Source organism: Micromys minutus, assembly GCF_963924665.1.
Source record: "Micromys minutus genome assembly, chromosome: X".
Classification (NCBI taxonomy): Eukaryota; Metazoa; Chordata; class Mammalia; order Rodentia; family Muridae; genus Micromys; species Micromys minutus.
This window is the reverse complement of record NC_137970.1, coordinates 95,383,506-95,514,577: the sequence shown is the minus strand read 5'-3', so window position 1 is coordinate 95,514,577 and position 131,072 is coordinate 95,383,506. Positions and strand designations below refer to the sequence as shown.

At 36.0% G+C, this 131,072-nt stretch overlaps 1 protein-coding gene across 6 annotated transcripts; it reads right to left on the bottom strand.

Annotated features, from left to right (window-relative positions):
* Positions 1–11,563: 11,563 nt before the first annotated feature.
* STAG2 (STAG2 cohesin complex component) lies at positions 11,564–127,986 on the bottom strand. Of its 6 annotated transcripts, XM_080909814.1 has the most exons (35): positions 127,318–127,455; positions 126,789–126,923; positions 79,900–80,039; positions 75,927–76,005; positions 71,354–71,518; positions 65,910–66,006; positions 60,722–60,798; positions 58,489–58,693; positions 57,009–57,160; positions 55,424–55,497; positions 53,965–54,088; positions 53,084–53,182; positions 52,916–52,995; positions 51,847–51,954; positions 51,079–51,190; positions 48,596–48,713; positions 47,997–48,100; positions 41,598–41,690; positions 41,392–41,481; positions 40,580–40,783; positions 38,600–38,670; positions 38,309–38,396; positions 38,127–38,207; positions 37,411–37,503; positions 36,669–36,843; positions 32,709–32,848; positions 31,600–31,701; positions 29,462–29,610; positions 28,223–28,351; positions 25,799–26,022; positions 22,779–22,968; positions 22,578–22,688; positions 19,557–19,683; positions 17,229–17,306; positions 11,564–13,492 (listed from the first exon to the last, which is right to left on the bottom strand). In XM_080909814.1, exons 3-35 carry the CDS (start codon positions 79,941–79,943, stop codon positions 13,469–13,471), a joined length of 3,807 nt encoding a protein of 1,268 aa, XP_080765940.1. In that variant the 5' UTR covers positions 79,944–80,039; positions 126,789–126,923; positions 127,318–127,455; the 3' UTR covers positions 11,564–13,468. The 6 variants fall into 6 exon arrangements, with proteins under 6 accessions (XP_080765940.1, XP_080765943.1, XP_080765944.1 ...); XM_080909817.1 differs by lacking the exons at positions 126,789–126,923; positions 127,318–127,455 and adding an exon at positions 127,911–127,986; XM_080909818.1 differs by lacking the exons at positions 126,789–126,923; positions 127,318–127,455 and adding an exon at positions 127,835–127,860.
* Between the last annotated feature and the right edge of the window lie 3,086 nt (positions 127,987–131,072).

Here is a 131,072-nt window from a genome sequence, read left to right as displayed (position 1 = left end):
GCAAAGACTAATTGGCCAAATAGTTGAGAATAGGTGACTATTCAATGATCAACCCTAATGTCATACTGGAAGTCTATTTCACAAACCCCCAAGACTCAGGGAACATCTTGGAAGAGGGGTAAAATGAATTTAAGAGTCAGAGAAGAGCATTGTTAACCACTGTATTCTGAACATGACCACTGTATTTGCAAACTCACAGATACTATGGTTGCCTATCCAAGGCCATATCAGACTCAAAGCCTATAATTAGATAGAGTACATCCTTGGGATTGTTCAAAGTCAGTCTTCTAGAGTAAGTCCATTGAAAACGGGCCACTGCATGATTTCCAGAAGATGTACAATGATTTGTATCTACCACTGGAATATGATGTGGATGCGCCTTGTTGCCTTCAGAATCCCCAATGCTATACTCCATTATTCCTTCTACTCCTTATCCCTTGGTATCCAATAATCCTTTTTACTGTCTATAGTTTTGCTTTTCCTCCAGAATTTTACAAAATTGGAAGTCATGCAGCAGGCCTTCTGCAACATATATATTTGGGAAGGCTTTTTTCCCTCTATGTACATGCAATTAAAATTCCTTCATAACTTTTCATGGTTTTAAAGCTAATTTTATTTTTGCATCTATTACTTGTCCAATAATACATTTTGAAATACCAATGAAGTAACAAATGTTTTTTTTTCAGTACTGGCATTTGATCATATTCATATCCAATGACATTTTTGCCATTGTTTTGGCATGTATATGTAGCATGCATACTAGTATGCAGGTGTGAACACCTGTGCAGGCACAAGCAAAGACTACAGATGATACCATCTTTCTGTACCACTTCCTGTTGCATGCCTTTAGGGCAAGGCATCTCACTGAATGGACAGCAGACCATGCTGGTTAATTTGGCTGGCCAGCAAACTCTTGGAATCCATCTATGGTTACAGGCACATACAGGTTTTTATGTAATACTGAGATCCAAACTCAGGCAGATCTTAATGCTTCCATAGCAAGTGCTGTCATACACTTAACTATCCCACCCACCCATTGCTTTCATAGAAAACCCTAATATGGTGATTATCTATTTCATGGACCTTGTCTTTCAATCCTGAAATCCACTCTTCTGCTTGATCTAATCCCCTGGAAATTTTTCCAAGGAGCTTCTTATTTTTCATTTCCAAGACTTGTGACTGGTTACTTTGAAAATGCTTGTGTCCTTACTTTGTCATACACATCTTTTATTGTAGTCCTTACCTAGCCTGAGTGTTTTCCTGTATTGTATTAGAATTAACTGAAGCCCAGTCTGGCCCCAAACTTACTATGTAGCAGAAACTGACCTTAAACCACTAATCCTCCTGACTCCACCTAACTCATGCTGGGATTACAAGTAACACTGTTTCTGATTCTTTTAAAGATATTTTGCTGGGTGGTAGCAATGCATGCCTTTAATCACAGCACTCTGGAATCCAAGGCAGGAGAATCTCTCTGCCAGCCTGGTCTAGAGTGAGTCACAGGACAGTCAAGGCTTCAGAGAGACATTGTCTCGAAAAATAAAGGGGAGTACTGTTTCTTAATTTATGTGCAAGTGTGCCCACTTGTGTACGCACATGTGCTGGGGTGCCCCTACAGACCAGAAGAGCCCTAGATCCTACTTGTGAGCAGTGTGAGCATTTGAATGTGAATGCTAAGAACCAAATCCTGATCCTCTACAAAAGCAAATAACCTTCCATACAGCCACATTTTTTGAATTCTTCACCCAAATTTTATCCACACAGTAATTACTTTTTGCTGTGATTAAATACCATAACCAAAGACAACTTTTAGAAAGGTTTACTTGGGTTTATGACTTCAGAGGAATAAGAGTCTGTCACAGTGGAGTAACAGCATGGTAGCTCGAACAGCAGAGAATTCACATCTTAAACTGCAAGCAGGAGACAGAGAAAGTGAACTAGGAATAATGTGGCTTTAAACTCTCAAAACTTGCTATCAGTGACATATTTCTCTGCCTAAGTGACAGCCACACCTCCTAAGCCTCCCCAAATAGTGCTACCAACTGGGGATCAAGTATTCAAATGTTCAAGATTATGGGGGGGGGGAGCATCTCATTCACTCAATTACAATATGCTTCATTATCATTGAAATTGGTTGCTTCATTTGTAACAGCCTTTTTAGGGACTAGCTTAGTCTTGATGTATCCCAAGATACCGTGTTGTCATAACCCAAATGTAATTCCAATTGGATTTTGTAGTTTTTTGTTACTTTTGTTTTAACACAGCACATACGATGTCAGAACATAATGGCTGTGCTTTCTGTTTTCGTAAGAGTGGAATTTTTCTAGTAAATAATGCAAATGTGTTGTAGACAGTGAACAATATGTATACCCTTAGTCTTGTCAACAACATAGTCTGAAAGGATAGAAGATGAGCTTACTCCACATTAAACCAGATACACTGAAACTATTAGATGAGAAAGTAGGGAAAACCTTAGAACACATAGGCACAGGAGAAAATTTCCTGAACAAAACACCAATGGCTCAAGCTCTAAGGTCAAAGATTAACAAATGGGACTTAATGAGATTGCAAAGTTTCTGTAAGACTAAGGACATCGTCAAGAAAACAAAACGGCAACCAACAGAATGGGAAAAGATCTTTACCAACACCACATCAGATAGAGGCCTAATATCCAAGGTGTACAAGGAACTCAAAAAGCTAGACACCAGAGAATCAAATAACCCTATTAAAAAATGGGGTACAGAGCTAAACAAATCATTTTCAGTTGAGGAACACCGAATGGCCGAAAAACATCTGAGGAAGTGCTCCACATCCTTAGCCATCAGGGAAATGCAAATCAAAACAACCCTGAGATTCCACCTCACACCAGTCAGATTGGCCAAGATCCAAAACTCAGATGACAGCAGATGCTGGTGAGGCTGCAGAGAAAGAGGAACACTTCTCCACTGTTGGTGGGGTTGCAAGCTAATACAACCACTCTGAAAATCTGTCTGGCGATACCTCAGAAAATTGGATATAGTACTACCTGAAGACCCAGCTATTCCACTTCTGGGCATATACCCCAGAGACACTTTAATACACAACAAAGATATATGCACCACAATGTTCATAGCGGCTCTATTTATAATAGCCAGAAGCTGGAAGGAACCCAGATGTCCTTCAGAAGACGAATGGATACAAAAATTGTGGTACATATACACAATGGAATACTACTCAGCCACCAGAAACAATGACTTAACCAAATTCTTAAGAAAATGGCTGCATCTAGAGAAGATCATCCTGAGTGAGATAACCCAGTCACAAAAGAACAGACATAATATGCAGTCACTGATAGTGGGATGCTAACTCCAGAGGCTTGCACTCCCCCAGAAACAACTCACAGACTGTATAAAGTCCAAGAAATAAAGAAAACAAAAAATATACATATATTCACAAAACAAGAAGACTTTGACTATTTCCATGTTGCGTTTTGTTTTGCATGTACTTTACGCTTATTGCAACTAGTAGGTTTTCAATGCATACTGTCAAGCCCTTGAAAAAAAATCAAGTACTGACTAAAAAACATATTCACATGGTTTTATGTAAAATTTATTTTAATGTCTGAAAAAACAGTACTGACAAAAATGTATAATTTTAAGCAAAAAATGTTTAAAATCTGTACATTTATCTTTGTTTTGCAAAATAAAGTCGTTTAAAAAAAGTTAAAAAAATAAAAAAAAAAAAAAGAAGATGAGCTTATATGGCCTCATATAAGGCTTTTTGTTGTGTTTCTCTACTGCTTCTGCAAAGGTTAATATCCAGAAACAGCCCTTTAGGCTCCTTATAGCCATACCTACTTTGACCCTGGTGGTTACTTGAAGGGCTTATTTCTTATTTTAGTTGAGAATTTCATAAATATAATGTATTTCTATAGACTTTAAAAAACAAAAAGCTTCATATATAGACTATAATATAATGCATTTATGAACAAAGCAGTGTAGTACTGCATAAACAGAGACAGTTTGTTCCAGTTATTGGATTACAAAGATTATGACATATTGTTTCTGTTGGGCTATGGAGAAATAGGCACTCCTAAATTCAGCACTACACGTAAGCAAGTAATACAAATTGTTTTAATCTCTACAGAGAAGCATTTGACAATATACAGCAGAAATATACAGGTCTTTGCCATTTGTAATATCTACTGTTTCTAGAAAACTGGAATGATAGTACACCCTTAATAAAAATTGCATACATACATAGTTAACATACCTGCATTTGCCAGCTGGGTGGTAATACACAAGACATTAATGAAAACCTAGGTCTGCTTACTCAAGGGGATACATAGAAAAAGAATGGAGCCCAAGAATAGAATAGAAGGAATAAGAAGTGAGATTTCTCCTAGGTATGTACTGCCTTTTACAATCAGTGATATTTCAAATATGCAAAAAATAAATCAAGGATTAAGGCAGAGCACAAAAGGCATTATAAACAGAAGCATATGAGACTAAATGGCTAGCAAAGTCCTATTTCAAAGTGATGATCATTGCAGAAAGAAGGCAACACCGCTCTAGGGGGGTAGGCAGATGAATAGGTCGTAGAACACATATACTTGTATATATTTTCAGCTCTGTCCTCTAAGCATTTCTCTAGAAACAATAAAACAGCACCTGTGAGCATATGAAGTTTTCCAATCCTGGTTTCTAAGCACTACTTTTAAGAACTGAGGCTCTATGGAAAAATAGCTTATTTGAAGGGTGGGGGAGTAAAAACCACAAGATAAATCTGGAATGTTGTGCAGTGCTAGTAATAATAAAATGACCAAAGGCAGGCACCAGCTTGAAAGAGCTTTAACTGGTCATATCTTGGATAAAATCAGCAATGATATTATAACTGTAGAACAAAACCAACTATCTATGAAAGACTATAAACAAACAACTAATTTATAAACAAACAAGAATCAAAGTCAGGGCAGACAGTATGAGAGGAGTGTTCAGACAGAAATGGGACATCCGTTATCAACATTATTCATAAAAGTCAGGGACCATTATGGAAAAAGGGCAGAAAGCTTTTAAGAGTCAGAGGTCAGGGAGGACCAAAGTGAAACAGTATCTACTGCACATGATAGGTCCACGTCCCTAATGAAGTTAACAGCAGTTGTTATTTCCTGCATAAGACCTGCACATGAGCAAGTAAGTCAAAATGCCAGCATGGAAGGGGCTGCATGAGCCTGCAGTTCTAGCTCAGGAACTATGGACAATTGATGGCTTCTAGAGAAGAGTCACTTTTATTTATGGGTGTGACTCCTGGTAGGTTGCAGTATTCCAGGGGATAGATATATTATACTCATGGGTGCATGGGCAGCATTTGGACTCTGTATGTTGTGAAAAAAAATTAAGGACATAAAGTGAGAAGTGAGAAGTGGGGTGGATCTTGAAGGAATTAATACTGTCACAATATATTACATGCACATATAAAATGCTCAAAGAATAAAAATTATATTAAAATAGTGAAACACAGGAAGTTACAAGAAACACACATACATGTTCAACATATCTTCTCATAATATACTTACATTTTATGTGTATGGGTGTTTTGCCTGCATGTATCTACCATACTTCCTAAATAGTTTACATAAACTGAAGGTCTATGCAACTATGTTTCAAGCCAAGTCAACATCACTATTCTTTCAATAATGACAATTATTAGCATTTTATTAGTATTTCCAATAATGGACATCTTATTAAAGGCATAATACTGTGCTGGTGAGATAGCTCTGTGGATAATGGATTAACACCAAGACTAAAAACCTGACTGTATCCGATCCCCAGAACAAACTGTGGAGATAATCAACCTCTTACCTCTTCGAATGTGCCCACAAAGACATCTATTTTTAAAAAGGCAGAATGCACTTAGATTACAGTAATAGTGCAGAGGCAACTATCTGTCCACTGGAAAATCAAATAAGTTATTTGACATGTTTTACTGTAACAGTCATTTTCCTGCCATGATCAAAAAAACCAACCTGAAACATTTTAAAGATAAAACTGCAGGTGATAGCCAGGAGAGTCAAAATAGCTGTGAGCTTATATCTTGATAAAAATATCACTAGATAAAAATTCCTTCAATTAAAAAAATGGTAAGAAAACTAACAAAACCACCAGAAAATAAAACAATGACAGTACTAAGTCCTCACCTATCAATAATTACATTGGTTGCAAATGGGTTACATTTTCTAGTTAAGACACAGAGAAGTTTAATAGATTTTAAAAATCCAAACATTATGCTGCCTGTGGTGGTCTGAATGAGACTGGCTCTCATAGGTTCCTAGTTGGTGAACTGTTTGGGAAGGATTAGGAGGTGTGCCCTTTACAGAGGAGTTGTATCACTGGGAGTGGGCTTTGACATTTCAAAAGCCCATGCCATTTCCACATCTCTCTGCCTCATACTACTTGTTGATCAAGATATAAGCTCACAGCTACTGCTCCAACGCCATGCCTGTCTGCCTGCTTCCTACCATGATGGTCATGAACTTACTCTCTGAAACTGTAAGCCCTCAATAAACACTTTTATAAGTTGCCTTGGTCCTGGTGTCTTTTCACAGCAATAAAAAAGTAACTAAGACACTTCCTATAAATGACTCACTTCACCTGTAAGGTCATAAGCGGACTGATAGTAAAGGGACAGAAAGGACACTTCATGCAAATAAAAACCTGAATAGCATACTTTCGCCATGTAGAATAGGCTTTTATAAATCAAAATGAAACAAAGGAGGTTTATATTATATATAAAAATATATTTATGTAATATATAATTTATATAATGAAATAACATCATTGCAATAAACCATATCCAATAATGTGAAGTTGGAAGCATTTCTTCTCAGATCAGGACAAGGTAGGGATGCCTATTCTTATCACTTCTATTCAACAGAGTTCTCAAAGTCCCAGCCACAGCAATGGGTAGGAAGAAAAACAAAGGTGTTGTAACTTGAAAAAAAAAAGTTCAACTATCACTACACACAGGTTTTTCTAGAGAAAACCTTGATGGAAGAAGCCAGTGGAATCCTGTTGGAGCTACTAAACCCAGTAAAGTTCTAAGAAAGAGATAACAAACTAAAAAGAAGCCAAGAAATAATATTAATTTACACTGGTTATATATAACCATACTAAAGTAGAGCCAGGAGACAGCAGGTAAAGGGCTTTTTTTGTAAGCTAGAGCTAAATCCCCAGAACCCACAGTAGAAAGAACCAACTCCAACAAATTATCTTCTGACCTCCACACATTTCCTGTGTTCCTCTTTGAAACTCTCACAACCTACACTCCACCCACAATCATTTAATTTAGTAAATACTAAGAAAAAATTTAACCAAAGAGGTAAAAACAGTTGTAGCTATGAATGTGAAATATTAATATTTAAGTGCCATATAGCCCCAAAGCAACAACATAATAAATGCTCATGACATTTTTCATAGAAATGAATGAAGCAATTCTGACATTTATATGCAATTACAAGAGACTCCAAACAGCCAGTGAAATCTTAAGGGGAAAAAAAAGCAGAAGGCATCCACTAGTTGATTAGAAAAAAAAAAAAACTACAGTAATCAAAATAACATAAAAGAGGCATAAAACCAGAATAGAAAATTATGGAGAGCCAGAAATAACTACACACTTATGGTTGACATCCAAGAACACACAATGGAGAGAAGACAGTCATTTCAGTAAGCAGTGTTGGAAAAACTGGATATTCATTCCCTGAAACTAAAGTCATACACTATATAAAAATAAATGTATAGAAGCTGGAGAGATGGCTTGGAGTTAAGAGCACCGACTACTCTTCCAGAGATCCCGAGTTCAATTCCCAGCAACCACATGGTGGCTCACAACTATCTGTAATGAGAGCTGATGCTCTCTTCTAGTGTGTCTGAAGACACTGATAGTGTACCTATATACATATAATAAATAAATAAATCCTAAAAAAATAAGTTTATAAATGGGGACAAAGAAATGTCTCAGTGGGTCGAGTTTGGCTACTTTTCTAAAAGACCCCAGTTCAATTCCTAATACCCACAGAACAGCTCTCGTTTCTCTAACTCCTGTCCTGGGGATCCAATGCTTTCTTCTGGACTCATTGTGCGCGCGCGCGCGCGCGCGCACACACACACACACACACACACACACACACACACACACACACCAGCAAAACCGTTATATATGCATAAAAATCAAGCATATGAGCCGAAGAATGTAAGAAATAAAACTGGCAGTGGCACCACGCATCTTTAAATTGAATCTTTGAGGTTGAAGCCAGTACAGTCAGGGCTACACAGAAAATCTCAGTCTCAAAATAAATAGACAAAAAAAAATTAGGGCTATATTTAAAAACACCCAGGAAAGAAAATATTCCTAAATTACAAATTGCTTTTAATGTTCAAAATATACAAGAAATCCATACAATTAGACAGCAGAAATATCAAATAACCTGCTTTTAAAAATAGGCAAAAGGTTTAGTGACACACAAGTGCCCAAGAAGTATATTAATCAGTGCTCAGTATCATTAGGTCATTAGTAAATTCATGGAAAATGTTGTGAATGGCCCTAATTAATTAGACCTACCATTAGGATTCATCACTCCTGCTACCTTGTAAGAGCACATAGGAGGACATTATTTCTAGTGACATGAGCCCAGGCACAGAACAGACAGTATGTCACTTTTATGTAGAATCTAAAAAACAAAAAATCAAACTCAGAGAAGCCAAGAAGTGATTCCCAGAGGCTGGGGAGGGACAGTTTGAAGAAAATGTCTAAATATCTGTTGCAAATATGACATGTTGTCCATTTAAATAACAATGTGCATTACTGAAAAAGCATCATGTGTTCTCATAGAAAAAGTAATAATCACGTTTGGCTTACAAATTCCACAATATATGAACACTTCAAAACATCAAGATGTATGTAATGAGCAACTGGCAACCAAATTATTAGATATATGACGTAAACAAGGATGTTCTAGAACACAGGGAGCAAGCAACCTCCTGAGTCCTGGGCATGCTTCACCATGATATTGAACAGTAGAAAACTGTGAGATTCAAGTAATTAGTTTTGAATGTTTTGATTTTTAATCTGTAGAGGGTACTCTGTAGAGAAGTTTTTCCACCTGTCTTATCCCACCCACACTTAGGATTTATACACAGGAGGGTCATTTGTATTGTCCTCTTGACTTGAAATTCTCAGCCTTAGTTACTTTACTCCCATTTCATTTGGTCCACCTGTCAATGTTAAAGATGCAACGTCAATAGCAGCTTTTCTTATTCATAATTAGTAAAAAGTAGGAACAAGCATATGTGTCTAGTGAATTAATAAAGGGTTCTTTATGTTTACAATGGAATATGACCCAGGAATAGAATGAACTTTTCACATATAAAACATGCATTAAATATCATAAATATTCCAAGCTAATAATTTTATACATAAAGATAACACTGGATGACTTCACTTATATGACACTCAATCAAGTTTAATCTGTGATGAAGAGAAACTTAATAGTCACTACCTATATAAAAGGGTGGAAGCCGACTTGCTGAAGACTGTAACCAAACTGAGTCAATAGTGATGCTCAGTATCTTTAATAACTTGTCAAATAAAAACTGAGTATTAAGTCCTTAAAGATATGTAGGCTGCAGTAGTCAGAAGTATGATCAGGTTTGCAATTGCTTTGAAATACAGAGACAGCTTTCATAGATAAAATAGACTGGTACCATTAACTTTTTTCAACTTTGTTGTATGTAATAATTTTTTTTTTCATGTAAAATGTTAAGGGAGAGTTACCTACCTTACCAAAAAAGCCTCCTAAACAAGTCTACTACTATGAAAGCCTCTCATAGCATGTTCCAAGATATACTTGTAAAAAGTATTCCATGTATCCTAGGAATTATATAAAATGCCAAAAATAATGTCCATCTTTCTGGTCTGTCCACTCAGGCAGCAGTGGCTAGTTAAAAAAAAAAAAAAAAAAGAGATCTGCTGATCTCAAGGGATGTTTAATCAGACTTATATCATTTCCTCATATCAATATGCCTTATGCTTGGCTGCTTTATTTTGCTGAGTCATTACAACTGCCAGAATAATCTATGTGACCTAGTACCCACCCAAGAGAATTCTTACAAATTTTATTTAGTATGTGTATTCACATATGCATGCATCCATATATATATATATGATAATCAGAATATAACTGCAGGGGTTTATTGTGTCTATCAACCATGTGAGTTAAGATCACACCTAGGTTATCAGGCATGGCAGTTAAAGGCCTTTTACCTGCTAAAGAGTCTTGTTGGCCTAACCTATAAACTTTTCCCTTTGTGGAAGGACATTGAAGAAATTTATCTTAAATTATTGTTTTTATTCCAACACCCCAACTTCTAAAACTATTAGTAACTGTTTGAAAGGCTCAGAGCTTATGTTTAACTTGTATGTTACAGAAGCCAGCTGAATAGCATGTCATAAGCAAATCCACACCACTCAACTTTATATTCAAGTAGATTCCCTAAAGCAGCAGCATGGCAGGAACACTATGCCACTTTACCCGTCATTCCTGCACTTTTGGTATTCTTTGTATATCCCTGGTTAGCCTGGAATCTGCCACACAGGCCAGGCTACTCTTGAACTGGCAGTAATCTTCCTGCCTCAACATGTGGAGCGCTGGGATTAGAGGCATGCATGAGCCAGCACACCTGGTTGCAACACATTTCTCAATACCCGTTTCACCAGTTTGTAGGACAGAGCACAGCATGACAGTCGAGCTCTGAAGACCAGCCCTCACTGAGAAAGCATTCATCTCTGGATAATCTTTGCTAACTTTTCTGTGACTCCTTTTCTGCACTGCCTGGTGATCTGTGAAAATAAATGAGTGGGGATAACAGGTCTCAAGTCATGAAGCTTTGATGAGTCATTATGTGTATACTACTTAAAACAATGGCCAGCAATATTGCCTACCATTCTGTAAGCTTAGTTCAGAACCACCGATGACCAAAAGATTCCTTGTATGGTTTACATATCAATTAAAATAAGCAATGTACACCAATAGTAGTAACTTTTTAAAAGTGCAATGCAAATTTTACCACACAGAAGAGACAGTAATAAATTCTTTTTTCAAATGCTGACTTTCACACATCATGAGCCCATTATCCAATATAGATTTCCTTAAATCAGAACTCCTTGGCTAGATTTTTGCCCTAGCACTTAGTTCAAACTTAACAATTGTATTTTTTTTTACATTGAACTGTGATGGAAAAACTTTTTCACACATCTAACATGGTAGGCATTCAAATATTTCCTAAATGAACAAGGTAGACATTGCAAAGTGTGCTTAATCTATACCAGATAAAAACAAAAGCAGCAAAGGCTACAGGTTTCTATTTTAAACAACCCAACTAGGGATTTAGTCACAATTTAACATATGTTATTTATTAAAAATATAAACTGGTGATGTGTTCTATAAATAATCCCACTCATACACATTAAAGTGTGGTAATAAATATAATTTGTAAAGCATTTAGAACCACCCCCCTTTTGATTACAAGAGATAAAGCATACAACATACTGTAGGTTTATTTTTATTCAAAAAGTTACTGTCTCAAGACATAAATACAAATCAGCAAACAGTACAATTAGGACAATAGAATGTGGAGGACAACAGGTTAGAGTAATAGAGAAAACATTTTAGCTGGTTCAAAACAAAGCTGAAGAACTGCTTTCACAAAGAAATACTCCTTTCAAGAGTGAGAAAAAAAAAATCAACTTAGGTTTCAAATCATATATACAGTCCTCTCCGCAGTTCTAGGAAATGCAGTGGTGTGTAAAAGAACATATGCAATACGTTTCCACAGAACAATGTTGATGGAAAGTATGTTAGACAGGTCTGGTTTGATTTGTTAACCATGAATTAATAAAATAAATGCATTTTGTGGTCATTCATTTAACCTACGGTTTTTTGGCTACCACAGCCCAATGCTTGTTGATTTCCTGACTTGAAAAAAAACCAGAAACCTTTTGGTATTCACACAGCTGAAAATATTCTTGTATTGCAAGCATATTAAGGCATGGAATGATTAAAATAATATACCTCAAGAACTGAGAGACGACTGACAAAAGATAGATATACATGTAATATAAGTTAATATTTTGTTTTAAACGATGTCTAGCTGCCTAAGCCTCGCAAAATGAGTTGATGTCAAAATGGCAAGTGGCCACTTTCTGTTTTAAACTAATTCACTTGTGAAAGGACATAAAATGAAGTTTAAAGCTTAGCTTTCAAAGAATATTATGGGTTATGAATTCTATTATCCCATCTAATTTACATACAGAGGAAATGTACTGTAACCTGTTAGAAGTATCTTTAACCTGAAGACTGCTTGCAAAGACAGATAGATAAAACAATATAAAATACAAATTTAAAAATCATTTTAAAGCATGAACAGTCATGCTTTTCTATTTTTAAACATTGTTAAACTTTCAATATATTTCTGAAACCTCATAATTTTAAGTTGGAATTTAAAAGTAAGAAAAAACTAAACAAACTGCGCAATTATAAAATCAGCACCAATTTATATATATATATAATTTTATTTAAAATTTAGATCCCTATTCCCACACTCTAATAAGCTGTATAATTTTTGTTTAAATTTTCTGCAAACATACTACAATAAGCTTCTTTTATTTGGAGACAAAATACAGTGGCACTACTGGAAGGAATATCACAACGTTACATTTTATCTTAAAGGACAAGCAAACTTTCAGGACTGCTATGGGATAAGCATGTTCGAGACTGGTTACCTTCTGGCAGTTCACTGCATCTGGATATTTCTGAAAAGTATACAGAAGCTCTTGGATTTTAAAAATATCTTAAAATACATTTTAGATGAAAAAATTGTAAAAGTTCTGCTTATAAGTTTAACTTTTTTCACAATTACAACATTTAAAACAAAGTTTTGTTGACTGATGTTTTAAGCATTTAAATTTAGAATGCTAAAAACAATTCTATCCTACCATTTCAGGGTCAGGGAATAAATCCATCCTTAACTTTTGTTTCGTGGATGTAAACAGAAATCCAGCAGAGGTCATCATTATTTAGTACAACCAGTAAATAAATGTGAGAAGATTCTTATCTGTACCAAATACTTCTTCAGATTGTTATATTTTTTTAAAAAAGCATGAAATAATTCCTTTAAAAGCCAACTAACAGCGCATAAATAAAATATTTACTTTCTAAGAAAAACTGTAGCTTATCATCAAATTGTTTACTTGTCCTTTATTTTTTCAGGCAAACAAAACTGCCCCTCAATGCACTTCATCTTGGTAAGCATAAGCATGTTATATTCTCCTTAGAGAAAAATCTGTACAGAATTTCACTGTATCTACCACACTTTATTTTAAAATTTCCTCTTCACTTAGAAAATGACTTCACCACAGATTTAAATGTGTACTGGTATTAAAACATTGACACCCCAAGAACCTAATGAGAGAGGGAAAAAAAATTTCGTTAAAATAGTCATCCATTTCTTAAGAAAAATCTGTATATATTATAATACATTATTCAGTTATGCTAAAATATTACTAAAAGCACTGAAAACATCTCTTCAGACATATAAATACAAAAATAAAGTAATCATTAATCAATAATAAGATAGCAGTAGCAGTCATTACAATGTCAATTAACTCACAAACATAACTAAGATAGGGACTCTGGTGTCATTGTTATACAATCCCCTAAAGCATGAACTTAACATTTGCTGAATAAAGAACAAATTTATTTCCCAGTATATCCTTCTAGCTGTGTATGGAAAGATTTTAAGAACATCTTGGTGTCTTAGCCATTTGTACCCTCAAGTAGATGGTTTTTTGAATAGGCATATATATGAACATGATAAAAAGAACAATGCAGCTATATAAAATAAAAATCTTTCTTTAGAAAATCTGGTCTCAGCTAATGAACAGAAGTATATATTTTAAGCAACTAAAGAGAAATTTCAATTAAATGAGTTCTTCTGGTGCTTGTTCTTGCACATTCTAGTTATAAAAGGCAAAAATCTGAGAACAACTTGTAACTAAAACAAAATGACTCTGCATTTTCACTCAATATATACAAAGTTATGTGCTGCTTGGCTGTATATATTATGTCAAATATTTCATTTAAATTTTTAACACTTATTAGACCAGTTAAGCAAAACTTTAGGCTACTGTAAATGAGCAACTGGTTAGCAAAGCCAGAAGAAACTGAGATTGAGATCACTAAAGGCTCAGACTTCTCATTTCAACAGAAGTCAGAATCTCATGAATTGTTTTCACCTGAAGGAACTGTTTATTCTTAGACAAGGAAATTTTGTGTACTGTCGAAGTGAATTATCAAATGACATGCTTAGACTCTCCAGGAATGAAAACAAAAAGGAGTGATATGTCCCCCACCTCTCGTCCCTTGTCCTGGTTTCTCTAAGAAGTGTTAGGTTTTATGTTAGAGTCCAAAGTTAAGAGTTATGTTTCCAGTAGAGAGGCCTAAATGATGTTTAAAAGTTTCTTCTAGTCATAATACTTTATAATTTTGAATATGTAGAGTTCCAATTACTAATGAAAATGGTAAGCTATTTGTCTGAGTATTTTGCCTACTTTTATATATCACATGAATGCTATGTCTACAGAGGCCAAGTTTATGGAACTAGAGTTACAGGCAGTTGTTGGCTAGGACGTGAGTCACGTATAGAACCAAGGTCCTGGAAGAATAGCAAATGCTCTTAGCCACTGAGCCATTTCATCAACTGCACTAGTCAATGTTGAATGTGGAGTATGCTAAGATGATCGCAGGTATTTTTCAAATATGGTGATTAATCAGGAAGCACCTGAACATCTGACACTGACTTGTTTCGTATACAGTGACTTATAACCAGACCTCTCCATTAGAATATTAAATTAGCTCTGGCACATTGAGCACTTTCCTAATTTTATGCTGCAAATAACTTTAATTTGAGAAGTTTGACCTACGTGAAACTAGTGGCAATGTTTTCTAAGTTAACACATTAGACCTATTTTTGAGGTCAGCATTAAACACTAAAACATTATTTCAGAGTACCAACGTTAAGTTTTGGAATGTTATACAAATATTAACAGAAAATAATCATATCATAGGAGATAAGCCAATTTTGTTTCTAGGTGGGAAACCTACTATACTGTTAAACTAGAATCCTATGTGTATACAACTTCAAATATACTTCCATTCCTAGACAATGTGAAAATCCTGATATGAAAGGTAGTTGGGAACTGTTTAGTTGTAACTATACCAAGTGCTTTGAGTTACTTCACTCTGCATTAGAGAATCTGAGAACTGGGCATTAAGGGATTCAAATTCTAGTTTTGCTATTTTAATGACATTCATCATTTTAAATTATAAAATATATTCATTGTAAGAAGATAATTTTTGCATTCAATATATCCTATTGATCCTGTTTCTTATGTTATGATTAAGACACTATAAACTAGATAGATATTTTTTCAACTCATGGAAATTTAAAATTAACAGTCAAAGACTTCTAAAGGTACCCAAATCATTAAAGATTACTGAGCACTCAGTTATGTGACTGCTGCCATCATGTGGCAATACTATAAAATTACATATGTACAAGTGCTCATTTCCTTATTTTATTAGCACAGGCCTCTAAAACATTACCAAATCCAAAAAGGTTATTATTTACCCTCAATATTCAATATACACTAGAATGTGATGAAGATGTATTAATAAATGCTGGGTACATATTTCTTTTTACATCAGCAAGCTATAGGTTTCTCTACATGTTAAATGTCAAAATGGGTAGAAACAGGTTCTATAGGTATTTCATTATTTTTAGGACTCTGATGAACATTGTTTTGCAATTAAGAACACAAGTATTTAAGGTCATGGCACTAGATAAAACATTAAAATTATGAAAAGCTATAGTTGCTTTTTAACTGTTGTTTCTTATTTCAACTTCCTAATCACATTTCTTGGAATGTCACACAAATAAGATCTTATTTTAGTTTTAGTTAAGTAGATATGGCAGTAATAGTGATCAAATTAATGCTCTAATGCTTTTAAATACATTTAAATACCACATAATTAAATATGCAAATAAACTATATAGAATTATGGGTAGGTTAGGTTGTCTCTTGCTATATAGCCATGTACTCAAAAGAATGGTCTGCAGACCTGAATTAATAGCACTGGTTAAAGATGTATAACCTCAGGCCACACACCAAACCTAAAAACCTAGTTGTATTTTTATAAGATCTCTAAATGCCTCAATTGCACATTAGAAATTGAGAATGAATGAATTTAAAAGGATCTCCCAAAGGGCTGAGAACATAGGTTTATGGTGTGAGTTATCTTCAATTCCCAGCAGAACACACTAAACAAGTAAGATGCTCTGTAAGACTCTGTAAAGCTGTTTTGCTATGCAAGCACTTATTCTATATTATATGATATGGTTTGTGAAAACAATTTCCAGGTCTGTCTAAAGGGCAAGGAAATGGGTAAGTAGAAAATAACACTAATCACCCAAGTTAGCTATAGGAGGAAAGAGCATGATTGGGTAAACACAAAAAATAAGATGAGAAGATATGCAAATTATTTGACTAAACAAAATTATAATGTTAGGCAGAACTTGAACAGAATCATCACTGCTTCAAGGACTGCAGTCTATCAGGAACAAGGACATATGATAACCTATCTCACTATACCTGTTTGGTCATTATAATAATGAAAAGTATGTAGGAAAATCTGGAGAGGTCAGAAAAAAAGATCTCAATCTCATGCTTCACTGTTCAACCCTTTGGTATTTATGTTTCCTTTATGAGACAGTGGTGAAGGTTGGCCTAGATCTCATGATCCTCTCTCAGCTTCCAAAGTGCAGCAATTACTAATAAGTGCTACTACTCTTGGTTCTGTTTTCAGTTTCTGTGACTTCATATGATACTCATTCCCCTATTTTGCCCACCGAGAAATGCCAAAGAATTCTTGCTGAGATACCATCTGGATTCATGTCATTCCCTCACTTGAAATCCCTCACCAGACAAGCCAAACCTACAGGAACAGTCTAAATGCTTAACATTCAAATTCCAGTTGGTCAAGAATTTCAAAGTACTTTTAACCTTTTATTACTACTGCATCAGGTCATTGCCTAAAGTTCTGATTTAAGAATCCAGGGGCATATTTAAATTAAACCTACTGATTCATCCATAATTGAAGCAGGATCAAAGAAATCAGGCTTCAGTTCTGTTCTTTCTCTTCTATTCTTTGACGGTGGCTAAGAATAAAGAGAAAGTCAAGATTTTATAATCATAAACCAGATAGTAAAATATGCATATGAATATCATTAGTAGTCTATGTGATTTTTCAAGTATACCTGAAAATACAACAATCATTGCTTGCCAACATCCCATCTTTCCCCAAAATAGAATGGTTGCAAGCATAAAAAACTTCATTAGTAGAAAAAGTCTTAAAAGTAAAATAGAAACATATTTTTCACTTTTAAAAAAAAATCACTCTTCTAATATCATTATCCTTGAATGACACCTTATGACATTACTCTAAAGAGAAAAAGTACTTCCTTCAAGAATACCCATCAGTGCACTAAATACCAAAACCACAGGGACTTGGCTTGTTATTAGTTTACCTAGAAATTTTAGGATTAAAATTTAAATTTTAGGAAATTTAAAATTTAAAAATTTAAAATTTTAGGAAATCCTTGGATGAGATTTTAAGCTTTAATATTGTCTATCATCTCAATCTATCTCACAAAGTTAAATGTAATTATTGCTAAAAAATGTATGAACATACTGTATGAGGGCTAATAATAAATTAATTAAAACAAAAACAAAAAACCTTAAGCTGGTTAGGGGTGGCACACACTTTTAGTCCCAGCACATGGGAAGCAGAGGCAGGTGGATCTCTGAGTTCAAGGCCAGTCTGATCTACAAAGTTCCAGGACAGCCAAGGCTATACAAAAAAGCCCTGTGTCAAAACAAAACAAAAGAAAAAAATATTTTATGTATTTACCTTCTCAAGATCCAAGTAATTTTACTTCACATCCCACAAGAAAGTCTGCCCCAACAAAAGGTTTCTATCAATAATGTAAAAAACTATATTTGACAGTGAAAATTAAGAAATTGGTGTGATGCTTAATATACTCAACTTTTAAAAACTTAGAATGTAAACACTGAGTATTATTTGACTTTTATATAATTTTATATATTGCTAAATTAACTTCAAATGAAAACATACAATTTTTATTATTTCAAAAAATTCTTCTTGCCTTCAGAAACTGAACTTTAGTCAACCTTTCAAGCAAGATAATAATATGCCTTGAGACTATTCAAAACAATTACTTTTTGTTTGTTTTTGAAACAGAGCTTCTCTGTGTAGCCTTGTTGTCTTGGAACTTGCTTTGTAAATCAGGGTGGCCTGGAACTCAGATCCACCACTGGCCTCCGCCTCTCCAGTGCTGGGATTAAACGTCTATAAGCCAACTCACCATATAAAGCTCAAAAAAAAAAAAAAGAAAGAAAGAAAGAAAGAAAGAAAGAAAGAAAGAAAGAAAGAAAGAAAGAAAGAAAGAAAAAAGAAAGGCCTGAAAGTGGAAGCCTCAGTCCTTCTTAGGAAAAAAAAATAAGTGTACAGCAGTCTCTCAGAGTGGGGTACACCTAGACCCCAAATCATTAATAATCCAAGAGCTAAGAATATATAGCCTATTGGCAATTCTTGGTATTTAAAAATTATTATGTTTAATCTTTACACACCAAAAAAACTGTTTCCATATTACATTTTGTTTTATATATACTTTATGCTCATTGTAACTAGTAAGATTTTTATGCATACTATCAAACCTTTAAAAATCACGTACTGACAAAAATATATATAGTTTTGTGCAAAAATGCTTTAAAAATGTGTACATGTATCTCTTTTTTTAAATAAAGTTGTAAAAAAAATTATCAAAGAAAGTATATAAGCCACCAGCACAGCTGAGACAATTTAAAAATCAACCTGTTTCACTACAGTGTATTCAGCCTGTTTAACTTTCCTTTAAGAAAAGAATGTAATCAATATTACTGTGCGTTGGACTTCCCATGTAGTCAGCATTTTACAAGCTAACTTAAATACATAACCTTTTCTTAACTTTAATCTTTAAACTTCATACTTTTGCATGTGACTGATCCAGAATAAAGTGTGTGTGTGTGTGTGTGTGTGTGTGTGTGTTGAGAGAGAAAATTTATTATAATCATGTTCTGAAAACAGCTAATGTGTTGAAAGCAACCTTAAACAAATATGTAGTATTCATTTTGGATATAAAAGAATCTTTTTCTGTATTTGACTAGGATGCATCAAACTAAGATCTAGCGTAGTTACCAACCAAATGCACACATGCCTAAATCCCTTCTTAAATCTCCAAAAATCTTCACAATCTTTGTACAACTTACTTTATCTTTCTCTAAGAAATATGAACTTTATTTTCAAAGGATTTAGACAGGAAAACACGTTACTTCTGGCTGTTTCTTACCAAGTCTATATCCATGGTGTCAAAGTCCATTCCCTCATTAAGATCCTCAATCCTTCCTTCCGAGGACATCATAACATCTTCAACAATCGGCTCTTCATCATCTTCCATTAGACTTGTACCACGCCGACTAGAGAAATACAAAACAAGGTAAAGATCTGAACCAAGGCATGACTATTGATATATAGGCAGCAAGTATGTAGCTTTGTATATTCGAGTATAATGGAAATGATGGAATTAAAGGTCAGGGAGAATGATTAGGCACTGATCATGTCGTCAATGGTGTCGAAATCCCAATGTTCACTTGTTTTAAAATGCTAAGGATTTGTTTATTCTATATTACTTAGATACATTTAGTTTGATAATTCTGATATGCCATATACAATGATCAATGACAAATTTCCACATATGAACATAGCAGATACCTCAAATCCTTTTTTGAAAGTAGGCAGGGTACAAATTAATAAACATAAACAGACCAAAGAAATGACATTTTTTGAATGCATATATTCTGATCATACCTAATGCTACTGTTAATCATTAGTAACCCATTCATTCAGTGACAAATTTGTACACCAGCCATACATTCACCCACATGGTCACATGAGACTTACACCATGACAGGCTTCTATAGTGTCCCTATGGATGAAAAGTGACTAAAATAGGATTCTTGCCCTCAAGGAGCTTACAATATACTATGGGAAAACACAGATAAACCAGAGAAAACAGTACATATTACAATATATGCATCAAATGCTCTGAGAGTATACTAAAATAATTGATTCTGCCTAATATAAAAACTAACACTTAATGCTTAAAAGCTAAAATTCAAAGCCACAAAACTATATAAAAGTGAAAAATAACATCAAGGTCAAAGCTGTGTTTTTTCACATAATTACAAGGAAAATAAACTAAAGTTCACAAATTAGCCCAGATCAGCATAAAGTAGGCAGCACAAAATGAGTTTGCATGTGACTTCTTGTTTTCCAGTTTGGCTGACATTACCATCTTTTCTTTTGAAAAGATCCCACAGATCCCAAAAGCAACTCATCAAAATCTAAGTTATTTAATTAAAAATTTTCAATGTATACAATACTATGATAGATCACAATATCTGATCCAGGCTTTCTAAACAGATATGATAATGCCAGACATAATAGTTCTGGATAATAAAAGACAATTTTATTACATTTTTGTGGAAATAAAAGTAAAGGCAATCTGTGTGTTCTGAAGATAATATAATAAAAAACCAGAAATCAATTCTGTATTTTCCTTTACATTACACTGATGGCATAGGTGATAAAAACTATGGAATAAAATGTAATCCATGCGTTATTTTAGTACAGGGTAAGAATCATTAATGAGAGAAGATTGGTAAAGCAAAAGTATTTTAAAGTTTCAAGCAATTAACCAAGTATGGCACAACTACCAAAGAGTCCTCTGGTGATAGCTGTTTATCTCAGGCAATCCTTTTTAGTTGTCTGGAGGAGACTGTGCATAATCAAGAACCAATCCAAATTGCACACAATAAGAAAAATGGAAACAGTACTGAATAACTAGACATTCTAGACATCACAGATCCTGAACACTGGAACCAAGTTTTAAGAGGACAAATATAAACCAAATAATTATATGGTAGAATCCTGAACTATTTGAATAGCATTTAACTAGAAGCTAAGGATCAAGCATGAAATAAAATGCAAAATAAGGAAAATATGACAAGAGAAACAAGACAGAACCAAGTCCTGGTGATGGCCATAGGAGACAAGCTGTAATGGCACATACTTAGTGACTAAATAAAGTTTTTTAAGAGCACTACAGAGATAACTAGGGAGACTATTTCTATGCCACCATTCATGTGGTAAATGATCATTTAAGAAAAATGTGAATTCTTATTTTGAAGTCAACAATGTAAAACAAAATATAAATTTTGAGAGGTAACAATCACTATCCCAAGTTTTAAAAAATACATTATGTTACAATGCATTCAAACTTAAAATAACATTTTGCCATGTATATAAGGCATGATCTCAAGTCTACTTATCAGCAATTTCATTTAGAGTCACATCTAATTAGGATTTCTGAAATATTTATCAAGTTTCCATACACAATCCAGTAAAAACAAAGTAAGAACAATTTTTAAGCACTGAACATTTACTTATTCCATGAACATTTATTTGCTTAAGTGCCTTCTATGTGTCAAGCTCTAACAATGAGATCCTTGCCCTTGAGGAGCTCACAGTCTAGAGAAATGGACAAAATAGTAATACACAAACAATTACAATACAATATGGGCAAACACTGTAAGAAATGCAAATTTACAGGGTTATAGGATCACAGAAAGTTACAATTTCACTTACGGTGACACTTGAGCCTGTTTACACCATGAATTTACTAATATTCAGGTAATGAGACGTGATATACTAAAATGGAGTCAGGGGGCATATTTTGAAAGATCTTGCATGCCATGAACTAAGTAAAGAAACTGAACTTTATCCAGCAGGCAATGGTGAGCCATGGAAAAGTTCTAAGTAAGAAAGTTACATGGTAAGATTTTCATTCTAAAATTATAATTCTTGATGGTAGTGTGAATGATGGAGTGGTGGAAAGTGTGAAGGGAGAGGTTTGGTGAGCAGATAAATGGGGGGTTTAAGGGAAGAAAACCAGTTAGAAAGCTAATTACGATAGTTCAGGTGAAAGATGAGGACCTGAACTAAGGTGGGAATATAATTAAGATGTAACACAAATGTATTTTTAATTCTGTGTACCAAAATAAACAAGGATTCATATATATATACTTTTCCAACAGATCAATTTAAGATTGATTGGTCCTTTGGCTAACTAGTTAATATTTGACTTAAAACATTTTATTTTTCTGTTGGAAAGACAAAATCTTGTTCCTTGATTATTTCAGCTTAGTTACTCTCGAGAGTTTGCTGAAATTGTAGCTCTGGCACACATTGAAGTATGTTAAAATGAATTAGTGAACTTCCTAGACTCAGACAATAAGGCACTCTCACTTACATGGCATGCTGAAGATTAGTTCGCAGTTTAACATAGCTCATTGCTGCTCTCTCCTGCTGTTGCCTTGCTTCCTCTTGTTGTCTCTGAGCTAACATCCATGTTACCTGCGTGCTTCAAGGAGAATTTTATTCTTCTTTTAACTTAACTTTTTTCTATGTAATTGATAAAGTTCTAGTAAAGAAAATTATCAAATGTACTTACTTATAATCCAGAGGAGTTTGATGGTGTTCTGTCTGCATTGGATAGACACTCATGAAGCTGTCTTCAGGCCGTAACCTTTTCGGTTCTCTCATGATAGTGGAGGTGAGCTGTGGTGTCTGCATCATAACAGGGGTGTGCAGTGTTTGCTCTCTGCTCAACCACATACTGTCACTGCTGCTGCTTTCTTCAGCTAAAACAGAAAATCACAGCTGTGACATTTGGTTACTACTTGTAATTCACCCAGATTCTCATACGACCCATTAAAAACAAACAAACAAACATCCCATTGTTCTCTATATAGTAGTGTTGGAAACTGGGTCCCACCAGGTCCCACCTTGGTCTTAGAGTCTGTTTGTGAGGAAAGAAGAGGTAAGCAATTACAACACAGTATGGTGCTAGGAGAAAGGAATATAGAGGCCTGAAGAGTAGTGACAAAGACAGAGACCCAGAAACAATGCGTAACAAGCATCTGCACTAGGAAACATTCTCTATGCAGGTCACAAGAGCAATGACGCATGAAATAGCAATGACCAAATCATGTCACTCTATTGATGTCTAACCTACAAAAATGCCAATTCCTTATGGTTCAAATGACTAGCTTGCTGCTATAGGAATATGAAGATTCTAAGAATAGGAAGAGACTAGATAAAGAAACAGAATTTAGTACGTTGCCAGGTGTGCGGTAGTTAGGCTTCAGTACTCAGGACAAGGTGGGAATAGTAGAAGTTGAAAGCCAGCTGGAGTACAAAAGCCAATGCAAACAAACAAACAAACAAACAAACAAAAAACAAGAAAACAAAAACAGAACAACTAGACTAAGGTGACAAACTTGCTAACATTTTGAAGAAGAAAAGCCATTTGGTGAGTTACATGTTTCAGTCAATGTGGTAGTGATGTGGATGGAGGACTTAAGAATAAAAATGCTAATAGGTAACGGGCCAGAGGGGACAGCAAGCGTGTGGCTCAGACAAATCCAATTCAGTACTAGGAATGAAATTAGTAGGAGGGATGGTTTTAGCCTATAAGATGTGGTCCTAAGACCCTAATGCCAAAGTAAACATGTGTACATTAAGAAGTGGATTAAAGCCAAACTTGTAGAATCTACCCCAAATATACATGATGGCCCCATCATTACAAATAACAAATTATGTCAGTGTCACTGAGTTAATTGTAAGGTAAAATTATTTACTATGAATTTGAAGGAAAGCTTTTTAAAAATAATTATTTATTTTATGTGTCTTTACAGTCTCTGTCCTCAAACACACCAGAAGAGGGCATCAGATCCCATTACAGATGGTTGTGAGACACCATGTGGTTACTGTGAATTGAACTCAGGACCTCTGGAAGAGCATCAGTGTTCTTAACCACTGAGCCACCTCTCCAGCCCAGAAAGCTGCTTTTTATAAGACTATATGTCTGCTGTACACCCATTTCATGTATATATACAGTTTTAAAGCACACTCGTGAGGGTACATGTCCTAATACCCAAGTGATCAGCTTAGACATTAACTGCACATTTTACAATATAATAAGACTATAGTTCTATATATTCAGGGTCATTTTCCACTGACCTGGCATTTATCCTTCATTAATTTACTAATGGCAATTTATATAGCTTCAATCCAAATACCTAAAAAGCTAACATTTTCTATAAAAAAAAATCTGGTTTAATTTAATAATTTATTTGTAAGATACTATATAAATACCAATATATAAATTATTGCTAAGAATATAACCCAGTTGTCTGGTGACTCAGCAGAAAATTTAACTATCTAAAGAAAAGACTTTTAAGATATACAATCATATGCAAAAAACATCCTTTTAATTTGATAATTTTTCTATTAAAATGATATTTCTTATAGATTGTTATAAACCATCACATCCTATTTAGGGTTCTTTGCTCACTTACAGTGATACTGGGACTCTATAACCAAGTCTAAAGCTCAATGGGTTATAAGGTTATGATTAGAAAAAAGATGCTGAAGTTACACAGCAATCAAGTTTTAGGACTACATACTTGGTAAATCAAGGCTGATAAATTATGTAGCAATTTAAAAATATGATCCCAAATTTCATTGATACCCTTTACATTAAGATGCAGAGAACTGAACTAGGCAACGTGGTTACACTTCTCTAGTTCCATCTCTTAGAAAAGTGGGCATGAAATTCTTAAGTTCAACCTTGGGATATATGAGACTCTGTCTTAGAGGAAACAAAATAAAAACCAAGGTAAAGGATGAGATCCCTTCTTGAGAAATCTATTGTTTCCTTAGCCAACAGAGTATTATAGAAGTTCTAATATGTTGGCTTGCAGGCTGAGGCCCCACACTGGTAGCTTCCACATCCTATCTTTTATAATAATAAATCTTGGAGTTTAGTGACATGCTCACATGTAGGGATTATAAAAGGGTTCTTAGAGACAGCCCAGGTGAAGTCAGATATGTCAGGGAAGTCGCCTGCATACAAATGCAGTAACCAGCATTTAGGAGTTTAATTTGTTACATACTGCACAATTCACTATTTTTGAACAAAATTCAGAGTTTATATGAAAGCTTGCAAAAATATTTTGTTACAACAAAAAGATTGGAACAATTTTCACATGCATGAAGAATAGTGATTAAAATATTTATTATGTATATGAATGCTCTATCTGCATCTATGCCTGCATGTCAGAAGAGGGCATCAGATCCCAACCCAGATGGTTGTGAGACACCATGTGGTTGCTGAGAATTGAACTCAGGACCTCTGGAAGAATACCTAGTGCTCTTAACTGCTGAGCCATCTCTCTAGTCCCCAGAATAGTGATAAAAAAGTAACAATCTGTCTGCACTGCTTTTCATGTGAAAAGGGAAAACGTTCCTTCAGGAGTTGACAGAACTGTCATGCGTGTAAAATGGTTAAAACAGTACATCTGTGCATAATTGGTGACCACTGAGTGTCACATATCTCATGAAAACCGAGGTGAATCTTAATGACAATTCAGTTGGTCAACAGTCAGAATGAACAAATTGCTTCCTTACGGAGTGCTAGTTGCATGCCCTCAAGCACTTTCCGTTTTCCTGTAGATGGTTTTGATTTTTTACTCCGTACAGTTGATCCTCGACTGCTCATTCCACTAATGATTGACATGGTGTCATCATCACCACCAGCTAGCAAAGAATTTCGGTAAGACATCAGAGGAAGCCATACGTCTTCTCTTCGGAGTGACATCTGAAAGGTCATGAACTTTTCCAAATAAACATACCTTAAAAAGAAGTGGGAAGTATTAGCTTTGATTCACAGAGTTGCTATTCAAACAAGGCTGTAAGAATGGGAGCCCAATGCTTCACTGCTTATTTGCAGCCTCAGCAGCAAAATGAAGAGAAAATGTCTACTGAAACCTCACACCAAATGAAATAACTGAAGAGTATTCCAGCTTAATATCTGTTGATCATCTGCTATGTCATTGGTACTGACAATAGATATATAAGTTCCCTAAGTACAAAACTATATCTATTTGTTTTTGTTCTTAATAAAAATTCTGACACATTCACATGATTACTATGTGCTAAGCATTTTTCAAAATATTTTAATCGTACAATTATTAAGAAAAACATTCCATTTTAGATAAAGAAATATAGACATAAGATAAATTAATATACCCATAATCATAAAAATGGCAGTATCATCATGATTTGAATCCCAGGGTGTGAAACTAGTAGTTAAGATCAACTAAGTATACTATACAATTCCAATATTTGTAGTAATTGCAATAAATAATTCTAATTAATTTAGATTTATCAACATAAAAAAGTCAGTCTGAAAAAATACTGCTGTGTGGTACCTGTTCAATACATCTTTTTAATTACGATATACTTCTGCCATCCTTAATATAATAGACAGGCTATCAGTCTGGAAACCAATACCAGTCTGAGATAAGACTCAAAATTTGAACCAAAATAGACTAACGTAGAAAAAAATTAAGAGTTCCGTGCCACTATGTCACTTAACAAAATATTAACAAGAAGGATCCTCCAGGACAAGGCACATGGTTCAGTGGGTTTAGAGCAATTGGTCTGCAATTATGTGTACCTGAGTTCAAATGCCCCGGCACACACTCACATTTAAAGCTAGGCATGGTTGCAAATGTCCTAACTCCAGTACCGTGGAATAGAGACAGGGAGAGAAATTAGAGGATGGCTGACAGCAGGGCTGAGAGAAAAAATGCAATGGTCTAGACACCTATGTACATGCACCACAAACAATAAAACATTTACCTCGAAAATAAAACAACAAACAAGTAAATAAGTAGCCCTAGTGGAAGCAATTCTTCTTTCTCTGTTTCTCTAGCCCTGGGCTTCTACTAAGCTAATATTTATTTATAAGCCTTATGAATACATTTTCAAAATACTAACATACTGTTGTCTGCTGTAAATATTATACTATAGTTTTATACTTTTCTATTTGAACAAAGCATGTTTTTAAAATCTATCAGTTTTGACAATATTTCATAACCTGAGTCATGTTGGTGCATATTAATAGGAAACAAATAGGAGTTTTATTTTGGCATTTTCCATGTTCAAACATTGTAACATCCACTGTTCCTTACTAGTTCTTATTGTCTGCATGATTTAAAGATTTCATAGGGTATATACATGTGAATGATGAAATGACTGGGCCTAACGATAGAAAGGAACTTTACTAGGTGATGTCAGATCATCCCAAAACTAACCATGTATCAATTTATGTCACTGATAATGTATATAATGTTCTAATGCTATCAGAATTATTTTGTATTGTTCACCTGTTACATAAGAAACGGCATTGTTTAATCTGCATTTCTCTGGTTAATATTCTAAGAATTTTGCTTCATGGCAAAGTCTAGGGTTAAAATGGCCCAGGGTTATTAGAAGATATTAACTGTGGTACTTCTACTTTTCTACTACCTTATACCTCAAAGACTTGGGAGTGTAGGGGGGTAGAGAGTGAGCGTCAGCTTAGAAAGTTTCCATTTTAGAAAATTACTTCAGAAAAAGATGTGTTTAAATATTAAATTGAGGGATAAATCATTAAAGGAAAAGATACCTTTGCTTTGCAATACAACCACATCTCAAGATAAAGACTAACCTGGGGGAGTCTCATGGATTTTCAATATTACCATCCTTTAAATGCTACTTACTGTCCTACTTGGGCTACTGCCATTATTCAACAAAGAACTTAAAAACCATGGACCTACACCACAACAACAGAGAGTAGAACTCACAATGCTAAAGTTCAGTATTATACACAGTATAGTTAGAATACTGAAAATTATTAAAACTGATTAAGTGAAGGAGAAAATGGTATAAATGAATATAATGTGACAGGTACGTCAGAAAGAAAATCAAACAAAAACAAAATACAAAACAAATATTCTTAAGCCTTTCAATATAAAGTTAAACTGCACATTTCCAGCAAATACATACACTGTTCTTTTATCTTGTCGGAGCAGTTTAGAAGAAAATTCACTGAGAATATCAAGAAATGCCAAATTTAAAGGTGGATGGCTCTCCCCTTGTGGATTAGGCTCCTTAAAAGCAAAGTCTATGCCATCTCTGTAGAGGAAATAAGATAATAAATAAATATTAGGTTGACTTCATTTGTGAATACTTTAAAATGAGAAATAAACTTAATTTAAAATTCAGAATATTATCAAATCTTTCTAACACAAAATAGCACACAGACACATCCATCCACACAAGTCAGCCATCAGCTAAATGTTGTTTTAATCTGCACTCTGCTTTGACCTATTTTTGTAACATAGCCAGACTTTTAACTTCTGATTCTTCTGCTCAGGCCTCCTAAATGCTAGGATTACAGGAATATGTTAAAAAGTTCTATATATATTCTTTACTCAAATATTCTTTCCCAGAAAAATAGCCCAAATTCTTGTACCTAATGATCAATATATTACCTATACTTTTTTCAGAGTAGTAAAGTCATACTCTAGCTCATAGGATTACCTTAAAAATGAATAATGTCCACTTATAATGTCTTGCTTAAAGCTTTTCAAATGAAACTCAAAACAGGGCCCATTTTAACCATATTAATGTCAACATTTAAATAAATATTTCAATTGATCAAGATAACAACCATCATTGTGCACCATCAAAATATAATAGGGCAGAAAAACGATGAAGACAAAATTGGGGAGAAAAGCTCATGAAAAGAATGTAGTTCTTATACTAATTACTCTATGTATAGCTCTTCTATTTTACCTAAAACTATCAGCTATATATTAAAAGGCATACAACAAGGTGGAAATTAAGGTTGAGTAAATCAGAGAGTCAATTATAGAGAAATAGGTAAGATGAATGAGAGCAGTAAGTTTGTGTGATGCATGTGACAAGCAATCCCAGGGCTTTCTGGCCAGCCAATATAACTTCATGGGTGAGCTCCAGGCCAGGCCCAAACCTGATTTCAAAGGAGATGGATAGTGTTCTGAACGATGACATCTGAGTCCAGTTTATACACGCGCACCCTAGTACATACATATACACATATGTAGGATAGGAAAGTGCAGGAGGTGGTGAGGACCACACTGCAATAGGTATTTAAACTTATGTGCTTTATACACCAATACTATAGATCCAAACAAAAGGATGGACAGAAAATTAAGATTCATGAAAATACAAGCAATAAGTAGATATTAGGAAATCAGTTACTTGTGCAGCATGGCAATGGCTACTCTTGTTTTCAACTGATCAAGTCCAAAAGTCAAAGCAAAACGTCGAGCAAGTTCTTTTATGCCACTGAATGTTGATGATGATCTATCAAAATTATAGCCATTTTCTTGTATCATCTCATTAAAAAGCTGTTTGGGAAAAAGAAGGAAATCTTAATGTTTTTATAAATATGAATTAACATATTTTAAGCATATTTTTAAATTAAAATGTAAAAAGATAAACGACATACAGCATTGATGATACCTGAAACACAATAAATCATGATACAAATAGGCATAGCTGTGTCACATAGTACACTTAAAAGAGAAATCACTATTGGTGTCCCAAACTCAATAGGTTTACTTTTATCCAGACACCAATCAGCCAATATTAAATGAGTACAAACACATATAACAACAAAAGGAAAACCACAGTGAGCTTTAAGACAACTGTGCTCTGTTTTTGTGGTGCTGGGTCTAGTGAATGACAACCACTGTGTTGTTTAGCTCTGAGTGATTCATCTTCACATCATGAACTTTCATCATAATGCTGCAAAACCTTTTTAATTTTGTTATCATCTAGCTAAGCAATTCTAAAACTTAACCCAAAATAAATAATATTTATGCATAATATTATACACAAAAATAGTTCATTGATAATCATAAAATTATAAAAGGTTTCAAGATCCGTTTAGATGTTACAATCTATCTACAAAATGGAATATTACCAACTATTAAAACCCCCAAAATATCTATATAGCAAGAAAAAGAAAATGATTATTTCAGAGACAGTTGTACTGCTGTGTTATCTTATATTATCATTGACAATAACCAGGAGATAGAACCAACTTAATTGTCCAAACACGGATGAATGGCATGTATCACATGCTTGCAAACAAAAAGAACTATTATTTAGCAGTTAAAAGGTAGAAATTAAGTCATTGACAAAACCATGGATCAATGCAGAAGACAATCCATCAAAGGAAATAAGCCCATGAGTGCACTTACTAACAAAATAGAAGCCAAACACAGAGAGTAAAGTGATTACTGCCACAAGCTAGGACAGTGGAACAGAAATAATTAATTTCTGAATGAGTAGGTTCCAGAAATTAATTGTCCAATATGGCAAATATAGTTAACAGGGACAGAGATACTATAAGGATAAGGGAGTGGCTAAGTGGTAAAGCATCTGCCTAACATAAAAAAGGCCCTACATTCCACTAAAAACAAAGACAAACAAAAATAAAAAAAGAACAACAACAAAAAACTTATACAGACACACATATTCACTCATTGTTTTAACTCCTATATAAAACATCCACAAAATTCCTGTATATTTAAAAACTGCTATCCAGGTAACTGTGGCACAGACTTCTTGCTCCAGCCCTTAGGAGGCTGAGGCAAAAGGAATTTTAGGTCAGGCCAACCTAGGCTACATGGTAAGACAAAAGCAAGATAGTTGAATAGGTAAAGATCTTTTCAACACATCTGATAATCTAAATTTGATTCCCATAACTCATAGTATAGATGAAGAGAACCAACTCTCCTAGACTGTCCTGTGTTCTTCACATGCACAATCAGTCACATTTGTATAAGGGTAATCATTCAAGGAGGCTGGAAAGATGGCTCAGTGAATAAAGTGCTTAGCATGTAAACATGAGAACCAAAGTTCAAATCTTAAACACCCCCCCCAAAAACAACCAACAACAACAACAAAAAAAAAAAAAAAAACCCACAAGTGGATGTGGAAGCATATCTATAATCCCCTGTGAAGCAAGCTCCAGGGTCAGTGAGCTTCAGTAAACAAAATAATCAAAGACAATGCTCAAGAGTCAATCTCTGGCCTCCACACTCATAACTTCACAATGTATATAAATGCATATACATTTATGCAAACACACTCCACACAGATATACACCAAGAATAAAAAAACAAACAGGAAAATAGCTTAGAGTGGATTAAAATGATCTTCCTGCAAGTTGTGAGGTAATGAGTAAACTAACATTTCACGTGTCTGCTTAAACTTCATGTAAAACATTCTTTACTACTGATGATATTTTATATCACTATTTTCTCAGATACAATTATCATCAATTTGATTACTGACAGCCAATTATGTTGAGTAAAGCTGACACTTACCTGCTGCAAACTGAGAATAAGGGTCTTAGCACACTGAATTTTGTCAATCTGCCTCGTTTTACTCATTGTTTCTTTGATGATATCACCATAATCGTTATAATACTAGAAAATGAAATTGATGCAAATTAGAGTTAAATCTCTGAAAATGATTTGACGGTAAGACTAAGTTTAGAGGTTAATTCTGTAAGCACAAGGCAAAGCATGTATTTGAACCTTCCAATCACAGTAAATTTATAACAGTACTGAAGGTTTATGGTCATTTCTAAAATATCTTTAACTTCAAAAAATGAAAAACCCAAACTGTTTAAACAAAGAAGGTATGAAATAAAAAGTTACTAAGTTATATTGAGTTTCAGGAGTAACACTAACTTTCTTTAAAGACAAGAAATAAAGTCAGAGTTACTCTAATTGTTAATAAGATAGAAGGCCAACTTACTAATTTGGTTTACAGAAACTATTATTAGCCTATGAACTATGGAGTCTAAATTTGCATTATATATTATGTATGTGCAATTTTTCTAGTTTAAAACAGTGGCTTTAACACCTAAAAACAGCTACCAAAGATAAAACAAGAAGAATATACAAGAAAAAAATTACTATTTTTTGAGATGTTTCACCAAGTAACCCTGGCTGTCCTGGAAGTCACTCTGTAGACCAGGCTGGCCTCATATTCAATAGAGCTGTCTGCCTCTGCCTCCTAGATGCTGAGATTACAAGCGAGAGCCACCATATCCAAATAATACATATTTTGGTCATTTCTACCATTTAATAAAGTTGAGGAGAGAATAGATATAGACATATAGTATAAAAATCATTCCTCATGCCAAATGCAACTTCAAAACTATTTTTAACAAAGCTAAACGTCTTTCATATAGAAAATATTCAAACTAGAAAATTACTTAGGCTTAAACAAATTACATGAACTTTTTTATCTGTAGAGAAAAGACATTGGGTATGGTGGCTCAGACCTTTAATTCCAGTATTCTGGAGGTAGATGCAGGTGGGTTCAAAGCCAACCTGGTCTACATAGTGAGACTCAAACTCAGGTAGATTAGATAGAAAAATCTCTGTTTAAGCCATACTATCTCAGTGTATATTTCCAACCGCACCTTCATATACTGCTTGAAGATATCTGCAGCTGTGTTCATCTCCACCACGGTATATACAATTAGCTTACAAAATGCTGCAAGTAAATTTCTCCTCTTATGCAAAGCTTCAATTTTACTGGCTTCATCCTCTTGCTGACCATCTGGGGGAAGGGAATCCAATAATCAATACATCTCGTGTTTTACTTCAATCATAACGTTTTAACATATACTATATATATATATACTTGCCTTCTTACTGAAAATTTGAAAGTGGAAAAGGAAACATTAAAACCAAAATTAAAATTTGCAACTACCAAATAGCATATTATATTTTTGAGATATCAAATGATCATCATGAAAAAGAAACAGATATAACAAGTAAAAGGAATTATCATTCATAAAGCTCATCTCATCATCTTATACTTTTCCAACAGGATGACTCAGCACAAAGACCTGCATATTCAAAAACAGATAATATTTCCCTCAATGAAAGAAAATTAATCTCAAAAAAACCTTCTGTGTCATTTCTGAAGATGACCTCACCCCTATTTTATCTCTGATTCTTTCTCATATAGTCTTATTTATTTAGGTAGGATCTCACTATATTGCCATGACTGGCCTAAAACTCCTAAGTAGACCAGAAGGTTCTCAAACTCAGAGATTAGACACCTTCTACCTGCACTGTACCCCTACCTAGAGACTGGAGTAGACAAGAGAAGAGACAATGGGCAGACTGTGCCAGCTAGCCTGATACTGCAAAGGTGAACATGGGTACTGTTCAAAGTGTGAGAACTATAAGTATATAATATAATAATATCACACATACATATATGCAATAATGTAGAAATACATATATAACAAGAATTTCCTTATGGACAGATTTCAAATCAGAAATTAATTGTAAACAAAACTATGACACACAAAATAAAACTAAAAGAACCCTAGGGTTCCAGTTTTGTTTGGTTATTAGTTCTTTAATGATATTAATCTTTTCAAATATCTTTATTAACATATTTGTGAACAGTTAGTTGGTCTATATATCCTGTTAGCCTTTCAATCTAAGATTCTCAATATCTGAAAAAACACCTCTGGTAACCCAGACACCAAGCAGGATATTATTCACCTCAATGATTGCAGGATACTAATAACAGAAGGTAAAGCATGAAGAATGCTTAATCCATATACTGTGGTACTAAGGTACACCTAAAAGCCCTAAAATCAAATTAGAACATAAGATAAAACATCATCAAAAGTTTTATCTTGAGCATATACTCCAAGATGTCAAAGCAGTTGCACTGCAATTTAAAAATGTATCATTTAACAAAACAACAGGAAGAAGAACCATATCATTTACATTTTTAAAAGTTATACTAAATGTTATAAACTAACTTTTATTGGTTGTTTGTTTTTCAAGACAGGGTGTTCCCTGTGTAGTCCTGGGTGTCATGGACTTACTCTATAGACCAAGCTGGCCTCAAACTCAGAGATCCACCTGCCCCTGCCTCTCAAGAGCTGGGAATAAGGGCAAGGGCCACTGCCTTCTGACCTAACTAACTTACTACCATCTACTAACCAACTGACTGACCACCATCATACTGGATTGTTTTTTTACATAATTTTCAGTCATTAGTAATATTAACAAGAACTCCTACAAACTAGGTTGTCTAAACGAGGAACATATGGAGGATTAAAAATGAAGAGGATTGCCTACCATGGATTATCACAGGTGTCAACTACCTTTATTGTTGAATATTGTCAATGGATTGTGTCTGACTACATTTCCTATTTAACTATTTAGTAAGGTATGGATTACAAATCAAGAATGGAATAGTATACAACATCAAACAATATATAACAACTGTATAGAACTATCCATGTCTAAATTATAGTATACAAAAACAGTTCAAAATCCAACTCATTCTTACATTTATATAGAATAAAAGCACTAATACTTTTTTTTCCAGTAAACAAGCGTATTTGTTGGAGCATTCTATAATTAGGGGAACTTAGAAATTATCAAAATGCCTAACATTAGAAAATATAAATGGATAATAAATTCTTATGCTGTTCAGTGGCTGAGATGAATAAATTGTAGGACATGGTCAAGAGGACAAAAACAGCAGCCAAAAGATAGGGAAAAGGATCTCTACCAATCCTACATCAGATAGAGGGCTAATATCCAATATATACAAAGAACTCAAGAAATTAGACTCCAGAGAATCAAACAATCCTATTAAAAATGAGGTACAAAGCTAAACAAAAAGTTCTCAATTGAAGAATACCGAATAGCAGAGAAGCATCTAAGGAAGTACTCAACATAATTAGTCATCAGGGAAATGCAAATCAAAACAACCCTGAGATTCCACCTCACACCAGTCAGATTGGCTAAGATCGAAAATTCAGATAACAGCAGATGCTGGCGAAGATGCGGAGAAAGGAGAACACTCCTCCATTGTTGGTGGAAAAACCACTCTGAAAATCAGTCTGGCAGTTCCTCAGAAAACTGGACATAGTACTACCTGAGGGCCCAGCTATTCCACTCCTAGGAATATACCTAAAAACCCTCCAACATATAACAAAGACATATGCTCCACCATGTTCAGAAACTGGAATGAACCTAGATGTCCTTCAACATAGGAATGGATACAGAAATTGTAGTACAATTACATAATGGAGTACTACTCAGCTATTAAAAACGACTTCATGAAATTCCTAGGCAAATGGATAGAACTAGAAGCTATCATCCTGAGTGCGTTAACCCAGGTACAAAAGAACACAATGGTATGTACTCACTGATAAGCAGATACTAGCCGCTAAAAGTTCTGAATACCCAAGAAACAATTCACAGACCTTATGAAGCTCAAAAAGAAGGAAGACCAGAATATGAATGCCTCAGTCTTTCTGAGAAGGGAGAACAAAACATTCACAGGAGGAAATACATGGACAGGGTTACTGAAGAAAAGATCATCCAGAGACTGACTGCCTTACCTGGGAATGTATCCCATATGCAGCTACCAAACCCAGTCACTATTGCTGATGCCAAGAAGTGCTTACTGGCAGGAACCAGATATGGGTGACTCCTCAGAGGCTATACCAGAGCCATACTGATACAGAGGAGGATGCTTACAGCTAACCATCAGACTGAACATGCGGATCCCAATGAAGGAGCTAGAGAAAGGACTGAAGGAGCTAAAGGGTTTGCAACCCTATGGGAGGAACAACATTATCAACAACCAAACCCTCCAGAGCTCCTAGGGACTAAAACACCAACCAATGAGTACATATGGAGAGACCCATGGCTCCAGCTGCACATGTAGCAGAGGATGACAATGTCTGGTATCAATGGGAGAGGCCTTTGGTCCAGTGAAGGCTTGTTTTTCCAGTGTAGAGGAATGCTAACGTGGAAGAGGGAGCACCTTCATGGAAGCAAGTGGAGGGGGAAGGAGGATTGGAGTGGGGGGGAGGGGATAACATTTGAAATGTAAATAAAGAGAATATCCAATAAAAATTAATTAACAAAAAAGAGAAAAGCAAATACTACTTAGTTTTCCATGGTCTCATATTTAATAAGAAATTTGTCAGTGCAATTGTAATATGAAGAGTAACGTTTTAAAAGGCTGAGTGGTTTGATTATTGAATTGTAATTATTCTAACTGTCCCCAAAGTCAAAAGTTTCAAACATAATTTCTAATATTCAAAAATGACCACAAAATATGAAAGCCTGTGATATATAAATATATAATAAAAAGTAACATAAATGTCCTATTCTCCTAAAATTATCGGAATATGTCCTTGGCTGTTTTAATCCTCAAAGTAGATTCAATCTAGAAATGTAAGAGTTAATGGTTGTGAGAAGCATCTAACTTAAAAGCATATGTACCATGTAGTGCACTCATGACAGAATGAACCTTGCTTCCATGTTGAATTTAACTACCTACTGTTGTTACACATATACACATGAGATGAAGGAAATAAAATTACCTGCACTGTTACTATCATCATCCTGTTCAATGAAGACATGATCCAAAATAAAGCTGAGCAACTCAGACTGCAATGAAGAATCAGGAGTATAAACTAATGGCTCTAACATGTCACGCCCTCCTGACATAATCTGGTGACTGAAGATCATCAAAATATCACACAGAATAGTGAAGGCCTGTTAAAATAAAGGGCGATGATGTTATTAAGTTTCTTACCAATTGTCATAATTAGAATAAAAGAATGTATTTAGTGCAGGGAAAAAATATAATTTTCTGTACTTTAAAAATTTAAAAATTCAGTTAGTATTTTCTTAGGATCTTAAAGCTGAAGAGCTTTATTTCTTCAATAACTACTAATGCTTGCACTATACTATACAAGCAATGGTTTCACATTATTTTTTAAGCGAAAATTAATTGGCTATATATAATGCCATACATAAACATGGGCACAAACACATGCAAATTAAGCTCCTTAAATGAATATATCCATTTTATTATGGACAAGTTTAGTATACTGAATGGTTCTTTACAGCATAGCATATTCTTACTACTACATTCTTACAGTAGATATTCTTGCTCCTAAAGATTTTCAGTGGGTTTGTATGTTAAACACACCTCCTTGGAATGATACTGAGTGCACAAGACTGGACCGTCCACCCCATATTACATCAGTCAGTATAATCTCTCAATCTGATCCAGGCAATTCCATATCTGAGGTTCCCTCTTCCCAGGTGATCACTAACCTGTTCCTTAACAGTAGTATTCACGTTGGTTAAGTAATGTTGACATATCTGGCAAAATACCCTCATCTGTTTCTTTAAACGCAGCAAGTCCTCCTTGAAATAAATGTAATATGAATGTTTTAAAATATTGTATGAATAACTCAGTACCTCTTTAAAATGCTTGATAACAAGCATTATCATAGATATAACTGTATTAACCCTACTTGAATGTTTAGTTTAAATTTATTTCTCATAATTACCAAAGATAAATCATTCCATTTTTTCCCCAAATCTTCCCAAACTGCATTTCAAAGTACCTAAATTAATCTTATAAGTACCAATCAAAAGATTCTAAGTCAGTATACTGCAGAGATAATTGTACAACCATGTTTATTGCTGCATTATTTCCATGATTAAGCAGTGGAACCAGACTACATACATGTAAATAATAAATCTTTTTAAATTACCTTTCTATATTTTAAGAATTTCAAGAATTTAACAATATTACAAATATGGACAGTCAAGCTATGCAACATTTCCATGTAAACAAGTTTTAAATCCTGCAAATCATTGCTTAACATAAAACATGCCAATGCTTTCATTGAATATACAAACTAGAACTATGACTATAATAAGGTAGAAATGCATGACTTTACTGACTTTGTTCCTACTAAAAGTCTGAAAGGGCTGAAAAGTAAGGGTACTAGTTAGTAAGAACACCAGGAACTACTACATACCTTAGTAGAAGTGCTTTCAGTGATCTTCGCAAGCTGCCAAAGGATTACATAGTGAGCACACTGCAGTGCATGAATAACGATCTAAAAAAGAAATACACGATGAGGGGTAAAATTAATCACGAGCTTTGACTGTCCAAGTGCAGCATATCCAGTAGCTATGTCACATAGAAATAAATAAAAACCTGCTCAGGCATATCTCCGTTTTCAATTCCGGTTTTCAAGAGTTTGTAATTACAAGCGAACAAATCCCACTTTGAAAGATCATGGGCACTGCAAAACAAAACACAACAAAAGAATCAAATTAAGCTATATTTTAAAAACCTTAGTCGTTTCAGAATATAACATGCCTTTATCAAGTGATTTCTTTATTGAAAAAGGAGAAAAGAAGAAAATTTGAAAGAATAATGAACCCACAAAATACACAAGGTTATTTTGCTATACTTGAAAAAAAATAAACCTCAGATTTAACTTACTTATGAAAAGCAGTGATCCTCTTCAACGTTGACAATACCTGATATGCATCATCTTCATCAGGTTCTTCTCCCTATAAATTATTAATTACATATTAACAAATACCAAAATAATTGGCCAGGTGGTGGCACATGCCTTTAATTCCATCACTTGCAAGGTAGGGATCCCTGTGAGTTTGAGGCCAGCATGGTCTACAGAGTAAGTTTCTAGAAAGCAAGGGCTACATGGAAAAACCCTGTCTCAATAAAACAAATAATAGTAATAACAATAATACGCAGCAGCACAGTGGTGCTGTTGATTTCAGTACTTGGGAGATAAAAACAGGCAGATCTCCGAGTTCAAGACCAATCTGATCTACAAAGTAAGACACTGTCTCAAACACACATACCCATCAAGGTAAAATTCTCAGTCTTTTTGGTTCAGAACAAGTAAAGACCTATCAAGTAATAAATCCTAAGCTGTTGAAATGGTGACATGACTTTAGGAGAAAAAAAAAAAAAAAAAAACAAAGACAATAAAACCCCCAAAAAAGCTTCATCATCAAGACCTCTATCTGCCAAATTTAGGATAATGTGGCCTAGTCAACATAAGATTATAAACAGTGGTATGTATATAAGTCAAGAATATTTATTGTCTTCCTTCTCCCATTATCTAATACATACATGAAAATAATTTAAAATTTTCTATTTCCCAGTACTAGATGCACTGCTAGTATTTTATCTTTTGAATAAAGAAACACACATTAGACAAGCAAGAAATCATATAATACCAAGAGGTAGAAAAATGAAAATAGTATCCAAGAGAAAGAAATATCAAACCAATCATACAAAATCCCATAACATATATGAGTCCTGACTGCTCACATTTTAGAGAGGTTTATGAATCCAATTATCTATAGTACTGAAATCTAGATTACTCCAAACACACCATTTTATATACTTTAATTTTTCTTTAAAAAGTTAACAAAACTATTATTGATTTAAAATTATCTTAACTACATTCATACTCAAGCACACAACTATTAAAATGTGCCAAATGTGGTAACTGCATATGAACATATTTATATAATATCCTAATTAGTAAACCTTAAACCTAGAATAATATTAAACATAAAATGTTAAATAATTTTATGAAATGACTTGGGGGGCATCTGTAACAAGGTGGTATAGAAAAGGTCTTAGGATGAAGCTCTGGCTGTTCTGATATTCACTGTGTAGTTTGAACTCAAACTGAAAATGACTCTTCTGTTTTGGGTTCCAGAGTGCTAGGGTTATTATAATTGCTAGCCAGTGCATCCACTCATGTTGGACATTAAAAAGTTCACAATTTCTAACTGCTGTGAACAATATGAAGAATAAATGTCTGCTGAGTATAGCAGCAGACAACTTTAATTTTAGTACTGCAGAGGTAGAAGCAAGCAGATCTGTGTGAGCTCAAAGCCAGCCTAGTCTCAATGAAAAACCTGTCTCAATAAAATGGCTAAAGGAAATAATTGGACAATTATGACTTTAGTAAACTAAAGCACACACGCACACACATCACATTAAAAATATGTCTATATGTGAGTGCCAATATAAGTCTCCTTCAAAGTACAACATAAGAAACTCCAAAGGCAACAGTGATCATAATAGAAACTTCATAAGGGACTGTGAAGTCTACAGTGGCTTTTACCTTCACCAGTCTAATTCTATTATCTATAGTCTAATAGCCAATTTTTCAATTAAGATCAGGCAAGTATCCATTTAATTTCTTTAGAACAAAAAAAAAAGAAAGAAAAAGAAAATGCTAGTTTTGTCTGCCATCTTTTCAAAGTTGCATAGCCTTGCCATTTTAGTATTTTAGTTGAAGAATAATAGCACTCTGATGATTCATAGAACTAAAGAGACTCACCAACATACCGCTAGACTATCATAAGACTAATGCTGAGTGACTCAGTTACTGGAAGAGAAGGGTCCAACAGATAAAATACTTGCAATATATACCTCTTGCAGAAAATCTTCAAGAAGCCGGTTAAATTTATCTGCCAGTTCATCTATCAGCTGACTTCTTGAAATATCTACTCTGTTGAAGATCGTGAACTCTTCATTACATAATGCATGGTAAGTTTTAGAACATGCTTCCAAAACATCTGTGTCTGTGTGCTTCTCTACAATATTTCGGATCTGGCGCAATAAGGCATCCAAATGCTGCAAAATAAAATGTTTTGCATTAAAGCTAGTATGGTGTAAGGCTAAAGATAATAGCTCCGGATAGGAGGTATGCCTATTGTGTGTAAGCCCTAATAAGAAATATACAGTAGGCATACTGTAGCTATAGGAAACCACAAGCTGGGACAGTTTTTAAATATACCAATATTTCAGACAACTTTCTAATTTTGATAAACAAATACACTGATTGCCCCAGACTTATTTCTGCAATGTTATTGGAACTAATATCTGTCTCACAAATTTGATAAGAATGTTAACATCTGTAAAGAACCTTCAATGATTATTAGAGCATATATATATAAAGTATGTTATAAATACTAAATAATGCTAATAATTCACAACAAAGAATAATCTTAAATGAGCCATGCTACTGGTGAAAGAAATGTAAAATGGAAGTATAGCTATGGGCATAAAGCAAAGAAAAGCCCTTTATACCATTCTTTAGTGTAGCGGTCTAAACTATACAAGACCTAGTAGATAGTTTCTAAATAGTATAAAAACATATTTATAACATAAGATATTGTATAGTAGAGTCAATTAAGACAGCATTTTATCCACTAAGATTTTATATACAGCAAACATCTTACCTTTTCCAATCGTCCAGTGGTGTATATCTCCAAATCAAAGTACTGAGGTAACTGCAACAAATTGGTCACCTTTTCTGCATCTACAGAGTACTTTTTGGGGAAAGAGACAATGTTAAGAACATTATAACAATGCCAACTAAGCATAGGCTCAGCCATTTTGAGAGAATCTGTGATGTATTAGAAACAAAGTTATCAGCGCAACTTACTTTTGCTAATAACTGCGGAAGGGCCACAGCGAAGAGCTCAGTGATTCTTGTTCTGTCGTCCAACTGTGTCTTCTTCTCCTTTGCTGTCAGCACCTGATGTAACAAAGAGTTCCATAAACATATACACAATAACTCTAAGTCCTCAAAATTCAATTAATACAAATAAAATAGTAACAATATTTTAAATTATGGGCACAATTTTTTTTTCGAGAAAGAAATCTTGCATTATTATAGCCCACACTGGCCTCAATTCATTTCTTTTCAGCCTCTGGGGTCATGGGATTATTAAGTACCAACATGTCCAGTCAAAATTTCTCTAATATAAAACTTCAGCCTTAAAAGTGATTAAAAAAACAATTTATTCATTATTAAGGAGGGTAGCAATTGGGTGCACTGGTGCACAGTACTCAGGAGTCTGAGGCAGGAGGATAACAGTGAGGACCCGGCTAGTCTAGATAACAGAGTGAACACCATACTATCACGCCAGGGCTACAGAACAAGATACTGCAGAGAGAGAAGAGGGAGGGAGGAAGGGAGGGAGGAGGGGGGGGGGGAGAAAGAGATATTAAAAATTAAACTTAGGAGAAAGCCACATAAAAATACCACAAAAAATTGAATAGTCTTAGAATGAAGATCAAAAATCTCATTAGATGAGAAATGATGGAATAAGGACAACCAGTGCTCTCCAAAATCCACTACAGAAATTTTCCAACCTGTGATTTAAAAACCAGGTTGAGAATGGCAGGGAGGATAGCTGTGATCAGCAGGCTTATGAAATACAAAAAACAGAACAGAAAAATCTCCATATGATATTATATATAGAAAACTTATACTAAGTAAACAGTCTTTCAAGATGTAAAAACTCTAAACTGTATACATATATTTCACAAGACCAACACAACTGGATGTAGATGGAATACTACCATCAAGACAGTAAAAGTGGATAACGCAACAGTCTTGCCTCACCGAAAAAGGTCATTAAAAAAGAAAAGGAAAAAAAAAATCAATCATCCATCAAGTTAGTCAACAAAGATGCATCAGAGCTAAACAACAGTAGAAATCACATAGACTCAACAAGTATCTAAAGAGTATCCAATCCAAAGACTATAAAGTATACATCCCTCTTAGCAGTCCATAAGACAAGCTCTGAAATAGATCATAATATAATCAAGTCTAAACAAATAAAAGAAAATGTGAGTCATTTCTTATATTCTATTAACAGTGGACTAAAACTAGAAAGCAACAGCCAGAGAAACTAAAGAAAAATATACCAAGTTATGGAGATTAAAAAGAAATTACTGAATGATGAATCAGTCAATAAAAGAAAGAAGGTTCATTTTGTTTGGTTTTTGGTTTTTGTTTTGAAAGGAAAAAATTTTTAGTTTCAGAACAAGAGGCATAAAAGTACAAAGAGAACAGTTCAAGGAGACATTTACAGTCATGAATGCCTAACATTTTTTTAATTGCATACATTTCAAATAACTGGGGACACAGTAAAAGGACAAGGCAACCCAAACTCAGTAGCTAGAAATAGTAATAGATCAGGCTGAAGATTACCCAGCAGTTAAGAGCAGAACTGAACCCAAGTTCGGTGCCCATCACTACATCAAGTGGGTTGCAACTTTTTGCAAATCCAATTCCATGGACTCTTACTTCTGTAAGCACTTGTACCCACAAGATACATATAAACACAGCCAACCACACATACACATAGTGTAGAGTGTTGAAGAAGTTACTTTAATCCCAGTCTGGGGTTTCTAAAGCAGCCAGGAATCAATGGAGCAAAAGAATTCATTCATTAAAAGATAAAGTTGACAAACCTTTAGCTAAACTAACTGTGAGAGAGAGAGAGAGAGAGAGAGAGAGAGAGAGAGAGAGAGAGAGAGAGAGAGAGAGGGGGGGGGGGGAGGGACACAGAGACAGAGAGAGACAGATAGAGAGAGACAGAGAGATATGCTATTGATAAAATTAGAGATAAAGGGGGAGACATTACCACAGATACTAATGATATTAAAAGATTCAACTAGGAATATTTTTTAAAAGATTAAAATAAATTTGAAAATATATAAGAGATTTAGAAAGTTCTAGACTAATATGATCTGCCAAAATTAAACTGAGGAAATAAACAACTTAAACAGACCTGTAACAGTGAGATTGAAACTGCATTATTAAGTCTCCCAACTAAGAAGAGCTCATGTTCCGCAAAACAGAAAAAAGAATATACTAACCTCATTTTATGAAGCCACTATTATTCTACTACCAAAAGCAGAGAAAGATACACACAGAAAAAGAAAACGATAGGTCAATTATATTGATGAAATAGATGTAAAGATGAATAGGATTCATTTCGCAGATTCAAGGGTAATTTGACATGTGTGAATAAACAAATGTAAGAATCTGTCACACAAATACTCAAGGACAGAAGTTACATATAAACAGAAACAGAGATGTTTTTTGACAAAGCCTAATATCCTTCCCCCATGATAAACGCCCTGAAGGAAAAAAGAAAACCCTGAAGAAACTATGACTATAAGGAACATAGACAGCATAAAGTACGCCAATCCAAACCTACAGTACAGGCCGGAGAGGATCAACAGGTAATGTGCTTAGCTCAGGCCACATAAAGATAGGAGGATGCGACAGTCAACATTGTACTAAATTACTAAACACACAAAGCATTTCCTACTCTACTCTTATCCAATGTACTGCTTCAAGTTTTACAGCAATAAAAAAGAAATAAAAGTGATACAAATATAAAGGAGTTAGTCAAATGATCTGTATCTGCAGATGATATGATCCTGTATGTAAAAACCTAAGAGCTCATCAAAAATAAGTCCTCCTAGAATTGATAAAGACATTCAGCAATAGTCTACAAAATCAGTGTATAAAACACAATTGCCTTCATACAGAAAAGTAGCAAGTAAACCCAAGTAAGAAATCAAGAACAAAAGCTTACTCTTAATAGCTTCAAAAAATATCTTGGAATAAAACTAGCAAATGATGTCAAAGATCTTTATAATAATTTTTTTTAACACAAAGAAACTTTAAAGTACCAAGAATGCACGACTTAAACAGGTCATCTAAATCACGTGCTCCAAGGCTCATGGAACATTGTAGGAGAGAACAGAAAGAATCTAACTGGAAAATGTAGAGAAATGATGTAAAAGTCTGTTTTCTCAACATGTGTGCTCAGTGCACTCACAGTGGCTGTGCTTACCTGCACAAGATCAAGTCTCACAACATTTCCTCAGAGACTGAGGACAGGTTCATAAAGACCTGCTTGGACCAAGGAAGCTACAGAGGTTAATAGTTGCTAGAGAAGGGAGAGTCATTCAGCTTACTGATATAGTCAGCTACTTAGGTGGCCTAACCTTAGGCATATAACTTCCTCCTCATGTTCACATAGGAAACCCTATTAGAGTGACCCACAAGAGAATATATCAAAAAAATAGGAAAGAAGAGGTGAAAAGAAGTTCAGCAGGAGAGAGATTATAATGGTATGCATCATATATGTGTATGAAACTAAGAACAAATAAATAATCAACATAAGAATTAGAATATCAATCAGAACATAACTTTACAATGCAATGACAAAATGTTTTTTAAAGAATTCATTTATTATATATGAATACACTATAGCTGTCTTCAGACACACCAGAAGAGGGCATCAGACTCCCCATAGATGGTTGTGAGCCACCATGTGGTTGCTGGAAATTGAAATCAGCACCTTTGGAAGAGCAGTCAATGTGCTTAACCACTGAGTCATCTCTTCAGCCACAATGACAAAATATTTATAGGTACCAGTGAAATGACAGAATATTGTACACTAATTTTAAAAATAAACATATAGATATGTTTTGAGAATTCTAGGATGTAATAGTAAAAAAAAAAAGAGGGATTTAAAGTGTTTAAGTCAGGCAAAGGTACCCAGAAAGCATGTGAACACTCACTAGAAAGAGACATCCACTGTGGAAAAGGTTGGTTTACTTGATGTGATGTTTTTTTCTTCTTTATATTCATATGCATTAATTTTCCTCAATATATGTAAATTGCTATTTTAACAAATTAAACTTTTTCATGGCTGACAAAAAAAGAGATTGAGCTGGGCATGGTGGCAGATCATTTTTAATCTTACCATTGGGAGCTAGAAGAAAATGGACCCTTCAAATAAGAGGATATCCTCACCTACAAAGCAAGTTCCAGACCACACTGGGGCTGTCTCAAGAAGGAAGGTAGAGAAGGGATCAAAAAACAATAAAAGATGGAGAGACATCCTATTTTCGTGAATAGCCAGATATAACTTCATGAATTTAGCTTTACTGCTGAAAGTAATCTATAAATAAATGTAATTTCCTTCAAAGATTACAATGACATTCTTCACATCAATTGAAAAAAAAAGACATTAAATTCAAAAAGCACAAATGACAACTGAGCAAAGAGAGCAATATGAGAAATATCAACAGTGCAAAAACAGACAGCACAATGTTAGTACAAAAACAGAAAATTAAAGAGATAATTTGAGGGCTTGAGAGTCCAACATACTTTTCACACTAACACACACCTACAGCAACCTGATTTTGAACAAACATGCCTGAGAAAGTACAATGGAGAAAAGATAGCATGCTCAATAACTAGTGCTGAGAGAAGTAGATATCCACAACTAAAGCTACATCGGGATCTCTCAGTACAAAAATCCCATCAAAATGGGTCAAAGACATTACTTTAAAGCATCAATGTCTGAAGCCATGAAGGAAAACAGAGGTAAGGTATGACAAGAATTTTCTGAAAGGACTGAATAGGACTCCACTAGCTCAGGAAACAAATGCAAGAACTAAGAAATGAAACTGTGTAAAATTAAAAAAAAAGAAAAAGAAAAAAAGAAAAGAAAACTTCAGCTAAAATGGAACAACTGAGTAGTGTCAACCTGCAGAATTAGAGAAAAGCTTTAAATATGACAAGATGAATATCTAAAATACATAATATATTCAGTCTGACCATAAGTGGACAACTTAATGAATGTGCAGTGCTCAGATTAGGAAGTACAATTACATAGTCAATATACACAAAATCATATTCGGCAAACATGGCCATCAAAGACACACAAATTGAGATGGAGACTCTATCTCACCCTAGTCAAAATTGCTACAATTATAAGAACATTTAAGAAATGCCACATATAGGAAAATGAATTCAACTGGAGACACAATGCAAAATGACTTCAGAAAAGCAGATAATCTGTATTTTCTCTTATTTGTGAGATCTAGATATTATGTAAGTACATAAAATCGTGTGAATATAAACCTGAGATAGAATCAACAGAATCTGAAGAACTAATGAAGATAATAGGAAGAAAGGAGATGGGGAGATAGGCCAAGCATTTGATATACTTGTATTAAAACAGATCTTTACATAAACAGCAATGTAAACAATTATGCATTAATTTGTTTTGTTAATTTCAAGACAATTACTGAAATCTCCCTTTGAATAGGGAGAGAGTTAATTAAAAACATGAAATGTGTCTTTGGAAGCTTACATAACAATGATATTAAACAGTATTTAAACTTACACCATGTTGTGGGACATGAGACAAAGATCACCAGTTCAGAATTCTATTGCTACCCATAATTAGAAAAACAGAAATAAAACATAAAAATGAAACAAAATAAAATTAAGAGAAGAAAAAAAAAAAAAAAAAAAAAAACAGAAATAGGGGCTAGGGGTGTAGCTCAGTGTAGAGCACTTGCCTAGCATGCACAATGCCCTGGGTTCATTCCACGGCACTGCAAAAAAGATGATTAAATAATTAAAAAATGAGTAACAAAAACAGAAATAGAACAAAATACAGACTATATCACATACTGGTTACGTATTATTTCATGAAGTTTTGTACACGTAGATACACATATATTTGCAAGTCACAATATAAAAATGCATTTTGGTGGTTTACAATCAAACATTTGAAATTCTATGGAATTGCCAGAATTGGTGGACTTCTCAATGTTTTAAAATTTGAACCCTGAAAATAGGAATTACTTCACCATCATGCCATAATGAACCAACATCTGCTTCATTTTGAAATTCATATTATAATAAAATATGAACTTATAAATAATGAAAAATACACGTACGTAGTATTCTACACGAACATACTACATTTGATCTTGAAGAGAGTCATTCACTGTCATATGTATCAAGAAAAGACCTTCTGGAAAATCAAATTCCTAAATTGCTACTACTTTAGAATTACTTATCAGATATGTGTTTACACATATGTGTGTGCATGTAAAAGTAATTAGAAAGTAAAACTAAAAATCAAGTAGTTTTGTTCCATGGTCAAAATGAACTTAAAATATCCCAAAAATAGAGAAATGAAGCTCAGAATAACAAAAACTGGCATACCCTTTTTCCTGTCCCTCTTCCCACAGGCGGATGACATTCAGCTGCTTGTCTAATAGTACAAAGCATTATTTCAATCAAAGCACTCTCTTGTCTGTCTGTTAGAGCTAAAAAAGAAAATCAGAAAGAGTTAACCTATTTCTTTCCATATGTGCTTCTTGTAACTATTATGTAAGTTTCTTATGCCTATGAACAGGGACTGACCTCAAGTACAAAAGAAAATCCATTATTATCACAGAAAAGACCAAAACAAGTTATCTTTCTAAATATCAGAATTCTGATTAAGTTTGATATATCTATGCAAAAGAAAGTATAAACCTGAACGACATACACACACGATATGTAAGTACTATGAGACCTGGCTAAAAATACTAAATTTTGATAGGAATTAAATCTTTGTATATCACAGAGTATATAAATAAGAGATAGGGAGTATGGTTTAAAGTTAGTGTTCATTCTAAGATCTACAAAGCCTTGAGTTTGATTCCCAACAATGCCAATAACAATTATGGAAAATTAACACTAATAAAAATTTATATAATGAGCAAAATCTATTCCAAAACAGTATGGACAACAATAACAACATAATTTAACACCCTTACCTTCCTCTCCAGTAAGAGGCTCTTCTAATAACAAGCTATTCATACATTCCCAGTCTTTCAGTAGCTCAGTAGCACAATCCCACATGCTGTCCACAAGGTATGCTGCATGTTCATGTAACTAAAATTGAAAAAGAAAAGGCTCTTAGACAAATAGCACCCTAGCCTTAGGACAAAAATAAGAAATTCTTGGTTGACCATGTTAAAATCTTAAAAAGAAATCTGGTTTGGGAGCACAACTAGATTAAAGAATAGAGAAATGTTGTAGTTTGCTAAACGTTGTTAGAGCATTACTGCTTCTTAACATATTAACATAAAATTATTTTACAAAAAGATTAACTATGTTGCTGATTTTGAACTACTATTCTATCAGCTATACTACTGAGTTGAAAAGATTATAGTTTTCTGAATTAGTTGAAGGGTTGAGCTTCATCTCCAAAGATGTTAGAGAATTTTATTCATTTCTCAAATAATAAAGACGAGTATGTTTCATTAACAGGGAGAGAATACACTTAATAATTACAAAACTGGATTTAGCAATATACAAAAATGACTATGGAATTACAAGGTTTGACTGATACTTTAAAAAAAAATCATCCTAAGATTCCACCTCACACCAGTCAGAATGGCTAAGATCAAAAACTCAGGTGACAGCAGATGCTGGCGATGATGTGGAGAAAGAGAAACACTTCTCCACTGCTGGTGGGGTTGTAAACTGGTACAACCACTCTGGAATCAGTCTGGTGGTTCCTCAGAAAACTAGACATAGTGCTACCTGAAGACCCAGTTATTCCACTTCTGGGCATTTACCCCAGAGACACTCCAATATACAACAAAGAAACATGCACCACAATGTTCATAGCAGCCCTATTTATAATAGTCAGAACCTGGAAAGAACCCAGATGTCCTTCAGTATATGAATGGATAAAAGAAAATGGACAAAATTGTGGTACATTTACACAATGGAGTACTACTCAGCTATTAGAAACAATGACTTTATAAAATTCTTAAAAAAATGGATGCATCTAGAGAATATCATCCTGAGTGAGATAACCTAGTCACAGAAGAACAGACATAATATGCAGTCACTGATAATTGGATACTAACCCCAGAAAGCTCTGAACACCCCAGAAACAACTCAGAAAAACAAAGGCCAAAAGAAGAAGAAAGAAGAAAGAAAGCCTCAGTCCTTCTTAGGAAAAAAATAATTGCATAGCACCCTCTCAGAGTGTGGTACACCTGGACCTTAAATCATTAATAATCTAAGAGCTAAGATAATAACCTTGTGGCAATTTTTGGTATTTAAAAATCATTATATTTAATCTATACACACCAAGAAAACTGACTATTTCCATGTTACGTTTCATTTTACATGTCCTTTATGCTCATGGTAACTAGTAAAATTTCAATGCATTCTATCAAACCTTTAAAAAAATAATGTACTGACAAAAATATATTCATATAATTTTATGCCAAAATGCCTTTAAAAAATCTGTACATGTATCTGTTTTTTTCAAATAAAGTTGTAAGAAAAAAATAATTCAACACATTTACATAATAAAACAAATATATAATATGAACCCTAAATAAAATTTAATTGAGACCTCATAAAATATTTAACAGACAGAATGTTAACTTCATGAAGGCTAAAGGAAATCAGCTTTTATATTAATGTTAATACAAGACATGAAACTAGGTGTTGTGTCTTGGCTCCCATGTATCCATAATCTCAGCTGTTAGGCTAAGGCAAAGACAGGCATGGTGGCTTAAACCTTTAATTGTAGTACTCTGAAGAAAGAGGCAGAAGGATCTCTTAGATGGAGGCCAGCCTAGCCTACAGAGAGTTCTAAGACGTTGAGGACACATGTAGAAATCTTGTCTCAAAATAATAAGGAGGGGGCCTACTTAGGGCAAAGGCACAGAAACTGGTACAAGATCATGGTTTGTATGACCTACATACTGAGTTCCATCCACACCAGCTTGGGATACAGTGTGATATCCTGTCTCAAACAACAAGAAGCATTAATTTTGAGACCTTACAATGTTCTCCGCTTTTCTTTTACAGGGACTGTCTCAGGTCTTCATGTGGGTCCCAAATAACTGGAATAAGGGCTATCCCAAAAGCTGTTACCTATAACCTATAAGGGGGGTATGTTCCACAAGCTGGGCTGCCTTGCCTGGACTCAGTGGGAAAGGAAGCACCTACCATCGCAGAGATCTGAAGTGTCAGAGTGGTGGTGGGAATAACCAGAGGGAATGCCATTCACTCAGAGAAGGACAGGAGGGGATAAGGGAAGGATTGTGGGAGAGGGTGACCAGTGGATGGGCTCTAAGGTGAATAAGCAAAAAATTAAATTTAAATATTCTTACCTACTTTTAGAAACCACTTTTATAAAGTGGAATGGACAGGTTTCTGCTGTGTTGAGTATTTCATAATCTGTAAGATTGTACATATCCATCATTTCAGTACCATAATATAAACTAACCTCACTTTCCAAGAAGAAAAACACCAAAGTCTTGACAAGGTTGGCATTTGGACCTTGTCTTCCTCTTCTTTTCATCATTCCGTCCTCTTCTGGATCTCTTCGGCTGAAGAGCCTATGGGCAAAAAAACCCAACATGTACTTGAAAAGTGTATTTGCTAATCACAAAAGTTAACTGTATATTCCATATTTGAGCACTGAACAACAGAATAATGGAAAACTAGGCTGGGAAGCATGAGAATAACATACTTCTCACTGCAACCTTGATACGCTTATGTCTATTGACTTCAAGTTTGTTACACTGACTTATATATATTTTTAATCCTTATATTTTTCTTACAATATCTTCCTTTCATGGAAGTAATATAATCGCTGCCCAAAAATATTTTTTCACAAGTAAAATACTTATTTTTTTCTAAAATGCAACATTTATCATTCTGTTTTCTTCTTGACACAATGGCCCTTTCCTAATGAATACTGTGGTTCTTTTTCCTTAAGAAACAACAAAGGAGAACTAATATTGGGTAACAATAGTTAACTAGAATGCTTACATCAAAAGTCACCTAATAGTTATTAAACCCCCAAATAAGTGTTTTAATAAAATCTTAACAAAGATGTTATCCTAATTATGTGATTAAACATATTCCCTATAAAACTCACTATATAATATTTGCTAAATTATGTTTATGATCATATGTCAAAAGAAATGAAAGTATATACTGAAATGTTAAATATCATAAAAGTAAAATAATAATGAGGATATAAATTTACTTTTTGTAGAGAAATTCTCCAGCTGCAACTGCTACTGGCCGGTGAGCAGAATAAACCAGATGATAGACATTTTCACAATCTTCTGCAGTTAGGACTTCTTCACTACTCCTGGTAGGAAAGTAACAGTATTATGAGTCTATCAAATTTTATGTACTTAATTTCATAAATTTGTTCAAAATAAATTTGAGTATAATCTTTTGGTAAAATTGTACACCAACAAAAATTCTTAGTGTATCAAGATCTGTGATGCACACAATTAAGAAGGAAAAGAGGGTAGGCATACTGGGTTTTCCCTGTCATTCTAGCACTTCAAATCCTCTAACGCTGGAGGATCAGACTTTCAAGAACATCCTCAGCTATACATGAGGTCAGCCTGGGTTTATGGTCAGGGGAGAGAGGAAAGGACAAAAGTGGAGGGCAAATGGGCAAAGCAAAACCAAGAGTTAATTTAGGAAACAAAAGTTCTGAATGGTTAAACACACAGTCAGTCAGTCTCTCTCCCTCTCCCTGTGTGTGTATGTGTCACAATAAATGTATAGCTGACAGGAAACAAACTACTGGAAGTCAGTTCTCTGTATTGAGACAAAGTCTCTCTTGTTTCTACTGCTGCTAGGTGGCCTGAAAGCAACTAGATGATTGTCTTGTATCTACTTCCCATCTTACCATAGACTCAGTAAGTGGATGCATACATCATATGCAGATTTGCATGCAAATTTTGGACACTGAAGTTGGGCTGTAAGGCTTATGTTTTTACCCATGGGCTAAACTCCTGGCCAATGATTTACTATAGTTTCGCTAAGACTGTTTTTTTTTCTTTAAAAAGAATGCAAATGAACATTACATTTTGGTGAGACTTCGTAACTGTATCTAAAACAACTGCAATGTGGTACATTTCATATGTACGTATGTATGCATGTATGTATGTATGTATGTATGTATGAATAAAACTTCTAGCCTAAAATGTTATGGCTGAAACTATTAAAAACTTAAGCATAAATATAAGTGAACCAAGTATGCATTAATGTAAGATCAAAATATCTAGACAAGTAATACAAACATAAATACTTACTGTAAAACAAGAGTGAGTAACTTTATTGCTTGTACTGCAACATCATATTCTTTGTCAAGGGTCATAGACACAATTCTATCCTACAGAAATAAATTAAAGCATTTTAAAAGGAAAACAAGGAAAGTATTTCAAATTACAAATAATTTTAAATACTTGATGAATACTAACCTTGAATCGACTGGTAAATAGTTCCAGTTTGGAATTAAGCTCTTTGTTATAATAAAGCCCTTGTAAAGCAGTAAGACATTTGAGTCTTACTTCACCTTGCTGGAAGAAATGAGAAAAAAATATATTCAAACCATGTATTGTCAAGTTCAAAAAAATGTATTTTCTACTTAAAAGTGTAAACAGCATTTATTCAGAAACAATAATATTTGATAATAAGAATATCAGTACAAATGTTTAAGATTGAGCAGTCACAAGATTACTATTTCTGTATGTTGACAGTATTTCTCAAAAATTTATCAGATCACAACAAGTGTGAAGGGTCATGGGTAGAAGCATATTTCATTACATGCGAGTAACGCCTCCAAGGTTAATGAGTTAGCTTAAACATGATAGCATAAGAAAGAAACATGCATTAAAGTTCAGAAGCCCAATTTTCAGAAGTACCTTGACTAAGATACATGTCTATTATTATTAAAACAAGATAAAAATTAAGGAAAAACTGAACTGTCGGGGCTGTGGGTAGAATGCAAAGCAGTGTCCATGGCTTAATGATCCAGCAGACTTTGTGTTACTGACCAAGTTTTGACAGAACAGAAAGAAAAGAAAAAAAGTAGGGTTTCAAGGGATATACCCAAAAGTGTGCACACACATAGATATCTATCTTTTTCTTTTAAACAGGATCTTTATGCAGTCCTGGCAGTTCTGGAGCTGAGTTTATAGCTCTGGCTGGGCTAAAACTCCAGAAGAAAACCTCCTACCTACCTTCAGAGTACTGAAATTTAAGACATGTACCATTATACCTAGCTTAGATACTTATTTTATGTAGGAGAGCTATATACTCATTTCTGCATAGTCAGAGGAATCAATGGGGCACATCTTACCTTATCATGCATAGTCCAACCAACATATTTTAAATAGCTGTCATTAAGGAAGGCATCACTGTACATCTTCATCCAAATGCCAATCTCTTCAATGCATATAGCTCTGATTTCAGCAATTGCATCCCTAAATGGAGGAAGGGTAAGTCACATAATCTGTACAACTGGGTATATGAAATATTAAAGAGATGCTATGCATCTCTCATCTACCATGATTACCGTATTAACATTAACTATTGTTGAGGATTAAAAGGAACTGAAATGAAGCATGGCTCCAAATATCAACACGCTTGCAATCTAACTGACAAAGAAGAAAATGAAAAATGAAAATACTTAAATTAAGCAACATTGTTTCATTGCTTAGTTGGTTAAAGAACCTGTCTTATAAACAAAATCCTGCTTTCACCTTTTATTCTAGACCAGTGGTCTCAAACATCTTAATGCTGCAACCCTTTAATAAAAATGTTGTGGTGACCTCGCTGCTACTCCATATCTGAAATTTTACTGTTATGAATCATAATATACAATCATCTGTTTATTCTGATGGTCTTAGGGGACACCATTGAGTTGGTCGTTCAATCCCAAAGGGGCCCTTAAAAGTTGAGAACCAATGCTCTAGACCTTATCCCAATAATTGCTTATAACTGTGTTCAGAAGATAACAGGCAAACAAGCATAGCAAGATAATAATCTTCCAAGTAGAATTACTTTATACCCATAACACTTAGGCCAGACTATGATTTTTTTTTGTAAGACAATCTCACTATGATATCCAGGCTGGGTATCCAGCTCCTGGGCTCAAGTGACTGTTGCTTTCTACTCTTGAAAATGCAAACCTGTGTCACCCTATTTGGCTTTTACAAAACCATTTGGAATTTATGTTTTGTATAGTGGTAAGTCATAGAAAGCAGAGGAATAACAGAGAATAATATTTTAAGAAACTGGAATAATCAGTGAACACAAATATGATAAGGGAATAAACTAAAAGAATACTGGCAAAGAAACGGAACAGAAAGAATTAATATGGAAATAGCATTAAAAAAGCACTTAATGAATTCAGTAAGTACCAAGTAGAGAAAATTAGGTTGAATAAAAATGGTACTAATATTTGCAAATATGGTATAAATAGTAGGAAGATTACCTTTTTCACCTGCTAATTCAAAATAATAAAAAGAAGCATCTTACTTTAATCTATCCAAATTTTCCCAGTGAGATTAAATAGAAGGGTCAGGAATCAGTAACACAACATATCCAAAAGCAATTAAGAATTTTATATCCTTACTGAGTAAGACTACTTTCCCTTAACTGGACTATGACAACTTGGGCAGAGCATTAGCCTTTATTCACATAAAAAACATCAATGGCAGAGCAGTAGAATACATTTCCTAGATTTACTCAGTGGCAAAGCTCAGTCTCCAAAATGTACAATGTACTGTGTGTCTCAACCACTGTAAAAGCCTTACCTGTATCTATGTACAAACACTCCTTTAAATATTGCATTCATCATATTTTCTATTTCATCTTGATTTTCCTGAAGCTATAAAAAAAGAACACATCATTTTTTAAACACAAAAAAGAACAATCAAAAGAACACTTATAAGTTATAAGTAAAAAACAAACATACATTTTCAATCCAGTATTTAGAGACTACATAGTTTGGATAAAAGTAAAAGTAACCACAGAAAGGAAAAAAGGCTATCAAGTAAATAGCATGCCTTGTTTCCTAAAATATATGACTTAACACCTACAATTTAGCTGTTCCACTAGTTTTTATAGTGCTTATGAATTTCCACTTCACAATAAAACTTATGTATTTCCACTTATAATGACTATTCACATAAAAAATGCAAGAATTTTTCATTCACATATATATTTAAAGAAATGTTTGTCTTTGCTTTCTTTTTCTTCCAAGACAGGATTTCTCTGTGTAATCCCAGCTTTCCTGGAACTCCCTGTAAAGATCAGGCTGGCCTCAAACTCAAGAGATCTGCCTGCCTATGCCTTGAATGTTGGTATTGAAGGTGTGTGCCATCATCACCACCCAGCTTGTTTTTACTACTGTTAATTTTATTGACTCATTTAACTAATTCTGAAATAAAATTTTAGCTTCTACTTCCAGCGCTCAAACAAACCAACAACCACCCTCCCAAGGTCAAGTAAATAAACTAATAAGCTATCATGACAAATATTTGACTTAAATTTTATATATTACAATTTTACATTAGTTATGTAAAAATTTAAATTTCTTTGAGATAGAGAAACATATTGATAATGAAGAAAAAACCTAAATTATGAATGCAACATCCAATGATTTTATCTGTTATTGTTTAGGATTAAAGCTAAAATGGAACTTTCTCATTTGAAACTGAATTTCATAAGCAGAAAACTATGTGTCACCTACTATAAAGAAATGAATGACTTAAAAATAGAAAAGTGAAAAAGTCAAGCCACATGGTGATGGCACACACCTTTAATGGCAGCTCTCAGGAGGCAGAGGCACAAGAAATCTGATTGCTGAGCCACCCTAATCAAGAGTGAGTTCCAGGACAACCTAGACTATTAAACAGACAAACCTTGATTTGGAAAAAAAATCATAAAGGCTTTAAGTGTTTTTAAAAAGGGAATTGGTATTAACTAAGAAATCTCATGTCATGTCATTGATAAGCTGAGGAAGAAAGTGAGGACAGAGACTGTCAGTAACATGAATAATACTAAGGCTTAGGTAACTTTCCAGACTGATCCAAGTCATGTTATTTAATCATAATAAATACTCAATGGTAGCCTATACAGAAAATGTACAGGTTATTGTTGGCATGGATATTTAATAAACCTTTAAGACAGGTGCATAAATAATACTTAAGTCTTCCTTGGACCTGGAGTTCTGTAGGTAAGTGGTAAAGCACATACTCACAAGGTCCTAAATTCAATCTTTACCACAATCAAACAAGCAAATAAATAACCTTTAAAAATTATCTGAGCCTAGAGTTATAATTAATGAGCAGGTTGGTTGTACAATAGTAGCCTAAATACTTTAATACTAAGGTTTACCTCTTTACGCTTTTGTAACAGGAGTTCTAGCCTTTCATTGGCTCGTTTTCCAATCATTTTATTCCGTTCTGCCTCGTACTGTCTTTGTGTGTTATCCATATTAATGCTAAGATTTAGTGCCACATTTACCAAAGCAGTCATCAACTTCATAGCTAGGTTTTAAAGAGAGAAAATGTTGAAATTAGTAAGTATAATAGATACAAAATTGTATTAACAAGATCAAATTAAAAGCAATTTAGTGAAGATAAGCTAATCTGCTTTTGACAAAATTGAAGCATACAACTGCTATGAATGATAACAGTACATAATGTATGGAGTGAGAAAACTGTCTAGCTAAATACTTATGGATGGGGTTAGCTCACAATCCTCACAAACGCCAGCCAAAATAAAAGCTAAGGATATTGAAACCCAAATACATTAAGAAAATTGGGTCCTTGAGCTAGAGAGATACCTCAGCAGTTAAGAGCACAGACTGTTCTTCCAGAGGACACAAGTTCAATTCTTAGCCCCTATATGACATCTTACAGCCATCTGTAACTCCAATTCTAGGAAATCAAAAGCCTCTCCTGCCTGCCCCAAGCCAACAGGCACACACATGGTGCACAAACATACATACATACATACATACAGAATAAAACATGTCGTACAATGCTTTCTAGTGATTGTGATTTGACATCTAAGTAAGTTACAGTTTATATCTTTTTTACTCTCCATCTGCCTAAAGTAGGAAGATCAAATACAAATTTTAAAATAACTTTGAAGACATGGGCTCACAAGTTGCACAGGCTGGCCTCTAACTCATAGTAGCCCTCCTACATAAGCCTCTTGAGTCCAGAGATTAGAAACACAAGCCACCATACCCAACTTTAATGGCCTCATATCAAATTCTTTAGGGTTAAAGTGTTTCATAAGTATCCACTTTTAGTGTTCCTAAGCACACAATGAAAAGGTACTTAACAAAGGGCTTTTCATGAAAGTCGTCTGGAACCTTGTTACTGAACTTGGGACAGTCACACTACTTCTGGGTGGAATTTTGAATGCATTAATCATTAATTCAAAGATCTGATAATTCTGTCCTTTCTTTACTATACTTCAAACCACCTGCCACTGTGTGATATGACAAAGCAGAAGTATGCCTTTATTTGTGGCTACTGCACTTGCATAAGTTATTTAACGGCTTGAGAGAAGTACCAATCAAATTCCAATAGTTTACAGTGAGCTGCAGAAAGCAAGTATATTTAAAAAACAAAGTGCAGCACTCAGGATACAGAGGCAGAAGGCTCTTTGTGAGTTCAAGGTCACAAACATGGCCTGGAAAATGAATTCTATCTAGGCCAGTCAGAGGGTACAGTGAGGTGCTATCTCAAAAACGACTTCAAAGAAGGAATTCATACTATTAGTACTTGTCTCCTCCTTTGATGGTTAATCATTCTTGTCTCTTACTCAAAGGAATGTCCAGAAAATACTTCAAAATACCAACCTGCCAGGGTGCTTGTATGTCGAAATGCTCTGACTTGGGAGTCAGACAATCCAGTAAGAAGGGAAATGACAGTGTCCATCATGTACTCATCATATATGATGCTATACTGACACTGCCTTACTAATACACCAATGAATTCACAGAAGCTGGACTTGAACTTCTTCCACTGAGGACCAGCCATGGTCAGTGGGTAATCCCCACTATCCTAAAATAAAAATGTTTACACAGCAATTAATTTCAAGTTCATGACTGACTTCATTTGCTTTTAATAAACCCTAAGCAAAAGCATGAAAATACTACTATATCTTAATCTCCTTTTCGTCAGTAAATTTTCAAAGAAAGCAAAAGTACATGCAAAGACAGATAAGTACCACACTTTGAACACTGCCCTTTTATTTAAGATCAAAGTAGGAATTTTAATACACTTCACTTTAATCAATGAAATTAAATATCAATTACTGAGGACAAAATATTAAGTTTTCCCTCATCAAAGAAGAACAGTTGTCTGAAAAGCACAAATATACCTACTAAATTTCTTTTGAACAAAAACAAAGTAACAAAATTGTATTATCAGCCAGTTAAACAGAATAATACATAAAGCAAAAAACAGTTAAAATGTTTTATTAGTTTCAAGACACCAGATAGTCAATGGGCATAAATAATCACATAATTTAACAAATGCAAAACTGAGATATAGCTCAGTAATAAAACACTCCCAAGCATGAGTGAGGGCTTAAACTTGATCCCAAGCACCAAATAACAAAGCAAAATTAAATAAGTAAGAAAAACCAAAATGTAGCTACTACAGTCTTCAAAGGCCAGCGCTCAAGTTTTTCTTTATACAAAAATGTGGGGGGGGGGCACATTTGTCATTCTGAATGTTAACTGCTATCCTCCATATGCCATCAGAAATAAGCATTAGGCTGAGGCTTAGCTTAGCAATAGAGCACATGCCAAGATTAAGGCCCTGGGTTCCATCCAAAGCATGTATGCATACATACATTTAAATAAATACTTAAAACAGAAATCAATAGTGTATATAAAAATTCTAAAAGGGCCTCTGGCAAGAGACACAAAATAATTTAAAATCAATTTGATAACCGTAGTAATCTTTTTAACATCTAACATCATAATTAATTTGTTTTTAATTCATGTTTTTAATTCAAGTTCAGTGGTTGAGACTAAGGTCCTGGTATACTCCATAAAAAGATTCCCTTCCATTTACTCTCTGAACTGAGGGGTTTTAAATACAGGGTCTAGACCAAGTTAAATGCACTTTTGCCACTGAGCTACTGATGAATCAATTTGACCATACTGAAATATAGCTGTGAACAAATTGGTTTTCTTTGATTTTATTATATTTCAATATGATTAACTCAAACCCTTGTTTTCTCTTAGTCAGGCTGTTCCTTACACATGTACTACTGAAAGGTAAACAATACCACTGCTAAGCAATGCCGTCCTGCTAAGGACTGATTAATAGCACTTAGCGGCATCAAAACCATTTAACAGATCATCTGTCTCTTACACTGACAGCTGAAAGCACTTTCATTAGACAAAGTAAAGAAAACGAGCAAACAAAACAGGCGAGACAAGAGTTTCTACTTGAAAATTCGAGTTGTTCTGGAAGTGTAAAATTCCTGGAGCTAGACTACAACTATGAATAAAACAAACACAAATTTATGTCCTGAAAAAAATTCATATTAGTAAAGCTACCAATAAAATATTTCAGTGATATCATTGTGATAATCAACTTCAACATATACTATTTTTTGTTCTTATAGTTGAAGCATAATATGTAATAATCTATATTTCTTAATCAAAACTACATAGTTCCTCAATTTGAATAAATCTTCCTTTTCCAGTATTTTAGAATGTTATATTCTCAATTATGTTCTCAGATTTTTATATTTATAAAACAATAGTTATTAACTTATTGAATTGCACATAAAATTTAAAATGTTATGCAATTTTCATAAACTGCTTAATTTTTGACCAGTTATTGCCTATTGCCTATCTAGTGTCTTGAAATGACATGTTGAGAGCAACCTAATAACAAAACTTATAATCTCCATTTACAGATCAATGACAATGATGTTAAGACAACTCACCTGAGGTTGCATAGCTATTACTTAATACCATAAACAATTCCTACATTATTAGTAATTAAAAATATCTGAGCACTAAACCATGACTGACATGAATAAAACTATTAAAACATTTAGAATGTTACCTCGTCAAATTCTTCTGTCATTTTACGAATTATCTCAGAGTTCTGCATATGTCTAAACATCTCTGCTGTGACGACTCCTGAAATTACCAAATATCAAAAGTTAATAAACAATGTAAGGTAATGAAAATAACTGACGGAGAATGTAAATTATCACATCTAATAAGTCTACACTCATGATAAAAACATACTTCATAATCTCACATGTTAATGGGCATGGTTCTTCTAAGCATGATCAATTACTACCCATTTAACTTTACTCATGATATGCTATGATGCAACGGTCTCTCTATATTCATAGGGAATAGGATACCACAATTTTGGGATACTGATTTAAAATTGTATCATCTCTGGATATAATCTATACATAGCATCCTGTCTTTTAGATTATTTCTACTATCTAATACAATGTTAAAGCTATGGTTGTTACAGGTTATCATTGATTGAACAATAAGAACAAGAAAAACTTCTGCAACTATTTGGAAGAAGCACTTTTTAAAATGTTTTAAATATCCAGATATGACATCTGCTATCTATAAGTGGATAATTGTGTATATTTTGCCTCTTTACAATAAACAATCAAGGGTAATATTTAAAAATTTGAGGATAAATGTGAAGACCAGGAAAAGTAACAAGAACTGTTTACTTTACCATGCTTCTTTAGTGGACAATACTATGCATCAAACAATACTGACATCCCTCTAATCAGACAAGAAGAAAGTGTCAGTAGTAAGTTAAAGGTCCAGTAAGAAGCTAGTGGATATTAAAAATGTGTAAAGCTATCTTCAACAAAAAGGTCCCACTGTCAAGTTCCGTAGGGTAACCAGGAGCACTGAGGCTTATAAGCCTGTGGATAAGAAGTGCTACTTAGCAACAACTAAGGAACTGCCCATTTCTGACATTGGTCTTTTTCTTAGCCTGTGTAGCCTTTGTTGTTCAGCAGAAGCACTGTTGACCCATTGTAAAGTATCTCCATGTTAACTCTTTTTATGTACACGGGTGAGAGCATGTGAGCCTCCTCCATCCCTTGCTCTCCCATGTGTGTATGTGTGTATAAGTAAAATCTGAAAGATTTCCATAATTATTTTCCAAAAGCCTTTATTGTTATTTATTCCTCCATATAGTTCCTCCATTATCCTGCCCTCCCCCCCTTCCCAACCCAATTTAACCCCGTTTTCCCATTATTTTCTTCTAATCCTTTATACAACTGACCTGGAAGATTTGTCCCTATTGGCTAGTTTTGAGAGTGCTACAAGGTGCTAGGTTTGCTACAATGTAAAAAATACTCATTACTCCTAACATCCAGAAGATGAAAGCAATAACTGGCACCATTATTGGACAAAGAACTGCTGACCAGACAAGTCACAGACCTTCCTTAGAGAAGCTACTACTATCATTCTGCTAAATGGATATAGTATTTAAGGAATTCTGAATGACTTCTCATCATGCCCACAGATTAATTATTTAGGGATGGTGATCAAAACACAGAACTACCAGCCAAGGTGTAAAGAGTGAATAAGAGACTGCAGGATTCTCAGTTATGAACTGAACATATATACTGATTTCCCTCCTCCTCACAAGATGTGGTTGAAATTGTGGAAGATGGGGGAGAAAGAAACAGAGGTGGTAAGTAAGTATCAGAAAACACTGTTGCTGGACATGGCGGAGCAGCTGCACATGTGCACTCCCAGAGACTGAGACAGTGCGCACAAACTGGGAAATGGAAAAGTGCTTTCTCTAAGAGTGCAGCCCCTAGTATGCTGACCTTGTTCCAGGAGAAAGCCACAGATCCGAGAATATTTTGACAGCACAACTTAGCTTTGGTGAATTTCAACAGAAGGGGGTAAGAAGGGATAAGTTGGGTGAGTAGGGAAGGGAGGATGGATCTGGGAAAAACTGAAGGATGTACATATGACCAAAACACACTGTTAAGAAATTCTCAAAGATCTGATAAAATGGTATAAAAGAATGATGTAAATTTGATGCATTAAAATTTGAACGGGAGAAGAAAATAAATCCTTAAAAGTAGAACACAGTAAATTCTCTGACAAATAGTAATGCCAATCCCCTATTAATAAGATCCTCCCGGCCTCACAAATAACACAATATCCAGAAACCCAAAAATAAGCAGAAAAGCAAAGGGCAGGAAATATACGTGCCAGTAACTCCGGGCCCTGAATCCTGACAATTGTGAAGCCACCATCAGAACACTGGGTCACAGCCTACAGACTAACGTGCTAAAAACTGGTAAACAAAACAGTGACTAGGAAAGAGAAAACAAGCAAAAAACTAGGCTGGCCCCAATAGTAACAACAGAACAGCCTGGAGTCCCTCTCAGTACAGCCAATGATCCTTAACTGAATGGACAACTGCAGAGCTGATTGATCATATTACAGTAAAATGAGAAATAAATGTAGAGCCTAGGGCTAAAATAATGGGTAAACTAAATGACTACATACAGAAAAACTTCTAATGCATGCATTACAAACGAATCATACCAAAATAATTTTATCTGTTAAAGAATAAATTCTGATAATATGGAAATTGCATACTTATAAAAACAAATATGACACTAATACTCAAATCAACATGACAAAGTTTTCAATGTACCAAAGTTGTAGGAATCTTGTTTCTAGAAAGTTCATTGAGCAAGTCCTTATTCTTCATAAAACAAGGCAACACCAGACAAAGGATGAATCCAATAAAGGAAAAACACTTTGAACTTAACCACAAAGTTTTCAAACTAGACTGAAACAGGTAAAGTACTAAATGGCAGCTATTTTCACATTAGCTAATTCAAGGAAATTAGCTCCCTTAAATTGTAAAGACATGACTGTACATTTCTCAAGACTGTCCTTGTGTGAGCCTGCAGTCCATCGTAGAGATAAGGAGAACATTTGAGCAAAGTGTGATGCCAAGATTTCATCTCAAAAAACTTTTTTATTCTTATAATTAACCAAATCAATGACAATATAAAGATCATAGGCTTTAGAGTTGACTTTATTTTAACCATTACAACAAAGATTTAATATGCAGACTACATGGAATGTTTTTAATCAACCACAGATAAAATGTCAGTTTCTCAATTAAAATTACTGTATTTTTAAAAAGATCTTGAAGAATTTAAAGTAACTCATTTCTTGCATTTTCCCCACATTTAAATGACTAATTTTTTAAAAGATATATTTGTTTTATTTGTTTTAATTTTTATTTAATTATTTTATTTACATTCCAAAAGTTGCCCTTTTTCCTGGTCCCCCTCTCCAAGTTCTACACCCCATCTCTCTCCCCTACCTCTGAGAGGGTGTTTCCCCCACCCACACAGCTACCCCAACTTCATCCCCACCAGTGTCCCTCTTCCCTGGGACATCAAGTTTCCAGCGACTTAAACACTTCCTCTCTCACTGAGGCCATTGAGACAGTCCTCAGCTACATGTCTCCAGGGCCACAAATCAGTCCATCCATACTCCTTAGTTTTTGGCTCAGTCTCTGGGAGCTTTGACAGGTCTGGATTAGTTCTTCCTATGAGTTGTGATCCCCTTCAGCTCCTTCAGTCCTTCCTCTAACTCCTACAGCTTGGTCCTAGACCTCTAATTTAATTTCAATTTAACTACTCAAAACTGGGGTCAAATGTAGTAGTACTCTTTTTCAGAATATCACATGGATAATCTCTAGCCCAAATCCATCCTTCCCTTCTTTCTTCCTTCCTTTCTTTCCTTCTTTCTTTCCCTCCCTTCCACCTTATTTATTTATTTATTTATTTAATTATTACATCCCAAATGTTGCCCTTCAGAGTCCATCCTCCCTCCACGTCTCCTTCTCATCTGAGTGGGTGGGGACTCTTGGGTATGCACCCAACCTGGCAAAGTCTATGCAAAATTAGGTGAATTCTCTCCCTCTGAGACAAACAGGCCTTACTGTTGGGGAATTGATTCCAAAGTTAGGCTACAGCTTTATGGACAGACCCCACATGGGAAACCCACATAGAGACTGAGCTGCATGTCTGCTATATATGTGCTGGGCCTTGGTTTATAGCTGTCCCCTAGAGTCTCTTACCCAGCAGATAACTGAAACAAATGTAAATACCCAGGGCCAAACAGTAGATGAAGGTCAGGGACTCTTGTGGAAGACTAGGGGAAGGATTGAAGGCCCTGAAGGGAACAGGAACTCCAAAAAAAGACCAGAGTCAAGTAACCCGGACCCCTGGGTCTACTCTTTATGTTTGGTTTGCTTTCGATTGCTCTGGTTTGGTTGTTGATGATAGGTTATTTCTCTGCCATTAGTGAAAAGAGCTAATTTAAACCAGATTAGATTATATTAAAGGTAGGCTGCTCTAGGGTTTGCCAGTTCACTGGCCCCAAAGACCAAAGAAAGGGAAGTCTCCATGGGAACTCTCCAAGGGTGTAGAGGAGGGAGAGAGAAAGATAGAAGGGGCCACACACTTAACTTTTTATTCTATCTTAAGCCTATCTTTCATTCCTGAGTTCCGATCCTCACAGTGCAGGCGATATTCTCATTTAAAATCTAATTGCCCTAAAAGTACAAAAGTATTTCTACCTAGTTACCTGTGATAATGTGTCAGAGAAAAAGGAGAAAACACAAGCTGCCCATGATCTTGACTGACTCATTTACTGATGATCAAAATGAGAATGTATGTATGAGATACCAATTCAAATTATTCTGTTGCATTCCTAAAAGTACGTCCTAAAGAGCTTTTTCCCTGCATTTTGTTCTTTCTGTGCTCCAATTTCAAAATATTTCAAAAATATTTTTGCACTAAGTAAAAACATCATACAATTTGAAACCGACTATAAAGGGCAATTTTACTACAGCCTGCTATTTATGGGCTTTAACCCTTACACTCTATTATTCAATAACATACCATCTGACGCTATCCCATTATTTATCCCCTTCCCCTCATTCCATTTCTTTATCCTAAACCAGATGCAAAAATTAGGGAATCTAATAAAATGCAATAAACATTATAAATTGCTAAGTATTTAGATAAATTTCACAGTGAATATACCTTTGTTAACAGACTTTCTCTTTGTTCTTTGCTTTTCTCCTTATATATTTTACACAGATATAATATAAATAATTCACTACCTTGACATTATTTTTCATGAGAAGGGATAACATTTCTCGAAGTGGCTATTTGAGAACTTATGATTCTAAAATAAATATATTTTACCTTTGCAGCCCGAACACTGAATAAAAAAGTTGATAAGGTCAAGAAGTGCTATATCTCGGTCATGCTTGTATGACTCTATCCAATCATCTACCACCGACTAGAACAGGAGAAAAAAAATGATTGTTTAAGAAACAGTTCTAAGGAAAGTCATTTTTATAAAATTCGATAGTATAGAGTGCCACATTAATACAGATATTCATATTTTAAGTTGAAAGTTTAATCTTAATTTTAAAGAACTAAATTCAATAAATATCTGTCTTGATAACAGAAAACAATCAACTCCTCTCTACTCATTTATTATTTTAAAAGGAAACTACGACAATGAGATAATTCAGCCGGTAATTATCCTTGTTGCCCAACTTAAAGACCTGAGTTCAATCCCTAAGACACAGATAATATTAAGGAAAGAGCTCCAGCCCCCACAAGTTATAAAATGATGACCACAGGAAAGACATAACATACAAACATGTGCAAACACACCCATACATACACAAACTTTTAAACAATTAAAAATTTCTGAAACCACAAACTTTATTACAGCATTCTATCCCATAGTCTATAATTATGTCTTGGAGACATTAATAATATTCTAGAAAGTATCACCCTCAAATTTTATATAAAAAAAGATTCCTTTTTACAAGTGTCATACCAGTATTTTATGTTTTTTATCAAGACAGGTACAAACTTGTATGAATACACATGTGCAAACAAACACACACATTAAAAAATATAAAAATTTGCCAGGCAGTGGTGTTACACAGCTTCAGTCACAGCGCCTGACAAAGAGAGGCAGATCTCAAGAGCTTGAGGCCAACCTGGTCTACAGAGTGACTTCTGGGGTAGCCAAGGGTTACAGAGAAACCGTCTCAAGCCACCCTTCCCCCAACAAATCTAAAAGTTTAATTTTTATAAAGTGTATTTGTTTCTCTGTGATATTAATAATATCCTAGGAAATATATTATCCTTAAATTTTCTGTATAAGAAAGTAAATACCTGGGAGCACTTAGGGGAGTATGACCAAAGACATGGAATGAGGCTTTAGCCAGCTTTTGCCTATGATTGGTATTGTGGATAACAGCTTTGTACAAGTACCCTCATGTAATAACCTTGTTCTGGTGAAACATCAAACTTAGAGGCACACATTTGAGACCTCGTCCAGAGATCTTCTGCAGGTCTGTGATCCTGAACCCTTAAACAGTGCTTTCTTGGTAGGTAAGTGTAATTTTGAGACTGATGCTAAAAATATGCTGGTTGGCTTTTACAATCATCATAATGGGGACTAGTCAGAGACTGACTGCACTGCCAAGAAAGTCTTCCATCGACCCAGATATGGAAAAGAGGTCCAAAAAGAAAGTAGAGGTGAGAGCTATGGAGATAAATGCACACATGTAAGCACACATTTAAGTCATATATGTGTCCCTGCACAAATATGAAAACATGTGTGCATACACACAGATGCATAAAAAAGAAAAATTCTGGTAGACTTAAGCTTCATGACTTCACACCAACTACAAAGGCAACAGTGGAAAAATATAGATTTGTGCAATAACATATATTCCCCAGAAAAAACTCTAAATATGCATAGTCATAAAATTTTTCAACAAAGATCCTGAGTCAATTCATTTTGGGAAATGGGTCAACAGACAACCCAGGCAAAACTGGATAAATGAAGTTGGACACTGTTTTGTCAAACTTATACTATTTGACTCGGATAGATAAAAGAAGCAAAAACTAACATTCCTAAAAGAAAACATAATAGACCAATATAAAGGTATAAACACAAGAAAATTGAACATGACTTTCTTATATTTCAAAAGCTTCATCAAGAAAGTGAAAGATAACGCACAGAAAGGGAGGAAGTGTTTTAAAATCACATTATCTGACAAGATATTTGTACATAAAATATGTAAAAACAAAACAAAACAAAAAACCTTCATTACTAAGTAATGTTTTTTTAAAGACAGGATAAAGCTCTTCCAGAAGATGTGGGTTTTGTTTCTAACACCCACAGGGTCTGTAACTCCAACTGTAACTCTAGAAGATCCAATGTTCTTTTCTAACCTTAGAGGGCACCAGGTATGCACTTGGTACACTCACATGCAGAGGATAGACAGATAGAGATAGATAATAGAGACAGACAGGAAGAGACAGAGAACTGAACATACACAGTTCTGTAAAGGCAATAAAAAGTACAATAAACACATGAAAAGATGTTTAATACAGAGGAAAATTTTTAAAGAATTTTAAACATAAAAATAGCACTTCATGCCTACTAAAATGATTATAGTTTTAAACCCTAGAGTAAGGAGCATTGGGAAAGCTATGGAAAGATGAAACACTAAAACACTGACTGCTTCTGGGAATGTGAAATGGTAGTCACTTGGGAAAATATTTTGGCAACTCCTAAAAAAGTTAAATATAGAGTTAGCATATGACACTGCAATTTGACACTCAGGTATATATTACTCAAGAGAAATTAAAGCATATTTCTAAGCAAACACTTGCACAACACTTCAAAACAGAAGTTGTGACAAACTGAATGTAAGAATGTGTAACAAAATAGTGGAAGCTCAGATCAACCATAGGAACATTCACAATACATGCTACAACATGGACAAACCTTTATAGTTAAATAACGGAAATTACTCATAAGGAACTTAGGTAAAGATATACAGAGTATATTGATTAGTGGTAGCCTAGAGATCTGGGAAAGGATAAAGAAATGATAACTTTCTGGGATATAAGCTTTCTTTCTGAGAGATTGAAAATGCTCTAACACTAAATTATAATGAAAGCTTTACAATTCTGTGTATATCTAAAAACCACTAAAATTAAGCCTTAAAAAAATTTCTTACTTCTATAATTTGGATCAGGAATGTTCACTCCCCATGCAAAGTTCCATGTGTTAAATGTTAAAGGCATAGTCCTCAACTTGGACTTATCAGAGAATAGTAGAAACTTCAATGTTTGAGGACCTAATGGGAGCCTCAGGCAGTTAGAGGCACATCCTCAAAGGAAATTATACAAGACAAGTATCTTCCTCTCAGATAACGGGTTTATCGCCTGTTCCTCCCCAATAAGACATAACACATAATCCTAGCCCCAAAAAGGACAGATGACAAGCACAGACCTAAAACTTAGAAAATTGCCTCAAACTAACTTTCCCTACTTTTATGTTAATCATGTCAGGTATTTATTGCAGTAATGGGCCTACATTTAAGTCATTTTCAATATAGCAGCTTATATGTTAACCAATAAAATTGAAGCATCTTTCCAGAATGATGAATGAAAGAATACATCACACAACCATGATCATTTAGAAGCATAGTTCCCAAGTCTTTAAAACTGTTCTGGAATACAAGGTGTGTGTGTGTGTGTGTGTGTGTGTGTGTGTGTGTGTGTGTGTGTGTGTGTGTGTGTGTGTGTGTCCCTGCCCATTAATGTTTTTGGTTGATATAAAGCAAAGAATTATAAAGAAAAAGAACAATAAAACAAGAAAATAATGAAATGGAATGCAATACTGATGAGTATAACATGTCCCATTTAATAAAACTAACGCAAAAGAAAATCTTAACGGATGAGTACTTTTTAAACTAGAGAGTAACTAAATAAAATATATACAAAGATGGCAGCAAAAAGTCAAGTGTAGTTTAAAATATTAAATATCAAATCTTCTAAGCACTAAATGTAACTATATTAAAGTATAGAAGATAAATTAAATGATAAGTTGATCTGATATATTCCTAGTTTTATGAAATTGTTAAAGCACGAATGGCTACATATTACAGGGTGTGGCCTTGTCAGAGGAGGTATGTATGAGAAGTGAGCTTTAAATTTTCAGTTAGATCTTAACTACCACTCCAGTGCCATGCTTGTCTGCCTGCCTGCCACCATTCCCCGAGCCATGGTGATGATAGTCTCTATTGCCTGCTGGAACCATGAGCCCTAAATTATTTTTTTCAATTACCTCAGTGATAGGTCTTTTGTCACAGCAACAGAAATGTAACTAAGACATCAACCATAATCTATTTTAATTTTTTTAAATTTTATGTGTGTGTATACCTGAGGCTATCTATGTATGTAAATGATGTACATATAATGGCAACAGGTCAGAAAATAACTTCAGATCCCCTGACACTGAAGCTAAGGGCATTTGTAAATCAACATGCGAGTGCTGGGAATTGAACCCAAGTTCTCTGTAGTGTTCTGAGTAAGAAAGGCTCTTATAGGCTGATAAGATTTGAATGCCTGTCTCATTGGGAATAGTGCTATTAGGAGGTTTATCCTTATTGTAGGAAGTGTGTCATCACTGGTGGGCTTTGTGGTGTCATGTGCTCAAGCCAGGATTAGTGTCTCTCACTTCCTGCTGCCTTTATCCAGATGTAGAGCTCTCAGGTACAGTGAGTGTCTGCCATGCTCCCTGACATGAGGACAATGGATTAAACCTCTGAAACTGTAAGCAACCCCCAAATAAATGCTTTTTTTATAATAGTTGCTGTGATCACAGTTTCTCTTCACATGGATAGAACACTGACTAAGACACTCTGCAAGAATAGTAAGTGCCCTTAACCACTAAACATCTCTTTAGCCTCTAAGACTTCATTTGTAAATGGCAGCTAAATAAACTTCTCACCTAATGTTATTAAAACTTACAAAAAGCAATCAAAACTGACTCAAGACACAACACTAAGCTAAAATTGTGGTTAGATGGTAGAGAACTTGTACAAGACCTTGAGTTCAAGCACAAAGAAAACACACATACACAAATACAAAGACATAAAGGCCTAGTACAGTGGTTAGAATACTTGCCTAGAATAGAAATGACTCTGGGTTGGAGTCCCAGCAACCAGCAATAAAAGATTTTATAAATACATAAATAGCTTTGTATTTTTTAAAAACACAATTAGAAAAAACAAGGAAGGGCAAGTGAAACAGTTCAATGAGTAAAGTGCTTGTCATGCAAACCTAACAACCTGAGCCCAATCTTTGGAACCCAGAGTATAGGGAAAAATCAACAGACTACTAAAAGCTCTCTGGCATCCACACGTAGATCATGGTATGCACACAATGACACTTACACAGACATGTCATAGTGAGACACAATAATAATGAACAAAATGAAAATGAAAAGAGGGCCAGCAAGATGCCTCTGTGGGTGGAGGCACCTATCAAGCAAGTCTGGCCATATTATGTTTGCTCTTCCAAGCCCTCATAAAGATGGAAGGAGGAAAATGACTTCACCAAACTATTCCCTAACCTCTCTATACACACACCATGGAGCATATGCATGCATGTACATATACACCCAGATGACAAAGACAAAAACAAGCACACACATGGGAGGTGAGGAAGAATGTATAACAAGAATTAACTTTTAAAGAAAGGAAAAATCAGGCCAGCACTTTATATGTTACTAGAGTTTCAAAGACCATCACAAATGTTACCTGCATAGCACTCTTGCCCATTTTAACAACTTCAAACAACATCATGTTTTCAACTCCATTCTGTTGATGATGACCATTCATTCGGTTTGGACCAGAAGGAGGTTTTCCTCCTCCATTTCCACTTTTACCTTTTTCTGTTGGACCCTTTTTGCCCTTTTTACAAGTCTGTAAAAACAACAAACAGAAGTTTATTAATGTATATTACTCTCACTATTCTTAAGAATTCAAAACAAAAATGCAAAGAAAGCAATTAATAATTATAACATGATTAAATTTGATATATAGGTAATCCATATAAGAAAGTTACATGATAATTATAGCCTCTATTTTGTTTTCCATCAAACTCATTATATTGCAGTAGATCATAACCTCAGATAACAAACTATAGGACCCAAATTTCTACTCCTATTAGCTGAGTGATTTTGGACAAGTTGCTTATCAATACATTAGTCCACACACTTCTTTCCCATCTGAGACTAGTAGCAAATGTTTAGAATTCCAGCATTCAAGAAGCAAAAGGATGAGGAACTCAAGACCAGCTAAATAACAAATTCAAGGTCAATCTGAGAAAGGAGAGGAGAGGAAATGAGAAAGATAAAAGCAAAGAATGGGAAGGAAAGTGGGAGGGGGGGAAAGGGGAACTAAAAGAAAAAAATAATTTTCCAGTTTGTAAGGTGGAAGATCTAACTATGCCTACCTCACAGTGTTTCTGTGATTATGAAAACAGAAAATATTTTTAAATATACTCAGCACATAATAAAGTAAAAAATAATTGATATAATTACCACTTCTATGAGAAAAAATTCAGCAAATGCCATTTAGATCTAAATCTCTTAGAATTAAATATACTAAATTTGATTTAATAGTTGTGAAAAATGTCCTATCACAACATTAAAAGCACTCATCAATAGTTTGAAAAACATCACAAAAACAAAAATATCTCATCAAGTTTTCTTAGTCTACCATGCTATGCTAAGATTCAGAATTGAGTGGGCAGCTAGAATAACCTCTTATAAAGTAACTCAAACTTAGTTCAACAATCTATCTGAATTCCTACTGACAGGTGTATAAGTCACTGAAATATTCTTTTTCAAATTTTCATTTTACGTATATGAGAATTTTGGCCACATATATGTATGCATGCCCAGAGGCCAGAAGACAGTATTAATCTCCACAAAAGTTAAGCTACAAACAGTTGGTACCAGGAAGCAAACCCCCAGGTCCTCTCCAAGAACAGCCAGTGCTCATCAATACAGTGCTATCATCACAGGGTTTGTGGAGAGTGGAGATAAAGTTATAAAATTCATTTTTGACCTGGGCCAAATATTAAACATGCTGAGAATTAATAACTATGGAAAAATGAAATTCACTTATAAGGAATCTGTCAGTACTGGGAGTAGGAGTTTCTTGAATCAGTGAGAAATGGCTCATATGGTCACTCTGCCAACCAAGCCAGATGACCTAAATTCAATCCCCAAGATTCAAATGACAGTAATGAACAACTCCCACAGGTTGTCCTGACTTCCACAGGAAGCAGTCACATCCCCATTGTGCACATACATATGTATACACAATAAATAAGTGTGTACTTAAATAAAAATGTTAAGGTAACTATCTAACTTTTTCATAGCACTCCTATAATCTTTATACCTTGATAAAGGGAAAAAAGCCATTTCTAATACATTTTCTTTCCATTGAAAATTCCATACATGTATATTTTGTTCAAATTCACTCTCATCTCCAACCCTTTAATGTTTCCTCTATTCCTGTTTTTCCTCATCTGTTCTCTCCATCCTTTTATCCATATCCCCCACACTCTGAAATAAAGGAGTCTACTTAATGCTGCATGGGAATAGGAAAACATACTGGCGCATGGGTAGCCTCTCAGGAGCCAAATCCTGAAGAAACCCAAGTCTCCCTTTGCCTGCAGTAATCACCAAAAGCTCCTCAGACAAAAGAGCAACATCATAGCTCATCACCCCTTCTCCATCCATGCAGGGATCTGGTATTACTTGATCTTGTATAAGTCATTTGTATGCTACCAATGAATAGTAATCAACCATTTTACCCTAACTCATTTTTATGTATGTATGAGCGTTTTGCCTCCATGTATGTTGGTGTACCGTGTGTACCTAGTCGAGGGAGAGCAGAAAATGGTATTGGAACTTGTACTTCAACTTCCAGACAGCTGTAAATCACCATGTGGATACTAGGAATCAAACATTGGTCCTTTGAAAGAACAGCAAACAAGTAATTTTAAGTGCTAAGCAATTTCTCCAACCCCTCTAACTCATTTTTAAAATGCTAGTGCCACAATAAAATCTTGAAAGGAAACATTACAGAGTCCTGCATGCGTTAATTTTACTGCTCCTTTTAGAGGTATACATTTTTGTGATCTAGAGAGCAAAGGTCAGCAAACTGTCTATAAAGTTAACTCTAAATATCTGGCTTTATGGGCCACTGTTCTAGTTTTGATTTCCATTGCTGTGGAAATAAAATACTTAAAGAAGGCTTTATTTGGCTTACAAAATTCAGGATACAGTCTATGATGTCAGGGACAGCATGATGGAAATTCAAGCAAAAGAAATTAGCACAACCTTGCTTGCTCTCATCTGGCTTTCTCTTCTTTTACACAGCTCAAAAACTCTTACCTAGGGAAGAATATCACCCAAAATGGGTCCCTGGGTTTCCCTATATCATTTAACAATCAAAAAATTACCCCAAGACATGCCCACAGGCCAACTTATCCAGTTATTTCTTCATTACCTAACAACATACTCAAATATAAACTATTATCTTTATTTTTAAAAAAGCAACGTATTTTATAGAGGGTCCTTTCTCCTTCAGTAGTCCACGAACAACATATTCTGGTTTGGGGTTTTCATTGTTCAACACTTCTTTTTGGTGTTGCTATTCTGTGGTAAAGGGGATGCCCTCAGAAACTCACTAATGTGAGGCAAGCACTTATCACTGAGCTACATTGCCAGTCCATTTCATTATCATTTTGAGACAGGATTTGCTGTTATTTCCTAGGCAGGACTTGAAGTAAATAAGGAGTCCACCTGCTTTAGCCTCCTGAGTAACTGAGAATAAAGGATTTTGCACCAAGTAAAAGAATTTCAGAGAGATAAGGCTAAAAAAAACTACAAGGAATACATTTAAATGGGTTTTTTAAATGTTAATATTAACTCAAAATCAAGTACTTTCAAACGGGGTATCATGTGTGTAAATATGCTTGGTCACTATAAAAAATAGTACAATTAAAATGCTTCAAGAATAAGGGATATACAGGAAGTGAAGCTTGAGGCAGTCACATAGACCTGTAATCCCAACACTGTAAAAAAGGACCAAAAGCCAGCCTTGGCTACAAAATATTTTCAAGGATACACTTAGGCTCTGTCTCAGAGAGAAGGAGAGGAGGCTTAATAAATAGTAATATTAATAAATGCTAACCTGGGTATGGTTTTATAAAGAAAAACCTCCCTTTTATAAAAGGCTTTTGGAGGTAGCATAGGAAGCTACCAGGAAAGGAAACAATTGACTGTCTTTATACTTCAGTTTCTTTCTATAAAACAAACAAAAATTATATTCAAAACTTTCTTTAAACTGTGTGTACTCCTGTGGGTGTGTATGAGCACACAGTGCCTGTAGTAGCCAGAGGCATGAGATTCCTCCGAAGTCACCTATGAGTCACAAGACATTGACTCTGGGAATCAAACTGGGGTCTTTCAGAAAAGAAGTACATACTTGTAAGCACTGAGCCACCGCTCCAAACTCAACTTTATAACTTAATCTGATATTAAACTAGATTTTATATGCATACACACATGTATGTGTGTATATATGTGCATGTGTACAACTGTTAGCACAGTACCTAAAATACACAAAGAATAATGTTAAAATGTATTTATTGTTACTGTTATAATAAATCATTCATCTGGCCTCTAATACCTTACCTAAAGCAATGGCTCTGTAAAGTTAAAAAAGTTACACCACACACCCACACACACATACACACACACACACACACACCACTTTAGAGGAACTTAGGGTATAACATGGTCTTTCCCTTTGGTTCCATGTATTTTAAGCAAAACTAATTCTATAATTCATTCTTCCGACTAAAAACTTAACTTTGTTAGATTCATCTTTAACATTATGTTCACAGGTCTAATAATCCAATAGATATAACTTGGTTATATATTACACATCCAGGGTGCATCAATAGAAGAAGTTTAGGTATTTTAAGTTTATATTTGAGGTAATACAACATTTCAACATAACATCATTGATTTATTGGGAAATCAAATTTTGAGTTGACATGCCACATTTTGCTTAGCATATCATTATTCTTTATAAGATTACCTATTAGAAACAATAATGTTCAATAAGTTCAACAATAGTAAACTATATACAGATACCCACAAAAGCTATTTAGTTTCAACACATAAAAACTCAGGTCTGCCACATAATTGAGACCCCAAACCAAGCCAAATTTGAAGGATAAACTTCTTTCACTGAGGCATGCGTGCACATACATGTTAAAAAATGAAATCACATCAATGATACATACTTTGCCTTTGCCTTGTTTCTGATTTTTTCCTTCAATGTCTTCAAAATCTGTGTCAGAAGAAAAATGGGTTTCTGACTCCCTGTGACAAAAAGATAAGCAAACATTTTAAATCTTCCTTAGAAATGTAGATGATGTTTCCAATTTTTTAACATTATTTAAAAAGAAAGACATGGTTGACTCATTATAAATCAAAAGTTCACAAACAAAATGAAGTTGTGGATGTGGAACAGCGTCCTGTGGGGAAGAGGATGAGATGGCAGGAGTGGTAAGGGGGAAACGGAGGAACTCACTATGTACATGTACGAAGAAGGCAAAGAAGAAATTTAATAAGAAAAGTAATTTATATACTTTCACAAAATATACTTTAGAACATTACCTAACATACTATAAAACTGACCAATTACAAAGAGTACTAAGACATCAGTTTTTCTCATCATTTATGTTTTGATAATGTTTATTGGTTGTTTCATTTATTTACATTTCAAATATTCTAACCCTTTTTGGTTTCCCCTCCGCACCCCCCCCTTCTTTTCCCCCTTCCCCATTTCTATGAGGGAGCTCACCTACCCACCAACCCACCCACCCACCCATCTCGATATGAAACTGAATAGCTAAAAAATGTGATGGTTAGTTCCACTTTCTAATACAAGGACCATACTCAGGGAAACTATTTTACTGCCAGGCAGTGGTGGTGACACATACTTTTAATTCCAGCTCTTTCTTCTAAATAACTCAAATAGAATGGGAAGAACAACATTATCAACTAAACAAACTCTCCAGGACTCCCAGGTGGCATTGTCTGGCATCAATGCTCTGAGGAGAGGCCTTTGGTCCAGTGAAGGCACATTTTCCCAGTGTAGGGGAATGCCAAAGTGCTGAGGTGGAGAGGGTGGCTGGGAGAATGAACACCTTCATGAAGACAAGTGGAGGGGAAATGGGGATGGGACAGTGGGGAAATATAAATACTGAGAATATCCAATAAAAATGAGAAAAAGAAAAAAAGAAATATTTATCAAGTCCCAAACTCTATACATAACAGGAAACATTTGCTTAGGATTTTAAATTTGTGAGCCAAAAGCAGGCAGACGTGTGTTCAAGGCCAGCCTACACTACAAAGGAATTTTCACAACAGCCAGGACCTATTCTACTCCAGTCTATTCTTGTTATCCATTATCCTATAGCAGATCCATATTATTTTAAGCATTCTCTATCAATACACTAACTAATCTACATATAAACTTGTTGATAATCTTCAAATTTGATGTGCCTAAGAAATTGCATACTTTTTGCTTCGTAACTGTAAAATAGGAGCTCCTTAAAGCAGGCATATCTGTGTTAATTCCTTCCATTTTCTAATATATTGTCCTATCTTTAACAAGAATTTGCTACTTAGAAGAAGGGTTTGTTTTTGTAAGCAGGCTCTCATTATGTAGCCCAGTCTGATATCAAACTCCCAATCTTCCTACTTCTACTTAATAAGTGCTAGGATCACAGGTATGCACCACTAACCCTAGTTCAGTATCTCCTTTAACAAAAATGAATTCAAGATTTGAATATGTCCCTGTAAAAATGCTGGTTTCCTTTAGGAACCTTAAAGCATAGTAAATATACAGTGCAATGAAAATATCACAGTTTGGGCTGAAAATGTAACTCAGCAGACTACTTTTTTACAATTCCCGGGTTCAATCCATAGCAATGCATAAAAATGAGCAAGGTAGTATATGCCTGTAACCCAGACATTTGAGAAATAAGGCAGAGAATTCAAGGTCATCCTCAGCTACACAGTGAACTTAAAGCTAGCCTAGGCTCCATCATTTTAGAGGCTTCAGATATAACTCAATACTTAATAAGTACATATGAAGCCCTGGTTTTAATCCCGAAACCTTGAATCCAACTATTAGCAAAAATACCCAAGACACGCATAATCTCCACCAAAGAGTATTAAAAATAGGAAGACACCTACTAACAAAGTAGAAACTGGCTGCCATGTAGAACATATCTATATGCTCAGTCAACAGTTTTACCCATCAAATATTTTCTACTAAATCAAGCCTCATAAAGAATAACAGGAGATTACATGTATGCTAAAGAGATCTATTGAGCAATTTAAAGTCTTGCTTTTAACTGAGATACCTCATGAAATTATTGTTTGATATAAAAACAGCTGCTACACACAGGGACACTGGTGCAACATCTTTACTCTCAACACTTGAGAGGCAAATGTGGACAGATCTCTGTTAAGCTGTAGACCAGCCAGGGCTACATAGTTTTTTTAGACCTGGTCTCAAAAACAAAACAAAAACAAACAAAAAACAAAATCCCTACTTACATAGCACACACATGCACATAAAATGACGCCTACAGAGACAGGGTCTCACTGTATAGGCCAGATATACCAATGTCTCATTATATAGTTCTGGCTATCCTTCAACTTACTATCCAAACACTGTGACGTGCACTTTCCTCCCAGTAAAAAGAAAATACTTCAAGAGCTACAATTCTTCCCTTATCCGCCACCCCAGTGTTAGTGTTTTTATGAACATGTTTGTTTTTGTGCCATGGTGTGTGCTTGCTGCCCAAAGAAGATGTCAGGTCACCTAGAACCTGAGCTACGGATAGTTGTTAAGTGACCATGTGAGTGCTGAGAATCAAACATGGAAGCTCTGCAAGTAAGTCCTCTTAACCACTAGCCATCTCTCCAGCCTTAAGAGTGTAGGTAACTTTAAAGACAGAATGGGGAAATGGAGAGGTAGATGGATGGGTGGTCAAGCATTGAAACATCATTTCTAGACCAGTATGCAATATATTTTTTGTAATAGATAATTGAGATGTCTTATTTCATTCAATAACTAGAATTGAGACTACAATCTAAACACTAATGTATGGAATCATTCCTTACTAACCGAATGATTTAACATTTTAATAATCCCTATATTCTTCCTCAAAACAACTAATACTGTGTAGTAGTTTGAAGGATAATGGCCCACATAGGCACAGAGGTCCCCAGTTACTAGCACTGTTTGAGACAGATTAGGAGATGTAGCCTGGTTGGAGGAGGTGTGCCAATGAAGGCTTTTGAAACCTCAAAGCCTACCCCAGATGCAGTCAATCAGTATCTGTCTGCCCCCCCCCCCACCACTTCTGACTGCAAATCAGGATGTAAAGATCTCAGCCTCTGTGATAGCACCATGCCAGCCTGCTTCCTGCCATGATTATCCTAGACTAACCCTCTAAAACTCCAATTAAATGCTTTTTCCATAAGAATTCCCACTGACTTGATGTCTCTTCACAGCAAGAAAACAGTAACTAAGGCATACTACAAAACCAACAATAGATTCCGAACTGCGCATTAAAAAAATAATAGTGGAGGCTGGAGAGATGGATCAGTAGTTAAAAGCATGTAGAGCTGCTTGTAGTGTTCACTTTCCAGTAACTCTAGCTCCAGGGAATCTGATGCTCTCTTCTGGCTCTAATTGGCAACTGCATATTCATGCATATACTCACATACAGATATATAACATATAACTGAAAATAAAATAATAATTTGTAAAAAATTAGTAAATTGTACCATGAGTAAGTTTTAAAATAGATCTAAAATATTACAGAAGTGTTAAAAATAAAATTAAATGAGCACAAATTAAAAATAAATATCTTTGGGGGCTGGAGAGATGGCTCAGCAGTTGAGAGCATTAACTGCTCTTCTAGAATTCCAGAGTTCAATTCCTAGCAACTACATGGTGGCTCACAACCATCTGTAATGGGACCCAATGCCCTCTTCTGCTGTGTCTGAAGACAGCTACAGTGTACTCATATAAATAATAAATCTTAAGAAAATAAACAACTTTCAAAACATATGTGCTAATTTATATATTAAGATCCCATGGAGAAGCAATTTAAACAATCAAAATTACTATTTTAACTATGTGAGAAAAAAAAGAGATATCTAAATGTTTTTGCAATACAAAATACTTACTGCAGTAGATTAAAATCAGTTGGTATTTCTGGAGCTGCTATCATTTCTTTATCATCTTCTGGATCACCCCAATGTCAGAAATATATTCATATATTTATGTAAATAAAATGACAATGTGCTTCCTCTAGGAAAGACAGTTCCTTTAAAAAGAAAATGACATATTCATTATAAATACACCACAAACATCAAGAAATATTCATACTCAAAAGCTAAATTCCCTAGAGTCTCAAGTATTTTGTTTTCTTCCATTTGGCTTACAGATCTACAGTAGTAATACATCAACGAATATTTTATAACATAATTTTGTTTAAATTGTCTTGTTAAACTATTGTTTAACTTGGCACTCCCCAGGCCCTGTCCATCAATGTATGCATGCATATACAAACTTGCATGTGTAAACCCATGTGTATATATGCATAAAACATAAAACATAAATATCACACACATAAGAATAAATATACACTAAAAATAAATAGAATGTGGTTCTTACTAAAGTCTTGAAGACCCTAAAAAAAGGTTTAAATCATGCTTTTAAGTTTAAAGTGCCTAAAACTTTTTAGCATTTACAGAACAAATAAAAACAAGTCAGAAGAATGTAAGCATGCTACTTGTAGCTAGCTACTATGGTATATACACCTACAAGTTCAGCTCCATGAGTCTGAGGCCAGGCTAGGCTAGGCTAGATAATAACATATCTCAAACAAAAAAAAAGAGAGAGAGAGACACTTGTTACCAAAATGAGTATAAGTCTGGGCATGAGAAAAGGATCACTTGTAGCTTGGAAGATCATAGGTATATCTCCTAAATGAAGAATAATCTGCTATCAAAATGACTGCTATATAACAAAGAGTACAGAACAACAGGCTGAAGCTAAGCCCTAAATTTCTTAAGAATATAAAATGTAAAGTCTTCTTTATTATTTATTAGTGCATATAGCAATCAGAGTGTCACATGTAGAGGTCAAAGGACTTCTTTGTGAAGTCACCTCTTTCCACCTTAATGTAGGTTCTAAAGATCAAACCCAATTCCTCAGCCTTGAGTACACAGTCCTTTACCTGCTGAGACATCAAGCAGCTATGGAGCTGCTTTTGTTGTTTTATTTTTTTGAGACAGTACCTCATGTATCCTACACTACTCCCCCTCTGTGGCTAAGGATGAACATGAATTCTTGGTCCTCCTGCCTCATTTCCCAAGTACTAGGGTTATAGATATATACCACCGCACCTGACCTTTTATAGCTTTTGGTCTTAGGTCTTGTTTTTGTTGTTTTTTTTTTTTTCTTTTGAAAAAGAATCTAAGTGCTTGGTAGTCACCCAAAGTAGATGAGCGCTCCTAAGTTGGTGTCAGTTGGTAAAAGCACCTTTTGCAAAACCTAATGACTTGAATTCAATCCCTAGGACACGCATGGTGAAAAGAGAAAACTTAATTTTCTCAAACTGTCAAATGACTTCCACATATGCATCATGCCATGCATGCACACACCAACACCTACATATACCTACACACATACAGGCAAATAGATGTACAAACAAAAATAATTCTGAAATAGGTAAAGTTCAATGTATCTTTATAAATGTTCAAATATACCATTATTTTGAAATTCTAATGACCTTTTCCAATAAAACAGACAGAAGGAAAAGGGCTGGGTGTTATCTGGAAAGTCTTCAGGTTGTAAAATTTAAAATATACCTACTATTAAGTATGGTCTCCCTCATATGCTAAACCACTGTCCCCTTTCTAAGACCTTTAAACTTTAATCCAGTTTTAATACTGTACCCTAAAGAACTGTTTAATATACTGTTCATCATTACATATAAAATATATCTGTCTTCTAATATACTATTAATGTTTTAAAAGAAAGGATATTTGATATTTTAAGGGAATTGTAAAGGCGTAATTCTCAGATAACACTTCAGGAAATTAGGGTGGTAAGATGTCAGAAATATGTACTATCCATCTATGCTCTGTCACCGAACCTCTGAGCACTGCACAAGCAAACACTGTGGTGTTATTGTTCAATAGCAGTACCGAACAAAATTATATTTCTCATGGAATGAAATATATAAAAATATGAAAGAACATTAATTTCTGTAAGAAAATATATACCCCTTAGACCTAAAATACCGAAAACTCCATATATTTTGGTTATATGTATTATTTTTGAGACAGGGTCTCACTATATACCTCTGGCTGTCCTGGATTTACTATTTAGAACAAACTAGTCTCAAACTCAGAGATCTACTTGCCAACTTCCAACTGCTGGAAGTAAAGATGTGAGCCACCAAGCCCAGCAGTTTTTGCTATTTTTAATCATCTAGTTCACTTATTAACTAACCAAACAATTATGATAACAACAAAAATGGCAACATTGCTTTGCAATTTAGAAGAGAATGCAGTGGACAGAGTTGCCAGTGGCAACCTCAGAAGTGGAAGAACTGAGAATGTTCCTTTTCATTTTTAATATCTACACCTCTATATAAATACAATTTGCTTTTCCCAAAGACTTGCATTACAAAACTTAGAAAATAACAATTTCAGCCAATTGTGGCAGCATAGGTCTATAATCCCAGTACTCAAAGACACAAGGCAGGCGGATATCAAGTTCAAGGGCAGCCCTGACAACTTAAGTGAGACCCTAAATAAAAATGAAGATTGGGAGGATTGGAAAACCTAGCAAGTTCAAGGTTCCCACTACAGTGCCTGCCCACCAAAATCTCTTTAAATGTACTTAATTCTATCAGAACTTAAGAACATGTAATGCTTAAATAAAAGCATAAAATATTAAAAATTCAATTTCTGTACTGCTAAAGGTATATGTGTATGTGGAGATATATATGTGTGTGTGCATATATGTGTATATATGTGTGTATATGTATATATGTGTGTATATATGTATATATATATGTATATGTGCATGTATTATCTCTTAGATGGAATGGGGTGGGGTGGGGGTGGGAGCCTAAAACAGGATGATGAGGATGAAAGCCAGACTAAGTTATATAGAGTTTATATCTTAATGGACATATATTTCAAAGTTATCTATATTTAATGCATCTTTATGGGATGTTATTCCAATTTGCCTTATAAGTTAAATTTAATAACAAAAACAACTTTTTAGGCTGGGTCTCACTAGGAAGCAAGGCACTTGTATTTACTCTGCAGCAACATATGTATACATGCAAACACATAAACAAAAGCTTGCATTTCTGAACTCATGAAGAAATTAATTACTGAAGCATATACACAGACAGAAATCTTTATATCCTTACCTATAGAAACTGACTTTTTAAATTCACTTAAATTGTACCACCAAATTGAAACACACAAAAAAATCTGTCATTTTGTGATAGTTTTTAAAAATAAGAATAATTTTAATTTTTTCCTTGAAGAATAATTATTCTAAATGCCTTCAATTCAATCCCAAATGGTCAAAACAGAGATTGTCAAGTCAGGACTAACAGTGTTGCTCAGAATCCATGTGTTACTGGGGAACACCTTAGAATACCTAAGCAGCTGGTGTGTTAAGTCTATCATTAAACATTCTCAGCAGCTAGATGCTGGCAGACCCATGTCATCTTACCAGTGCTCCTCCTCTAATGTCACGTCCTTCTAGTCATTATTAACATATCTAAGATGCCTTTACACTCTTCCAAATTGCCACTGACATCATAGGCACTGAAAATTACAAATTCCTTAAATGTTTCAACCATGGATTAAGTGGCTGTACACCACCATAGCAATGAGACATTCACAATAAAAATATTATGACTTTGTATCAAAGTAGACAAAATCTGATACATTTAAAAACTATACACTATAAACTGCTTACAATCTTATTGTAAATGCAAGAAAAATTAATTCTGAAATCAAAATTTCCACAAGGTCCAGACACAATAGCATAGCTTGCCATACCAGTACCAGAGAGACTAAAGCAGAAGGAAGAACCCAAGCTTAAGGCCAGCAGTCAGTGGGAAAATTTAAAAGCTAGAAAATTACAAAACTACGCTGCTAAAACCTGATTCATTCTAACTTTAGGTCCATCATGCTAAAAAGTTAAAACATATAAAAACTGAAAGCTACCTTAAGATTTCCTTTATTATGCTTTGTCAATCGTAGATTAGCGGAGAACACACTTTTCTTCTGGTAGTATTAGATTTTGACTGAGGACATAATGCATAATAGGCAAGTATTCTACTGAGCTCTTTATCTCCAGACCAGGGAACAGAAACTTCCTCATAAGTGATCAAAGGATCAAAGGTATGTTCCTTACTATTGGGCCTAGCTGTATAAATCTACCATTTAATCTGATTAAATGTCATATACATTTATTGAGAATACAGGGTAAGAAATGAGAAGCTAACAATTTAAATTAAATATATATGCATACCTTTAAAGGAAAAAAATGTGCTGCCAGTTGATAATTAATGACCTTTAAATTTTATTCATTTCAAAATATTTTTATTCCCTCTACCAGGCTCCCTAATTTGTGCCAAACTCTTCTGAGTAAATAAGATTGCAGAGAATAACAAATTATGCAACTATGGCATGTACTCTGACCAATAGTAAAATTTGAATCTAGAATATTCTTGATGCCACATTGTAATTACCATACACACTATTTGCAAATACATTTTCTGTTCTACAAACTGGATCAATTATAAAGATTCATGATGGTAGTTTATGATCTAGACTACAGAAACTAATCTGGAGAAGGTATATCTTAAAACTACAAAGAATCAATGACATTTTCTAACTTCAGAGTAATTCCAGTATCTACACTTAGAATGTTCAGGCTATTTTAAAATAAGTAGACAAACTAAATACATTAAAAGCCACAAGACCTCAAAACTAACTTTTATGTGGCTGTGTAAATGTCTCAGCAGTTAAGAGCATTTGCTCTTGCAGAGGGCCTGGTTTTGATTCCTAGTTCCCATGTCAAACAATTCGGAACTTCTTACACTCCAGTTCCCATGTGGCCTCCACTGGCACCAGACATGCCTATGGTACACATACACAGAATTTAAAATAAAGTCTTTAAAGAACAGCATATTTTTTCTTGTTGAACCTCTATCTCTTACTCCCCTAATAAGACACAAAAGAGTCATAATTCTTACAACAGTTCACAGAAGCGTGGTTGCAATTCTCTATAGCCTTAGTATCTATAGAGATAGGTTCAACAAGAAAAAAAAATCTAAATTATTCCTAAAGACCCAGAACTCTATGATCTTATACTCAACTGTACACTTTCTGATTTTTGAAGGATTATAACGTTTTTATATAGGGTTTTGATATATACTTGTTTTATCTCCCCATCTCAGAAACCGGAACCATGCACTGAAAATAGTTTCTATGTTTCACTGAAGTTGGCCAAACATAAAAAGCTTTATCATCCTTACCTCATCTGACTAGCAATATGAAAGTGAACACCATAGTACACCTGGCAATTGGACAAAATTTACTATTTAATTCCAAGTCTGCTAAAATCCCCAGTTTGCTGTAAGAACTACAATGAACTAGAAATCACGTGGCTCTAATAAAAGTTAAAACACAGAAAATATTAGTTGTATCATGTAGTATTATCACCTTAAAAGTAACTTCTTAGTACAAGCATAATAGTACATGCCTTTAATCTCAGAAGCAGAAATGTAGAGGAAGGGGGATGTGTGTGAGTGCAAAAGCAGCCTGATCCACACAGTAAGTTGCATGCCTGCCAGGGATATATACTGAAACCCTAATTTGGAAGGGAGAAAGACATAAAGGGGGGGGGAGGAAACAGTAACTAAAGAATAATTTATTAGTTAATATTAAGTTTTGAAAAGAAATGGCAATGCCACTCCTTTTTTGGTTGGGGAAGGGTAGGGGCATGGATCTATTTTGAATGTGCTCCAAAGTCCATGTGTTAACTAAGGCTTGGGACTCACCCAAGTAATAATATTAGAAGGCAGTAAAAAGTTGTATTAACAGGTCTTTAGGTCACTGGGGCAATGGTCATCAAAGGGAATGCAAATTAAAACACAATAAATTCAATGTGCAAAATAACCCACTGATAGAAGAGTACTCTGCCTTCAGGCACATGAGGAGGTAAGTGGTTTTAACCTGTCATATTTTACCATTATAATGTACTACTTCAGCACAAGCCAAAAGGACAGAAGCTCCAAAACTATCAACAAAAATACAACTTTTCTCTTTAGAAGTCAAATACTCAGGTATTCTGTTATAATGCCAGAAACCTCACTAAAACTTCATGTATATATTTTGTCTATTAAATTTAGTTAATTTAAGTATGGACCACATGAACATGACTTCCAACATGTTTGGACATTCTAAATAACAAGTGTGTGTTGTAGTGGGTATAAACATTTCAATTTAAGACCGAAACATAAAATTTCAAACAAGTTATGTGAGATTCTGGTGTTAACACTAGTAAATGATACACAGTACAGCTTTGCTGCTAGCCAACTTATTCCTGCTAGGTACTACTTGTTCAACAGAAAAAGTAAAGCAACAGCAGATGGCAAAGCAAGTCTGATGGCCAAGCAGATGAAGATGAAAGAAGTCTTACCTAGATTACAAGGGAAATCTAAATCTCACAGAATATTTGCAAGAAAATGAAATGAAAATTATGGTATTTAGTGAGGTAAAATCCAGAATTAGAAAGATAAACTAACAATTTCTCTCAGATCCAGACTACTGAGTGGAAAGTATAGATAAGTACGGGCACAGAGAATGGGAATGAAAATGGTTTGCCAAAAACAAAGCATACGAAAATGAGACAATGAAGCCCATTGCCATTACTTTGTATGCTACTCAAGAAACAAAAAACAAATTTTGATTTTTACCTCTCCCCCAACAGATTATATCAAAAGCTTCCAGATCAATTACCTAGCATCCACAAGTCCCTGGATTCAATCCCTAGCACCATAAGAAGCTAAATCTAAGGGCCATTGAAAGAGTTGCATGGAAACCTAATACAGTAGAATCCTCTTAAAATATATACATATATAACGAAATCTAAATAGAATGACCAAGTAACAGGAGAGAAATCCCCAACTAGACATCTTGTGCCACCAAATGAAACCTCCAGTACAGAAATGGGTTATACCTAATTGAGTTACTGCCCAAAGGGGCACATGGAAAGCCCCAAACAAACCATGCTATTGCCAAGGCATCTCTCCACAAACACATAATAAGACCCTATTGCTGAAGACAACACTAACTTCTTCTTGAATACGGTGTCTACCTAGAGCCTTTGTCCCAGCTGACTAGTGGTCAGGGTACTGGAAGGCACTCAGCATACTGTCAGAGGAAAAAGGCAAACAACAACCCAGTTAGAAATGCTTCCCTTCTGTCTACAATGGTAACATGCCTACAAGATCCTCTGGTGCAATAGTGGCACAATGTCTGTAGGTCAAACAACCACTATGTCATATTATTTAAGACCCACTGTTTGAGATGAAGCACATGCCTGACTGACACTACTTGGGTGGCCAAGAACCTGAGACTAGACAGGTCATGCACCTAAGGGATAACCAAATACTGATGTTCTGCTTATGGACTATAGCAATGAAATGACTCTTAATAAAATTCTACTATTCTCATAGGTCAGGATCTTGCCAAGCCATCATCAAAGGTACTTCACCCACAAGTTGAAAATGTACAGAGAGAACGAGACCTTGAAATGTAAAGTTCTAAATGTGATGTTTCTACCTAATCCCTCCCCTCGGGGCTCTATAGAAGAGAAGGCAGAAAGACTGTGAGACAGTGGTGACAGAATACATCAAAGGAAACAGTGTCCCCTAGACACAACAGGACTTATGCAAATGTGAACTCACAGTGGCTGTGGCAGGACGCACAGGGCCTGCACAGTCCTAAGACAGATGAGGTCCCAGTGCTGACGGGGAGGTAGACATAAGTCCCAATCCCTAATCCAGAGTATGTTAGCAAACTCTGTGCATGTCTGTAATCACAGCACTCTCCTGAGGTAGGCATATCGCTGTGAGTTTTATGTCAGCCCAATCAAGAGTCCCAGGCCAGCCAGGGATATACAGTTAAGACCTTATCTAAAAAATATGCCATCTAACACTATTTATATAGTGTATAACAGCAACCAAAACTGTGGTGCTGACACAAAGAAAAAGAAAGCAGTGAATTACAATACAGAGTCTAAAGTAAATATACATGTATAGATATGCATATATACATATTTAATAAAGGGGTAATATCTGAAATATACGCCAAATTCTACTACTTAATAAAACAAAAGAGGTTGTTAAAATTGGATAGACTTCTCTGAACAGATATTTGAAAAAAGGCAATAGGCCAATAGTGATCCAATGGGTCAACAGTGTACAAAGATGTTGAATATCATAAATAATCAAATTAATAAAAATACGAACTAGAATGAGGTATAATTTCAAACTAATTAGGATAGCTACTATTTGCAAAACAAGAGCTAGGGATATAGCTCTCAATATCAGTATCTGCACAAGCAGGCGGATCTGAACTGAATTTCCAGAACCCACATAAAAAGGGTTATACAAAGATCTGTCAAGGTAGTACCATGATTAAAATACTTGCTGCTCTTGCTGAGAACTTCAGGTCAGTTCCCAGCACCTACATTAGGTGACTGACAACAGCTTGGAACTCCAGTTCTGGGGCTTCCAACATCTTCTGAGGTTTGTGGGCACTCTTTGCACATGTGCAAGTGCACAAACACAAAGACAAGCACACACACTCACACAATTTTTATCTGGACAAGGGGATGGCTAGATGGCATTGTAGGTAAAAGTGACTGTTGTAGCACCCTGACAACTCTAGTTCTATGGCCAGAAACTCACCCAAAGATGGGAGAAAAAAATCCACTCTGACCTTATACATATGTTATTCCAAAGACAATAATAAATTTTAAACTTGGGCATGTTTGCATGAACCTATAATTTGAGTACTGGGAAGCAAGGATAGGACAGGGGCTCCCTAGCTTGTCAGCATTCAATCTAGTGAACTCTAAACCAGTGTAAGGTTCTGCCTCAAAAAAAAAAAAAAAAAACTAAGTTCAAGGCCCCTGCAGAAAACACCAAAGTAGGGCTCTGCCTTCCCCATGTATGTGTACATGTACACTTACAAAAACATATAAGAAAGAAACATTTGTTAGTACGGATATGGAGAAATCAGAATCTCTTGCACTGTTGAAGGGACTGAAAATTATTGTGACCTCTATTTAAAAAAAAAAAATGGCATAGAACTTCCATAGCTACCATATGATTCAGTAATTTCACTTCTGAGCACACACTTAAAACAGAAAGCAGATGGCTGAATAAGTATTTGCATATTCACATTCACAGCAATACTACTGACATTACTTAAGAAGCAGAAGTACCCAAATGTCCATCTACTTAGGTTTTTTATTTAAAAGATTTATAAGTATACAGTAGCTGTCTTCAGACACACCCGGAGAGGGCATCAGATCCCCCTTATAGATGGTTGTGAGCCACCATGTGGTTGCTGGGAATTGAACTCAGGACCTCTGGAAGAGCAGTCCATGCTCTTAACCACTGAGCCATCTCTCCAGCCCCCAATGTCTAGCTACAAAGAAATAGAAAAACAAAATATACTGTATAACTACAATAGGCTATTTACTATCAAATCTTAAGAAGGTAACTGTTATATAAAATACAACCAGAAACAAAAAGAACAGTAGAAACAGAAAGGATACAGGAAAAAAGGAAAAGGAAGTTATTTTATGGGTTTTCAGCTACAGATTACAACATGTAAAGTTTTCTGAAATACGTATTTCCTTACAATGTAAATATACTGTGCAATTCTGTCCCAAAACCACATTAACAAAGATAGCTCAAAAAGCAGTTAATTCATTAAAAAGATATTAAAATATTCCACAGATATGCTGCAGTTATCAATTCTAACCCTACTCCAATTCCACCATCTATACCACAAATATCTATCTGTACTTTAGTAATGCAAACAAAGCAACTCCCAATCTCAGATCTAAGATGATTGGACTTTTAAAACCCTTCTAGAGCATATGGAATTAAAATCATATTTCGAAGCCACTAAAAACACAATAAACCAATTAAATAAATTAATTAATGAATGCAGCTACTGGTACATTTAAGGCTACAATAGCATCCTATTAGAGAGTGGATTTGTTTAATTCATCTAAAAGCTAGGATATAGCCAGATTCAAAGAACATATATGTACTCATAAGTTTCAATCATATTATATATATGTATATATATTATACATATATATTATATGTAATAACTAGGAACACATACAGTTTTCCAGACATAGATTTTACACTGCTTAAAATCCTGACCCCTGTGGTAAAGGGCATACCTGACACACGGGGAGGAACGCTCTCTCCACACTGCACACAAGGATACACATATCTATGACAGTGTCCATCCTACACCAAAAAATGTCTGGCTTTGGCACTAAAATCATGTAGTTATACCAAACAGCAATAACAATTGAGCACGGAGCTAATGAGCTAATTGTAACAGCTCAGTGGTGAGGGTGGGTAGCTGGATATAGATATGCATGTATGTGTATGTACATATAATTTTATAAATGTTCCACATAAAGTAATACATGCCAATGTATACACACATGTGTGGAATATATTTGTATATATGTATGTACAAGTAATAAACATTCCTATGGTTTGTGTCTGGTCCTACACCTAGGCATCAACTTAAAAACCATCAGACCTCAACTGTACATATAACAAGGGATTTGTTAAAATAATTAAAAGTTCCACAGCACTTAGATATGAAGTTTGTCGTACTTGAGTAGTCTTGACAACCATCCTGTAACCCTGAACCCAGCTTTCCAAAAGAGAATGAACATCAAATTGTAAAGTCAAAAAAAAAAAAAAAACCCCTTCTAGAGCATATAAAATCAAAACACTATCATATTTCTAAGCCACTAACAACACAATAAATCAATTTAAGCATTTTACAAAACATTCTGGAAAGGACAATCTGCATTCTAAGACAGGAAGCAAAGTAATAACAATGCTCTAAAAGATTAAATGTTTGGTATTATTTAAAATGAATATGGATTAAAACTAATGTGTCTGTTTTGAATAGACCTAAAAGTATACAGCAGTCAACCTGAAACTACAAGCACAAAAAGACTCTTTAAGTTATCTAATATTATAACATCCTTGGCTGAACCAGCAGCTCATTTGCTAAGTCATTGGTCAGGGAAAAAACATCTAAATTAGAAACTCTTCTACAGCAAAGTAAATGTAATGATTTACTACTAGTAGTAGTAGTACTACTACTACTACTCACTCACTCACACACACACACACACACACACACACACACACACACACATACAGGGGATGCACACTAAGTTATTAAATATGACAACAGGTAGGTAAAAGCATGTATAAGCAGATTTTTCATATGAAGGTACTAGAAATGCTCTTCCTCCCCCTCTACACATCAATGACTATGCACAGCTTTCCTGGTTAATACTTCTCAATTTTAAAAAGAAGCTTTTCTTCTCCAACTGCTTCATAAAATTATTCTATTGACTTTACCAAATACGCCGGTTATATATCAATTCTTGAGTATACTTCTTTATGTCTCCATACAGGTTAATCTCATGTAGCCTCCTTCGGCTAACCACAACAATTTATGACTTTGTGGATGTTAATCTTGATTGTCAACTTGATTGGGTAAAAAAAAAAATGTTAAGGCGATTAGCAAATCATGCCTCCAGGTATGTCTCTGAGGGCATTCCAGGGAGAATTAACTGGGGAATGGGGAGGCCCACCATGAAGTTTGGGGGACGACATAAGCTGCAGAGCCAGTGAGAATAAAGGGAAAGGGAGGGCAAGCAGAGCAGACACTCTGCCTACCTCTGCTCTCTGGCTGCTGGAAGGCGAGCTGCTATGCTTCAGTATGTCCTTCCTACAGTGGTGTGTTCAAACTCTGGAAACAGTAAAAAGATATTGTTTGTGTCAAATATTTTGTCACAGCAACTTCTCATCTGTACATTTCTCTCCCAAAACCAAGAGCAACAAGATTTTATTCGTTGCTATGTACATTTTAAATTAGTTACTAGAAAACCTATTTTATGGTGTAGATAATTTGTAGATCATAGAATGGTTCAGAACCCAGGACAGGAGAATCACCTATGGTACCATAACAAAAGAGTGCTTTGAGGGGTTCCACCTACATATCATTATCCTGAAGATCTTCGGCTAGGTAGTCTAGCATTTTCTATCACAGTTTTCATGAAGCAATGTTGTCTTATCCACACAAAAAAATGGTTCCAAAATAACCATGGGGGAGTATCTGCATTAAAAAATTCTGAATGGAATCTGATCAGACTTCTCAGTAAATAAAGAGGTACCTCCTGATGAGCAAACAGACCTGAACCAACAAGCTGCCCTCTTAACCCCACCCCCGAAAAGGGCCATGGCATACACAGGCCTACAGGCATACCACACACAATAAAGAAAAATGTAATTTAAGACAAATGCTAAATGATGAGATGTTAACTCTCTGGTAGTGTAACTTGCCTAGATCAACAAGCCCAGGGTTTGATAACTAGTTCAACCCAGAAAAGGAAAATTAAGGAAAGGAAGGCAAGTGGAACACACTAGAAAAATTAAACAAGAATATTTTATAGTAGTCTGCATGATACAGGAAATGATAGTATAAAGGTAGAGTGTAGAGTCTCTAGAAGACTTTTCTTATAATTTCAAGTTTTGAATAGGGAATCAAATTTCTCATTCAAAATATGAAGCTGAACTGTACTTAATCGTGTGTATCAAATTAGATCATACATGAGAACACAGAGAAAGCATTTAGTAAATCAAATCACATTAAAAGAACTTTTTATCCTTGGGGGCATGGATTCTAAGAGCAATAAAAAATGAGAAAATTAAAGTTCACTCAGCATATAAGTCTTGAGTTTGATCCCTAACACACACACACACACACACACACACACAGACACAGAGGGTGGTAATTAAACTTCATACTATAGTTTTCTTATAATAGTCTCTTCTTCTAAATGTACCTCATGCCACAGGGGGGGAAAAAAAACAGCATTTATGCCAATAATCTGAAGAATCTTCTTCTGATCTGGGGTGTAGCCCAATGGCAGAAGGTTTCTCTACCACGCTGAAACTCCTGACTTTAGTAGCAAGCATTATTTTTTAAAATGACCAAAATGTAATATAAAACGACTACCAAAAAAATGTTTGAAGCATATGCTGAAATTGGAAAGAAATGTAAATTTACAGGCAGAAAATCACTGTGCCTATCATAATTGCATCAAAATCAGCAAAGATACAGTGAAATTAACCCCAAATATTTCTGTTGGAAACATAAAATGATATAATCACTCTTGCAAGGAACTTAGAATCATCTTTAAACACTGGACATGCATTTACCATAGCAACCAGCAATCTTACTCCAGCATTTTCCACAGAAATGAAACCTAGTGCTATACTGTGTGTGAAGCTTTACAATAGCCAAAATTTGAAAAATAAAGTGTACTGGGCTAAAGTGTGTCCCACAAAAATTATGTGAAAGGTAAGAGTGTTGGCACAAAACTATAGTCCTCACTTACTTAGGACTGAGAAAGGAGGAGAATCTTAAATTCTATGTTTGAGGGAGCTACAGAGCAAGACTTTTGGTTAAAAAAAATCCACAGGCTAAGTCCTAACTCCCAATACTTCAGCATATGAAATCACTTGAAGTGGGGGAAAGAGATGGTTACAAAAATTACCAAGTTAAAATGGGGTCATTAGTGTGGGCGTTAACACAATGAATAGCAAGAGTTCTTATTAAATGGAAATTGTCAGATTAAATACACAGGGAAAGTAAGTACCACATGAAAATAAAGGCAGATCCTGTCACATCAATAATAAGCAATTAGGAAATTTAAAAAATAAATTAAAAAACAAATATAGAAGTGGGTGATGTTTCCATAAACTAAGAACACCAAAGCATACCAGGAAGCTGCCAGAGAGTAGGCAGAAGGCATGAACCCAGCACTCAGAAGGTACCAATTGTGCTAACACACTGAGCTTCTTCACTTCTGTCCTTCAGAATAAATTTATATAGCTAAGCAGGTAAAGAGGCAGAACCTGAATTCAATCTAATCTACATAAAGAGAAATACCATGGCACCAAAATGCAATTTTGTTTTGCTTTGTGTTATTGTTGTTGTTGTTTTTGAGACAGAGTCTTACTGTGTAGCCCAGGTTAGCCTGGAACACATTCCATATAGACCAGACTTACCTATAATTCAGAGATCCACTTGCCTTTGCTTCCTAAGTGCTGGAATTAAAAGTGTACAATACCATGCCCAACTATAAAATTCAATTTAAGACATTTTTTCTAAGTTCAGTACTGTAATTTTTAAAAAGCCTTGTTTACAGCTACAGAGATATTAAGAAACAAATTTTTCACCAGGTGTTGTAGTGCAGTCTTCTAACCCCAGCACTCATGATGCTATAGGAAGATAGAGAATAAAGTCAGAGCAGGCGATATTAATAGCAAAGCCCTGATAATCAAAGAGTTTGGGGGATTGGTATGTGGGTTGTTGCTGTTGTTGTTTTGGGAGAAAAAGGAGATGGGGCAGAAGAGGGGAGAAAAAAAGAGCCAAACTTCTGGGTTAAAACCATCTTCTGCACATTTTTCTCCCAAATTTATCTCTGTCTTATTAACTTAATACATACTGAGTGCTATTCAAAACCTAAGTGGGATTACACTCCATTTTTTAACCATAAGTTTAATTTACTTTTATTGTATTTAAATGGACTGTTGAAAACTACCACATGGACATCCCTGAAATATCTCGTATCTTCAATGAATGGAATAAAGAAAAATCATACTATATCCATACAAAAAAGAAAAAAGCAATAGTTTACTTAATTACAGATGCAAAAGATCTCTAGAAATATCTTGAACAAAAATCCTCAGCAGGTTCATCTTACCATTAATCTTATTATAAAGCAATAATTTGTAGCCAGCTATAGATTATACTTACTGAAGGGGATATGTAACTCTTGCTATCTGTAGGTCTCTTTAATGAATAAATGAGAAGAAATATTATGTAGAGGAATTTTAATTCAGAACATGGCTGTTCTGGCAAGAGATCATATTCAGACCTTCTAGGTCTGTGTGATCTGCTGAAATACAGATATGCCTTTAATTCCAGGAGTCAATCAAGCAGATCTTTGAGTTCAAAGTCAGCCTGGTACAGAGCAAGTTTCAGATAAACCTTAAGTCTAGAGGTGATGGTACATGTCTATAATCACAGCACTCAGGAGTCAGAGGCAAGCAAATCTCTCAGTTCTAGTTAGATCTGTTCAGTCTGTGAAATTGAGAGGCAGTTTTACCTGGAGAGGTTTACAGAATGACAGGTGGAAGAGACAAGCTAGACAAAGATAAGGATAGAAGTAACAAGAGAACGAATGGGAAGGAACCAGAAGATTTTAACAGATTGATCGAGTTAGTTTGAGGCCAATCACGGCAATTCAGTGAGAAGTGGAAAGAAGGCAATTTGAATCAGTCAATTTGAATCCCTCAGCTTTTAGAAGAGTTTTGAACCAGAACAGCTGAGTTGAACCAGCCAGAGATCAGAAAGAGCTAGAAAGAGTGAATTAATTCAGCAGTAAGTGTCTCAAGAGACCGAAAACATTATCAGCCTAATTAAGATTATCCGGAGGCTAGAACCCAGGCTAGAACCTTCCAGGACTAGGTCTAAGTTAGCAGCAGAAGGCAGTAAGCCTCGGAGATAACAACTACTACAGAGAATAAAAGTTACATTTACATCATTATCTGTAAGACTCTCTAGGCCAGAGTATATATATATATATATATCCCTCAATAGTAGAACATTTGCCTAACAAGTACAAGGCCAATTCCCTCTACAGGTGTAATGAGGATGTTCTCATAAATTCTAGTACACAAAATAACCATATGAAATGCTTGTTAAAATAGTTACAGATACTAACTGTAAATCTCTAAGCTTCAGCAATCTATATTACTCACAACCTCACTAGTACAGCTCCCTAAACTGTGGGCTGCATAAAATAATGTGGAGGTCAAGCAACAGTATTTCCAAACACTTAAAACTTAAGTCAAAATCAAATATGTAATGAATTTAAGTTCTTGCCCATGCTACAAGACTTCATGGTAGCCTTGTTTCTCAACACGGAATGTGTTTGTCCTTTGCACACTTAACTTGCGAGGTTCAGTTTGTACTTTTACAGAAACAAAATGGTTTAATTATAGTAAAGACTTATTTTCCTACTGTTATTCTTCTGCATGTAAGTATCAAATTATCATATATTTTGATTACATGGTGGTCTTAGTCAGGGTTTCTATTCCTGCGCAAACATCACGACCAAGCTTACACTTCCACATCAAGGGAAGTCAGGACCGGAACTCAAGCAGGTCAGGAAGCAAGAGCTGATGCAGAGGCCATGGAGGGATGTCACTTACTGGCTTGCTTCCCCTGGCTTGCTCAGCCTGCTTTCTTATAGAACCCAGGTCTACCAGCCCAGAGATGGCACCACCCACAATGGGCTGGGCCCTCCCCCCTTGATCACTAGTTGAGAAAAAGCCTTACAGCTGGATCTCATGGAGGCATTTCCTCAACTGAGGTCCTTTCTCTGTGATAACTCCAGCTTGTGTCAAGTTGACACAAAACCAGCCAGTACATATGGTTACATTAATTTTTAAAACTGCTGTTTGAGTTACTGGCTTTTCATTTCAAAATTTTGCCTTGAAGTTAGGACAGAATTTCCAACAATTTCTAAAATTTCACTATTTCATAAATCTGCCACTTCATGCTATGTATTTATGCAAGGAAGCATTCTCAGTACTGACAATTATAAAATCAAAATATTGATCAACTATGAAAGCCAGTGGAAATGGCAATGAATTAATTTTATGGTTGTGGTCCCCAAAACATAAGGAACTGTATTAAAGTGTCACAACATGAGGAAGGTTAAGAACCACTGTCCTAGAACTAGCGTTATAGAAAGCTGTGAGCTGACATGTGGGGCTGGAAATGAAATCCTGGGTCCTGTATAAAAGCTGCAAGAGTTCTTACCCAGTGAGCCACCTCTCCTGCATACTACCCAACAGTTGATTCAAAATAAATGTATGATTTATTATTAAACAGTGTTCTATATTTATACCCATCTCGCCTATCTATACCCAGAGTTAGGTAAAAGGTGTCACAAGTAGGAAAATACTTCTAAGAAGCCTGCCGTACTGTAGATAGATTCAACACTCACATTAAGAAAAAAAGTACTACAAGTCATGGAATCAGCAACCTATGATATATAGGATGACCCAGTTTTAGAGACACTGAAGGCATGAATAGGAAAGGAAGTAAACCAACTTCCCCCTTTCTGCCTTGAGCCACTTAATCATCTAAACCTTATTCACTCAAATGCCAGGAACCCACAGCTCAATGATGCATTTCCCCAGAATGTCCTTAAGAGGCTTCCTAAAGACCAATAGTCACCAAAGGCCAGTCAACCACTCTTCCTCCTTCAAGACTGAAATACACTTTTCTTGAAAGGTATTATCCAAGTTTAACTCACTAGGATTAAAAGTCTCCAGTCATATCCAGATGTGTGGTTGTGCATGTATAATCCCAGTACTAAGGGAGCAGAAACCAGACTGCCAATCTAGAGCATTTTGAAGTCAATCTGCTCTACCTAGCCATCTGTAGGCCAGCCAGAGCACAGTAAGACCCTGTCTCAAAAAGAAAAATCTCTGAAAGTTCATTCCATATCATGTTTAACTCCCCTCTGGAATAGATTTTACCCTAATGTGTTTTCTACATGTACACAAATTTTCTATCAGTTTCTGCCAGAATAACCTAAAAGTTTACTCAAGCTGAATACTGTTATTAGACAGAATACATAGCTAGGCCGAGGAGATGGTTCAGGAAGTAAAAGCACTAGCCATAAAAGAAAGGCCAATGATCTGAGTCCAATCCCTGGAATCCACATAAAAAGCCAGATGTGGTGGCATGCATCTATACTCTCAGAATGCCCACAATGAGCTGGAACATGTGCCAGCCAACTAGGCTGGAGTGTGCAATACAGCAAAACTAAGAAAAACCCTTAACTGGGTAGACAGTAAGAACAAACTCTCAAATGTCCTGGATGTTGTGGTGCAGGCCTTCAATTTCACCAACTGCAGGTGGATCTCTGTGGACTGGAGGCCAGCCTGGACTACAGTGATTTTCAAGCCAGCTGAAAGAGATCTTGTCCCCAAAAGAAAATTGTCCTCCAACTTTCATACAGCATATGCATACATATACACAAACCACTAAATAAAGATTTTTAAAAGTATATTGTTTAATTTTTGAGTTGAGGCAGATATACTTTTAACACCACTAAATGCATTGACATACAACTATTTCAACTTCCTTAGTAACTGGGACTTCAAAGCACATGCCACTGTGCCAAAGCACATGCCATTACGCCAGCACAGTGACCAATATGTATGGAATTGATGAAACTATTACATAGCTCATTTCATAATTTCAAGTAAATTTTATACTGTAAAGTGCTGTTTTCCATCTCTGCTTCATTAGTCTATTAAACATGATTACCACTTTTACCCAAACTCCATTTTTTCAGCTTTTTTAAGGCTAATGTAAATCAAATATTTTATTTTTTTATTCTATTCTTTTTGAAAATGTCAGAGGACTGGTGAGATGACTCAGCAGGTAAAGACCCTTGTTGCCAAGCCTGACAGCCTGACCTGAGTTCAACCCCCATGACCCACAGAGGGAGGAAATAAATCCTACAAACTGTACTTTGTCCTTCACATAGTTCTGCAGCACAAAGATGCCACCCCAACAATAATGACAATTTGACAGAAAACCTTTTGTACGTTTATATAATATATATTAATCACAGTTCCAACCACCTTCTCACCACCCATCTTCTTCCCAACTCAATTTTTTTTTGAAAGGAGGGTCTCACTATTTGGGCCAAGCTGGCCTCAAATCCCCCTCATCATCCTCCCAAGTTTTGAGATTAAAAATATACCATCATGCCAAACTGCCATTCTTAAAGGTCTATTTAAAGCCTTGGCTACTGGATAAGTTCATAGTATTCTCCCAACCCAACAAACCCCTACACTATACCAAATATATATCCTGGATACCTTTTTAATAATTATACAAATTATCTCTGTCCCATGAATCTATCTTTGCTCTAGCCACCAAGGAACTACTCCTTTCAAAAGTATCACAATGTCAAATGCACAAAATTATGACTTCAATTCAAATATTAACCACCTCTATACCAGAACTGATAGTCAGGTTTTTAAAATTTTACATTCTTCGGGACATAAAAACATAAATCAAGGACGTTAATGGTGAAGTGTTCGTGCAAGAAGTACACTAATGCCTGCAACTTACAACTTACTGTGAAGTAACTTTTTTAAAATATAGGCAATAAACCAGATATAGGGCAGAAGGCTTTAATACCAGTGTTTGGGAAGCTGAGATAGGTAGGTCTCAGAGAATTTGAGTTCTGCCTGGTCTACATTGTTTTCAGGACAGCTGGGGCTATCTGGAGAAACAAAACAAATGATGGAAGCCAATGCCAGATGGACAAAAAGTTTTAAAATACCGGCGAACCTAAGAGGTCAAATATTGGTAGTGAGTACATAAATGTTCATTGTACTGCTATTTGTTGTTTTTCATAATAATGGGTTCATAAAAATTAGTAAGCAATTCTGCTCTAATTCTGTAAGTACAGAGCCAGCCTTAGACAAGCAATTACTATAGAGTACATAGACATAAATATGCATAGGATGTCCCAGGTTACAGTGAAGTAGCTGTAACAGGAAAGGGAAGCTTAGGAATGGTTCCAGGTGACCCCAATCTAAAAATAGAAGGACATGCATCATTAAACTGCCAAGTGGGTACAAGAGTATTCAAAGCATTATAAACAGTGCAAGCAAAGAGAACAGGCATCAAATAGACTGATGTCTTCAGGGAACTAAAACCCTTAGATTTAGGCCCAATTTATGAGGAAAGAAAGTAAAATAGTTGGTTTGAAATGACCTGATTAACTCTTATTAAACCATAATTATCCTCTCCTCTGTAAAACACATACCCTTAAGGGTCACATAATCATCATCCCTTTCTTCTGATATAGTTTATACAAACATCCATGTACCAATAATTTTGTGTTTTAGCCATGAGGTGGTTGTGCATGTCTTTAATCCCTTCTCTCTGGAGGTAGACAATCAGATCTGTATGTTCAAGTCCAGCCTGGTCTACAGAACAAGTTCCTGGACAGCCCAGGGCAACACAGAAAAATCCTGTCTGGAAAACCAATAATAATAATCATAACAACAACAACAACTTGTTTGTATAATGACCCTGGAATCCACTGCCAAAAATGTATCTTTAATAATTAATTCTGTAACACCACCATTATATCACATGCTGGACATGATGGCAAACAACTTTAATCCCAGTATTCCAGAGGCAAAACAGACCTCTGTGAGTCTGAGGCAAGCCTGGTCTACACTTCAATTTTCAGACTAGCCAGGACTACACTGTAAGCCCTGTCTTTAAAAGAAAAATATGTGCACAATAATAGTATTTTTTAAATCACATGCTCATGAATTTTCCACACAACAACAAAAATATCTACACTAACTTAAAGAAATCATTATACAAGTAGACCATGAGAGTAGATACTTAATCCTAGCACTCAGAGGTTCTGAGGCAGGCGACTAATGAGTTCAAATCTAACCTGGGCTATAGTGTGAAACATTATCCCAAAAATACTTTTTAAACACAAAACAAAATCAGGGAAAGGCAAATCAAAACAACCCTGAGATTCCATGTCACATCAGTCAGAATGACTAAGATCAAAAAACTCAGATGACAGCAGTTGTGGAGAAAGAGGAACACTTCTCCACTGTTGGTGGGGTTGTAAACTGGTACAACCACTCTGGAAATCAATCTGGCAGTTCTTTAGAAATTTGGACATAGTACTACCTGAAGACCCAGTTATTCCACTTCTGGGCATATACCCCAGAGACATTCCAATATACAACAAAGATACATGCACCACAATGTTCATAGCAGCTCTATTTATAATAGCCAGAAGCTGGAAAGAACCCAGATGTCCTTCAGTAGATGAATGGATACAAAAATTGTGGTACATTTACACAATGGAATACTACTCAGCTATCAGAAACAATGACTTTATGAAATCCCTAAGAAAATGGATGCATCTAGAGAATATCATCCTGAGTGAGGTAGCCCAGTCACAAAAGAACAGACATAATATGCAGTCACTGATAATTGGATACTAACTCCAGAAAGCTCTGAATACCCCAGAAACTAACTCACAGGCCATATGAAGCTCAAACACACACACACACACACACACACACACACACACACAAAGGCCAAAGTGAAAGCCTCAGTCCTTCTTAGAAAGAAAATAAAAAAGTGTTTTGGTATTCAAAGATCATTATGTTTAATCTTTACACACCAAGAAAACTTTGACTATTTCCATGTTACGTTCTGTCCTACATGTACCTTATGCTTATGGTAACTAGTAAGATTTCAGTGCATACTATCAAATCTCTAAAAGAATTAAGTACTGACAAAAATATATTCATGTAGTTTTATGCCAAAATGCTTTCTAAAATATGTACATGTATCTCTCTTTTTAAAATAAAGTTGTAAGAAAAAAAACACAAAATAAAATCACAAGTTTTGCCAGGTCATGTTGGTAGTATACACCTTTGAAAGGCAGAGCCAGGTAGATCTGGGAGTTTGAGGCCAGCTTGGTCTACAAAGCTAGTTCCAAGACAGCCAGAGATAATACAGAGAAATCCTGTCTCAAAAACAAACAAGCAAACAAAAGCCTTGAAGCTTTGTCCCTTACTATATATATATATATACACACACACACTAATTACATATTATAATTTTGTATCTTATTAAAATGAAACATTTTTACTTTGTTAAAAAACTATGTTTAAGAGAAAAAAGAAATAAAGACATATTTATACATATTGTTCTGTTTCTTTTTTTCACTTAATGATATGGTCTTTGTAGGGAAGGGAAAGGATGTTACTGGGGCTTGAACCTCAGAAATAGTACCTTAAGTTTTTATAACATCAGCAGATTTCAGTGCTTCATCTTTTGTATTTTAAGTCTAGTCATCTCTACAAACTATCAGAGTGATTACCTCTGAAAGTTTGCAAAGAAGAAATAGAAAATTTCACTTTATACTTCTTTGTACTGCATTTTAAAAATGAGCTAAAAACATTACCTATCTACAATTAATATAGCCATTCCTTTTTTTTAGAAGTAACATGCTCTAATATTTGAGTATCTTTTAAAGATATGAGGACCATGATTCAGAAACTACATCTTCTGGATTTTCTAAAATGGACAAGCAGAGAAAGACAAATTCCATTACAGGAATTCAATAGTTTTACCTACAATATCACTTCAATATCACTTCCCAAACATTAGTTTGAAATAAATGAGACAGAAACAGAAAAAAGACAAAACAAGGGAACAGGGCAGATACAGATATAGACATGCAGATATAAAGAACCTCATCAGTTTTACAGGCCTAACTCCAACTCCAGTGGACACTGAAAAAACACTCAGGTCAATTTGCAAACCACAAAGAAACCATGGCACATGAACCCACAAAAAAATTCTTTTGAATAAATTCTTCCAAATTCAGAAAACAAAGTAGCGTACAGAGGCACACACAGTTGAAAGCCATCATTTGCAAGGCAGAGACAGCTTGGTCTGCATAGAAGTTCAATGAGGCCAATCATGGTTAAATAGACTACTGCTCAAATAAAAGTCAAAACAGAATACAAATGATAGATTAAGCAAATCAATTGTGTACTATGTCTAATAGTACTCACAGATGAATAGAGAAAGGAATCAAACCAATGCTTTAAGAAAGCAATGACAGAAACACAAGCACTATAAAAGAGATCAATGAAATACATGAAGGAACTTGGAAGATAGATAACAGTAAGAAATTTGTTTTGCTGGTTGACAGGCTACAAAACAAACAAACAAGAAGAAATTATATAGACAAGTATAATGAATGCTCCCTTGCAAAATAAAGTGTGGCATTTATCTAGAATATAAAATATGATTTTCAAGTCACTTGAAAAACTGAAATTTTACAAAATATACTGACACAAAAATACATAATAGATAAGTCTACTTATTAAGGTCATAATTTTTAAGAACTGTAACAGTACAATCTTATGTTACCATAGGAATGTAATGAATGGAATGATAATGTGTTCTAAGATTTACTAATAAAGAATAAAGAAAAAAAGCCAGTTCATGAGACTAAGTACACCCCACGTATAAAAAAACAACACTGTACAATATCAAATAGATCAAGCCTTTGAGTATTTTAGTTCTTAATAGTTTTCAGCATATACTACATGGAAATAATATAACTTAATTCCCCTTTCTTTATTATACAACTATCAATTAAAAAATAATCAAAACCGTCTAAGAGTAGTACCTAGAACACACAGTCTTAAAAACTGTAAAAAACATTAATTTTAAAGTGAATTCGAGGGCTAAAGAGATGGCTCAGTGGTTAAGAGCACTGACTGCTCTCCAGAGGTCCTGAGGTCAATTCCCAGCAACCACATGGTGGCTCACAACCATCTGTAATGAGATCTGATGCCCTCTTCTGATGTGTCTGAAGACAGCTACAGTGTACTTATAATAAATAAATAAAGTTTAAAAAATAAAATGAACTGGATATATAACTTTTTCTATCATGTGGATATCTACTATCTCTATAATATTCCTAAGAATGTCTAATAAAAAATTATAAAATCCTTCCAATGATAATCTACTTATTTATTATCAAACATTAAAATCACTAGCACTATATATTTTTATGATGAATCATTCTTTATTTTCATTAGATCAAGCCATATTTATTCTAAGGATCTTGATACTAAGTAAATTATCCCTTGCAAGATTATTATCCAAGGATTTAAAATGACAGATATCACATACCCACCTAACTTAATGCCTGGCACTTACTTAACTCAATAAATGGTAGTAACAGTACTTAAACTTCCATCTATCACCCAAACTTTTATTCATAACACCTGTGCGAGCACTACCTGGATTTATAAAACTTCTGTTCATATTTTCTGTCAATCCTAGGATGTTCATTATGACTGTCAAATTGACTGGATTAAGAATAGCTAGGAAATTAAAGAGACACACCCCTGGTATGTCTGTTAAGATGTCTTCATAGATTAACTGAGGAAGGAGAATTTACCAAGCATACAGAGATAGCGTCCTGTTATGGGTTGCTGTGATGCTGTTTGTCTTCTGATGTTAATTCCACTTCCTCAAGGGGGTTGCCCCCACGAGCAATCAATCACAATCATGTACTCAGGTGATCTCATGTGAGCCTTTTCCCCATTTTAACTGGTCAATAGAGGCTAGAGCCTGTGATTGAGGAGTTGAGGAAAAAAAGTAGGACTGGTGGAAAAATGCTAATCACCATAGTTCAGATCAGTTTAGACAGTTACATAAAGAAAGAGCTTAACTGATTCTGGTGCTATTTTTCTTTATATTTTTTTGCTTGTTTTCAACCAGGGTTTCATGTTGCCCAGGCTGACATCAATTTACAATATAGGCAAGACTGGCCTAGAAAACCTGATCTCATACCACGCTGGGGATCAAACTTAATGCTTTACATGTACATTGAAAAGTACTCTACCACCATGCTGTATCGCCAACCCTTAGCTTTTGCAATAGAGCCTTGCTGTGTGTGTAGCGCAGGTGGGCACTAGGCTAGAATTTCTCCTGTCTTCTCAAGTGCTTTGATCAGAGGTATGAGTCAACACATCCACATGTTTTATTTTTTTAACCTTAGCACAATTTTTTTACATTATCTAGTAATAAGTTCCTCATCTCAAATTTTTCTGCTTTCACGTTGACTTTAAAAAAAAATCTTAGGGACTAACTAGGACTCACACATTTACAAACGAAACAACTCAAGTCGATCAGACAACAGTTTATGAATAAGTGCTACGTACCAGGCAGTGTTTGAGACACCAAGGTTACAGCAATAAACAGAAGCATTCCTCTTCACAAGAAGTTTAAGGTATATTTACCTTAAACTACAAAAGTCAGAAGTGCAAAGAACTACCAAACACCGGTAAATACAAACATGGAAGTAAAACAAGGCAACAGAGTTCAAGGGTAGATAAATTCTCTACACTGAAATGTCTAAGATGTATTATTATCTTAAGTGAAGCTATAAATAATGTAGTTACATCTCCTAAATAAAATAAGCCTTAATTAAGCCTGGCATGTATAATCCCAGCAGTGAAGACTGAAGCAGGAGGATTACTAGGAGTTTGATATCAGCTTAGGCTACATAGTGAGTTCCAGATCAGCCTGAGCTAGAGAGCCTGTCTCCCAAAATATGATACAACTAGCCAAGTTAACTTTATACTCCCTCCTTCAAGACTGAAAATAATCATTGTTATTAAGAAACAGACTAAACTATTAACAATAATTTCATTTCACTGTGGCCTTCACTGCTCTAGACTATCACACACACACACACACACACACACACACACACACACACAAACACACACACACACACACACACACACACCACAAACAATCTGAGTTTTTCCCCCCACACTGGTTTTTTTAATTAATTTATTTAATCATTTTACAACCTGATAACAGCCCCCTCCCTCCTCTTCTCCTAGTCCCACCCTTACCAATCCCCCCATTATCCTTCCTCTTCTATTCAGAAGGGGAACCTGCCCCCCGGGTACCACCCAGCTCTGGAACATCCAGTCCAGCAGAACTAAATACATCTTCTCTCACTGAGGCCCAACCAGGCAGTACAGAGAAATGGGATCCAAAATTTATGAAGTCAAGTCATCCGCTAACTAGCTGCCCACTGACTGCAATTTAGTACCAGTGGGCTAGACAAAAGAATAGGTAGATTACTGCAGGTTTCCTAACACACTATTGTCCATAAAGGAAAATGAAGTAAGAAAAGTGCAAACAATAAGGTAAACAGACATTGCAAAATATGTGACAGCAATTTTAAAATGTTACGTACATATGCTTAATATTGAAACACATCAACAGCAGTAATTAACCAGAAAAGTACTATATACTCAAAATTAAGAGACCCTCAGGGTAAGCTGAAGTATTATCTGTCACATTCGAAATACTCTGCTGAAAGAACACTGTCAACAGACAAAATGGCAGATTGAGAAAGGATCTTCACCAATCTTACATCTGACACAGGGATAATATCCAAAATTTATAAAGAACTCAAAAAGTCATACACCAACAACCCCAACAACCCAATTTAAAGTGGGGTATAGAACTAAACAGAAAATTCTCGAGAGGAATCTCAAATGGCCAAGAAGCACTTCAAGAAATGTTGCAAGTACTTAGTCATCAGAGAAATGCAAATGAAAACAACTCTTTAAGATCCCAACATACACCTGTCAGAATAGCCGAGCATTCACTCCTCCATTGCTAGCCGAAGTGCCAACCTGTACAACCACTCTGGAAATCAACTTGGCCGTTTCTCAAAAAAATGGGGAATAGTTCTCCCTCAAGACCCAACTATAATACTCATGGGCATATATACCCAAAAGATGCCCCATCATCCCACAAAGAAAGGTTATGCTTGCAGACAGGAGTCTAACATGGCTGTCCTCTGAGAATCTCCACCCAGCAGCTGACTCAGACAGATTCAGATACCCACAGCCAAACAATGGATGGAACTTGGGGACTCTTATGGAAGAATAGGAGGAAAAATTGTAGGTCCTGAAGGGGATAGGAGCTCTACAAGAAAACCAACAGAGTCAATTAACCTGGACCCTTGGGGCTCTCAAAAGAGACAGGCTGGACCTAGGCCTACCCCCTCATATGTGGCAGATATGCAGCTTGGTCTTCATGTGGGTTCCAAACAACTACAAGAGGCTGTCCCAAAAGCTGTTGTTTGTCTGTGGGATATGTTCTTCAAGCTGGGCTGCCTTATCTGGCCTCAGTGGGAAAGGATGAGCCTAGCCCTGCAGACTTGATGAGCCAGGATACCAGGATACCAGGATACCCAAGTGGGACCTACCCTCTTAGAGGAAAGAGGGGTGGGGAGTATTTGTGAGAGAAGGTGACCAGGAGTGGTGAGCAGGATATAAAGTGGATATGGATGGATGGATGGATGGATGGATGGATGGATGGATGGATGGATGGATGGATGGATGGATTGAATAGATTACTCTGCTGAAAAATAGGAAATTGTCACTCTAGCTAATAAAGAATTATATCAAACAACTATAACATAAACTAACAAACACTGTATAAAAATAACAAACCCAGGGGCTAGAGAACTGGCCCAACTGTTAGGTGTGTATGGCTCTTGCAGTAGACCTATGTTGGTTCTCAGCACCAACTACTAGTTACTAGCTTACAACTCCTTGTAAATCCAGCTCAATAGACCCGATACCTCTAGCCTATGTAGTTACCTGCAGTCATGTGCACAACCCCACATAGAAACCCACAGAGACACATAGTTTAAAATAATAATAGGGCTAGAGAAATGGCTAACTCAGCAATTAAGAATATATACAACTTTTGCTCACATCAGATGGATCACAACTTCCCGTAACTGAAGCCTTTGGCCTCTATGGACACCCACACTAGTATTACAATATCTACATACAGATACACAATATACAAGCCAATTAAAAAGAAAATACTTAACAATTATAGTAATAAATCTGTTTTGAAATATGCATCCCTATGTTGGGGGTGGGGGGGGGGACACATATCTAAAGCAAGAATAGTGTGTTTATAAGGACTAGTACAAAGTAAATTCCAGGCCGGCTAGGGCAACCCAGAAAGACTGCCTCAAAAATGTTTTCAAGCTAATTTTTTAAAGATTTATTTATTATATATGAGTGCACTGTAGTTGTCTTCAGACAGACCAGAAGAGGGCATCAGATCTCATTACAGGCGGTTGTGAGCTACCATGTGGTTGCAGAGATTTGAACTCAGGGCCTGTGGAAGAGCAGTCAGTCAGTGCTCTTAACCGCTAAGCCATCTCTCCAGCCCTCAAGCTGATTTATAGTGTTTTCACTTCTAGGCATAAAAGAAAACACAGGCTATTTGTATAAGCAATGCTATCTAAAACCAATGACAAATAAATACACAAAGAACACAATTAGATATCTTGTTATACAGCATAAACAAAATGTGAGGCTCACAAGTACCTGCTATACCTCACACCAGCCTTCAAAAATCAATTCAAATTTGAATGGTGGATTCTCATGCCTGTAATCCCAACTCTCTGGGAAGTTGAAGCAGGAGAACTGCAAGTTCAAGACATGCCTAGGTTACATAGGGAGTTCAAGATCACTCTTGACAACTTAGTGAGGGAATGTCAAAGAGGGAAGACAGGGATGTGGTTTAGTAGTAGGTTACTTTGCCTACTGAATGACTTTAGTAATAAGAAGTACCATTAAATATAGTGGAAAGGAGGTCAGAAGATATTTCCAAGCTGTATATAATTCTACTAGAATACTGAAAAGCATTTGAACACATGCATAACAATGCTTACTTCTAGCAACACTTAGTTGTAACTGCTTAATTGGCATCTTACTAGAATATACATTCCAAAAGGTCAGGAACCAGGCCCTTCCTCATTGGTAAATCCTGAGCTTACTGTAGTGCCTTTCATATACAACCTCATGAACTATTTATTGAGCAACTACATTCTGGGAATAAACACAGAAGAAATAAAAGCAGGGATGGGAGTGATTGCAAATAAAGTGGGAGCTAGATTGACCTAACATACTTAAGACTCTGAGATTGAATTTCAATAGTGCATACATGCACACAGAGGGAAGCATGCTTATAGGGCATTATGTTAAGTGACATATAGAGACATAGAAATACTGAATGACTTCAGTAAGAAGTACCTATGAGTTAAATACAAAAACAGAAAGGACCAGCTGGAAGAGTGTTGAGAAGGAAGTTAACTATTGCTTAATACTGTGACACATATTCTGGTTTGGGTTTTAAAAGATGTATTTTATGTGTGTAAGTGTTTTACCTGCATCTATGGGTACTGCATGCATGCCTGGTGCCCGAGGAAGTGGAAAAAGGGCAATAGATCCCTGTAACTGTTTATTCACCACCATGTGACTACTGGGAACAAAACCTGGGTCATCAGCAAGAGCAACAAGTAATCTGAACTGCTGAGCCATCACTCCAGCTCTGCACTGATGTTTGAGACAGGATGGCTGGCAGATCTCAAAGTCACCATACTACTGCTGTCCCATCCCCCACCCCCTGTAAGTTCTAGAATTATAATTATATATCACTACTCCTTGCTAGATATGGTTTTATAATGGGATATTGAAAATGTTTGTAAACAGGTGGTAGTGATGTTTATGTAAAAAATGTGAATGTGCTTAATGGCATTGAATGGTATATTGAAAATGGCTGAAAGCACCAGTAAGAAGGCTCCGTGGGAAAAGGATGTATACAACTGTGCATTACGCGCGCGCACACGCGCGCGCACAACACAATCACTAAGCTGCATCCCTAGATTATTTATATATATATATATATACATATATATATATCAATTTATTTATCACATAATCTTAACAGAATAAAGAATTGTGAATGACTTTTCATAATAGTAGTTTATTTTAAATTTTAATTTTTTTAATTTTTAATTATATATACGCGTATTTAGAAGTAGGGTTAGTGCAGGAGTGCTGTGGAGAAAGCAGCAAGAGATTCTTTGGAGCTGTAATTACATGTATTTGGGAGCCCATTCATCTGATATGGGTGCTAGGAACTGAATTGTAGTACAATTTAAGGGCAACGGGTGCTCTTAACCTATGACCCACCTCTCTAGCTCCCAGAGAAATAAAATTTCCTAAGACACTCATTTCTAGCTCTATTTCAACCCTAGGAAGGTTTTCTCAATAACTTTACTGTTGTTGTTTTCTCAAAAAAAAAAAATAACCTAAAGTGGTTTCCTATACACTTATTTCACATAGAATTACAAAGAGGAAAAAAAGAAAACCTGTTCTCCTTTTCAAAAGACTCCAAAATGTTCAATCAGATTTATGAGAGCTACACTAAAAATATCGAATTGCATTATGACATTACAATACCCTAATATCACTCGTGTATTTTTAAGTACAATCAATTCTTGCACTATACACACTAAAGGAAATGTTTCATACAAGGTAATTCCAAAAAAATCCACTTGACATTTAGAATGCATTAAATCAGTACACCCTTTCTTCCTATCCCTGACTACCTTTCATTTTAATCCTTATCAGTAACCTGGGCCTTGGTATGAGTGAACCAAACTCCTAGAAAATACCACAAAGAAAACAACCTATGTAAGAAACAGTTGAGTATATCAACTATAAAGGTAATTTTAACTTGACATAATTTGAAGAACTGTCTATACTGTATACATTTAAAAGCATCTCCCAGATGGCAGAATATGCCATCTGAATTCCTTTCAAATCTGAGATGATTATGGACTGTATGTTACATTAGTCCTAGACTTTCTCACATCCTTCTGTTCAGTTATAAAGTTTACATCACTGACTCTCTGCTCTTTAGTTTTACGTTTCTCCTCTATTAGACAATGTACTCTACAGATAGAGAACACCCCCCATTATGTATCTCCTATTCATATCTATACTGAAATGTTACTGCATGCTATCAGTTTAAGGTTCAAGTATATGCATTATGCTTAATCTTTATACACCAAGAAAACTTTGACTATTTCCAGGTTACATCTTGTTTTACATGTACTTTATGTTCATTGTAACTAGTAAGATTTTAATGCACACTATCAAACCTTTAAAAAAATCAAGTACTGACAAAAATGTATTCATATACTTTTATGCAAAAATGCTTAAAATCTATACATTTATCTTTGTTTTTTAAAATAAAGTTGTTCAATTAAAAAAAAGTTTGAAGTATACGACATTTTCTCTCCAAAACAGAAATATTTATGTCAGAGTGCAATACATTATTATAACATAAATTATAACCATGTAAATTATGGCAAAAACTGTTTTGAGAAAAAAAAGGGTGTACCTACAGAAACATGCTTATCTCTGTGAATTCAAGGTGAGCCTGGTCTCACTATAGAGACACTGTCTCAAACAAAAACCTGAAAACATCAGCAGACTGTGCTATCAAAATATTAATGAACACATTTTTAAACTTTAGTAATTTCTATAATGCACACACATATTCTAATTATCTAGGAATCTATATGCAGACATACTGTTATTTTCTAAGTTATCCTATTTAAAGCCAACCTTACCTGTTACACATTTAGCTCCATTCTAAGCACATCACAAATATACCATAAATGATTATGCAAAGAGTCTTTAGACAGAACGGACTAAATTTATGAGGGCATGGAGAAGCAGCTTTGCAGCAAACCTGTACTAAGAGTAAAAGGCTCCACAGAAACTAAGCTGGGACCAAATCCTCCTAGAACTCAAGGCAATTCATGAAAACAGGAGAAATGTTAAGATTTAACTGTCTTTCCCACCTCTACCTCAAGAAGCTCAAATACTTGCCTCAGGTCTATTAAAGATTCAGTTAATTTACTTCAAGATCGTCTTGAAAATAAGTCTGTGTATCTCAGGATACTACATGAAGCACTCATCTCAACAAATGCTAAAGGCTTACTTTGCCTAAAGCACGGTTCTGGGTGTTAGAATTAGGCAACAAAGAAGACTGACATGCAACTTTACTCTCATCGAGTTTGCATTAATGTGAGAAAAGACATAATCAGGTATGGTTGATGTTGATAAGAGCTATGGAAAAGAGAAATGGTGGGCTAGGAGCAAGGGACATTTTTAAGCTATGACTAATAGATTCCATGGAAGTGGAGTTAGTTATGGATGGTTGTGAGCCACTATGAGAATACTGGGAACTGAATCCAGGTCCTCTGTAGGACAGTCAAGGCCTCTTCAGCCCCATTTCTTTATTTGGGTTCTGATTTCTTAACTGTAAAATGAATATATCACTTTATCATCTAATAAAGGAGTATCTGATATAAGGAATGTATTCGATAAATATTCACTATCTTAGGGATTACCATGCCAACAAACCCCTAAGCATATCATCTGTCACACAGCAAACACTCAGGTCAAGGTTTCTTACCTTACAGCTATAATAACTCCAATCAAGTTAAAATAAATCCTGTGTGCATCTGAAATATATGAAAATTCCTTTAAGGGTGTCCAAACACACCTCATAATAAACATGATTTAAAATACACTGCCAGAAAAAGTATTCACATGAATATATCTACTTATCAACAATAGTATAAAGAATAGGGGCATGGCAGCCATACCTGCTGGCTTAACATCAAGGCTTACTATTTCCTAAGTGTGTGCCCTTGGACAAATTCAAGTGCCCTGTACCTGAGTTCACTAGTATATAGGAAACATAACACTACCTACATCAGAAGACTGTTGGAAAGATTAAATTCCCCTTCCAGTGCCAAACTTACAGGGATGCCTAGTGTTAATGGCATAAAGTATAATAGGTAAAGAACCATCAAAATACTTTGACTTCCTATGGAAAACTTTAGAAAATATTTTTCAAAAAATCTGGCAGTGGGCAGGGCTGAGAGATCTTGTCCAAAATGTTCAAAGCCCTGGGCTCTTTCCCGGCCCCAGCAACTCCGAGGGAAGAAGAAGCAGATAAGGGAGAAGCAGGCAAGCTAAGGGAAAATGAAAAACTAAAAACAAGACCTGGTATCTTCATGTTCCCTCATTCAGACTGATTTACCTAAACAGATTATTTCTACAATTTTTATTTTTCGAGGAAGCAGTCCGAGTCAGGGCACAAAGCACTAGGAGAGCCACAGCAGAGGGAAAATGAGACTGGAGTATGATGACACATATATGATGATGTCATGATGAAACCCACTGCTTTGTATGCTAGCCAAAATACGTGAGCCACATATGGCAACTTTTTGTTTCAGTTTATGTTATAAAAATGTTAGTTCCTTAAAATTAATTCAACTATCATTTTACTAAGGACTAAAATAGTACAGCATAATCTTTATTATCTCCTCTATTCTCAACTCTTATTTAGATGACAGTTGTCTTCATGCAAAATATTAATGCATGTGCAACTTTACACAGAAAGGAATTTATCCTCACCAGCTCTCCAAAAAAAAAAAAAAAAGGAAAAGTCTTTCTCAATTCCTAAGCCTCCTAAGTTGTTTAACTACTTAGAGGCATTTAACTGTCCTCTATGTAGGATCCTTGTCTCCATTTAGTATCTTTTCCCAAAGAAGGCATCACCATGAAATCTATAAATCATCCCACTGGGAGGCAGTGTATTACCATAGGAAGAAAGGATCTGAAATTAGGCAAAATTGGCCTTAAAAGTAAGCACTGATTACCTGAGTGATCTTGGGCAAATCTTGTAACCATTCTGAATTTCAGTAAGTGAAAAACCCATCAACTACTTCACATGCTATTGTAAGAAGCAAAAAACTTTTAAATATTAAGACTACTATATACTCCCATGTACTAAGATAATGCTACTAACAGTATCTTCTCAGATGAATAACAAGATCTGAGGACTACATTTGTATACCTAAGGTTTTGATTCAACTACCATTTGAACCCATATATTATACCCTGTGCGATGAAACAAGTATTCAAAACCAGATAAAAACATAGTTCCTAAACTGATAAAGGCAACGATCTAGTTGTAAGAAATAAACTTAGATACTTACCAACATTGAACTTTTTTACACGTCATATTTACCAACACACAATTACCTCCTTAGATCTGCCATTTTTCTAAAGTACTTTGTAAATTGCCTTAGACTAATTTCAAAGGATTAGGAAATCATTACCTATAAATGAAACTTTCCTAATAAGATCCCACCTTATTTAAATGATTTCTCTGTAATATTTCAAGGACATTTAGAACACCAAAACCTCATATGTAGCAGAGGATGGCCTTGTTGGGCATCAATGGGAAGAGAAGCTCTTGGTCCTGCCAAGGCGCGAGATGCCCCAGTGTAGGGGAATGTCAGGGCAGGGATGCAGGAGGGGGTGGGTGAGTAGGGGGGCACCCCCATAGAGGCAGGGAGAGGGGGGACAGGATGGGAGGGTTATGGAGGGGAAAAACAGGAAAGGGTATAACATTTGAAATGTAAATAAAATATATCCAATAAAAAAGAACCATAAATAAATAAATAAATAAGTAAATAAAACCTCTAGGGTCTACTAAATAGTTTTCAATGGATGGCAGTGCTTTATGCATTGATAATCTAAATTCAAGAACGTATACATACTCCAGTGAGAAAAACCCATGTCACTGACAAGTTTGATTTTCAAAAATATAATGCATACTTCTATTTCTCCACTATACCATCACTTCCTCAATTCTCCTGCCAGAGTAAAGGAATATCTTTTGGCCTAAATGAGTGGGGGGAAAAGAGAAAGAGATCCTACATAATAAATACGAAATATTACAGCTTTGCTAATATTTCTGCTTTCTCTCCTGTACCATGTAAAAGAAATTCTTAATGATTAATGTTTAATACTATTTCTTGGGACATGAAACTTTTTTCATTAAACTTTTGTTTAAAATAAGAGGGTATTAAGTGGGTTCTTTACAGCAAGAGTCTATCTGCCATAAAATTTGAAAATTAGGTAAAACAAGTAGACACACAAAGTAGATGAAAATTCATCTGGCCTTGGGATGCAAGGAACCTGTGTGTGTGTGTGTGTGTATGTGTGTGTGTGTGTGTGTGTGTGTAAAATTATCATATACATGTATGTACAATATGCTAAAATTGAATTTAGTATTATATACACTACCAAAAATTTCAAGCTAACATTCCAAAAGTAAAGTTAAAAACTAACATACAAAAAGGCTGAGGACCTTTCTAAGTGATAAAGGTAGGTTCTATCTCTAAAACAAATGGTTCAAAATCAGTTTTTTAAAAGCATCACTGGTCTATCTTTATAAGCAGGTGTGCTGCAATCCCAGCGCTCAGAAGGTAAAGCACAAGGGTGCCAAACAACTTCAGCTACATAGCAATTTCAATGCCAGCCTGAGGTACATAAGACCCTGTCTCAAAAAATAGAACAAGACTAGATAGATGGCTCAGCAGTTAAGAAAACTGATTATTATTCCAGAGGATTGGCCAAGTTCAAGTCCCAGCACTCACAACAGTAGATCACAATCTTCTGTAGCTCCAGTTCTAAAAGATCCAATGTACTTTTCTGGACTCCATAGGCAAAATACTCCTACATATATATTTGCTTATTTTATTTTATCTTTGCTTTTTTGAGACAGACTTTCTATGTGTAGTCCTGGCTACACAGCCCTGGAACTAGCTCTGTAGACCATGCTGACCTCAAACTCATAGAGACCGCCCTGCCTCTGCCTCTTGAGTGTTGGGATTATGAATACTTTGGCTGCATATATAAATGTGCACCATAAGCCTGGTGCCCACAGAGGTGAGAGAGTGTATGATCCTCTGGAACTGGAATTATATTATAGATGACTATGGCTACCAAGTAAGTGGGTGCTAGGAACAGAAACCTTCAAAACAGACAACTGTTCTTAAACACTGAATGTTTCTCCAACCCTAATACATAAAACTTACAAAGGATGGTATCGAGCAGGGATGTAGATAGTTTAGTGGTAAAATGTTTAATGGTTTTCTTGTACACATGAAGTCCCACATTCAATTCCAAGAATTGTGGGGGGGGGGGCAAAACAAAGCCATTGCCTAAATGTATTAAATTTCTATTTGAAAATTACCCAGTAAGAACTTGACATAAAGTCAAACGGGTACATGTCCTTAATCCTGCTGCTCAGAAGGCTGAGGCAAGCCTCTCACTATGAGTTCCACCAGCCTGGTCTACACAGTAATTCTCTTGTCTAAAAAAATTAATTCAGTCCTCCTTTGTTGCCCAAACTAGCCTCAAACTTCTAGGATCACAAAATCCTCTTGCCTCAGCCTCCCGTGTACAGACTCAAGTCATTGTACCCTACTAACAAATACATTTTTTTTTACTTCTTGCTGCCTTTACACAGAAACATAATACCAATTGGAAGGCCTCAAGCTTTTGGATAACAGTAAACTCTGGAAGGAACAATAATGAACTCTAATAACTCAGTTTATTAACCACCAAAGGGGGTCATTTCAAGGTAACATTAGCATCCTCTGTTACTTTTCTAACTTTCATAGCAACCTGTATTTTTAATAACTGTCATTATTTAAAATTAAGGATTATATACCAAAACTGTATTAATGGTGGGCTAAAGGTATAGCTCAGTGGCAGAATATTGGCCTGGCACACAAGAGGCCCCCTCTGTTCTATCTCAGGCACCACAAACCAAAAAAAAAAAAAAAAAACCCAGCAAATTGTGGCAACACATTCTAATATTGGTACTTGAGAAACTGAGGCAGGAGGATCACAGGACTGAGGCCAAACAAAGTCGGTTGCATACCCAGATAAACTTGAAGAAAAGAAAAAGACCTATGCAGCAAAGAAGTTTGTTGGGAAGGAGAAGCAAAGAGATCCCTAAACTCTAAGAGGTAAGTCTCAAGCCAGTCAGGGACAAAAGGTCAAACTTTGCCTCTAACTTTTATCCATTTAATTGTGAGAAAGCCCAAAAGAATAGTGTTAAGGGAGCAGGATAAGTCACCAGAATTTGGTGAAAAGCCCACAAAACATGTTGTGTTGCACGCATGAGACTCTGGATTCAATCTGTAACACTACAGAAAAAGTTATGTCAATCAGGTCCCAGTACTATCAAACTTCTGCCAAGCATTCTGTTTGTTTGGTTTTTTCTTGTTTTTGAGACACTTTTTTCTGTGTATTCCTGACTGTTCTGGAACTCAAGTAGTAGACTGACTAAGCTGGCCGTACACTCAGAGACCCTCCAGCCTCTGCCTCTAGGATGCTTGGACCAAAGGCATGCACAGCAGCAGCCATCACCACCTGACTCCATTCAAGCTTTAAAAGCAACAATTTGTTTTACTGCATTCATTTTATACAATAAAGCTTTTAAAACAATGCATTTTTAACTGCGCTAATTTTATACACCTTAAAAATACATCTTGAGCATGGTAGCACATGCCTTTAATCAAAGCACTCAGGAGGCAGAGGAAAGTGGATCTCTGTGTTCAAGGTCAGCCTGGTCTACAAAATTTCAGGAAAGCCAGAGCTACACAGAGAAACCATCTCGGGGAAAAAAAATCTTGTACATTGTTTCAAAGTGTTCGTGAAACTCCACATTATCAATGACCTCCACCTTTATAATTGCCAATATGGTTAAAATAGTTTCATTAAGCTCATATAATAAATCTCCCCAAGTTCCTTCCCTCAAATTGGAAATCAACATGGGCAAATTAGTGAATTTAAGGCTAACCTGGACAACTCAGGAAGAGTCAATGTCAAAACACAATAAAGAGCTGGGGACAGAAGTTAGTAAAGTACTTGCCTGAACCACCTGCCAAAGGGCATGCAGGGGCTGGACCTAGGCCCCCTACACATTTGTAGCAGATGTACATACAAACTGGTCTCCATGTGGGTCCCTTAACAATTGGAACAGGGGCTGTCTCTGACTCTGTAGCCTGCCATTGGATCTCCCTTCCTCTAGCTGGACCGTCTTGTCTGCCCTCAGTGGGAGGATGTGCCTGTCCTCCCCAGGGACAGATGGTACCCAAGGAGGGCTTCCCCTTCTCTCAGAAGAGGTAGGTAAAAGGGAGAGGATTGTGAGGGTGGAGAGGAGAGAGGGAGCTGCAATCGGGTGAATAATTTAATGAAAAAAAGACAATGAAACATTAAACATCTGACTATGGAAACAGTCCTCTGAAGATCCTACCTCATATGGTGAAGCATGACTTCAATACCAGCACCTGGGATGCAGAGGCAAGAGGACCTCTGAGTTCAAAGAAAGCTTGGACTACACAGCAAGTTCCAAAACAGTAAGGGCTATGTAGAGAGACCCTGTCTCAATCCCACCCCAAAGTTTTAAGGAGAAAATAAAATTAGATCTCTACTACTCACCCACACTCAAGCAATAAAAACTATGCCTTAATTTACAATATATGCACTTAGTCTACGACTATGCCAAATCATTTTTCTACATTTGAATTCACACTTACTAATTTGGCAGGGAGAATACCACATACATGAGCAGTCCAGAAATACAAAATAACTGTAAAACCTATCACAAAAGTAAGGAGTGGTGGGATTGGGGAAGTATAGTGAGACTTATAAAGCTTTGGTTTCTTTAAAAAATAGAAATATAAAAATATGTTATCATTTTAATCCTAGTTGTGGGATATGGAGCTACCTCAGACTGTACACAGCAGCTGATTATGATTTGCCTCATGCTCTAGCAGGGGCGTGATTTTGCCAGATGCGGGATAGTTTCTGAGACTGTGTGACCTTTGGAATTCTGGGGACTTTTTTTCAGACAGTATATGAATGCTAGGGTCCCAAGAGGCAGGGTTGGTTGTTGTGGGTTTTTAGCTGTTGTTGGTTGCTGTTAGTCTTGGTTCCTTAAACAGTCATGTGCAAATAAACATGAAGAAATTAGGTATCCTGAAAGAAGACCAAACTTTCCCCCAAGGCAATCAGCAAGTTGTCTAACAATAACATTTCTCCCTTTCCAACCTCTGATTTTATGCAGAGATCTCGTTCCCTCTCTATCCTTTTTCTCTCCTAAATCTAGTGTTAGGGTTTTGAAAGGTGGAAAAGGGGTGGAATAAAGAAGAACCCATACAGTGGAAAAAGACCAGTTGGGGGAGGGTGAGTACCTTATAAATGCTAACTCACCAGCTCTACAACTGAACACCATGCAGTCTCATCCCAAAGAGAACTACTTAGTTACTGAAGTGGCACCTGTACCTCTCCAAGTCCTAACTCTCAAATTATGTTATAGGATCAACTTAAATCAGGTAAATCCCTAAACTTAATCTTTTCTTTGGTTTTAATACCATTTCTCCCTGGTCCCAAATATTGCCCTTCTCTTTTCTTTCTTTTCAGAGGGACTCCCATAAAATATACCGTCCACATTTATTAATAATATCATAGAGGAGATGTGAATACCATGTAAAAAAAAATAAACTCAGATATTGTTATCTGGTGGCTTTGATTTGTTTTACTTAGGTAAAGATCAAAGAAGTTGTTTTTCAACATTTAAGATATACAATCACCCTAGTCTACCAAGTTCAAAACACTGTACTCGAAATTTCCCTGGGTTTTAAAAAAACCAAAACATGGTATCTTGTCTTTTAGTACTGACCCTATATCGATAAAAACTTACTCCAAAAAAATAAAAATTGAATTCTCCTAAAGTAATTTAAATCACTTTCATACCATAGAAATCTATAGGATCTTGGAATCCCTTCTTACCAGTTCTAATTGGGTATGTTACTAGGCATTCATATGTTTCCTCTTCTGGAAAAGGGTCTTATTACTTAGGGTCATCATATAATCCCAGTTTCTCTGACATAATCCTAGTTTATGCCCTTATACCAGCATGATGTCTGATAAATGCTCCCTCCTACTCTCAAAATATTCCTAGTTTGGCCGGGTGTGGTAATAAAGAGGGAAGATTGCAATGACTTCAGTTCAAGGCCAGCCTGGACAGTTCTAGGACAGTTAAGGAAAACTTAAGACACCCAGCCCACCCCTAAGGTATTCTATCAAAAACCTGAATCATATAGGTTGGGCATGGTGGTACATGCCTTTTATTCCAGAACATGGGAGGCAAAGACAGTCAGATATCTGAGTTCCAGGTCTCAGTCTAGACAGTGAGGTCCAGAACTACCAGGGCTACCCTGTCTCAACAAAAATAAACAAAAAAGAAAAGAGAAAACCTGAATGTTGTTACAATACCTCACATAATTACGAAAACTGAGTGTCATGATACATGTATTATAATAATAAATTATAGTTTAGTTAGTATTAGTTATTATCAATGTCTTTAGAAAAGATTTTTAATTATTAAATGAAAAATGTTCCTACAATATTCTATCTTACAAATAAAATTATGTATGCATTTAACTATCCACACTCAATTCTTTAAAACAACTCGGCAGCACTAACTGCCCGAAATCAACACTAACCAACTTATCAGAGAAATGGCAATATTATCAATGGAACTCACACTTTATCAATTTTAACAGGCTATGTCACCATTCTTAGCAAGAAAATAACTGAAAATAAATCTCTGCTTATAGTCTAAGTCTCAATATTCTAGTAACATTTGTAATCAAGGTTCTTTGGATTAACTATACAATTCAGAAAACTTGAGTAAACATTGCTGGCACCTTAACTACCTTTTTAACCTTTTGCATGTAATGGGCACCTTGGATTATAAATTCTGTCATGGAACACTAGTTGTTGGTAATAACAAAATACAAAAAGAGAGAAAATATAGATAAAATACTTAACATTGATATAGTCTATGAAAAACAAAGTGTTCATCACCTGGGAAATTGATTTTCTACAGAATGAAGTTGAAGGGGGTGATCAAAACAAAGTACATACATCCAACTCAGCCATAAAAGCACCAATACAGATATATTATACATGATATATTACCCGTGTAATATTTAATACATGTGAGTTCTACCTCATCTTCACTAAATCCAATATCTAGAATTTCTTCAGAGAAAAGTCTAAAGGTTATGAAAAGCAGGAAGGAATAAAATAATGAAACAGATCACGATACTAATCAGTAATAAACCTAATAATCTAAGCATCGATACTATTTATCACTCACTAAAAATATGAACTGAGATAGATGTATAAACGAAAACTGTATGTAAAGAAATGTTTAAAATGTCATTAAGCAATGGCAGGGAAATTCCTCTATTAAAAACAAAGCAGAGTCTTATTAGGTATGCCTAATTTGTAAAGCTTAATTTATTTATTTAGGATTACTGTACTGTATGTGTCCGAATATTTTGCCTGCATGGATATGCAAGCAGCACATGCATGTCCATTGCCCTCAGAGATCAGAGGTCAGAGGTCAGAATCCCTGGTTACAGATGACTGTGAAGCACCACTTGAGTGCTGGGAACCAAACCTGGGTCCTCAGCATGAACAATGGTTATTCTACACCATTTCTCTAGCCAACAATTCTAAATGTTTAATTAAAATCTAACCTTACTCAACAAGCTGAATGACTCAAACTATCCTTAGACAAATATAGCATAATTATATTAAAATTTTTTAAATGTATAAGTATTCTATGTACCATAGAAAATAGAAACCTCTCCTCACATCAAGACTTCAATATTCCATGAATTTTAGTAATCATACTCAAGCAATATTAAAATTCACAGTTTAACTACTTTGAATATTAGCTTTATATATATATATATATATATATATATATATATATATTTTTTTTTTTTTTTTTTACCTTTACCAACAGGTATGATACATGAGCCAACCTGATCTACATCCAGATTCCAGATCTACAAAAACCCTGTCTTAAAAAAAAAAACAAAAAAACAAAAACAAACCTTTTATTTGGTGGGGGGGCATATGGGTTATGCCATGGCTTGTGTACAAATTCAGAGGACAACTTGTAAGAGTCAATTATCTCCTCCCACCATGATGGTTACAGAGACAGATCACAGGTCAGCAGCCTTGGGAGTAAGGTGTCCTTACCCACAGCCATCTCACTGACTCCAATATAAGAATTTTACCTTATATCAACTCACCTGACCCTGAGCAAAGATGTTATCTTGTATTATACTTAGAAAATCCTGATTTTATAAGATTAAAACAATGAGGATTATAGACCTAAAGTCCCTAAGAGAAACATCTGAATTTAACAAGCACAAAAAAAAAAAAAAAAAAACATTAAGGATTTGAGGTCAAGCAAATCAAGGTGTGATTTAGGGACAGTCGTTGATTATCACCTAGAACCTCAGCTTCCTCATCTATAAACTAGCTTGTAAAACATATCTTAGCCAGATGGTGGTTATGCATGACTTTAATCCCAGCACTCTGGAGGCAGAGGCAGGAAAATCTCTGAGTTCTAGGGTAACCTGGTCTACACAGAAAAACCCTGTCTCAGAAAAGAAAATAGAAACCTAACAACACCTATCATGCAAAGTTTATGAGACAGTTAATAATAAAACATGGTTTCTGACACTGGAAAGGAACCCAAGGGGCTAAAGAAAAAAGTCTCAATGGTTAAGAGCATGCATAGCAGCAAATAGCTGTAATCACAACTCTAAAAAGGCTCAGATAGGAGGATCGCAAAAGTGAGGGCTAACTGGGATACAGACCGAGATACGGTCTGAAAGTAAACAAGGAAGCAAAGAGACCATTGTGTCTACCTTTTCTGGGAGAACAAAGCTAGCTGATTAATCTTTTAACTTTCTCTTATCTCAAATCTCAAGACAAGAACTTGCAAAGTAGCCTGGAGCTGGTCTGATAAAGATAATGACTAAGGATCCCAAACTGGCCTCAAATTTGCAGCAATCCTCCCACCTCCTCATAGGTGTGAGCCACTATGCCTAGCAGCACTAACTCTCCTGGTGTCCTTTTTTTTTTAAGTCATATACACAAAGTGCAGTCCACAAAGCCATACTAATACAGAAAAATAGAGTATTTGGTTAAATGAATGCAAAAAATGGACTTTGGAAAAAGCAAACCGAGAATTTTCTTTCTTCATGTCATTGCCACCAGAACACGAAAAATAAATTTGCGAAAGATAAATATTAGTATACAGGGATACAGTACGAAACTTGACCAAAAGCCCTGAGCATAAATACTAAATGTAAAAAACTACAAAAAATGCTAAGTACTTTGGAACTCTAACTCTATAGCTCCTCTTTTCTTCTCCAATATCACATTTCAATCTACACTAACACCTAGCTAGGACTACACTAATATTGCATTGCTAATTGGGACTATCCCTTTCCTTTACTATTTTATTCTCCTAACTCCCAAAATAGAGCTCCTCTAAATAGCAAACTGTACATTTTAATGTACAGTTTAGCATTAAAATGTACAGTTTAGGTTCAAAATTAATCTTTCAGCATCAAAAACTAAAGTGTTCCATCTAGTATAAATAACTGAAAGCAAAGTAAAAACAATATATGCTGTTTACAACATTCCTATAGGGCTGTGGTGACATGTGAAGTATGTAGAATATCAAACATTACTAAAGTGACAATAACATATTTTCATCCCTAACTCTGTATTCCCAAAGAAATTTGAGCCCCCAACTTTACTCATACAAATGACAAAAGAAATGTTCAATTTAATTTCATTTAAATTGTATTCACAATTGGACTTTAAAAATCCAAAATCATCTTCAGTGCTGCTAGCTATTGAATCACCACAAGAAACCAAAGCTGATACCACATTTTCACCATCTACTTAAGGATATTTGCGTAGGAATAAAAATTTGAAGTCAGGAAGCTGACATCTCTTAGTATCCTTGTAAAAGCTAATGAGCATGAAATAACAGGTCAGAAATGTTTGCTCCCAGACTGGGGGAAATTTTTTCTGTAATAGTAAGAATTGGGGAATATACTTTACCAAACACACAAAAAAAAATCCATTGCTTTGGATTCCTTTCATAACTTTAACATATATTCAAAAACTCATCAAACAAAGGAACAAAATAAGCTTAACACAGAATACCAGACTGCAAAAAGCAAGGCACTTACTTACCTTGGACTTTGGGAGCAAACAGACTAATTAAAAGAGACCAATGGTCTTAATTTTAACTGTACTTTTATTGCTGGTAGCAATATGAAAAAAATGTTCTCAAAAGAAAACAATGAAATAGTTTTTCCTATCAACTTTCAAGTAGTTAGAAGAGCAGACTGTTGGGGAGGGTACATCATTTTAAACACACTCAATTTCCTATTGGCTTAGAAAGATCCCTCTCTACCCTGTCTGTCTCAAAGACCTTATAATACTACAGTACTTCACAATGACAAGAAATGGCTACTAAATCCATTCTCCTTTCCATTCCAGCTCTCTACCTAGTCATTAAACAGCAAACACTGAAGCTGAATTCAGCCATGGCAATCTTCCTCCAGGAATGTTCCCCGTGGCACCCCAATCCCTTCACTGTCACTCTACTGCCAAAGCCCCTCCTATTAATAGTAAATCCCTCTCACACTGACTCACTGCTGGTCCAACTTAATGAAACACAAACCAAGAACAAGTTGTTAAATATACAAATGGAATTTCCTATTTTCAAAAAAAAGAAAGAAAGAAAACAATCAAAGGGAAAGCAGAAGCCCAGCACGCTCAGACTGTTCCATTTTAAGTCTAATCTGTAAGAATTTATGTTGTTTTCCCTGCAGGGCTTTTTCAAATATTTTCGAAAGTTGGTATGCTAGGCATTATGTAATTTCCTACAACAAGCCTAAGTTTCCGTGTAAATAACTTAGGTAAATATAAAGAAGTTAGCACATCAAAATGTAAAGACTTTCAATTTTTCTTCCAAATTCTCGTTCCTTAATGACAAATTTTCAAATAGCAAACTAGAATAAGTTACCAATAAGCCCTTCTGAACTCATTTAGCTCCAATAATCAACTGGCGGCCACCTCTCTTTTCATCTCTGTCCTCCTATCCCTTATCTTTAAAGGGAATGAAGACACAGTACTCACTCGATCAGGACACTGAGAATAACCCCAGACAACACAAGTACCAAGCCATCATGTTAAAAAGTCATAAATCTTACAATGTTACTATAAAATCGCCCTGCCCAACTCCTAGATAGTAAAATTTAAGAATTCAGTAAAAAAAAAAAAAAACATTGAAATAGCCATCTTTACTACTCAATGAGTGCATTTAAATTATATTTTAAAAAGATAAATTAAAATGAGGTGAAATAAACATATATTTTTTAATTAGCAGGAATTCAGGCACTTGATCTGAAAACGAAAAAAAAAACAGATGATTTGACATAATATGTCATGAAATTACAATTCAACCACTTGAAAAACCGCTGAACACTTATGCCTTAACTGGTCCCTATGATCCCTAATTATAGATTGATATAAACACAGAAAGAAAACCAGGCATTTTGACGTAAGTGGTTGAAAATGTTGAAAATTAACCCCACCTTTCATTGAGAAATATATGATATGAAAGCAAAACCAAACTACCTGAATTGCATGTCGTTAAACAGAAATGTATCCACTTTCCAGGGCCATCAAAAAAAAAAAAAACATAATAAGTTCACATATACCCTTAAACGCAACGCACTGGGCTCCAGACAGAATTAGGAGACCGCCTCCTGCTTTCGCTCCTAACCAATACGCAGAGAGAGAAGGTTGGCAGGAAAGTGCTGCGAGGACAGTAACAAACACCAGCAAGCTCCCGAGCAGGCCTTGCTAGAGCCAGGAATGACGCACTTCGGTAACCCGACTCTTTCTCCCCTCCACCCCCGCCCCCAGCAGCGGTGCTGACACCGCCAACAGCCCGGAGTAGGAAAAAAGACAACAGAAAAAAAGGCAATGCTTGGACCGCACCAGGTTTCATTAAGAAACCTCGATTATTCCTCTTTCGACACTAACCACCAGAACTAAACAGGAAAAGAAGCTTCGTGCTTAAGCAAGTCCCATCATGGTGGTTTAAGTCACTAAATTAAGCTGATAATGAGTCCAATCCACAGAGACATATATACAGGGTGTGGCTGCTGTGAAATACGGCGGTCCATGGGAGAAAGGGGGTACGGAATTTACACTCCAGTGTGAAGGGAAGATGGGGTTTTACCAGGGTCGAGGAGGAGGCGGCCCGCGCATTTTAAGGAACCATTGCAAACCAACACTAGCTTCTCCTTTACTTAAACCTAACCCCACAGATCAAAAGTTTCTGATAGACATAGCATAGAAACTGGAAATAACCATTTAATCAAAAAACATGACCCTCGATTTTAAAACTACAACCAGAAGAAAGGAGGGAGAGGGAGAGGGTAGGCAACAACATTAAAAAAAAAAAAAAAAAAAAAAAAAAATCCTAGGCCACGGAGGAGAAAGTCTCCCAGACCGGATCAAACTACTAATGCAATATTAAAAATTCAAGTCCAGCACCAAAGCACGAAAAATCACAGGATAACCCATTACCGTTGAGGATTAAAAATAAAATGACATATAACAACGAGGAGCAGAAACTAAATGTCGAAACTACAGCGGTTTATCAAGAAAAATAATAAAAAAAATCAAAACTAAAGGCATAACAAGACATTGTCACGGCGGGAGGGAAAGGGGGAAAAAAAGGCCGAAATCAACAATACGTTTACAATTCTAGGCCAGAAGAAAATGGGAACGGGGCTCAAAGTTTTGCGGAACTACTTGATGCTGTTTCCCACACCTTCTCTCTCCCATGGCCCATCCGACCCTTTTTCTCCTAAAATCGCAGTCCGCAGATCTCCGGGTACATGAGAGAAGAAAAGAGAAAGTCGCCCTCAAGCAAGAATAAAAGTGTGGAGGGAAAACAGAGGCTGCCTACCTGGGGCAAGGATCAGCTCAGTTCGTGCCTTGAGAAAGACAGTGCGGGTGGGGGTGGGAACGAAAAAGCAGCACTAAAACTAAAACAAAAGTGGCGCCAAAACCCCCCAACAAACAGCCTTCCACTCCCGCCCTTCCCCCCCCTCCGCCCATGCCAGGCAGGCAGGGCCCCCTTTGGGGCAAGCTCTACGCGCTGGGGACCAACGCCGCCGGACCCCAAACGATTTCGAAAATTGGTGCCCTAAGAAAACTGACCGAAGTCGGGGCCTCGGGAAGGATGGAGAGATCGATGCCAACCGCTTTGCCCAAGCAGTTCCCCCACCACGCGCTGGAGATGATGGGGCGGGGGAGCGAAGCCGAGGGGCCCGTCACATGAATGTTGTTCCCTCTCTAGGAAGGGAGGAAGAGAGGGAGGGAGGGAGAGAGGGAGGGAGGGAGGAGAGGGAGGGAGGGGAGGGGAGGGGAGGAGAGGGGAGGGAAGCAAGGAGGGGAAGGGATAAGGGAGGGGGGGGACGAAGGAGGGTGTGAGCTGAGTAGATTTTCCCTCGCCTCCCTCGGTCCGAGGCCCAAATAGACACAAACGAGCCTGCCCGGCCTCCCCTCCCCCCGGGTTCCCAGCACCACCATCTTGCTCGCTTCCTTCCCCGCACCACCACGGCGCGCTCTCCCACCACCGCCACCCCCCCCCCCAGCACACGCCACCGGGCCGCGGCCTCCCCGGGTTTGCCCTTTCTTCTCCACCCGCCTCCCCCCATCCCGACTGGGGATGACACCCCCACCCCACCTCCAGTCTGGGGGGCTCTCTTCCCCCTGCCCGGGCTGCTTATGAGGCCCCGGGAGGAGAGGAAGCGAGCGAGCAGGCTACGCGGAGGCGCCGAGCCTCCATCTTGCGCCGCTGCGCGTTCTCCATTTTGGGCCACCCATGGGGAGGAGGGGGGCCCTCCGCCGAGGCCCCGAGGGAGAGTTAGGCGAGGGGAAAACCTTGAGCGAGGGTAGTGGAAAAGGAAGCGTCCTGCGCTAAAAAGGCCGCTCTGGGAGGAGGTAGGCGGGGAGGGGACGCGGGGGGGCGACTGGAAGTTCCTTGCAAGTGTTGGGGTAGCGACTTGGGGGCGGGGAGGACAGGCAGGGGGGCGACGCGGGGCCCGCGACGCCGGCTCGCTCCCCGCCCGGACAGGGCCGCTCGCGCCTGGCTGCCCCGCGCAGGGCCCCGAGGAGGCCGCAGACCGGCCCCCAGCGCCCCCGGGCCTGCTCTGCTCCCTCCCGGCCGCTCGCTCTCTTCGCCCGACCGCAAACACACACACCTCACGGTGGGCCGCGCGCCCTCCGGGTGCCCCTCCAAACTTCTAGAAGCTTCGCCTCCGCCATTTTATAACTTACCTCCCCCCTCAGCGTCTACAGAGGCAGCAAGGAGAGTGTTGGCCTCCCCCACTCTTTCCTTCTTTCTCAGGCCGGGGGCTTCTTCACCCCTGGGCTGGTACAAGATTTTTTTTCCCCTTCCTCTTCTTTACACCCTTGAATTCTACTGAGGGACGGAAGCTCCCGCGGGTCTAGAGCCGTGGGGGGGGGGGGGGGGGTTGGAAGTGTCTGTCGGATCCGGCGGGGTGCTTTTTTCTGTTTTTTTCTTTTTTCTTTTGCTATTTTTTTTCTTTCTTTTTTTCTTTTTATTTTTTTTAATTTTTTTTTTTTTTTTTTTTTTGGTGGCGCTTCGGGATTGTTTGGGGTGTTCGCTCTTCAGCGACTTGGAGGCGAATGGAACGCGCAGGCGCCATCTGTCGGCCGCGAACCCGCGGCCAGCTCCTGTTGGGAGGCAGCGGCATCTAGCGGCAGCGGGCTGCCATTGCGGCGCGCGCCTCGCCGCCCTCCCACCCGCCAGCCTCCTCCCTGTGTCGCTGACCAATCGCGGCCGCCGGGCTCCCCGCTTCGGTGGCTCGGACGCCTCCCGTGAACTGGGCGCCCGCAGGGGCGCGCCGCCGAGTGGGGTAAACAAGCTGGCGTGCCCGCGCCTCTTACTCAGCCGTTGGGACGCGCTTCCGCCCAGCGCGGGCTGGCTGGGGACCGCGGCGCCACCGAGGAGGTCGCTGGGAGGCCGGCGACAGTGTCCGCTGGAGCCGGGCCGTGGGAATTCAGGGGCTCAGCGAGCTGATCGTCCGGTTCCCCCGCCCCCTATGCAGCCCCAGAGTGGCAGCCCTGCAGGCTAGCAACACCCTTCGAAGCTCTCCAACACACCCACCCCTGCAAAGGGCCACTGGGTTCTTGTTCCCAGACCCCTGCTTTTCTCACGTCCTTTCTAACACTTCCCACCAAAAGAACCCAACTCTGCCACTTAATCCCAAGTGAATAGATAGCTTGCAATGTCGTTTGCTTTTTTTTTCCAGTATAGGGTAAAGATTAATTCTCTATACCAGGAAGACTACCGAGGGGGGAATTATATATAATTACATATATATGTGTATAGATATGTAATTTTCAACTGACTATTCCTGTTCCATAAAACGGTGGGTTCCATACTCAAATTCTAAGTAGGGAACTAGACTACTAGGCTAGTTGGCCAGTAAGCCAGTTTATAGGTGACTTTTGGGGGCAGAAGAGGAAATGGGACCAGACAAAGTGGCATGAAATCCACGTGCAAGGACAGGGTTGGCAGGGGACCTGTGGAAATTACTAGACACTCCATGCTGGCCTTCTGTGGAGGCGTCCTTGTCACATTGTTAACAGTTACAGTTCCTTGTACTTCCTCTTAGCCCTCCCACAAATATTTTGAAGTACAAAAAGACCTTTTGCACCCTTTCCAGCTCCCTTGGCTCTTTATCACCCTTGGGTGTTTATTGTGAGGATATTTTTCTCTTTTTGTCACTTCATTTCCAGTCCACGGTACATGACCTTTGCCTAGAGCACTCTATGCGGGGGTGGGGGACACTCAGGAATGACCTGTCCCTGCCAACCTCCTCTTCTAGGGCAGGAAGGGAACTATTAATTACAGTGTCTCCATTGCTGTTACAGAATTTCCTAGCCACCTAAAATAGCATCAGATTAAGTATATTTGTTTCATTTTTTACACGGAGATTAAAATACCTTCCTCAGTATTAAATTGTTTCAAACAGATAAAAAGACAAATGAGAACTATTTTGAGCAGAGTAAATGGTGACGTTACACCCAATCAGGAATCCTGGGGCGTCCTAATGCAAGAAAATGATGACTTTGAGTCCTTAAATTGTATTCCTTTCATGTCTGTGTTCTGTGTCTTAAGTCTTCCCCATCCCATGAGCTTACTGCTCAGTTTCCTTGCAACTTAAAAAAAAAGTTGTCATTATTTAATCAAGTGAACATAAAAGTTTAGCAGAAGCAGCTAAATATCAACAAGGAACACTTAAATGTTTTTAACATACCAGTAAAACATCAGGAGGGGGATACCATCGAAAACAAATTTCCACTTCTTTTCTAAACCATCTTTGCTAGAACGTTGTGAAGTTTTTCATAGATTTAAGTTTCAAAATGGTGCAGCTAGAGCATTAGTTGGGAACAGTGGAAAGTTTACAGTTAAAGCAAAATTCAACCAGAAGTAATAGAACAACTGGGCTGTGAGGCAAATAATTTTACATTAACAGTTTGTGTCGGTTCTAAGTAAATTAGTTAGTTTTAGTATTAACAGGAAACTTGATGTTCTTCTCCAAACAGCACAGGATATACTTTGCCGTAAGTTTTAGAAATTTTGGTTCTAAGGTGTCTGCTTTAAATCAAATTAAAAGTTCTTGAAACTTGCTTTCATTTTGAGGAAAACGCTACTGAAATTTAGTAACAGTGGTATAACATCGGAAATTAACTTCGTAGTAAGATTCTAGCAACAGCATTTGCCATTGGCTTTTTGCTGCAGCTCTTTCAAAAAAAATATCAAGCCCCAGTATCAAAGATGGAAATATGTTCCTTCAGCTATCCTAAGAAGCAACATTTATTTTGTACAGGACTAAAAGATCTGCAGTCTTCATCCTTCTTTTTTGAACCAAAAACAAAAATTCCATTCAGGGACAGTTGTCACTGAAGTAAAACTGCCTTTTAGTGGTAGTTCTTTTATATGTTTGGGGTGAGGTTGTTGTGAAACAGGGATTCTTTGTATAGCCTGGTATGTAAAAGTACTGGGGTTTTTTGTTTGTTTGTTTGGCTTTTCAAGACAGTGTGACCCCATATAATCCTGGTTGTCCTGGAACTTGCTCTATAGGCCAAGTTGGTCTTGAGCTCAGACATCCACCTGCCTCTGCCTCCCAAGTCTTTGGCTCAAAGGTACTACCCTGCCCAGCACTTAAAACTATCTTAATTGTGATTCTATGTAACATGTCCACATTTGAAAACAATCACAGCTCAATTTATATTTAATTTAGATTTTAACAGATTATCTGATACAATGTGATGTAGTCTGTACATTTCTAGTTACCAAAATAGTTTGCACCAGAAAGCGTCATATCCATGACACAGCACCAAACATTATAGTCCCTGACTATTCAACTTTCCTATTCCAGTATTAGTCTCTCACCCAACATGCTTACT

Coding starts and splice junctions, on each gene's coding strand:
- STAG2 (XM_080909817.1), bottom strand. CDS start 79,943: ATGATAGCAGCTCCAGAAATACCAACTGATTTTAATCTACTGCA. Junction 66,007..71,353: donor TGGGCAAGAGTGCTATGCAG/GTAACATTTGTG, acceptor CTCCTGTTCTAG/TCGGTGGTAGATGATTGGAT. Junction 37,504..38,126: donor CTGAAAGCACTTCTACTAAG/GTATGTAGTAGT, acceptor ATTTATTTCAAG/GAGGACTTGCTGCGTTTAAA.